At 44.4% G+C, this 121210-nt stretch overlaps 3 protein-coding genes across 6 annotated transcripts in view; all 3 read left to right on the top strand.

The window, feature by feature from the left end:
• trpn1 (transient receptor potential cation channel, subfamily N, member 1) overlaps positions 1 to 16169 on the top strand; it is a 32305-nt gene extending 16136 nt beyond the window's left edge. Inside the window, exons 15-28 of the mRNA XM_035428168.1 lie at positions 26 to 142; positions 762 to 860; positions 1673 to 1873; positions 3112 to 3210; positions 3611 to 3817; positions 4428 to 4529; positions 4850 to 4948; positions 5327 to 5476; positions 6452 to 6559; positions 6846 to 7043; positions 7665 to 7871; positions 8746 to 10090; positions 13102 to 13248; positions 13916 to 16169. Of these exons, the coding sequence (XP_035284059.1) occupies positions 26 to 142; positions 762 to 860; positions 1673 to 1873; positions 3112 to 3210; positions 3611 to 3817; positions 4428 to 4529; positions 4850 to 4948; positions 5327 to 5476; positions 6452 to 6559; positions 6846 to 7043; positions 7665 to 7871; positions 8746 to 10090; positions 13102 to 13248; positions 13916 to 14106 (3270 nt within the window). The 3' untranslated portion in view covers positions 14107 to 16169. The remainder of the gene's footprint in view (positions 1 to 25; positions 143 to 761; positions 861 to 1672; positions 1874 to 3111; positions 3211 to 3610; positions 3818 to 4427; positions 4530 to 4849; positions 4949 to 5326; positions 5477 to 6451; positions 6560 to 6845; positions 7044 to 7664; positions 7872 to 8745; positions 10091 to 13101; positions 13249 to 13915) is intronic.
• Positions 16170 to 23458: 7289 nt separating this feature from the next.
• On the top strand, positions 23459 to 29976 carry LOC118232928 (G-protein coupled receptor 20). Its single transcript, XM_035428178.1, has 2 exons — positions 23459 to 23947; positions 27403 to 29976. Exon 2 carries the CDS (start codon positions 27457 to 27459, stop codon positions 28621 to 28623), a length of 1167 nt encoding a protein of 388 aa, XP_035284069.1. The 5' UTR covers positions 23459 to 23947; positions 27403 to 27456; the 3' UTR covers positions 28624 to 29976.
• A 19298-nt stretch (positions 29977 to 49274) lies between these two features.
• On the top strand, positions 49275 to 120952 carry LOC118232923 (solute carrier family 45 member 4). 4 transcript variants are annotated; one of them, XM_035428171.1, is made up of 10 exons: positions 49275 to 49443; positions 52510 to 52613; positions 62349 to 62389; positions 81783 to 82452; positions 106890 to 107078; positions 113265 to 113444; positions 114567 to 115657; positions 116245 to 116344; positions 116441 to 116652; positions 117213 to 117587. In XM_035428171.1, the coding sequence occupies exons 4-10, from the start codon at positions 82215 to 82217 to the stop codon at positions 117585 to 117587; spliced, it is 2385 nt and encodes a 794-aa protein (XP_035284062.1). In that variant the 5' UTR covers positions 49275 to 49443; positions 52510 to 52613; positions 62349 to 62389; positions 81783 to 82214. The 4 variants fall into 4 exon arrangements, with proteins under 4 accessions (XP_035284062.1, XP_035284063.1, XP_035284060.1 ...); XM_035428172.1 differs by lacking the exon at positions 62349 to 62389 and having other exon boundaries at positions 117213 to 120952; XM_035428169.1 differs by lacking the exons at positions 49275 to 49443; positions 62349 to 62389 and adding an exon at positions 49900 to 50774.
• Positions 120953 to 121210: the final 258 nt, after the last annotated feature.

A 121210-nucleotide genomic window follows, 5' to 3' on the forward strand; every position in this document is an offset into this window, starting at 1 on the left:
CATCCCCGGCCTGGTCGCCACGCAGTCTGGGGAGACACCCCTGCATTACTGCACCAGAGTGGGCAACACCGACTTGCTGCAGGAGATGCTGAGCACCGTACCGCCCGGCCGGCTGCAGCACGCCGTCAACAAGCACGCCAAGGTACCGCGCACACACTGGGGGCGTGGCCTCAAACACCAGCCCCACGGGACAGTCACAACCATAATCCCAATTACAGTCAGCATTTACAGTACAGCACGTTTCATCACTTTACAAGGGTCTCAAAGCATTGTTTTATGGGGGATGGGGGGTGAGGAGTCGATTCTGCCGGTGCTGACGGGTTGCCTCCACTTGAGTGGCCTCACTGGACCTGGCACTCACCAAACAATGAGGCAGAGAGGGAGGGACTTTTTCAGCTAGCTGAACTGGAGGGAAATGTACCCGAGGCAACCCCTGGGCCTGTGCAATAACAGCCACTGGGTGTTTAATGACCACGGTGAGGTCAACCTTGGTTCAGCTTCTCGACTGAAAGGCGTGATGGAAGGGGTTTAGGAGTCTGGTAAAGTGGTCTCCCCAGGGTGCAGCTTGCTCTATTTCTCACCGGTCGACTGAGGTGAAGTGGTCCAGCAGAAATTCCAGACAACTCTGGAAACAGCCCCGAATGTAGGGAAAAAACAGTGGTCAGGCAGGGAATCAGGAAGTGTAAAGAAATGCTTAGAATTCTCTGGGTGATGCTGACTGGCCTGATGCTGTTTGGTTGGTCTTGTGGGCACACTGACAGAACGGCTGGTCGCCCTTGCTGCTGGCAGCGGAGAGGGGTCACAGCGAGGTCGTCCGGATCCTGCTGCAGAACCACGCCAGGGTGGACGTTTTCGACGAGGTGAGGCTGCCTGTTCTCTCTTCCCCGGGAAGAATCCCCCTTCCTCGGTGGATCTCCTGCCATGCTTCCTACAGGCCGGCTGTGTGGCACGGTGCTTAGGGAGCTAGGCTTGTGACTGCTACTTTGAAGAGGTGTTCAAAAAAGAATGCAAAGATTTGTTCCTCAGAGTTCATGTCAAAGTACACAGTCAGATTCTATCTGGTCCTTTGCTACCTCTTTCACCATCCGCACACTTTTTACCATTGTTGTAATGAACAGCAATGGTCCTATTTATGTTTGAACAGACAGAGCCATTACAGCTATTGTATTTCTGCAAACATATTGCCTTGCTTATACGGGTAGAACAATGACAACCATTGTGTTTTTCTGAACACATTTGGCCTTGCTTTAAACAGGTAAAACAATGGCAGCTATTTAATTTCCACAAACATTTGACCATTTTAACTGGGAGAGCTATCACGGTTGGTTATTTTATCTCTGGGTTATTTTATCTCTGGGTGCGCTCACCTGGGGCTCACCTTGGGGCGACATAGCTCAGGAGGTAAGACCGATTGTCTGGCAGTCGGAGGGTTGCCGGTTCAAACCCCGCCCTGGGCGTGTCGAAGTGTCCTTGAGCAAGACACCTAACCCCTAACTGCTCTGGCGAATGAGAGGCATCAATTGTAAAGCGCTTTGGATAAAAGCGCTATATAAATGCAGTCCATTTACCATTTTACCATTTACCTGACTCAAACGGGTAGAACTGCAGCGGTCATGGCCTTTCTGCAGCTGTGACACGGCTGGCCCCCGGTGTTTCCCTTTCCTGCATCCAGCACGGCAAGGCTGCCCTCCACCTGGCCGCCGAGAACGGGCACGAGGAGATCGCCGATGTGCTGCTGTCCCACAAGGCCTTCGTGAACGCCAAGACCAAGCTGGGCATGACCCCCCTGCACCTGGGGGCCCAGAACGGCTCCACCGGCCTGGTGAGGCTGCTGGTGGAGGCGCACATGGCCAGCATCGACGCCCTCTCCCTGGTGAGTGTCTCGGAGCGCCGCGCCACCTGAGCGTAGCTAATGCCGCCCAGCCGCCAGACGCGTCTCAGCCGTTTCATTGGCCGAGGCTGTACCGCGCTGAACCGGCCGTCCAATGACATCGGGCCTTGATGGCTGTCAGAAGCCGTGTTCTCTGCAAATGACCTTTCCGAGCCGTTTGCCACCGTGAGCAAACGTTTGTGGTAAACAGACTAGGTTCAGTTTTTAAATGCCTGAATGTTTATTGCCTGATATTGACTGCGCATGGCTTTGATCTCAGGAAAATGAGAGTCAATGTGTTGCTTAATAAAGCATCTAAAATAGGGCCTTGTAAATCCTTATATGGCCTTATAAATAAGGCCTTCTAAATCCTTCACTTCAAAGAGTTTTGTGGTAATTGCATTCATTTTGTATAGAATTTATTTATTTTTTCTCTCCAGTTTTGAAATGCTCAATCTTGCTTCTGCTGCGGTACTTTACACAGTGTTTATTGTTGATTCAGAAGGATGTAGCACGTGCTCTCCTCTGAAGCATGCGATGTCAACCTTTGGTTCCTATCACACCACAGTTCAGTTCAATTCAGCACAGATACGCAAGTGTCAGAGTCAGACACTTCTTGTGCAGTTCAAGAAGCAAACTCATGGGCAGCCGATTGACCAGTAGAGGTCGCTGGTGTGCAGTTAGATGCGGTTATCCCAGCTGACTGAATCTCTGGGCGATGCTGGAGCCGGTTGTGCTTGGTGCTGCAGGGCTGCTGGCACACTAGGCACAGGCATGATCTGGATTCCGCACCAGACCACGGGACCCGCCTATGCACTAGCAACACAGGATGAGCCACCCTGTAGTGTTGAACGTACATTACATTTTTTTACAAAATACTTTTGAGCTTATGAACGTTTCAGGGATTTATGCAACTCCTGACACATCAAAATAATTACTTTTATTTTTTTATCACTGTATATGGACATACAGTCAATGGGGTGGCTGACTCTCAGCCCCGACGTAAGACCCCTGTGCGACCAGGGGTTTGGTTACTCCACCATGACGCTTTCTGTACTTCGGTCCCATCTCCATGTGTAACATTTTCTGCTTTCCCCCTGTCTGAAAAAAGGAAAAAATGCATAAGAAAAAAACAATTAATAAAAGCTGTGGCCTCTGTAAGTTGCCTCTGATTTGCTGTGTGGTGTACGCAGTAAAGCCTTGATGAGAAGCAATGAGATGCTGGATTGTGTTCCCCTCAGAGTAAACAGACACCCCTGCACCTGGCGGCCACCAGTGGACAGCTGGAGGTGTGCAGCAGCCTCCTGAACATGGGGGCCGACATCAACGCAGCGGACATCGTGAGTCTCCGCCCTGCCGCTGTTTCCTGGGGGACGCTGCGTGGGTTGGGTCTGAGGAACCTGCGGCATGTGACCTGCCTCACCCGCCTCTGTCCCCCTGTCTGTGTCTGTGCCTGTCCTGTCTGTGCCTGTGCCTGTGCCTGTCCTGTCTGTGTCTGTGCCTGTCCTGTCTGCGTCTGTACCTGTGCCTGTCCTGTCTGTGTCTGTGCCTGTCCTGTCTGCGTCTGTATCTGTGCCTGTCCTGTCTGTGTCTGTGCCTGTGCCTGTCCTGTCTATGTCTGTGCCTGTCCTGTCTGCGTCTATACCCGTGCCTGTCCTGTCCTGTCTGTGCCTGTGCCTGTCCTGTTTGCGTCTGCCTGCCGTCTGTCTCTGCCATCTGTCCGTATGTCTGTCCCTGCAGCACGGACAGACCCCTCTCCACCTGGCGGCAGAGAATGACCACTCGGAGGTGGTGACGCTCTTCCTGAAGCACCGCCCCGAGCTGGCAACCCTGGCCAACATGGAGGGCGCCACCTGCACCCACATCGCCGCCTCCAAGGGCAGCGTGGCCGTCATCAAGGAGCTGCTCAAATTCAACAAGGGGGGCATGATCTCGGCACACAACAAGGTCAGACCTGGCAGCCACTGCAAACATGGCACGCACTGTGTCATTAGAGAGACTCTTCAGTCTCTTCCTGATTATAATGTAGGATTACTTAATTTTGTTCCTGCTCCAGATTATAGTGTGGGATTGCTTAATGCTGTTCCTGCTCCAGATTATAGTGTGGGATTGCTTAATGCTGTTCCTGCTCCAGATTATAGTGTGGGATTGCTTAATGCTGTTCCTGCTCCAGATTATAGTGTGGGATTGCTTAATGCTGTTCCTGCTCCAGATTATAGTGTGGGATTGCTTAATGCTCTCCCTGCTCCAGATTATAGTGTGGGATTGCTTAATGCTGTTCCTGCTCCAGATTATAGTGTGGGATTGCTTAATGCTCTCCCTGCTCCAGATTATAGTGTGGGATTTCTTAATGCTGTACCTGCTCCAGATTATAGTGTAGCATTACTTAATTCTGTGCCTACTCCAGATTATAGTGCAGCACTCCTTCATTCTGTTCCTGCTTCAGATTAATTTGTTGGATTCTCTTATTCTGTTCCTGCTCCAGATTATATTGTAGGATTCTCTTATTTAGTGCCTGCTCCAGATTACAGTGTAGGATTCTCTGTTCCTGCTCCAGACGAACAGCTCCTCCCCGCTGCACCTGGCAGCCGCTGGAGGGCACACGGAGGTGGTGAAGGTGCTGCTGGAGGCGGGCGCTTCGGCCGCCGAGGAGAACGCGGTGAGTGACGAGTTCGGGGCCTGCAGGGTTCAGCACGCCGCTGAGCGCACGCTCGCTGCTCAGGTTCTGCTCTAACGCCGTTTCTACTGCAGCGGCGCAATACATTACAGCGGGCAGGTATGGACCTAATTAGGAATTAAGCAAGGAGTTACAACCTGCTGTACACTGCTGTAAATGATTCTGTTTTGTCAGTATAACTTCATATCTGTGGTGTTTCTCAGAGTCCTACAGTGAGTAATGAGAGTCCTAATAGTACTTTGCTATGTATTAATAGGGGAGTATCATGACAGACAGAGTATGTTTTGTGTTTGTGTCTCCAGGAAGGCATGACGGCCATCCATTCAGCAGCAAAGAATGGGCACACGCACATCCTGGATGTGCTCAAAGGCAGCATCTCCCTCAAAACCAGCAGCACCAAGGTGTGTGATACTGTTATTCTCACTTAGCCCACCGGTACAAATCACAGCTTCCAAACGGATATGCTGTTGCATATAATGTCACAGATTCCTCATTCACTCATTTTTCAAAATGTAATTATGAATGCAATTATTTTGTTATTTTATACAACTGGTTATTATCTTTCTTATAGAATAAATCTTATGTTTCCATACATATGACGTACTGTGTTTGTGTGCGTGCGTATCTGTGTGGGCGGCTGTGTTTGTGTGAATGTTTATCTGTGTCTGTGTGTGTCTGTGTGTGAATGTGTATCTGTGTGTGTGTGCATCTGTGTTTGTGTGCGTGTGTATATGTGTCTGTGTGTTTCTGTGTTTGGGCCTGACTGCCTCCTCTCACAGACAGGCCTGACTGCGCTCCATGTGGCAGCCTGTTTTGGGCAGGTGGACTTCGTGCGGGAGATGCTCACCAGGGTGCCGGCCACCCTGCGCAGCGAGGCCCCGAGCGCCAGCGGCTGGGAAGGGGCACCTGGGCGCCAGCAGCCCCCCGAGGTGCCAACCCCCACCCCCCGAAACATTTGCCCAATTTCACAGCACAGAGAACCACCCCTAACATTACCCACAGCACTACCCTTACCATCCTGCCTTCAGTTATCACTGCTGCTGTTGTTGTTATTGTTGTTGTCCATGGATGTGCTGGTGTGTTGAATTGCTGATGTATTTGTGTGGGCACGTGAATAATATGTGTGTTTATGCATGATTGCATGTGTGTGTGTGCGTGTGCATTTGTGTATACGTGTTTGTGTGTGTGTGTGTGTGTGTTTGAGTGTGCACACCTGTGTGTGTGTGCATGAGTGTGTGTGTGTGTATGGGAGCACGCGTCTTTTTGCATATGTGTGTGTATGTGTGTGTGTCTTTCTGCATGTGTGCTGTGTGTGTGTGTGTCTTTCTGCATGTGTGCTCTGTGTGTGTGTGTGTGTGTGTGTGTGTGTGGGATTAGTGTCTGTGCTGTTGTGCATATGTGTGCTCTGTGTGTGTGTGTTTAGTGTCTGTGCTGTTGTACATATGTGTGGAATGTGTGCTCTGTGTGTGTGTGTTTGTGTGTGTGTTTAGTGTATGGGCTGTTGTGCATTATGTGTGCTCTGTGTGTGTATGCGTGTTTGTGTGTACACGCCTGTGTGTGTGTTTAGTGTCTGCGCTCTTGTGCATATGTATAGACTGTGTGCTCTGTGTGTTTGTTTGTGTGTGTGTTTAGTGTATGGGCTGTTGTGCATTATGTGTGCTCTGTGTGTGTGTGTGTGTGTGTGTGTGTTTAGTGTCTGCGCTCTTGTGCATATGTGCAGACTGTGTGTGAATGTGTGTGTGTGTGTGCGCGTGCACATGTGTCTGTGCTGTTGTGCATATGTGCGCTCTGTGTGTGTCTGTGCTCTTGTGCATATGTGCGCTCTGTGTGTGTCTGTGCTCTTGTGCATATGTGCGCTCTGTGTGTGTCTGTGCTCTTGTGCATATGTGCGCTCTGTGCTCCAGTCAGGGTACACTCCTCTGCACCTGGCTGCGCAGTCGGGCCATGAGAGCCTGGTGAGGCTGCTGCTGAACTCGCCCGGCGTTCAGGCGGACGCTGAGACCGACGTGCAGGCAGGTGGCCCTCCTCACGCTCTACAGCAGGCCACTGACATCACTCCACTCTGTTTATTTCAGGGCCTACACACATACTTTTCATTTTCCACTTCTTTAACATGAGCATTTCCAAGAAATGTAAATGTATGTTATGACTAGACCCCCACTTGGATATTGTCTGGTTTTTAAGGGGACCATATTTCATGTTTAGCGCGCTGTTTATTCCAAAGTGTTTTGGGAGGGCGGGCTGAAAGAGGCAGACTCTGTGAAGGCCTCTGTTTGATTGACAGCGTCTCCTCCCCAGGGCTCCACCCCTCTCCACCTGGCGGCGCAGAACGGGCACACGGCCGTGGTCGGGCTCCTGCTCAGCCGGTCCAGCTCCCTGCTGCACCTGAAGGACCGGTGCGGCCGCACCTGCCTGCACCTGGCCGCAGCCAACGGGCACATCGCCATGGTGAGGGTTCTGCTGGGCCAGGGGGCGGAGATCAACCACACCGACAAGGTGAGGAAACGCACATCAACCGGACTGGAAGGTTCTTTTCAGTCTCAAACCCCCTGCTACTGACATAGCAGGTGTGGTGTGGGGATGGCTGGTTTAAGCAGCCACACCTGCCTGGGTCAAGCTAATTAGACCTGGCCAATTGGATAATTGGTTAGGTCTAATTAGCTTGACCCCGGCAGGTGTGGCTGCTTAAACCAGCCATCCCCACACCACAGCAGGGTTTTATTTTATTGCAGTTTGCAGCTGTAAAAGTTTGCGGTCCACATTCACGGTTTAGTAAGAAGACCATAAATGGCAATTCATCTTAACTTTACAAGCTTGGGCCTAAAGCTGCTAGACTGTGACATGCTGTGCAGAAACTCGAGACAAAGGCTGAATGTGTGGCTAGGACACAAGGCAAGATGAGTGAGGAAACATCAGCCATGTTTTCTGGGAATGAAAAACCTACAGTCCTGCTGAACGGGCAGTAGCAGAACATCCTCAGAACCTGAGTGAAAGGAACACTCAGTTCCTCAGCGAATGGCCACTATTGGTGAAGTCCCCACGAGGGGCTCATGCCAGTGTGCGCATGCGATCCGCCTCAGTGGCGCCATCATGATGACACTGCAGGCTCCCTTCCAGAGCGTCTGGACTCCCCTGCACTACGCGGCCAAGTCCGGCTGCCTGGAGATGGTGCGCTTCCTGGTGGAGAGCGGGGCGTCGGTGTGCCAGGAGTGCCGGGATGGCAGGACGCCCATCCAGTACGCCGCAGAGGAGAACCACCAGAGCACCGTCAGCTTCCTGCTGCGGAGAAGCAATAACACCCTGCGATTGGTGGAGGACAGGAAGGTGAGACCGCCCTCCAGCGCAAGCTTAGACCACCTGAGCCGCTCTCTTCCCTATATAATGTGCGTGAGAAGCGTCAGGTCTGTAGCAGGCCTTAAGAGTATCAACGTAACATTTTTCAATCTGAATTGACTTCTGGTAATGCCAATACAAATCCCAGTCCATGCAGTTCTTTCACAATTACTTATTCCTTTTCAGTATTTAATCTGAAAACTTGAATACTTTATTCTGTGCACCAAGAATGACACAAACCTACACATGGCTTTTTGTTAAAGTTGGACACAAGAGGGCGGTATAGATTCATTTTGAAAGGTTCCCCTGCTTCCTGTCCTATGGAGTTATCCAAGCTGGACTGTTCATGTATGTTTCTGTGGGTAACAAATGCTTGATTTTGGTAGGGAAACAAAAATCATGTTGGTAAAAGGTGAATTAATGAGAAGAGTTTATGCATTTCTTGACCTTTGTAAACTTTCCAAGCAGACAAATGAGCTAGATACTACATAATACATTTCCCCAGTTCATCTTTTGGTTAGAGTCAGGTGAGCACAGTCCTTCATATGCTCAGAAAACAGAGATAAATTAAAAACTTTGGTTACTTGTTATAAGAAAGATGACAAATTAAGGACTGTTACATCTACTGAATAATTGGAAATTGTATAATCATTGAATAATTGAAACAACATTCTTTCTCATGTAATTGGGAATAATAACATCATGGTTTTTAAATGTCCTGTTTTCAGTATATTTCAAGACACAGCTTAAGGTGAACCATGTCCAAATTAATTGTCAAAAACTAATTAAAGGAAAGCTATACATGTGTTTTGTTGCCAAAACGTTTATAATTGCAGTACATTGTGTGTCTGTTTTTTCTGAGCAGTTCATCTTTGACCTGATGGTGTGCGGTAAGCTGAACAGCAACGCGGCGATCGAGGAGTTTGTGCTGTACTCGGCCGCCCCGCTGGACACGGCGGTGAAGCTGTCCCGCGCGCTGGGCCTGGCCGCGCTCCGCGAGAAGGAGCGCTCCATGGACCTTCTGAACGCCGCGCGCTACTGTGAGGGCATCGCCGCCGAGCTGCTGACCGTGGCCTCGGGCGGCAAGAGCGCCGCCGCCATCCTGCGGGCGCTGGACCACCGCGGCGCCAGCGTGCTGGACTGCCTGATCGAGGGCCAGCAGAAGGCGGTGGTGGCGCACCCGGCCGTGCAGAAGTACCTGAGCGAGGTGTGGTGCGGCAGCCTGCGCTGGGCGTCCTGGAAGATGGCGCTGCTCTTCTTCTGCCTGCTGGTGTGCCCGCCGCTCTGGCTGGCCGTGTCCCTGCCCCTGCGCCACAACTTCAACACCGTGCCCATCATCAAGTTCATGAGCCACCTGGTGTCGCACATCTTCCTCCTGTGCCTCTTCATCCTCAGCATCGTGTACCCGCCGGTGAACCCCGTGTACCTGGGCCGGCTGCTGCCGGGCTGGAGCGAGTGGCTGCTGCTGGCCTGGCTGTCGGGGATGCTGGTGTCGGAGCTGACCCAGCCCGGGGAGCGGGCGGGGATGGCCTGGATCCGGGTGCTGGTGCTGGGCTTCTCGGCGGTGGGCTTCTTCTGCCACCTGCTGGCCTTCGCCTTCCCCGCGCCGGACCGCCTGCACTGCCTCTTCGCCCGCAACATCTTCCTGGCGGTGGCCATGACGCTCAGCTTCGTGCAGCTGCTGGAGTTCCTCACCTTCCACCACCTGTTCGGCCCCTGGGCCATCATCATCAGGGACCTGATGAAGGACCTGGGCCGCTTCGCCGTCATCCTCGTCCTCTTCCACACGGCCTTCACCATGAACCTGTCGGCCGTGTACCAGCCCGTGTACCCGCCCGACCCGTCCACCGGGGGCAACGGCACGGAGACGCAGACGCCGCTGGACATCTCCATCCAGCTTTTCTTCGCCCTCTTCGGCCTGATCGAGCCCGACTCCATGCCCCCCCTCGGCCGCTCGCCGCCCTTCGCCGGGGTGGTGACGCACGTGGTCTTCGGGATCTACCTGGTGGTGACGGTGATCGTGCTGGTCAACCTGCTCATCGCCATGATGAGCGACACCTACCAGCGCATCCAGGCGCAGTCCGACACCGAGTGGAAGTTCGGCAGGGCCGTGCTCATCCGGGACATGAACCGCAAGTCCGGCACCCCGTCCCCTTTCAACCTCTTCACCCACCTCTTCTTCTACATCAAGATGCTCTGCAAACACGGAGGTGAATTCTCATTGGTTCATATTTGTTAAATGGCTTCTGCCTTGTTCGTTGACTATTCTGCTGTCATATGAAACAATTATGGGCTATGAAAACAGCAAGTATAGCCAATGCTCTGTAAGATATCAGACATACTCAAATGTCTGAATGTCAGATATCATCAATTTGATGATTTTTCATTTTACAGTTTACAGAAAGATGAAAGCCAATAGCTTTTTAAGTAGGGTCCATGTCCATGTCCATGTCTTTTACTCTTTGCAAATTAGCAACCATTTGCAACTGTTTAGCAGTGACCAAAATGCACGCCCATTCTGTGTAAAAAGTGCTGTATCTCAAATCACAAACTTAAAGTGGAATTGCACTTTATAACACTTCTGCTTCTCATGACTGATATTGTCCTTCTAATGAATGTGTCGGCCTTCATTTTTCGATTAGTTATTTCATTATGTTAATATTTTATGCTGTTTTGTTGTTTTCCTTTACAAATGCAGGAAGTAGACCCAGGCAGTTTAGTGTCGAACTCGAGGAATGCATATCATTGCGTGACTTCTGATGTGGGCATACCTGCAGACAATAACATTAGGTTGGTCGTAGAAATAGTGTAATAGTATGACTACTAGCAAGCGAAACCAAAAATGTCTGAGGACAAAAGAGATTTTGTTTTTGATCATGGGATTGTTGTGCCCTATCGATTCGAGCCAGAATACACAGAAGAAGAGCTGGTTAATTTTCAGGCTGATCGTGCAAGAGCGAGTCAGGAGCGGGCCGAGATTGAGGAACCACAGGCTGTTCCCAGGACAAACGGCAACTGGTGGTAGACATCCTATGTATCACAGACAGACGCGATAGCGTTAGCCAGCCCGCATAGTACCTACCTCGAGCGGTTCGATCAATGATGGAAAAATGGTGGGTACAGCTCCAGGCTTCAGACGGTCACCTTGGTAGTCGGTGCCTTCAATGTGGTCGCTGCATACCCTTAGTCCTCGTTTGCGAACTTCTTTGGCTGTTATGTTCGGGTGTCTGATTACATCCAGCCATGTCTGGCACAAAGTTGCCTCTCGTGGAAAACTATGAAAATGTGCTTTCAAGTCAAGTTTAACGGGGGCATTATAACAACCGGGTACAATGCACCTCATTATTACACCGATATCACATCAAACAAAAGCTAGCAGACGTTAGTTTGTTAGATTTCAACGCTAAGTTAACGTAATGTTTTGCTTCGCTTCTTCTCGATTTGCCACGAAACAAAATTTAAGAAGAAGAAAAAACCAGAAACCGTACTACTATGTGGACTTGCGCTAAAAAAAAGAAAATGTCTTTGTTTCTAACATTAGACATTTAAAATGAAATAACTAATCGAAAAATGAAGGGCGACATATTTATTAGAAGGACAATACCAGTCATGAGAAGCAGAAGTGTTATAAAGTGCAATTCCCTTTAAGATCTGTGGAAAATTTTACTGAACCTCCACAAAATTCTCCATCTAGATTAGTACTGTTGATAGGTGCTTATACAATCCTTGTTTAAATAAGAGAACTTGACACATATTGACACATCGAATCACAAACTTTGATCCCAGTGTCAGGTCCACATTTCACACATCTGGTTTGAGGGTGGGTAAGTCTGACCCTGGATCAGTGGAATGGTGTGGAGAGAACCGGGAGTGAGGTCCATAGGAGATAGGACCTGCTGGCATGTGGTTCTGACTCACTGTGGTCCATAGGAGATAGGACCTGCTGGCATGTGGTTCTGACTCACTGTGGTCCATAGGAGATGGGACCTGCTGGCATGTGGGTGTGACTCACTGTGGTCCATAGAAGATAGAACCTGCTGGAATGTGGTTCTGACTCACTGTGGTCCATAGAAGATAGAACCTGCTGGAATGTGGTTCTGACTCACTGTGGTCCATAGGAGATAGGACCTGCTGGCGTGTGGGTGTGACTCACCGTGGTCCATAGGAGATAGGACCTGCTGGCATGTGGTTCTGACTCACTGTGTTCCATAGAAGATAGAACCTGCTGGAATGTGGTTCTGACTCACTGTGGTCCATAGGAGATCCCTGCTCACTGTGGGTGTGACTCACTGTGGTCCATAGGAGATAGAACCTGCTGGAACGTGGTTCTGACTCACTGTGGTCCATAGGAGGTCCCTGCTCACTGTGGGTGTGACTCTCTGTGGTCCATAGGAGGTCCCTGCTCATTGTGGGTGTGACTCTCTGTGGTCCATAGGAGGTCCCTGCTCACTGTGGGTGTGACCCTCTGTGGTCCATAGGAGGTCCCTGCTCACTGTGGGTGTGACCCACTGTGGTCCATAGGAGATCCCTGCTCACTGTGGGTGTGACCCACTGTGGTCCATAGGAGATCCCTGCTCACTGTGGGTGTGATCCACTGTGGTCCATAGGAGATAGAACCTGCTGGAATGTGGTTCTGACTCACTGTGGTCCATAGGAGATCCCTGCTCACTGTGGGTGTGACTCACTGTGGTCCATAGGAAATCCCTGCTCACTGTGGGTGTGACCCACTGTGGTCCATAGGAGATAGGACCTGCTGGAATGTGGTTCTGACTCACTGTGGTCCATAGGAGATCCCTGCTCACTGTGGGTGTGACTCACTGTGGTCCATAGGAGATCCCTGCTCACTGTGGGTGTGACCCACTGTGGTCCATAGGAGATCCCTGCTCACTGTGGGTGTGACCCACTGTGGTCCATAGGAGATCCCTGCTCACTGTGGGTGTGACTCTCTGTGGTCCACAGGAGGTCCCTGCTCACTGTGGGTGTGACCCACTGTGGTCCATAGGAGATAGAACCTGCTGGAATGTGGTTCTGACTCACTGTGGTCCATAGGAGATCCCTGCTCACTGTGGGTGTGACTCACTGTGGTCCATAGGAGATCCCTGCTCACTGTGGGTGTGACTCTCTGTGGTCCACAGGAGGTCCCTGCTCACTGTGGGTGTGACTCTCTGTGGTCCACAGGAGGTCCCTGCTCACTGTGGGTGTGACTCTCTGTGGTCCACAGGAAAGGTGTGCTCCTCCGAGGCCAGGGACCTGATGTCCGAGGAGGAGGAGGTGGACGGGCTCTCGGACACTCGCTCTCTGGACGTGCTGGCGCACACGTCTGTGGGCTGGATGAGAGGCAACAAGAGGACTCAGATTCTCCCAGAAGGCACGTGCAGCCGCCTCTTAACTACACCTTCCCCTCAAAATTAGGTCTAATACAAGAATAGTTTCATTAGCGTGGCCTAGATCACACTGCAGATTTGATTTAATATACTGTGTCAAACTGGGGTTTGAAGAAGTCAGCCAGCTTTCTTGATGGACTTGGTGATCCAGCTCCCTACTCCACACCGCAGTGAGATCCTCTCATTGGCCACAGCCCTTTGGGAAGGTAGAATTTCCTGCTTCAGAGCGTCACATTGCTTAAAAGATGTCACTGTACATGTTTGTTACAGTCAACAACGTGTCAACAAACGTATGAGGCTACCTGTTTGAGTTGTGCTGATTTTGGGCATGTTTGGTTTAGGTCCCACAGCTAGGGTTTCCAGATACCCAGATTTGGACCGGAATGTCTGATTTTCAAAGTATCTTTACAAGTCAAGTGGTTTGTGGTCCTGGCCGTACAATATAAATGTCCGGTCTGAATAATTGATTGAAATTGACTGCTAGTTTGTAATGAATCTTCCGTCTCCACTGTTTCCTCTATGACCCCCCCAGTCCATGACTGGTTCTGACCTCACTATATGAGCAAGCTTCAATCTGCCCTGTTTCACCTATGTGTGTGGGAATGGTGTCCATTTATTGTTCATTCTAAATCTGGCAACCCTACCCCGCAGGTGGCTTCAGGTCCCCCAGGCAGAGCGGACAGGTGCGTGTGGAGCAGGTGACTGATTGGCAGGCAGTTGCCCTGCGTTACCTGGCCCTGCGGGGACAGAGCGACGGCACCCTGCTGGAGAGGGACGCCGCCCCCCACAAGGAAGCGGCCGCGGCTCAGCGGCTTCGCGGCCTCTCAAACACAGTCTCCTAACCGGGGTGGGGGGGGGGGGGGGTCCCGACCCCGACCCCGACCCGCAGCCTCCTCATACTGTCTGATTCAGCAGCCCTTGTTGGTGTAACAGTACCTGTGGGACAGATACCTTTACAAATAAATTTTACAGTTTAAGGTTCATCTGAAGGCCATGAAACACCTATTTCAACATTTTCGGGAGCAAGCCCTTAACTCATTTTTATAATTTACGACACTTGTCTCCGTCCAGCTCAAGGCCTCGAGATATTTTTTGCGAAGGTACAAAAAGCTGACGAGTTCCAGGCTTGAGTATGAGAGCAGAGGCCTGCCGATATTCTGAGCACTGCCCATAGGCCGGATTGGGCCCGTTTTAAAGCACTCTGGAATAACAAGGTAATGAATTTACTCTGCCTGTCAGACTTGCACACAGGGTTAGGAAGATTATTTTGACAAAGTATTCCATCACCGAATACTGAACTCTCAGTTCTGGCTGTAATGCACCCTTTGTAGGCACTCCTAATGAGTTCATCTTTATAGCTTTTACAAACGTTCTTTCTCTTCGCTCAGCACAACAGCGAAGGCATGTTTAATGTGGCAATAATTTACTGCTGTCGATTGCAGTTTTGACCTGGCATTGCACAGTTAGATTATTCTGTGTCCTCATGCTGAAACACATTTTACATTTTTCTTCTTACCGCTTACTACTGTTCAGTATGGTTTAAATGAGCTACGAGGCTAAAGGACCTTCCCTAGACTAAGTGCAAATTCTGCACTTCCTGTGTAGGCAGGAAACTGAACAGGTTTCAAATATGGATCCAATTATCAGGTGTTAATTTTAACAGCAACAACCTTTAAAGCTGGGCAGTTGGCCTCTCACAAAACAAGGCACCTTCTTCCTGACCACATTTGACTGAATAAAGCCGGTCCATTACCAGTGAGAGGTGTGTAATACACAGTATATGACTTTTATATTTGTGTTTGCTTTGCAAACTTACTTGGCCTGTGCTTTTCAATGTGATGTACAGTACATTCTTTTGGTATACTGATATGTAGGTGTTATTTTGAGTTACAGTGTTAAAAACAGGCAAATATGGCAACAGTCATAACTTTGTCAAAGTCTTGCACTAGTTTTCTGATTAATCTTAAGAATAATCTTGCTTTCCTTGTAAAGTGTAAAGTGTTGTTTTAATCTTCCTTGTGTATGCATAGAAATTAACATATCTGTTAACATTACCCAAGGTTCTTTTCAAAAATGAAACTAGCCAAAACAGCTGTAGCCATGAATGAACTGTAGTATGTGGTAAATTGAGTCTTTCTTCTCCTCAGAGAAGGTGATGAGACCATTTCTTTTCTGTTACAAGTAGAGCGGGACAGAATGTGCTTACTTTATAATTCACATATTTTAAACAAACGTGTTATTACTCAGTTAGGACTCCACTCCGCTTAACATAACTTTGGACAAGAGGGGAAGGTACAAAAATAGCCCTCAGTTTGAAAACGTTTGGGATGTACTCTTCTGTGTCTGTTTTGGGGTTTTTTTTCTTGTTCATGCTGTTCATTTGTGTTAACCTGCCAGCTGAAAGATTAGTGGAGCAGGGCGGAGAATCCGTCTTAACAGAGTGAGAGCACATTGTGTGGTTGCAGAGGGGCCCCTATAAGCCAATAAAATCTGACATGTTGTTTCAAATGTTGTGGCAGCGTTGGCGCACTAATGTAATCTCAAATGACAGCTATGAGCGCGTGCATTCACTTTGAAGATGGCTACAGTTTATTTTTTTCACCGTAGTTGCGAGTTAAAGATTTATTGTAAGACCCTTGAATGTGACACTGGCTTTAATGTGAATGGCCAACATTTGTTTTCGTCTGTGCAACGTTTTGTACAAAATAGCCACTCCACAGAGGATTTGGCACATTCCTTAGATGAGAACTGAAGGCCAAATGAAGAAGATCAGGCAAACATCCAACATTTTAAAGCACTGCACTGCACGCATATATCTGTGTACATTGCGCCAAGCTTCCTGATACAGTGTTAAAGCAAAAAAGAAAAAAAGGAATACTGGTGAATAAAGATCCTTTGAACAATATTATGAAGTGACATTATTTCTTCTTGCAGTTTGTGATTTTCAGAACTACAGTTTTAACATACAAAAACATTGACAGCATCCCTTTACTGAAATACATTTGAACTTGTTCTCTCCCTGCCTCCTCTCTTTGGAGAGCGTTTTATTTGAAGAGCCATTTTACTGGCACAATACAATGCTCACTTTTAGTTTTAGTGGGAGTGCAGAAAGTCTAAGAAATTTAAGTTGAAAAACTTAAATTGATCATTTTCCAAAACCAAAATGGTTGTCTTGTATCAAATCCATTATGCAAACAGTATATGGATGAATCTGAAATCACAATATGTTCTCACTTATCGTCTGGAAGAAAGCTTGCTTGAGTTACCACTGTATATTCTGGAGATAATTTGTTTGCCAAAAGTGAATGAATCAGTACATACAGTACATAAACACACACATGCATGCATGCATACACACATACAGTGTGTACATACATGCATACACACATACAGTGCGTACATACATGCATACACACATACATACATACTGTACATACACAGATACATACACGCATACATACATGCGTACACACATACATAAATAGGGAGGTCCAACCTCTTTTGGCGATCTTTCAGAAAACATATTTTGACAGTTTTTTTCGCATGTATATTGTCATAAATGCTACAGTATAATCAAATAACAGCATATAAATCACTAACTTGCCAGAATATAACTGTTTGCTTTAATACGATGTTAAAAATGAGTCGCTTCCTTTGGCATGTAATCACTATTGTTGGAGGGAAGCGCATCATTGCCTGTGCAATTATTAGGGTGGGGTTCTTATCTTCATCAGCATTAACCAATATTTAGTGGTATTCATATAGTTAAACTAATGTAGTGCCCGCACTTACTCGGGTATATTGTTATGAGATGCAACGTTTCATAAAACATGTACTCTCAAAGCGCTATATGCGACAAAGCGTCTCAGTTTCAAACCGAGCGGCTTCAGAATTCTATTGCAGTTGGGGACTTGAATCAACGAGGCTCACACCCCATTTGTAAAAATAACATGCTTTATACCACACTGTAGACAATATATTGGTGAAGACATACATATAGAAATATTGTTGTTCAAACTAGCTTAACCAGTGAGATAGCCATCAGAATACATGTAGCTACACTGGCAGGTTAGCTGGATGTGGCATACTATTCCAGCTGCTGGGGAATCTCAATCCAGAAGGTGGTGCACGTCTCCTTTTCACCATAATTACAAAAAACACCCATTTGTAAAACTAAAAGGCTTTATACCACACTGTAGACAAGATGTTGGCAAAGATATGAATACAAGAATATCATTGTTCAGTTGAGGCTTAGCTGTCTAGCCATGTCAGAAAACATTTCCCAGTATAATTTAGACAAATCGAAATTGAACAGTCAGGATGATGTCAAGACAAGATTGGGCTACAATTTTAATAACATTTCATTTCAGCAATACAAAATCCCTTCTGGGGTTATTTTGAATAAGATAGTGAGCCCCACTGTTTTGGTGCCATTTCACTTCTGAAATGGCTGTAGAATCCCCTGCAGCTGTAACATTTTTAGGACATTTTTTAGGACATTTACGAACGTATGAATAAATAATAACCAATTAACATCTAAAACATTTCACTGTGAGTTTTTCTTGTGATAAAATGTGTTATAATGCTTTCAGTGTGGTTAGATTTTTTATAATGACCCCACTGACTTTGGTGAAGCATTAAGTCCAGGCCCAAATACTCAAACAGAATCAAATTAACAATCATTTCTGACTCATAAAGTAAAAAAAAGAAACATTGTTAAACTGTCATTGCACTTTTGAAACAATTTAATAGCTTTGTCTACTCAGATTTTGTACATTTCCTTGTTAAATGACCTGTTCAAGTGAGCCCAGATGCCAGTTTTGTTTTTATGTTTGTGTGTGGAACGCCTATTGTGATTACATTGCAGGCAGAATGTTTGAGCTCCCTAACATAAATACATACATACATACATACATACTGTAGCAGGAACAGGGGTGTTGGGGTAACAACGCAGCCGAGTTTGATAACGAAACAACAAACAAAGGTAGGAGCAATCGTAATTTATTTAGGGAAACTTACAAACAGCGGGGAGGGGAATCAGGCAATCAAACAAAGTGCGTAATCCATTCTCGTAGTCAAAAGTCCGTAATCCAAAGTTCCAAAGCCAATTCGGGTTCTCACAACAAAAAGGGGTTGATGCTCAAAACAGGTTCTCAGTCAGTCCAGGTCACAACGATAATCACAATTCTCTTTTTAACAATACTCTCTCCACCAACGCGTTTCCCTCTCGGTACATTGCCACGATTATAGTCCGTGGTTCCTTTTTATAACGTGAGTCCTCAGGTAACCAAGGGCATACAGGTGCTTCTCATTGCTGCCGGAACTCCAAATAAGGCTTGTGGGTGTAGCCAGCATGCTCTGATGTATCGGCTCTCAATGACCAGCCCCTGGACCTCCGCCAGCCAGCTGCCACACATACACACACACACACACACCTACACACACACACACACACACATATACATAGACACATACATACATATACATATATATAGATACATACGTATACACATATATATATACATACACACATACATACATTATTCAGTATTTTTATTGCTTAACAATTACTGTGAGAATTTTGGGGGGTTTATATCTTTAAAAAAATCAACCAGAGACTGTTTACACAGCCTGTAGAGCGTAATTTCTTTTTCTCCCGTCACTGGATTAACCTTCAGTTTCCCCCAGGGAGTAGCCTATGTTTAATTAGTATGTTCCTCTCTCCTGCATTTCCTCAGATGTGCGTGGACTGGCCCCATGTGTGCGGGTTGTCAGTCAGAGCTCCTGGAGCTGCGCGCATGAGAAAGGTGCAGCTGTGACAGGGTACTGCGATGCTGGGAAATCTTTGCAGACGTCAGTGCAGAGGGGAAATGTGTGGGTCGGCTATGCTCCACCCCGCCACCAGGATAGCTTTCCAAGAAAGCTTCAGCCCATTCCCCCCGTTGAACAAAGCCTTGACAATATGCTGCCAAAACGTACCAAAATTATACATGTACATTATACATGTATTGTCTATTTATTTGTTTGTTTGTTTGTTTGTTTGTTTTTATTGACAGATGTCTGTCAGCGTGTAGTACTTTCTCATAGCATGCGTGCTGGAACCTTCTAACACTTTGTTTACCTCCTTGGATGACAACTGTGAGCCAGTCAACAACCAGAATATCCATGCATTCATCAGTGGTGTGATCACTGCAGTCATAAGTGCTTCCGCATTTCCTTATTAGTTCTTCTCATAAATGTCATCCGGTTTCTGCGGAAAGTCAAGGAAAGAACATGTTTGCATAGGGAAAGAGCATTTGACAGTCTTCCAAATTATTAAAAAACTTCATATTTCTCTCATGTTTCAGCCCTCTTACAAGTGGCAGACAGGTCAGGGGCATACAAAGATTGGTCTTGCTATGGAGGCCAAAGAAAGAGAAACCTCTTATTTCATTATTTTTTCACAGGGGGACCAAAGCACCTTCCAAGCACTGCAGTTAATGTATATTGGAGCATAGCATTGCTATGGCTTGTACTCATTGCTATGGCTTGCATATATTCAATAACACCATTTAGCCAGGGCTGTAAGCCCTACCATGTGGTCGCCAATGATGATTTGTATTGCGTCAGACTACAGGGTTGTGAGGGCGTGAGGCAGTCACTGCCAAGTGCCACTGGGTAAGTGAGTGGGTAAGCAGTCTACTGCATTGCGTCATGGCATGACAGCTTTCCACACTTCTAAAGCTTCCCATCCTGGAGTGGTCAATGTCGATCCGACAAGCCTGCACTCACACACAAGTGGACCGTGTGGAGCACTGGTGAGGAACAAGAGTCTTCAGCTGTCCAAAAAGTGTACAGTGCATCACAAACCTGGCCTCTCAGTAAGGGAGGTTTTCATTGATCCTTGTCTCACTGTGCACCAGACTCCTCTAGTTCATTGGGGTGCAGAAAACTACCCATGAAGTGTAATCCTACAGTGAAATGGCTGCACAGCTCTTCAGAGTGGAAAGAAGTAGCAGCTGGCAGTGACCTTCTTTAGAGGAGGGTGTATTCTCCTCAAATTTATGGAGGGTAGTACAATGATAATGCCAAATTTGGAGAAAAGAAAAAAACATGGGTGAATATTAGATAATAAAAATCAAATGCATCAGACTGAGTTGTGGTATGCTGGCTGTAAATCAAAAGATTCATTCAGAGGACAATGATGGAGGAATCAGACCACCCTGAGTTAGTCCACAGACAGGCATATCCAGTCATCCCCAAGCACTATTCAAGCAAGTATGGGAGAGCAAAGACTTCTGGGAGCTCAGAGGAGACAGAAATAGGGATTTTATTCTTTAGCCACTTCATGAGATAACCACCAGCTGTCTTCAGAATCATTGAAAAATGCAGTGCTATTGCCACATTATCTGTTTCATTGTCTGCGAACTGTGACTTTCAGGCATATTTAACATTAACTTCTATCTGTGTGTCAAGTTTATAAACAGCCCTATTGAATACTTTAAATGTTTGAATGTATAGCATAGTAGACAGGTACCTATGGAAATGTTGGGTGTGAAGCACAGAGAAAACCTGAACCAAAACTAAATTAATAAATGACTGTCCTGTATCACACATGTATGACTTTTATCAGTTCTAATTTTTCATTGTAGGATTTCTCGGCGGAAATAAAAAAAACAGAAAGCCCATATATTTAAGGTATGTCAATCTGCTTAAACCATACAGTAGTGCTGTACTTTCAACAAGGCCGGATTACATTTCTCTTTGTCCTATTTGAATGGCAGTAAAAATGTTCGCATATTGGGGCAACATCTTGGTGCTTTGTCTAGCTTTCTTCCACGGTCCTATTTTGGGCTCGCATGCAGCGTTTCTTCCCAGTGGAATGTTTGTCATGAAGAGAGAAAAAAAGTTTTCTATATATATGTCCCCAGAGAAAGGTTTCCAGGATTTCTGCCAGCATGGAAATACCTTAATTTGTCAACAAGTGCTTTTTTCACATGATTGAGTTAGAAGGCCCAGACGAGCCAGGGTTTTATAGCTGCTGTGGGCGATCTCCATGTTATAGTCGTTAAACGTGTGAAAGTGTGCCAAATTGTTAACAAAAATGGGTCAGCATGACAGCCTGTTATGTGTGGGGATCTTTCAGATTGCTGCACCTTATATCATTTTTGGCTGGACCGCAACAGCGGGGCCAGCCCTACAAACGCGAATGTCTGTGAGTGACTAACTGACTGAGTGAGTGATGAAGTTACACCATTGGTTGGCCGGATCACGTGTGTTAGGTCCAGCCATATATTAGGTTTTAACCTGGTCTTGTTAATGCTAATGTTCTTACATCCTATCATGGTGTTATACATTATTATATGAATTTATTGCATTTATGTTTCCCTGGTTATAAGAAACTGTACATATCCCACTGAAGTTTCCTAGTTTATATCCAGTCGAATGTTATAGCTACTGTACATTCTGATGCTCGTTAAAAAGAAGAATCACAGATTGAATACATTATTATATGAATTTATTGCATTTATGTTTCCCTGGTTATAAGAAACTGTACATATCCCACTGAAGTTTCCTAGTTTATATCCAGTCGAATGTTATAGCTACTGTACATTCTGATGCTCGTTAAAAAGAAGAATCACAGATTGAATATCTGTATGAACATTTCAACTTGTGTCACTCACTAATGGTCCTATCCTAAGGCTGGGAGAAATATCCTTGTGTCCATGTTTTGTTCAGTCACTCATAACATCAACCTTTTGCACCCCATCCTCCCAACACACACACACACACACACACACACACACATAAATGATGCTATGATCAATCATACAGTGAGAACTATATTTTTTCCTTTTTAAGTGAAAAATACTGGAATAAATGTGCTCCAAATGTTTAAAGATATTCGGTAAAAGGGACACTGGGGGAAAAAAACACTTCATCAAGGTAAAATGCTATCATTTCTGTTGCTTCCTTGAAATCAGCATCAAAGCTGGAATCCCAGAAAGACTGTGATGCAGGGGTTTACAGGAAATGCACTATTGGACGTGACAAAAATAAGCCCACAAATTGCCACTCCTGGGAGATGGCGACCAAGAGAAGATCCTTGGGATGTGCACGCTGCTTCTGAGAGATGACTCATCTTACAGGAAATGGAGGATTTGTTTAGACACCTCTGGTGAAAAGGATGTGGATCTTCTTTCCTGTGACCTGCACTCTATCATCCTCATCAGTATGAATACATGAACCTGTCTTGGGAAAAGTGTGACGTCTGTCAAAAGAAGTGGCATGAGAGATTTTCCCCCTTGAATTTAAATGCCACCTTCTCTCTTTAGTTTCTCTCTAATCCTGATTGGTGAGAAGCACTCAGCTCAATTATAGTTGACAACAGTCAACTGCCAACTGCCATATATAGCTCATTCCCCCCACTGAGCTGTGTAGTGGTTCTACTCATGGGCAAAAAGAAGGCATCACTCACACACACACCATGTCTAAGGAACAACCATGGCCCTATTTAATTGCTCATGTGTTGTGTAAATAAGAGATTCTGCTCTAACATGAAATCTGAGACATCCAATGTTATGCCCTTGTCAGTAAAAGGTGCAAGATAAACTAATTTTTGTCAGCAAAAATGCCTGACCCACAATATTTCTGCTATTTTTGTAAAACTCAACTCATTGTACCTTCCAAAGTGACTTAATTTGATATTATTTTTGTTTTAATAGGAATTTATATGACATTTTGCGGTTTATGGTCATCTTTTAGTTTGAGCTACCTTTAATGAGTAATAATGAGTATAGTTTCGCAAGCTACATTTCTCTTTACAGCTTGACTGGAGTTCAACTACTTTCAGCATGCAGTAATTGGTTGTTTGTACAATTATGCTTTCAGAGTGGTTTCCCTAACACCGATGGTAGTTTAATATCTGCGTTCTGATGAGGCCAACTGCTTTTACACATTAACATATGGTCATAATAGAGAAAAAAGATATGTCCCTTCCTTTGTTTTTTGAAGTTGCATGTCAGTCTCTTTGAATCCATTTGAAAAATTATTTTCCTACATAGCTCATTGGCACCTTATTGAGCCCATTTCGTTGGTAAGCAACTGCACAGCTCCTTGTGATGTCAAAGCAGCAGTAAACTCGGAAAGTTCTGGCTCCTCCTCAAGAGTCTAAGCCCAGGAGAAAAGGAGGGAGCAGAGGGCTGCAGCCAGACAGGAGAGCGGAAGGCAGAGGGCACTCAAAGAGAAACTGACACTGGGAAACAGACAGAGATATGAATCAACTGAGAGCCTGGGAGAAACTGGGGAACAAGGACAAAACATCAACACAAGTGCAACTAACGTGGACTTTGAGACAAGAAACAGAGACACTGAGGACCAGAGAAAATAAGATACACTGAGAAATTCAGAGACAGGTGAACTGAGAAACGATGAGACTCTAGGAGACAGGCATACCCTGTGGCTCTTACAAAACCAAGAGTGGACATTATTTAGGCAGAGTGAATGAAGATGCTGCACAGAAAAAATCAGTCCCAGAGTGCACTGCAGCTGAACTTCGGCTCCTGTAGAGGAAGGGAAAAAATGGAGAAGTAAGAGCATCTGTCAATCGAATCCTTGGATCCTGAAATCAGACTTGCTTTTCAGTAGGTGCAGATTTTCATCTACTGTGTGCTGGTCAAAAGGTCAAACTGCCTTTGCATGGAGGTAGGTAAAACTTAAGCACTAACTCATAAATGTATTGTGATTCACTATTTGCAGATTATAAAATGAGATGAATCTAGTTTATTTGGGATTATAGTTAGTTATTTTTATTAAAAATGAGTTTTCTATTAAAAGGCACAAGAGTAATTATATAAACATTTAGCAATAGGCAAAGTTATCATAGTTTGCTTTCTTTACTTTGCTGAGTCAGACTTTTATTTTAAATCTGTCATTAAGGTCCTAGACTAAATATCCATTATGCTTTCTCCTAAATTTTTTTCAGAAAATGTTTAGAAATAATTCAGGCAGAACTTTTTGGATTGGCTTTGCCAGTAGTAAGACGTGCGTGACGGATCTAATGTTTGTTTTTCTTGAAAATAGGCAAAAAATGTGTAAATGAGTGAAATTAGACATATAAGGCAAAATTGCATTGTAAGAGACCACGAGCAACTAGACACACTGTACATTTAGGAGTGCATATTACAATAATGAAACAATTAAAGCTATTATTTTTCTTTTTGTGCTAGCCAAGGCTTCTTTGGAATCACAAATTAGTGCATACTGATTGACACTTCTCTATGGGTCCTAAACTCATTCTGTCTAGTGAGATTTGATGAGTACTCTGTCAAACAATAAAGCCAAAAATTCTCATGGATAGAAAAAATAATGGAGTAGATATTTAATGAGATCTTAACCTCTCTCACACAACATATTTAGCTGGTCAGTTCTCCCGTTTCCTTTTTAAGCAGGGCTGTTCTTTGATTTTTGGCTATGGCCATGTGCATATTATGAATACTTAGCCCACATCAATCCCTCGCTGCTGAGAAATGGAGACATTTTGGACTTGGGAAATGAGGAAATATCAGGAGCAAAGCCCTCTGGTTTCCATTACATTTAAGTTGTTTTAAAACTAGTTTAACTGCTACAAAGCCAGCTGGTTTAAAACCAATATAAACTGCGGTTCACTAAAACGTTAGGTCATGTGTAACATCTACTTTTAGCTTCTTTCTTGGCATTTGTCTTGTTGATGCAAATCAGGGTCCTGTGCGTTATGGGCAGAGGATAAGTGGACATCATCGTTTGACCCCAGTCAAATAATTCCCTTATTTGGGAATTAGCCAGCGTCATGCTGCATTTCTGTGTTTAACTTTGACCCACTCAGAAAAGGCTCCTGCCCTGAAGGAAAAAGTCGTTAAAAAGTTACATTAAAAATATTGGTAAAAACCCAGCCCTTCTCTATGTTTAAAACATGGGTTACATTCTGACATAAAGCAAAGTATTATGGGAATGTAATTTCTGAAAGTGAAAGCACATTTATAAATGAGTTCCTCCACAAGGTCACGAAATTCAGATTAAACGCGAATGCTTTGCGTCTAGGCTCTGGGATCTGTGCATGCTGCAGAAGCAAAGGAACCGCGCGCGACGCAGGGGCCACAGGCCATTAGGAATCGAGCTCACGCAAGTCTAAATCGTTAGCAGCAGAGAACAGGCAGCGCACACATGGGCTCTGTCAGCTGTGCTGAGGCAAGATTCCCTTAGATTATGTGCTGTACACAAATAAACACAGTCACACAATGCATTTCAAAAGGTTTGGAGCCCTCTCCACCCCCTCTCCCTCCCACCCACATACACACACACGCACACACACAAACACACGCACACACGCACACGCACACATGCACACACACCCAGCTCTGCGTGTGGTCGTGTCTCTCACAAACATGTAGGATGTTGGCTGCTAATGGGAGGCTTCCTGTGGAGTAGAGCTGTTAGCCTCTGCACATCATCTCTACAGTTTGCAGATGTCAAAATAGTATTATGTATCTGTAATGGTTTAAAATTTGTTGCACAGCAAGGGAACCGACTAAAGCTAAGACACAGTATGAATGGACTACAAACTGTAACTAGTCTCAATTAAATTTGCTAAAACTAGCCTTGTATTTCAACAGTTCTAATATGCTTTACCTATTTATTTTTTTTTTTAGCCTGGGTTCCAAAGGTGTTGATTCAATTCTATTCTCACATTTGATGCCAGTTCTGGGGTGTTTAGAAGCTATCCTGTTAACTGTCCATCTGTCCCTTTCAGTCAGCTTTGAATTGCAAGTCACTATTCCTCTTTGCTGATGCTCTTTGCCATATGCTGTCATCATTTCCCCTTGCTAAATTAAATAATTCAGCAGTTTTTCTGATTGATGTGCCTGAAATGTAGCTCTCTCTCTGGAGCTCTGTTACTTTTCTCATGTTGCTTTGGAAACTGGAATATCAAAGTGCTGACAGACTGGAAACTGGAAAGATTTCTGCTGACAGATTTGGAGACTGATAAATCAAAGCGCTAACAGATGAGTCATATTAAGTTGAATGCCAATTAAAAATATATATTAATTGGCCTTTGTGTAATTGACTTTGTAATTTAGTTGCTTCAACGTTAAAATGGTTTTTAACGTTGAAGCAATACGATGTTTCCACAGGTAGTTTTAATATGCTTTGTTGTTAATAAGGTATTGTATCCATATTTTGTTAAGTGTCTTTTGTTTTATTGAAGACTAGTTTGATCTTACCAAGCACATGATCAGAGAACTGGTCTCATGAACCAAACATGAAAATTTGTGACCTTATTTTTTGCTTGCTATAAAGCAATCCAAAGCAAACAGCTCCACTCAATGTGGATGAAAGAAGCCTCACTCTCCCATCAGTAGTTGATGCATCATAAAGAGGCTTTAAGTAGTGGCAATTTAAATAAATACACCAAACATGTTGTAAGAGTATTTTGCTCATCAACTCTAATGGTGTGCTAAAGTGTTCTGTAGCATTTTTTATCTGAAATAAGCAAGGACTAAACTATGTCCCATCATAGTTATATATGTATAATGCACTTTGAAAAAATTGAAACAACAGAAAAGCTAATGAAACAAAATCTAGTTAGCTGTGAAAAAAGTCACTTGTCACTAAGTATTACTTGACTGCATCGATGACCTGCTGGATGCATAAATGTGTCTGAACTGGTGGGCGTCACACTTCAAAATAGTGGCCAATTGAAGCGTGCGTTTCTGCTGAAAGACAAGAATAATGAAATGTAGCTGTGTATTTCTCTATTACTGACAAATTACTGAACCCTAATCACACTGTACTGAGAGGTATGGTGCCACCAGGGATTTTGGGCCCCATGAAAAGATCTCACGTTGGGCCCCAGCACCCCAGAAAATCCAATGTTCTAATAATTTGAGGGCCCCTTGTCAGTCAGGGCCCCTGCAATTGTCCTAACTCCCCTCGCCCCCTCACAGCACCTCTGATGATTGGCAGTAGCGTGCTGCCTTCACATAGACAAAAAGAATCCTCAATACTCTTTAAACAAAGCAATTCTGTGTGAAGAAAGGATTCGATTGAAATGTTTGTTTATGTCATTTATTCCAGAGCAGTTTATAAATCCTTGTAAATTTGTGAATCATGTTCCTTTTCAGGGCATGTCTTTCTTTTAGGGATTGTTTCTCAAATAGAAGTTCAACCACATTGCCATGGAGACGTCCATGAGTGTGTTCGTCAACAGCACGTCTGGCCCCATGGACAATGACTCCCTCAGGGAGGAGCCGTACCTGAAGCAGCTGGCACACTTGGATGAGGGCCTCTACAATGACTATTACAGCCTGTGGATTGCCTTGCTGGTCATCAACCTGCTCATCTTCAGTATGGGCGTGCTCCTCAACAGTCTGGCGCTCTATGTCTTCTGTTTCCGCACGGTCGCCAAAACCACACCCGTCATCTACACCATCAACCTGGCGGTCACAGACCTGCTGGTGGGCCTGTCCCTGCCTGCCCGCATCGTGCTCTACTACAGCGGGGGCAAGTGCCCGGCCTGCTCGTACGTCCACATCTTCAGCTACTTCGTCAACATGTACTGCAGCATCCTCTTCCTCACCTGCATCTGCGTGGATCGCTACCTGGCCATCGTTCAGGCGGAAGCCTCGCGCAAGTGGAGAAGCCCCGCCGTTGCCAAGGGCGCCAGCGTCTGCGTCTGGCTCTTCGCCATCGTGGTGACCTACTCCTCCCTGACCGGGGCCTTCTCGCAAACCTCCTGCTGCCTGTCCAAGCTCTTCACCCTCACGGTCTTCGAGTTCCTGCTGCCGCTGGTGGTGATCGCCGCCTTCACCATGCGGGTGGCCTGCGCCCTGGCCAGCCCCCGGCTGATGCGCCGCAGCCGCGAGCACAGGATGAGGGCCATCCAGCTGCTGGTCACCGTGCTGGTCATCTTCACCGTCTGCTTCACGCCCTTCCACGTCCGGCAGGTGCTGGTCCACTTCTGGCCGGACCTGCCTCACCACGTGGCCGTCTACCACGCCACCGTCACCCTCAGCAGCCTCAACAGCTGCCTGGACCCCGTGGTCTACTGCTTCGTCACCAACAACTTCCGGGCGGCGGTGAGGGGCGTGTGCCGGCGGCCGGAGCCCGAGCCGGGCAGCGGGGAGGCGGCCAGCGTGCAGAAGAGCTCCAAGGGCTCAGGGACCGTCATGGCGGCAAACCCTAGCGTGAAGACGGCTAACATGAACACCTCACCCCACAGTGCCCTGAGAGAACTACAGAAGGGGGCGGGAGAAAAAAAGGGAGACTGTGTGGAGGGGCAGGGGGAAGAGAAGGGGAACAGCCAATCGGCAAGCAAAACAAAAGACATAACAGGAAATACATGAGAGGAGGAACGACCTTAAGAAGGCCATCACATTTGACTGAATTGTGCTGGTATTTTGACTGAGTGTTAGGTCGGTACTCAGCCCTGGAGAATATGAATGGGTGGTTTCAGTGAAGGATGACATATGATTACTTGTCTATAATGTATACTGCAATTTGGTGTTTTTTGTATGTGTATAAAATATGCTTATATATGCATTTAGAATGCTGTTATTTGTAATATTTCATGTGTTTGCTTTTAAAACCCATCACAAGTCAGTCGTGACAAAAGCCAGCCTTTAAAGAAAAAAAACACTTTCAAGAAGTTTTATCAGATTAAACAAAGAAATTGTTTAAATCCTGTCAAAAATGTTATTTTTGGATTGTTTGCTTTGTGTTTAAATTCTCCTAGAGCTGTGCAGACTGGGAAATTAGGAATAACTTACGGTTGTTCATCCTTTACTGAATTTAAAAAAAAAAAAAAAACAACATCCACCATATTACCCTCTCCGGTGTGGTGTCACCAGTTGAGCCTCTTAAGTGCAAGGGGCACTGAAACTTAGTGTGGGTACGCAGTAAAATGTCCAGTGTCAATTCCATTCTAACAGTGTTAATTCAATGCTTAACAGATAACATTTGGTCCCACTTGACCTCCAATGCATTCACCCATGGGTCAGAGACTGTTTAATATTCTACAGGCTGCTCTTTATTACCGAGAAGCTAGAGCAGACTGTGGGAGGTATCTCTATCACAGATAACAATATCATGTTTTGTTTTGCTTTGTTTCATTCACTTGCAAGAGCTTTTGTGAGGGATTTGAAAGTGAATGTGTAGAATAGTTAGTTCGTTTGAAAGACCAAGAACATGTCCAGAACTGTCTGGAGCTTGATGTTGGTGTCTATGTATGGCTTTCTATAGATATTAAGCTTTCCACCTAGAAACTGTGAATTTCAAGGATTTTCCTGTACTCATCTGAATGTGTCAGAATGCACTGCATTTCTATAGTATAACATTCTAAAAGAACATCATAACGAAAGGAGAGGGGTGATTCACTTCAACCACCCACAATCTGTAAGATCCACTCGGGTGATGCACAGCAGCCATTTTAACTGGATTGCAGATTATGGGAACAAAGTGGTCATTGCGCTTTTCTTTCCATGTTAAATTGAAGAGAGTAGTGGCACAACTTTGAAGGGTTTGCATTTACATTTGCAATTGTGTTGGCTTGGAATATTGCTATTCCTTCTCAGTATAGTGTACATGGATGACTTCTTTGCCGATAACTTGTTGACTGCAGAATACTTAAGTGTTTTTATATAATTACTGATGTACAGTGCTTCACCCTAAATGTCAAATAAAAAAAACACAACACTGGATTACTTTGATTTCACCATGGAGAACATTTTATAGACAGCATATGTGCAATATTAAAGTTTTAAATGCACACAGACAGATATGGGCACACAGTACTTTTTTCCAACATACTATCTAATGGAAAATCTTCTTGAGCTAATGTGTTTACCTTATGCTTAAACAGATCAAACAGGCAGATTTTAAGCCCAGCCCTTAACCTCACAAGACCTGGGGACTCTGGGAAATTATAAAAATGTTCTTGGATTTAAACTTTAACATAATCTCAAGTTATTTCTCAAGTTGTGCTTATATTTAATTTACGAAAATAACTAAGACTGAAAAAAGTTACGTTGATTTAAAGCAGCATATCTGTGTCTCATGCACCATGACATTTAAATTAAAAAAATTAACTTACATTTGAACGTTAATAATGCGAGAGCTGCCATGGTTGTATTATTGTTTTCTCGTGTATCGCACTATTTATAAAACATTTTATCGCGTTTTAAATAAAACACACCTGGGATTGATCGTGATTCTCGCACTCTATATGCCTAAAATTGATCATAAATTAAATGTTATTCTTAAACCATGCACACAGCCTGCTTCAGAGATTCATGAGCTGCCCTCAAAAAACCATGACTAAGTTGCTATTTCTAAAAGTCCACTTTGACATGTAAACTTTACGCAGAGATATGATCATATCGACGTAAAAGTGGAATTTTATAAATAACTACTTAGTCATGGTTTTTTCATAAGCCACTCTTTAAAATCATTTTACTTAAAATGTCTCTGCTAAAAGAAAGATTCCGTGAAGATATTAAATATGGCACTCCTTGGTAAACATTTTTATGAATTGTTTAAAAGCATTTTTCCAGTAAGTGCAACTAGATTAAATATAATTTCCACTTTATCTTGTACTGTATATAGATAATTTTCCGGTTAGATATGAATAGAGAAAGTACAAAGTAACGTGACAATTCCTCTGGACATCTCTAATGGAATATAAGTGACTGCCCAATTAGCATTTACCTCAGTGCTTAAACACTTATGAGAAGGACTTATTTGGAGACTGTAAAATATCATAATGTTTAGACTTTGGCAGATGCTTATTTCTGTTTAAAAATGGAATGACGCTGTTTCCCTTTCTGCCAATGTCTCTGAGAATGTCTGTGCCACATTCCAAAGGCAGAAAGAGAAAGGTCAGTCAAGAACTGGTTCCAGTTCACTTTCTATAACGGGCCAGGTCTGATGTCCCTTGTGTAAGCTGACTGTACACTATTCAGTTTCTTGCTCTCAAAAGGATTTGTCTCTTACATGTTAATCTATTCTGACACCTAGTGACCAAATACAGTATGAGAGCAAAAAAAAAGTTTGAGTATGGTATGTACTAGGTTTCTGGGAGTTATTCCTAAGGATCACGTTTGAGTATGTTACAAAGCTGTGGGAATGAACCATTAGAAAGGAGTCTGACCAATTATTTTGTGGCTTTTAGTTTAACATTACAACTTTGAAAGGAGCAGCATATCACATATATATATATATATATATATATATATATATGTTACTTAAGGGTTTGTCAAGAGCAATTTCAAATAGACATAAGCCTTTTGCCAGTGTTTAAATAATAATAATTTAATGAGTACAATGAAATTGAATCATGGTACAAATATGGATAGCCACGTTTCATTTTCCGTATAAATTGTACGCCGGTCATATTTTGAATTGTAATTACACAATATGAATGCATCTCTTCACTTTGTATGACAGAGAATGCACAGACGTACTTTCTACTTTCTTACTTTGTGTGGTCACAAACTTCATTAAAAAAATTAAAGCGAATGTTTTGGAGACTGAAGAATATTTATGCATATTTATTATTCTTATTTAAATAATTCTCACACAATTTGGAGTGAATCTTTACTCAGAGTGACTTTGTGCTTTTGCCCCCTTTAATTTAGCTGGTTTTAAACACGGTTTATATTTTTTCTTTCCCAAAATTATTACAAGAAAGTTATATTGATGCACTCTTACATGATTACAATAATCATAATGTGTTGCATATTTATTACGTATTTTGTTTTTGTCCCTGTGTGCATTTCTGTCTGCAAAGGGCATCGCTGTCAGGATTCTGCCACTGTTGTTCAAATTCTATTGGGATGGCAGGTATGCCATCCCGCCAAATTACGCCTTGGCGGGGGCATGCCCCATACCTACACAGCACCGATATGATAATGAAATGATATCTCATAAAAAAACACGTTTTCAACGTACAAAAATGCCAAGTTACTCACACATACAAGACATACACCACATATAACTTATTCATTCCGACTGCCAAAATCCAGGCCTGCTACCAGCATTGCTTCGGAATACATCTTATTTCATTTCGGTGAGGCAAGATAGCCTATATTGTTTGTAGTACCGTAACTTGGCGTCATTTTGATATCAATATGCTACTTTTAATGGCTGCCTGGATTTTGGCGGTCTGAATGAATGAGTTATAGATGGTGTATGTCTTGTATGTGTAAGTAACATGGCATTTTTGTACGTTTTAAACGTGTTTTTTATGAGATTCCAACTACTTCACCACTAGCTTCCTAATTAGCTAAGCAAGCAAAGCCAGCTAACAGCTTGACGACGCAAAGGCAAACTAATGCTGGAGCTAGTTTGCTAGTCAGCTAAACAGCCTCTTTCTCAATTATCTACTTCACTTATTTTACAACTAAAATGCCACTGTGACGATAATGTGCTTCTTCCACCGGAATTAGTACTGTCGGCTAACCGCTTTATCAATTAAAAGACTTGAAAACGGAACCAACGCACAAACGGCCCGTTAAGGTTAACAAAACAAACTATGAAAAGGACGTACTGGTCAAGTCGATATAGACTAAACCATTAACACAAAGGTTTGTGATGATTTAAGCAAGTTACTTTACCGTTCATTTCAAAAATATAGAACGAACAGAAGCATTATCATATATGAACCAGAGAATATTATTTACCAGCAAGAGAATTCTTGGAACGTTAGATCACAGAAGTCAGCCTTCTTTATGAATGGTTAGTACTCTACGGAATCTCATATGCTATTGTCGGGTTAAGTCACAATAGTAAGACGTGGAATCTGCTATAAATTAAACTCACTTTACAGCAGGTTTTCAGATTGTTAGCAGCATAAGAAGAGAGAAGCACGAACGAAGAAACACAAAATAATTGCATAAAAACGAGATGGAAAAAAAGTTGGAGGGGATGGGCGGAGAAAAGGAGTCGATGGAGGGAATTCTACAACAGCAGCAGCTGTTTGATGGACAGCTTACAGGGAGTGTCATAGACGAGGAGGAAAATAAGGTAGCATATTTTAACATGCGTATTAAGGTTAGAACATAAGGACAGCTAAAAGGTTCTTTCTGATTTCCCAAGACCACAGTCAGTAATCCTAACACTTTTTTCAGTGTTTCAGTAAAAAGAGATAAAAGTGCGTTTGTGTAAATGACAGTACATTTCTAGTAAAATGGTTACATTTGCAGATGTTACTGAACTCGATTTGTAGCCTAGATGGACTAAACGGCCTGTTCTCATCAGTAGCCTACATATGTTCTTCTGTCCTTAGGAGACTGGGACTGAGCAGGTGGCCGCCATAGGGGCACAGGTTAATAATCTGTCAAAAACAGTAGAACAGGTCCTGTTGATGATGGAAACTATGGAAAAGAGGATTGCTGGCCTGGAGAAGGCTCTGTATGAACACCGCATGCCAATCCGGGAAGAAATTGGAAACGCGATAGTGATGTGTGCTGGAGAGAGCACGGGAGAGACCTGTCAGCGCGAAGGAGAGAATAAGGGCGATCAACAGAGCGGAGCGGAAAACGGCGAGAAAGAGAAAGGTGGGGAGGAGGGGAAAAGTGCAGAAAAAACTCCAACTGAGAAGGATAAACAAGGGAAAGGACAGAGAAAGAAGTGGACCTGTTGGACATCAGCTAAAATGTGTGGGCACAGGAAAAAAACTGCCAGATCTGAGGACAAGAAAGAAATAACAAGGGATGAGGGGAAAAGTGATGGGGAGGAGCAGAATGAAGCTGGGGAAGGCATGAGTGGGAAGGAGGAAAGACAAATTAAAGATGAAGAAAAGAAAGAAAAGAATGTGGGACAAAGTGAGGAGGATGGAACTGAAAAAGAAAAGAAGGAAGGAGAGAAAGGCCAGAAAAAGAGATTGAGTTTTTGGATGTCGATAACAAAGAGGTGGCAGAAGAAGAAGAGCAGGGCTGAGGAAGAGAAGCAAGGAATGAGGAATTCAAAGAAAGAGAAAGCAAAATAAGAGGTAATAAATGAGTAGCAGCGTCCATGCAGCAATGAACCCTAGTGATTGTGGACTAAAAAAAAAAAATTAACTGCAATGTTGTAAATTTCATGTTTTTCACACTGCCTTTTTCTTACTCTCTTTTTCACTGTTTCATTCTTAGCCTCTATGTCTCTTTCTTGCTCTCTTCTGTTTTTCTGGTTGTCTCTCTCTGATTCCCAACCTTTCTTTCTTTTTCTGTTTCTTTCTTTTCTTGCATACTCTGTTCTCTTTCTTGCTTTCTTATTCTCTTTTTCTCTTTCTTGCTGTCTCTCTCTGACACCCTCTCTTTCTCTCTCTCTTGCTCTCTTTCCCTCTGTTTCTCTCTCTTTCTATTTCTTTCTTTCTTCCTCTCCTTCTCATAGCTTCTTTCTTTCTCTCGCTCTTTCCTTATTAAATATATTAAAAGATTTGGTTATGAAGCAGTTGTATATGTGTCTTTCATAATCACAACACAAATGAGAAGAGTGCACTCAGTAGAGCTTATACAAATGCCAGACCAAAATATGTTTCAGCAGATTAAATAATTAAGAGCAGAAGTTGGCGCAAAATCCTGGAACAGATTTGCCCTTGCTGGGAACCCCGGGGTTAAAGTTGACTTGCTAGTGACAATGTTTACGACCAGAGCATTATCGAGTGAGTAAAGCTCATAGTGTAACTACCGCGTGTCATTGGGATGGCAGGTATACCATCCCGCCAAGTTACGCCTTGGCGGGGGCATGCCCCATACCTATACAGCACCGAGAGTTTGGCACTTTTTCAGGGTTCCCCACAGAAATAACCACAACAGCCACAGACACTCAGCCCTTAAAAACATTAAATTCTGTACATTCTGACCCCATTTCAACAGACAGATTTCATAAACAACTTCACATGTCCACACAATAAAGCCGCAAACTAAGGGGATTTTGCGTTTTCTCCTTCTTCTTCTTCTTCTTCTTCTTCTTCTCTTTCTTCTTCTTCTTCTTCTCATTCTTATTTTTCCTGCCGCCTATCCCACTAACAACATGTCTCCCCACTGGACATTTTACCGACACCAGCCAAATCTTCACCTACACGACCCAATCAAAAACTGGCATACACACGCAAAATACCCATACCTTTTTACTCTGAAACATTTCCAGTTTAAACAGCTAGTCTGCCTGTGGCCTCGTGGGCAAGGTTACAGCCTTGGGAACATGAGGTCCTAAGTTCAAGCCCAGCTAGAAACACATCTCTTTAACCTGCTTTTACCCTCACTAATAATTGTCTACTACTTCTCAATTATTGCTTTTGCACCATATCTACCCGCCGTTCACCGAACGTATACACTGCATTATGACGTACCGCCTGCACGTTCAGTTATTAACCGGCTACAACATTGCAAAGCCATATGGATTCAACGGGAGCTCTTCTGTGCTTACTGGCCTGTGTTCTTCTTTAAAACTACAGACAGGTTTGCTAATGATATTTCACACATTGCATAGCTATGTCATGGTGCTGCACTAACAAAGTCACAGACTGGTAAACCTCCGGTTGAAGGATTGAATCCCGCCTCGCCCTCAGGCAGATCATTTCCTCTTTTACACTAATGTTTTCTTACGCTTATATTTGCTTTACCAAAACTCACTCACGGCCACCCATATGCATTTCATGACGGCAAATGTATTCCTTCTATTAAAAAGTTACACCAGTTCACCACTGTGCCATTTCTACTAACTATATTTCTTCACTTGGCTACTGTACAAAACCTTCTTATCAGCAAACGCCTCGTTTCTACATTCATGTTACCTCGCCCTGTTCTCTATCTAGCCACATACAAACAATTACTACGCATGTACGTTCTACAACTCCACATTAAAACATTACATTTAAAATCATGACTCACTCATAATTATAACTACTACTGAACATGACAAAAGCGCATCGCTGAAATAGATTACACATGTTACTCAACCCTCCACTTCAATGACTAATGTTTTATACAGACTGTTATATATACCGTTCGATAAGGAAACTAAGTTCGCTCATGGTCACTTCATTTACTTCGCACTATAGTCTGTGATCATGTCAACCTTCACCTACATGCCCATTCTGCTAAAAACATATTGTTTCAACTACGCAATTTCATAATTTCTCCCAATTTCTCTCACACTGTTGTTATTTTCTCATATGCAAAGCCTGCTGGGACATATGCATCTACTCCTATTCTCCACTATCAAGTTTTCCGGTTCTAGCTAAGCAAAACAGCGAAGAGGATTCCTACCTGCAGATAAGCCTATCAAAATGCCTTATAAACCTTACAAACACTAAAAGTGCATCTCTACGAAATAACAGACAATGGAGCAGGACAGAAGGGTACCAAAGTTGCTCTAATTCTACGGGCTTGCTCATTCTTTTGTCAATCAAGGCCCGTTGGATGGCCGTCAAATCCGTGAGTAGGCTACATACACTGGTCATATTTCACCTGCGTTTCTGATGCGTTTACACTTGTACGCCACCACACGCTTTGTCACAGCCACTGTTTTACATATATAGCAAACCGAAACTGCTAAACGGTAAACAGTTCATCAGACTGTACAAATTCACACAAGGATAGCCATAATCCACAACCGTTTCTTACAGGGTCACTTCGCATTTCTCACTCTCATAATAAAACGCTTTGTAAAAAGAAATGATATCTCATAAAAAACACGTTTTCAACGTACAAAAATGCCAAGTTACTCACACATACAAGATATACACCATCTATAACTCATTCATTCAAACTGCCAAAATCCAGGCCTGCCATTAAAAGTATTGATATCAAAATGACGCCAAGTTACGGTACTACAAACAATATAGGCTATCTTGCCTCACCGAAATGAAATAAGATGTATTCCAAAGCAATGCTACCCAATATTTCCTCAATTCTTTCAAGTCACTTGGCCCTGTGTTTTGTAATCTTACCATGTCATGCAAACTTTGTGTCAGATCAAAGTGTCAAATATTTCGAATTGCCTCATGGAACACATTGAAATTCATGTAGAAAACTGCTGGTCAGTAACTACAGGAAGCATATTTCTCCAGAAAACATATGTTTACACTTGCTTCTGAACTGAATTTCAGTAAATGTACAAGTGATTGTATATTTGCTACGTACAATAAATACTGCATGTAAAATACATATTGTACATACATACATAGAGAACGTCTTTATCCCCATGGGGACATTTCCCTCACAGCATGTTACATTCACATTTATGAACAGACATTTATACCAAAAAACATACAATCATTCATGCAACAGAAAGGCTGGGCAGCGAAATCCATACCAATACAAATTGGACATATAGACGCCTATTCAATCAATCTTGACTTTGAGAAAGCCATCCACACATATGTTTGGCCCACACACAGGGCCAAGTGACTTGAAAGAATTGAGGAAATATTGGGTAGCATTGCATTCGGAATACATCTTATTTCATTTCGGTGAGGCAAGATAGCCTATATTGTTTGTAGTACCGTAACTTGGCGTCATTTTGATATCAATACTTTTAATGGCAGGCCTGGATTTTGGCAGTCTGAATGAATGAGTTTTAGATGGTGTATGTCTTGTATGTGTGAGTAACTTGGCATTTTTGTACGTTGAAAACGTGTTTTTTATGAGATTTTATATTACCCCACTAGATGGCAGTAGTTGTAATTAATTTAAACTCAGCTGGATGCCTTTGAACAAGTTGAATTTTCTGCAGTAAAGACTCTGGTCGTCTGACGTCCAGAGAGATTTTCTTACAGACCTAACATGTCAAGGTCAGATACTTACACCACATGCAGATTTACTGGTTTTATTCACAGGGATTAAAATTTAATTTCTAATCATGTGATTGGTCTGCCAATCTGCACAGCAGCAGGTCTTTGACATGGTAAATGGACTGCATTTATATAGCTATACAATTGATGCCTCTCATTCACCCATTCACACACTCACGCCAAAGGTAAAAGGCTGCCATGCAAGGTACCAACCAGCTCGTTGGGAGCAATTAGGGGTTAGTTGTCTTGCTCAGGGACACTTCGACACGCCCAGGGTGGGGGGATCGAACCAGCAACCCTCCAACTGCCAGACAACCACGCTTACCTCCTGAACTATGTCGCCCCATGTCATCGCCAGTGTTGTGTAAAAGAAAAGTTGCCATTTTGGCTTTTATAGTTACTCAAAAATCCTAAATGATAAAACCATAATGCTTATTGGTAAATGGGAAGAGAATCCCACAGCTGTGGTTCTGTTTCTTGGGCACTGTACCTGATAACTAGGAGAGGGGAGCATTCATGTCATCGCCAGTGTTGTGTAAAAGAAAAGTTGCCATTTTGGCTTTTATAGTTACTCAAAAATCCTAAATGATAAAACCATAATGCTTATTGGTAAATGAGAAGAGAATCCCACAGCTGTGGCTCTGTTTCTTGGGCACTGTACCTGATAACTAGGAGAGGGGAGCATTCAATTGCACAGAATGGCCCTCCTGCCACATGTTCTGTAACCTGTGTCTGCTTATTGTTCTCGATGTTTTTATATGTCCTGCTTCCAAAATGAGCAAAATTCCCTTCTTGAATGCAAGAGCCTGTAACACAATGATTGCACATATCCATCGGACCCACAAACAGCCTGTGTCCGTAAGCTGAAACCTGCTGACTACTGAGTTTTAAGGGTTAAGCATCAGTAATGAAAAGTATCTTGGAGACTTGATGGGATTGCTGTAACATTTTTGTACTGCACAGCTAGATCCAGAATAGATCGTGATACCATAAAACTGTTGCTACAGGGTTTATTTATTTATTTATAGGTCGTAGAGCATTTTGAAAAACACCAAAGTTTTTACATTTTACACCCTGGGTGAAGTGCTTGCGCTGCTGAAAAGCACATCCGAGCAGCCATTAGTGAGGACGTGGACGTTTATTGTCCAAAAACCATCGCTTGAACGGTGTTTCCCTTGCCAACAGATACAAACGCTGCCTAACCCAAACTGCTTTGCAGGCTGGCGCCCTCTTCAGAGGCCCAAAAGTAACCCTGAAGCACTGAGACAGAAGTGTCACCTGACGGCAGCTGACGTGACTAATGTGCTGTGTTTCTGACGCACCTCATACCCTGTTTGAGAGTGACTTTGTCACGTTCCTGCCCTGGATGTGAACACGGCACGGTCAGCCGGTGAGGTTCACACATAGTTGCTACAGTGTTGCTGACAGCAGCTCATCCAGACCGTTTCGTCAGAACAGTGTGGTCTTGGCAATGGGAGAGTGTTTTGCAGAATAGCCTTGTAACCTATTTTATCTGGTCATTTGCTGCACGCACTAAAAACAGTCATGCTTCTACACAGCAGTCACCCTTGCGAATTCATCAGTAAACCTACAGTTCACAGACTCTGCACTGAAAAAACCCTTTCCGTCTGAGGAACTGGGAAGAGAAACAGGACCTTGAAACTGCAAAGCACAGATTTTTAATGTGCTAAACAACAGAAATGTCTTCCTTCTATTACCCCACTGTAACCACAGCTCTAATGTTAGTAAAGAACTATGTATAAATAAATATTTTTAATTTGATACATGACTTAGAGTATCAATATGATAGAAAAATGAACATATTTCAATATACTACCACTCCCACACATGAAAAATTTAATCATTTACATTTCTTGCTGTTTTTTTTGTTTGTCTGATATTGCATTAATCTTGGAATTCTGTCGTTATAGTAACCTAAGAGAGAAATAATTAAAGCAGTAGCCCTGTAATAAAGGTCATGTTTACCAGTCTCTGGGAGGGAAAAAAGATCTTTGGAATCCGTTGACTGAGCCGCACACGTTGTGACTCATTTATAAGCTGCGCCCCAGGCATCAGGCTGGGCCCACATTCCTGTGGCCTGGGATTAAAATGCTGACAGGAACTCAGGCTTCGAATGGAGATATTGGTTGATATATTGACCCTGAACTGAAAGACATATTCCTGTTGGCGTGACCACAAAACATATTGTATTTTGTACATGTATTTTGTCCCGTACCAGAAACAATGGCAGCTGCAGAGATTCAGACACTGCAGAAGAGAGAAAGAACCGCACTGACAGTGACCGTGAACCTGTTTTTCGTGATGAACAAACTTGCCGGTTTTAACAACAGCGCTGATCAGCTGATTCACAGGCATGCAACAGTTTAAACTGGGCCGCATATTTGGATCAGCCCAAGCCAGTGCTGCGGCTGGCGGTCATCCAGGGGTGGCGTACAATTGGCTTTGCATCACCCGAGGGAAATATGGATTGCATCGCCAGGGGCAGCAGGGTTCAATTCAATGCAATTTTATTTGTACAGCACTTTTTTATTGCTTGAGCAACCCCTGCTGCTCCCGTGGCTTGCTCTCTGCACACGTGTATAAGTGGGTCTCCTCTGCCCGCTCTGAGCATGTGCAGCTTGTGTCTACGGTGTGAAAAGAAGCATCTGGCTGACACCACATATTTTTTGAGGAGAACCACGAGTTGTCTTCGCTCTTCCAAGCTGGCAGCAGGGGGCATAGTTCAAAGACTGGACATTCCAAATTCAGGTGGGATTAGAGATGCCAAATTTAAAAAATAAAACAGAAAATATGTTATTTATTTATTGTTTTAATTGGGCTGCGTAAGATATTTTTCATTATAACAAAAACAAACATTTACATTTAAAACAAACTTATTAATTTTAACTCAGATAATTTCATTTGAAGCATACAGAGGTGGAGCTCTTTGTAAGTGTGGTGCATGAAAAGGAATAATCTGATAAATATGTTATCTGTATTTGAGCTGGGAGGCTTGGTAATCATGCAGAACGATCAAAAACAACAGCAGGGTAATAATCAAAGTCCCGTGCACCCATTATTTTTAGCTTGTCAACTATCTCTAACTGCCAATAATACGTTCTGCATTTAGAAACTATCCATCTCATTGTGTCAACAAAAACAGTGTGTTCTCATTCATAAGATACCTCTCAGATTATATCTGCAGCCTTCCACAAACTTCAGGTCAAAGACAAAGCAAAGATGACACACCCACTTATAAAGAGAGGTTGCCAGGTAACCAACCAACACAGTTACCTGGCAACCTGTTCTAGCCCAGTTTGAAACTTCTAATAACATGCTTTTTAATGATAGGTAGGAAGGCCATAAGAAGTGTTAATTTGATCCAAGATTTGCTTATGGGATGCTCAAGAACGGCCCATGACATAACATAGATGTCAGAGCCTAATATGCATTTCATTTTATATACACAGCTACAACGTACTCAATGGAAATTGTGATAAATATAATAAAGATGAAATATCTTGGTAGCACTGTCACCTCACAGCAAAAAGGTCCTGGGTTTGAATCCGGCCTGGGCCTGTGTGGAGTATACATGTTCTCCCCGTGTTCATGCAGGTTTCCTCCGGGTACTCCGGTTTCCTCTCACAGTCCAAAGACATGCAGGTAGGCTAAAGGGAGACTCTAAATTTCCCGTAGGTATGAGTGTGTAAATGAGTCAATGGTGTGGATGCCCTGTGATAGATTGGCGGCCTGTCCAGGATGCATTCCTGCCTCTGGCCCAATGCACGCTGGGATAGGCTCCAGCACCCCCCCACGACCCTGCCCAGGATAAGCGGGTATAGATAATAGAAGGATGAATGGATATTTTATTATTTCAGTCTGTCACCAGTATCAATACCTTGAACCATGCAAATGGTTGTCCTACAAGCGATTAATTTCCCTGTTGAACTCAATGGAAAAAATATTCAGGAGAAACAATGCTTGTAGTATCTACTGCATATCTGGCAGCAGAACAGTGGTTTGAGGCTCATTTGATACCTTGAACCCTTGATGACTTAAAGCCATTTAGCCAACAAATGTGTTCCATACTGTATCAGCATAATTTACAGCTGAATCTAGTCCCACCCCCAAATTCCCATAGAGATCCATTCAAATGCAAAGAGTTTTTGTATCATTTGTAGGACAACCTGACAATAAGATATCCAGACTATGATGATTTTGATAGTTCACAGACATCAGGAAGTCATGGCATGCAAAGGATATGCAACCAAATACAAAACATGACTCTTTTATTTGACTGATTATGTTAATTTGTCTAAAACACTGAAATGGGGGACTACGTATAAAAAGTGCTGTAATTACTACATGGTGAAACCAAAATGTATAAGGATACCCTTTAATAAAAGCTCTGAGTCTGCACTTTGACCACGTGTGAATAGTTTGATTGCAAAAATAAAATATTAAATCAGAAAAAACAGAAAAATGCAGGTGGTTTTAATTTTGTGGCTGATCAGTGTATATATATATATGTGTGTGTGTGTGTGTGTGTGTGTATGTATGAGACATTCATACATCCAAATACCATGGTTTGAAATGCTTCTGTGACCACTCTACTCAATACTTTAAGAAATAGCATCATTAGGCTAGAGGCATTGCTGGTGTTCATTGCACAGACAATCTACACCCAAGAACAGCACAGCTAGTTGTGAGAGTGGGCATTTTACATCATATAAGTGAACAGAAGAGGTGAAAAGAAATTATCAGTAACACTTTCTATGAAGCCTATGGGTATAATGCATTATAACATAATAATATGCTCATAATACAATATAATTACAGTTGTAAGCCCTCATAAATACTCATAATGCTTTATAACAATAATAATGGCACATTATAAAGCATTGTATAATGAATTACCAGTACTCAATTTATTCTTTATTTATTTATACCATTGCTCAAAGAAAATCATTTTTATTCTGAAAAATGCATGTCACAATTATGCATTTGGTACTTTGTGCAACCCTCGCTTTGCCCTGTGACATTGATGACATTCTTTATGAAGATGAGCAAAAAATGTTGTTGTTTATCGGCAACAATTGTATTTAACCTTTTACCTCAGATAAGGTTAGACATCTCTCCTGTTTTGAGTGCACAGTTGTGCCTCCTCTGTTCCCACCTCCCCATAGTTTTTGTCCTGTTTCGCACTCCTTAGTTTGGTCTACCTGCGTCTTGTTATTTAGTTCATTTATTCAATCATTGTTTTCACCTGTGTCTCGTTGTCTTGTTTCATTCTGCACCCGCCTGCTCGTTGTCTGTGATTGTCTCCAAGTGTGACCCAGCCTATTTAAGTTCTTTGTTTCCCTGACTCGGGCACTGGATACTCCTGTGTTTTGTCCTGACTGGTTTCTGCCCTTTGTTCGTTCTCCACATTTCAAGTATTTTGAGTATTTTGAGTTCCCCTGCGTGTTTTCCTGTTTCAAGTCTTTTGAGGTTTTTTTGAGTTCCTTTGCATGTTTTTTTCTGTTACAAGGATTTTTGTGAGTTTTTTGGAATTGCCCACCGTGGCCTTTTGTTTGTTGTGAAAGTAAAGTCTTGTTTGGAAAATTACCTTCTGAGCCTCCAGTGTTTTTTCCTTCTCTGCACCTGGGTCCCAACCCGCTAACCTTGACAAACTAATAAAAACAACATGTTTTTTATAACCTGTTTTGCTGTCCTAACTAAGGGTGCCAAAAAATCTGTAGGGCACTGTACATACTATATATACAAACACATGAAAAGAATGCCTATCCCTTTCTCAGCCTTTCTCAGCCATGCAATACATCAACAATAAATTTGTTGATTTTGTGTGAAATCTGAGAAAGAAACTGGAGGAGAATCGATGTCTCATTGCTATCGCTGTCATCAATATATTGACAGGACATTACATAAATGTGTGAATGCCTGACAAATAAATCCCTGCAAGCCCACTCATGCCCCCTTTTGTGCTGTGTCCCTTCTTTGTAACCATGCTGTTCGTTCATTGACTGGTAACATTAATAAGGTTGCATGAAATCCAAAGACTTAAGTTTTGAAGAAGTATTTATCGACTTTAGAAAATTATGCAATGAACAAAAACTCTTTCTTCATTTTTTGGCATCAAATCAAAACAACGTCTTATCTTTAAGCTGACCATGTGGTTGGAATGAAGCAGGGCATTTAGCATAAAACTAATCTCTTGAGATCAGTAGTTGATTAATTAAAAAGTAAGTCAAGTCTGCTTGTCAGAGTCATGGTAACGCCAACGCAAATTTCTGAGGGACAGCGGCCAGCCAAAACTCTGGCGGAACAGTACGTTCCTCTTCCCTGTTTTTGTGGTGTAAGGAATAGTCCACAGCTCCAGGTGGTTTTGATAGTTTGCTGCAGAACATGTGGCATTCCCATTCTTTGTGTGCCAACACATAGCAATTCTGTATCATTCATCTGCATCCTATTGCTTTTCTATTCTTGTACTGGTCATTGGTTGTGTAAAAGGTCATTACACCATGGCGTGGCATTGATTCCAATGAAGATATGCAACTAAGAGAGATCAGAAATGAGAGTCAACGTTTCTGTAAAACTGCATGCTAACATTCAGAGACACTGAAACTAACTCAATCTATTCTTTGAGTTCAGACTGTTGCAAACTGAACAAGAGTTAATTCTCAGATTTCTCTGAAAAATACTAACAGGAATTTAAATGTCAGCAGTCAAGAGCAGTCAACACTCTTATAACAGCTATGACACTTCAGATTTGCAGAGCTATTCTTGCATTTAGCCCAGACTATATAAAGAAGTTTGTCACACCTTGTAGTTGCAAGCAGCATCATAATCAGGTTGCCAATTAAAGCGTGCGATAGCTGAGCTGAAGATCTTTCTCTATGAGTTAATGTCCAGCTGAGAGAAAAAAGTCCAAAGTAAAATGTCCTTCCCAGCCTCGTGTCCAATGGTCTGTCCAATTGTAATATGCTCTGTACTGTGACGTGTTAGTCTGTTTCTGTTTCCCAAAAAGCAGGGAACACCATCCATAAGAGCTTTTGTCCCTCTTCATTTTAGAGCCGCTTTGTCAGATACTGGAGAGATATTATTCTGCGCCTATGTTCTGACCTTGGGTAATTAGCTCTTGCCATTTGTCCATATTTATAGACCAGAGGCACCAGAGTTCAGGGGAGAGACAGTGCCATGTTTGGTCAGAGTACTGCTTTTTGTTGTAGCTTTTATTGTTCTGCCGGGTGTGAAAGTGAAGAGACACTGACACTCCAGATAATCACCCACTTGACAAAGAAGAACAATAGCCCCTGGAGTCTGGCCAAGATGCAGTTCAGTCCAGCCTTGAGACAAGACTGTACCGTCTTCCTGTTAATACACGTCTTGCTCTAAGTGAAGGATAAAGGTCTAGACATACAGTGCCATGAAAAAGTATTTGCCCCTTCCTGCTTTCCTCTATTATTGCAAATTTGTCACATTGAATGTTTTCAGATTTTAAAACAGAATGTGATATTGGATAAAGAGAAACAGAGTAAGCACAAAGCACATTTTTAAAATATTATTTTTAAATTTATGCTATGAAACAAGTTATCAAACATCCAATTTACCCATGTGAAAAAGTAATTTCCCCCTCAGTTACTCAAGTAACCAGTTATCCAAATATAACTGATAATTACATTCAGCTGATGGAACACAGCCAGACTTGATTGCAGCCAGCCCCATTGAACCTAAACCTCACTCAAATTGAATCTTACCACCAGTGTATTAAAAAAAGTAATTATCTCGTACAATGAAAGGGAATGCTGTCCCACACTATGACTGTCCACTCAGAAAATTTCCTCACCAGAAATTCTTTGGGAAGAAACTTAGGGACAAAAGAAGGTTCAGTCTACAGGTTCATCCGACACTATCCTGCAAGCCGTTCATGTAATCCCATCACTTTTGGATCTCCTGGACATCAACAAAATTTTTCTGAAACATTCAAAGGCCAAAACAGGCGTCTCTTTGATGATCCGTGGGCACAAACTGATTAAATGTAGAAGTCTGAGCTCATCATCTTAAGACGTTCTATCCCCTGTGGGATTGCATTGTACCAAAGTTCTTTTAAAAACTTTTTTTAGATTTGGAATGATAATGTTATAGGTATAGCTTTGTGAAGATAGGTTAGCTTTGTGATAGTATTTATTTTTTATTAAAATACTTTAATTTTTTTACTGTTGTTATTTTATTGTTTTTATTTGCTCAGCTAACTTTACATTTATTGATTTTAAATGGACCTTCTATGCTTTCTTGTTGATGCCACACTTAGTAGTCCTGACATTAACATTGATGTTCTACACTTTTTTAAGTCACTGGATAAGTATCTGCTAAGTGACTGTAACAAAATCAGGAAGTCTTTTGTATTATTTCTTTCCCAGTGGGATGTTTTCCTTACATGTATATTACACCAGGAAGTTCTTACTTGGCATCTCCTTTCAACTTTAACTCATTTTTGTTCTAGTTTCCCCTGTCTGGGAGAAAAGATAAATAAAAATAACACTGTTCCCAGCTTCGGGAGAACACAGAGTAGCTGTTTCCTTACTTCAGCTTACCCGTTTATTTCCGATATTCTCATGGCTCCAGACTTGTTGGCTGTTTTATAATGAAGAAAAAAAAGTAAAACTTGCCAAAAGGACACACAGTGCCATGTAGCCTGATGGCTCTGTTTAAATACATAAGGGGGACACCCCCATATACTGTGTTGATTTTGTGTTATGTTTGGGGTCATTGTCTTAGGGTCCATCTATGGCCAATTCTCAGTCCCCTTGATGAGGCATCCAGGTTTTTGACTAAAATGTCTTGGAGTCTAGTGGAATTCATTATGCCATTGATCTTACCGAGAGCCCCTGGACCACTGGCAGCAAAACAGCGCCAAAGCATCACTGATCCACCTCCATATTTGACAAAGGTGCTTTTTCTCATATGCATTCCTCTTTTGACACCAAACATAAGGTGTACCCGGCCAAAAAGACACACTCGGGTCTCATCTGACCATAGCATCTGGTTCCAGTCATAGTTACAATGACATTTGACAAAGTCCAGATAGTTGAATTTGTTAATTAATAAAGGCACTCTTCGTGCAACCCTTGCAAACAGCCTGTTGGTATGGAGGCAGTGTTTTATGGCTGATTTTGGTACTTAATGGCTAAAAGATGAGGTTAACCTTGTCAGTGCTTTAACTCTGATCCTCTGGTTTTTTTCTGCCTCCCTTACCACATTCCTAACTGAGTAAAGCATGCAATTGAATCCTCTTCCTGGCCAGTTTGCAACAATTCCAGATGTTTGACAATGAACTGAAATAAGTCAGATTTTATTGCAGAGTTAACTTTATTTGATTTTAGAAGAATCTAAGAATCCAAAGGCACTAATTCATTTAACACAATATTTCACACTTGCATTGCATTATAATAAAATAATATATTTTTCCAGTATCTTTGAGCATAAAATACAGTTTATTGTTTGTGTGTCGCTCGTTTTATAGAATTATAAGCCCTCATATTCATTAAGGGTGAAAATAATTATAGATCTGGCTGTAGCTATTACATTAGTACATTCCACGATCCACTCCAGGGATACATTGAAAGCAAACTGGGCCAGCCTCCTGCCTTTGGCTGTTTATTGATCATTGGCAGGAGAAGACCACTGTCCAGCAATCTGTACAGATAATAGTACATAGTAAAATAGATCATACATTAGGGGTTACTTGGCAATAATAGCCAGATTATTTGGTACATCTGTATACATCAAAAAAGTCAGCAGGAACAATACATGGATTATACTATATAAAGCTAGGAAAAATAAATAGGTAAATATGTTAAAAAAAAAGGGGGAAATATGTCTCAATTTGTTACAAGGCACAGAGAAATGCATGAACATCATTATATAACGATTTGAGTTTTAATTTGATCTTTGGTTACACATTTTATCACCTGAGAAATGTCATGCTTAATGTCTAATTGTTAATAAATAAACAATATACTGATTTATTAGAAGTAACATGCATATTTTCATCTCAAAGACGGTCACAACGCAAGAAGACACCCAGGAAAAAAAAGACATCAGCCTTTCCAGATCAAACTAGTATGCACACTCACAATGGCCAGTTCATTAGGTACACCTAGTACCGGGTAGGACCCCCTCTTGCCTCCAGAACAGCCTGAATTTTTTACTGCATGGATTCAACAACTGAGGCCATGAAGGGATGCACATTGTCAGAAACAAAGCCTAGGTATGCTGTGGCATTCAAATTATGCTCAGTTTGTATTAAGGGGACTAATAAATACCAAGAAAACATTTCGCACACTACTACATCACCACCATCAGCCTGCAACATTGGAACAAGGCAGGATGGATGGATCTATGTATTCATGCTGTTTGTAGCAGAAATCGAGATTCGTCAGACCAGGCGGTGTTTTTGTCTGTCTGTCCCTATGTCTGTGTATGACTGTTCCCATCACCAATATCAGTCTGCTATTTAAAAAAAATGTGTTTATTTGTATCCATTTGTTTGCTAAATGTGTTTATTGGAGGAGAGAGAAAAAAATATCAGGCAACATTTCCCAATATTAAATCATCCAGTTTTGTTGTTTACGTGCCCACTGTAGTCTCACCTTCCTGTTCCTAACCTACAGGAGGGGAACTCATCTTGGTCATCTGCTGCTGCTTTAAGGTTCAACATGTTGTGTATTCACGGATGGCTGTCTGCACACCACTGTTGTAAACAGCAGTTATTTGAGCAGCGGTGGCCTTATTGTTAGTTTGAACGGGTCTACCCACAGAACTTCTGCTCACTGGATGCTTTTTGTTATTGCACCATTCTCTATAAACTCTACTTTTATAGTTTCTGGAACCACCACGTTTGACACCAACAATCATGCCACGGTCAACGCCACCTATCAGGCATCTTGCCCATTGTTATGTTCGGTCAAACAAAAAAACTAAAGCTCTTCACCATATCTGCATTTCTTATATATTGAGTTGCAGCCACATGATTCGCTGTTAGAAGGAGCAGTCTATTAGCGTTAAACAGGTGTACCTAACAAAGTGGCCGGTGAGTATAATAAGCACTGACAGTGGCAACCTTTTCCAACTCGCATCAATTTCTCTTTAAATCCAGAACCCCTCCTCTTTATTCAAATCACCTATTCATTCGTCAGCGGAAGCGGCGCTTTTATTTCCGACAGAAATATCTTTAAAGGGGAATTAAAACAGTGGCATCTGCAAGACGTCCTGGAGGAGTGTCTGAATGCAGTCAATTGAAAATTCGTTTCAATGGGCGTTAAATGAAAGGAAAATTTTGTATGAGAAACTGACCCCAACAGTTTTCCCCACAGTAGAAGCCATCAAGGTAAGCGTTTAAGCAAAAGCTTTGGATTTGTCAGGTATCACTAGAGACCTAGCCAACAAGCCAGCTATATATCTTGCTTGCTGCATCATGAACGTTGGCTACAGTGATGTAGATGTGACATGTAATTACGTTTCACCTCAGATTCCTTCGAGAATCACGAAAGTAGACATTTTCCTATTAATTTAATCTGGTACCAGCTATTTCAGCCAGTTTGAAACACCAAGCCGCAATATTCATTCACGACAACACTGAATTGTCAGATAGACTAACGATATTGGGTAGCTATCTAGCTAGCAGTACCCTAAATCCTGACACTGCATATCAGCTAACGTTACCCTTATGCTATTGATTTAGGGTAACGTCGACTATCGGCTAAATAGATGCTAGCAAGCCAAGCCGTCGTTTTTGCTAACGGTACACCTGCCGAGTCGGCTATTAGACTATTTATTATAGCTGGCTAGCTAGCTTAGAGCAGCAGCAGACGCCTCGGATGTTCCCGTCTCCAGTTACAGGTGCATCACAGACAGTAGAGCAAACGTTAGCTTGCTAGCTAGCTTTATGTTTGTTGTCGTGCTGTCTTAATATTAACGTAAACGTTAGTAGCAGCAAATCGCTAGCGCAGGAATTATCTTCAGAATCGCCAGAGAATAAATGCAAGGTCTGTGACTAGATTATGGTCTCCCAGATAGCCTCGCTAACTCTCCGGACTGGCAAGCGATCTAGTTCTGGCTTAATGAACGAAATACAGTCCGCTCTAGCTAGCTACGTGCGTTCGCTAAGCTTAGAAATCGTGACTTTGGAGCTAGATTTAGTTGATATATCATTGTATTACAGTTTGTTATGAGGTCGCTAAAATGCAGCTGTTTGTAGGTGGTTGTAAATCCTAAAACTTAGGTAGCTAACAGTTAAATGTAGACTGTCGTTTTTAATACCATTTTTATTTTACGTTCATTGCGAATGCGATTAACTGTTGCTGACCTTCGCTAACAGTATATTTGATGACCTGGCTAAGTGCGGTTTAGTTACTTCGCCTTTTTCATTTTTTTCTGTATAGAGAAATTGTCTAACAACTATTTGCAAGATAGTGTTTCTCTTATGTCAAGTATAACTGGCTAACGTTAACGTACTCTAGCGGAACAATACCGCGTTTTTAAATCAGCGAAACAACGTGATTTGCCACAGAAGACATTGCTGATGTTGTTGCAAGTTTTCTTTCTAGTTCTCTTGTTGAAATGGTAGTCTAGACGAATCAGTAACTGCTCGGCTGGTGAGTTCGTACTAAAAATAAACAATTGTCCTTGCAGTGTCAGCATACCATAAACCTACATTAGGTAAGTTATTTTACGTTACCTTAAATACTAGGTGACTAGACACAAAACTGTTAAAATTCAGTTGCCGGACCCATTCAGTGTTTTGTTTTTCATAAGGATTGTGAATTAGCTAGCTGCACAGCATGCCTATGTTACTATGCTAACGTTAGTAACGTACATTTTCTCGCAAACAAAGGTTATGTAAATCATACGTGTCGCTACCTAACGTTATAGACCATTTGTTGTAAAAGGACTCGATTTTTACACTGATGCTTTTTCAATGCGCATCTTACTTTATAACGGGTGTTGTGTGCGTGGAAGTGCTAACATCGGGTTAATCGTGAAACCTCAAGTTAGCTTTTCTACGCTAGCCTGCGGAGTAAGCAAGCTGACAGAAACAGAAGTCTTAAAAAACAGTCATACGAGTCATAGTTACAGCTAGGTGATATGGCTTGTCTCCAAATGACAAATGCAGGCGTGTCTTGGACAAGAACCCAAGAGAGCCCGGTGGTGTAATTCAAAAAATGTAGCCCGGCCAGTACTTTTCCGTTGCCACTTAACGTGGCTGATCTTACCGTGTTTAGCAACAGTATCTCAATAACGATGCCGGTTTATATAATCCAACGGCAGTGCGATGAACGTGCAGTGAGTCTACACTGCGCTGAATGCGCAGTGGCGTTAACAACCTAGGTAACCGTTCATTGCATGAAACAAATAAATTTGAATACTTCTGCTTCTCACCTATGATGACTTTCACAGCAGGCTCGCTTACACGCTTATGTCATGAAACAATCGCGTTGGGATGACTGGTCTACATAGGTAGTATAGAATGCTAATGGACCTTAGATATTCTTGGACTGGTACTGTCAGGCAATAACTTGTTCTGAGCACAGACCTAGTAAACGCCTGCAAATGTAAACGCATTATTGCAATTCATTTTAGGAGCGCAATAATCACCACGTACACTCATTGTCTGGCTCTTTGCAAGTAAAATAAATTGTTGTTTATTATTTCAGTGCCGGTTGCCGCATGATCTTGTGTATGCTACGAGATCCTATACATAGCTGAGGAATCATTATGTTATTTAGTTTTATTACAAGCCTTTTGTCTTCAAAGTTAAACTAGCCTTGCTGTGATTAAATTATTTGGGCATTTAAATATTTAAACGTGCAGCTCCTGACAAGTGTTTTGACTCTTGTTATCGCCTTCTGTCAGGCGTGCAGGTAATGTACTCCCTGAGGCCTTTCCGACGAAATGTTTTGCCGTTTAATTGGTACAGTACGGTATTTAAAGGACTGACATGGTTCAGCCTGGCCATATCTGTGACTCCATTCTCGTGCTCTGGGGTCTGGAACGCCACTGTTATTCGGTGTTAAGGCATTCTTCACATTCTTTATTGAAAGCTGCTGTGCCCCAGTGTCAAAGCTTGCACCAGTGAAAATGCCATATTGAAAAGAGTGGTCTAATTTAACAGTGCATTATTCAGTAGTCATTAAAAATCTTATTTCACAGGGTGATCGGTAATGCTGCCATTAGAGATGAAGTAGTGAGACCAACTGCACTGACACCAGTTTGGACGAAATTAATATGTACATTTCTCATTAGCAAGTGTGAGACTGGACAGTGAGCACAGTACACCGGAGCAGTTTTTTGCTGAATAATGCTGTTAAATGCCTGAGGCCTCACAATGCCACTGGGTTGTTCGTTTTATTAAATGTTTTAATTTCTATTTTCTCCCATTATTTGACCTTTACAGGTGCCAAGACTGCTGCCCTGTTCAAGTTAGACTAGGGAGTGCGACAGTACTCTGACCTCTGCTTGGAACTAAATATCAATATATGAAGCTTTCAAGGCCTTTTGGTAAGTGAGATGGATGTTAATGTATTTGAATATTTTGGCAACCTTCCCATTTTCATCTGCATAGTCTGGTTTTCCATGTTTGTTTCCCTGCTGAACTTTCCCAATGTGGGGAAAAAGCCAGACTTTTGGTACTGGCAAAATAATTGTAAAAATTAGATGACTCCTTAGGGCAGCACGGTGGTGCAGTGAGTAGCACTGTCGCCTCACAGCAAGAAGGTTGCGGGTTCGAATCTTGGCTTGGGGCCTTTCTTTGTGGAGTTTGCATGTTCTCCCTGTGTCCATGTGGGTTTACTCCAGGTACTCCAGTTTCCTCCCACAGGAGTAAGTAATGTTACTTTTAGCTAGTTACCTTATGCAGCTAGATGCCCGAGGTTGGGTAGCATCTGTATCAAATTCTGTTCTTCTGTCAAGATGTCCCCCCCCCCATGGGAACTGCTGTTACTGTTTATAGTTGCAACTTTGCTAGCTTGGTAATTCACCTGCATTTATTTCAATCAGAGGAAATTAATTTTATACAGTATGCATTCTATATAGCTACAGTAACTTTGCATGTAGCTAACGTTATGTGTAGCCAGTTTCACTATCAAAGCTAACAAAGTTGCTAACAACTTTGAAAAGGCTCCGGATAACTTCATGGAGAATTCATTCACTTTACAAGTATATCAGCTAGCTATGATAGACCTATGGCCTACTAATGTTGCTTATTCCACGTGTGATTCCGTGTTTACATCCCAATTCTAACTAAATGTACATGGGGGGTATTTCAAGCAAGATTACTGAGTTAGCTGGATAACTGCGGTGGAAAACCCAGAACAGTTCTTTTTCAGTTCGTTCAGAGTTTTACTCTGTGTGTAGTTATCCAGCTAACTCGGGAATCCTGCTTCGTGACACAGGGCCTAGAATAGCTAAATACCAAATGAGGCACTACGGAGTAGCTACTGTACCGTCCCCATGTGCTAAGAGGTGCACTCAGTGTGAAGATATTTATAACACTACCTAATTACTGTTACCATCTATATGGAATAATTCATGTTGCTAAAAGTGCTATTTTCAATATCTCTGACCACCTCACTTCTTGACTTGGCTTCGCTTGTAACGCTCAAGGGTGTGTCCTCAATGGAGGTGTGGGTAGGGTTGAGGACAAAGGTGAGTGGGGTTTACAAACACAGAATCTATTTAATGTCAGTTTCTAATTGAGATTGACAGCCAGGCATTGGTGAATGCATTGCCATTGCCATCGCCGTCCATATTGGTGCTTTTGATCCCAGCTGGGTCTGCTGGGCCTCCTCCACCATATTGTCTTTGTTCACCACGCTTTGAAAACAGGGAATAAATGGGAGCAAAACAGTTTGTTGAGTGAAATACATTTTGCATACTCGCAATTAGAATTTTCCTGGCTTATTAAATATTTTGCCCAGTTTGCCAGAACTTTCACATATCCACCTCTGGTTACCTTTGAGGTTGGTTATGCAGGAGTTTCCTGTACCATGTGACTGAGACTAAAACTGTCTCAAAAAATAATTTTGACCTGATTTTGTTGGTTCGTATTTAGGCAATGCATATTAAATTGATGGTTGTTAAACCTAGGTGTTAATTCAGGAACGGTTGTTTTCAAAATTGAGTCGACTTTATGTGTAGGCCTAACTGCTCAAATTGATGAATATGCAAAGATTCAAGTAGCTGGACCTATAGATAAAATCTACTCCTTTCCTGTAAAAATGTATATTTCATTTTTGTTTTCTAAAAATATTTGATATGGCAGTGATTTCGATTTATATTTTACTCCTGTTATTTAATAAATGAGAGTCTGGTTGGTTTTTTCTTCCTTCAGTCAGCATTAATTTTCTTTTTTGCATATTGAATTACAGAAGCACTGTATTGTGGATCAGTGTTTCTCAACCCTGGTCCTGGGGACCCACTGCCCTGCATGTTTTAGATGTTTCCCTGATTAAACACCTGATTAAAATGAATGGGTCATCATCAAGCTCTGCAGAAGCCTGATAACGACCCATTCATTTGAATCAGGTGTGTTGGAGCAGGGAGACGTCTAAAACATGCAGGGCAGTGGCTCCCCAGGACCAGGGTTGAGAAACACTGGTGTGGATCTTATGTCAGAATATTTATCATTGAGGGCTGAATATAGGCTACCCTTTCATGTCTGTGTTGGATCAGCTAAAAATTTTCAGCCATTTACAACTGTTTCTGTGTCATTTTCAAGTTTTTATCTGAAGGCTTGTTGTGGGCTGCCAACAGTTTCTTGACAATGTACAGCATAGCTCATCCTTTTTTCCCAAGTGCATTCTGAGACTATGCTAGTGTCATCAAATTAAATAGCATAATCTACTTACTTCATTGTTTCACTGACTTTACTTTTCTTAAACCTGCTGTGGATGCAACTTTCACATGTGTATTATGTAGCCTAGGTCTGGACTGCGTCATTCTGGTAGATCTTGGTATAAATTCCAGAAAACCCTGTGCTTGGAGTTTTGTGTGAGTGTGTGTTTGGTGGTGGTGGTAGTGGTGGTGTTGGGTGACCCCACAGAGAGATCACTGAGTCAACATCTGTGATGGCCTGTTCTGTAAATGCATCTAATTTCCAAAACCAATCCTTTGGTATCTGCAGTTTATCTGTAACCCGCAAGTAAATGGGTAAACAAGGACATTACCCTTGTGCTTGAAAAGCAGAGGCGCTTTACAGATGATGGATAAACTGAAGAAATAGTGAGGGGGGAAACTATTGCGTATATTTTGCTTTTAAGTTTTTTTTTGATTATTATTGTGGTCTAGGGATGTGAACAATTTGTCGATTGTCAGTCTCAGGCCCGCGTTGAATGTTAAATCATCTAAAAATTTTCTCAAACCGTTCAAAATAAAAGATTGCCAATGTTGCCTAGTCCACTACTCTAAATGGGTATTAGAGGGGGTGGGCACGCCTTGTTGTCATTCACTTTAATGTTACTTACCGTCAGTTGGTAAGATGGCCAGCTTGCAAAAGAATGCCATGTGTGGAGTGATGTTGAAAAGCTCAATGAAAACACTGCTCAGTCTAAATATGTGCTGCCAAATTAGCATGCCACCCATCGACATCCATGATGTTAACCCACCTGACAACCAGATATCCAAGGACACTGGATCACAGCAAACAAGCATCCAACTTCGCAGTGAGGCCTCATCAGGGTGGCAGCTGTTCAGCTGAAACCACAATACATTTAATTGCTGAAATGGTAACGAAAGACATGATCCCTGTCAGCATGATAATGGTTGAAGGGTTTCGGCTCCTTCCGACATTTGTTGATCCGAAATGGACTCCTGTGCAGTGTACTGTTGTGCTAAAAACCATCACAGCTCGACTTAAATGCAGTCAAACAGTCGCCTCTCTCTATACCGTTCCATGTTCTGCAATGTCCTGATAACCGTCTGTGTGTGGACAGCACTAACTATGTTGAGTCTTATGTGACTATAACTTGCCACTTCATTTAAGATATGATTGTGTCTTCACCTCTTCAGTGAGCAAAGCGGCATGCAGTCATTCTGGGAAAAATATATACAGTTTTTTTTTTTTTTTTTACTTTTTAAATGTTTTCATCTAGCGATTCAAGTAGTGTCATGTTTTTCTTAAATCCAACGACAAACTTGATTGGTCAGTCCCAGACGGTAACTAGTAGACGGTCAGAAATGTGTGTTGTTGAAATTCCCCATTGTGGTCTGAGTGGACTGGCGTGTGCCAGACATGTGATGGTATCTCAGCTGAAATTTCAATCTTGCAGAGTCTGCTTTGACAGGGTTCATTATGGCTGGTTTCCTGATGCTTCTGCAGTGAAGGTCATGATTGAAGTCATTACTTCCCATTGGCGGCACTGGTTGCGAAATGCCCCTGATGACTTGGCTGATGTGCATGTGACTGGACCGCAGAGGAAATAATAAGATGTTATTATGTCAGATTAGATGGTACAGGAGTGTAAATTACATGAATTATATTGGAGTTGATGGACCATTTGAAGTGTATTCTTAGTCTAATAGGGTACTGGGCTCCCACGTTCTCTTGGAACATCTTGCAGTTTTCAGTAGATCATTAGCTTTTGACTTCTATTTTGCTCATGCAAATTCTCAGATGGTCAGTACATTTCCCAGTTTTATAATAGGAAAGTCCACATCATTTCACATTCTTAAATTCTCTGTGTCTTTTTTTAATAAGCTGCATTTGTGACCCTGGACAAAATTCAGCTGGGCTTCTAATGCAGTTACTCAGTGGGTCTACATGTTGGACTTGAGCCATTACGCGTGCAATCAGAGAACAGGTACTGGCTAATCTAGAGATTAAAACTTTTTTTGTTTTCAGAAATATTGTGTATTTTAAAGATTCATCTCTCACTCTATACTAACCTTTTCAAAGTTGTGTCTTTTGAGAATTCATACCTGCCCCCTAGTAGTATGGGTGGTACCAATCACAGAATTTGGACTTCTAGCATGTCCAGGATGCATTAAAACAGACAAGCACACCACAAGTTTGCGCTCTGTCTTCAATGGACACCTCTCTGGCAAACAAAGCCACTTTTTCAGCTCTCAGGACAAGAAAGGGCAATAAAACCAAAGGAGCCTCCCCACCCTCAATCACTTATTACACACTAAACCGCATCATAAACTTATTTTGTCGTGCTTTTTACAATTATCTTGTCTTGGACATCTTTGCATGAAGATATTGTATACCCTTTCAGCTTCCAGAACCATACCTGAAATGTCAAATAAATAAATCAGAAATATTTTAGAAAGTTTTAAATGCTTGTATGTAATATGTATTGCATTCACTTCTGGTATATCCAGTAGGCCTACTTGCATCTTGTTGTTGTTGTTTTTTCTGTAAAAATGTTTTTGTAATCCAAAATGGCTCTATTCGCATTCAAGCTGTAGCTGAGACACCATTTTGAATTCAATTCGATAAGTCTCCACTGAGAAAAGGGCACAGAGACAAAGCGACTGACGTCAGATTAGTTCCTGGGGACCGGCTAGTTTTGGTTGTCTGAGCGGCAATTGGTGTCCTTACAAGTTGTTCGGGCAGCAGAGCGAACTAGACAGGACCCAAAGCTTTAAAATGATCCCTGGGTGAGGTCTGTACAGTTGAGACCAAAAGTTTACATACTCCTAGGCTAAAGATTGTTTTTCACAACTCTGCACATTTCATGTTACCGTACATTTCTTTTGGCAAGTCAATTAGGGCGTCTACTTTGTTCACATCAGGTAATTTTTAAAAAATCGATTAGAGACGGATTTATTTCACTATGTTTATTCACTATATCAGAATTCCAGTGGGTCAAAAGTTTACATGCATCAATTTGACTGTCTCTTTGAACAGTCTGGAAGATTCCAGAAATTGATGTAATTACTTCTTAGAAGATTCTGATCGGCCAGTTGTCATAATTAGGAGTTAGTTTGGAGTTGATTGACACCTGTATTTAAGGGGCTACCTTTAGAGCCACTGCCTTTTTGCCCTTGATACCATGGGAAAATCCAAGTAACTCCGCAAAGACCTCAGAAAATAAATTGTGGACTTCCACAAGTCCGTTTCCTCCTCAGGAGCAATATCCAAACAACTGAAGGTACCATGAGCATCTGTACGAACAATTGTATGCAAATATAAAAATCTTGGGACCACACAGACACTGCATTGTTCAGGAAGGAGGCACAAATTAACTCCCAGGACTGAACGAACTTTGGTCTGAAAGGTTCAACTGAACCCCAAGACAACAACAAAGGAAATTGTGAAGGAGTTGGAGGCATCAGGTACCAAAGTAACCATTAAGAGAATCCTACATTGCCATGGCCTGAAAGGCTGTCGCGCAAGGCAGAAGCCCCTACTCCAAGACCAGAATAAGTTTGCAGGTGATCACCAGGACGAAGACCTAGCCTTTTGGAGGAGTGTTCTCTGGTCAGATGAAAAAAAAGTGAACTGTTTGGCCATAATGATCAGCGCTATGTATGGAGGAAAAAGGATGATGTTTTCAATCCAAAAAACACCATCCCAACTGTGAGCCATGGGGGTGGCAGCATCATGTTGTGGGGGTGTTTTGCTGGAATAGGGACTGGCGCACTTCAGAAAATAGATTGCATCATGAGTAAGGAGGATTATCTAGAAATACTCAAGCAACAGTTCAAGACATCAGCTAGAGTTACAAGTTAGAACTTGGTCGCAACTGGGTCTTCCATCAGGACAATGATCCTAAGCATACCTCCAAATTTGTAACAAAATGGCTTAAAGACAACAAAGTGAAATTATTGGAGTGGCCATCACCAAGCCCTGACCTGAATCCCATAGAAAACTTGTGGACTGATCTGAAAAAGTGTGTTTGAGCAAGGAGGCCCACAAACCTGACTGAGTTACACCAGTTCTGTAAGGAAAAATGGGCAAAAATTCTGTCAAAGTACTGTGAGAAGCTTGTGGAAGGCTACCCCAAGCGTTTGATTCAAGTAATTAAAAGGCAATTCCACCAAATACTAACAAAGTGTATGTTAACTTTTGACCCACTGGAAATATGATATAGTACATAAAAGCTGAAATAAACCTGTCTCTTGGCTATTATTTTGAAATTACCTCATGTAAATAAAGTAGATTCACTAATTGACCTAACACAGGAAATGTATGATAACATGAAATGTGTGGAGTTGTGGAAAATTGAATTTGAATGTATTTTAGTTTAGGTGTAAACTTTTGGCATCAACTGTAGGTCTGGGGCTTCTTATCTTATCAGCCAGCCCAGCAGGGCGTCTAGTTCGCTTGCAGTACAGGGTATGTAATGTGCCCTCCGTGACATTTGGGACATAGACGTATATATTTTTTTGATTTGGCTCTGTACTCCACAACTTTAGATTTGTAAATTTGTAGATTTGTACATTGTGGTTTCATCATGTAGAAAATACAGCACTTTTTTTTGTGGTAGGAAACATTTTGGAGTTTAACTGTGTACCATAATGTTACCATTAGCTGATGTGGATTTTGAGTTACACTGTAGACCAAGAAAGTATAAGGCACTTTTTAAACGTACATTTATGTACGGTATGTACCATGAATACTTCCTCACATATTTCATAGGTTTCAATACTTTAGTCTTGATGGTACACTTGTGCCCTTCAGATACTGCCATCGTCCATGTTTGCTGTGAGTTACTACAAAGTTATAACGCTTTATTTAAGAATAGTGCAAACCAGGCAAAAATAGCCTTCTTGAGTGCACAGGAAGATAGGGTTAAAACCCATCGGTTACCAGCCAGTCACTATGACAATTGCTTGAAGTGATAAAGGCCAATAGGTTTCTTTTTTTTTTTTTTTTCTCCTAAACTAAAAAAAACACCCACATTGTGTAAAACATTGGCTTTATTCTGCTTACTGAGAGGTTATACTCTCGGAAAGGTAAACATCCAAAAAACGCACTGCTATGGGTGAATGTGACAATAAGTCCATGTAATGGAATACAAAGAAAAGATATTGTGGACTAGACTAGTGAGGATGTCCCTCAGTGGGAGGAATTGCATGTCTGTAATTGTATTATCATTCCCGTACTCGCATGAACGACAACTGCAGGATCTCATAGAGTTTGTGAGTACCTTCTCTAACAGCAGTTTTATGTGAACCGAGTGCATGGCAGTGTTAACAGGCACTGCCTAGGCCTCATATATCATCTAACTATCACCAGCCGTTTCCACAGTGAATTTAAAAGAAGGTCAATGATATGAAATAACACACGTTCACTTGTTCATTTATTGAAGGGTTTGGCTCATAAGTTTACAATGTGAATACAAGACTTTTATATTTATTTCTGACGTAAGTTTGCTTAAGACTATAAATAATCCCTCTAAACAAAACACGAAGGAAAAATGGACGGCTTGTTAAAGTTCTGGGATTGCCACTATGGGTGGAAACCAGCATGCACAGGGTTCCCACCGCTGTGTGGGAGGACTGATCTTTGTGCATAGGCCGCTCTGGCAGTGGGCAGGTGCTCAGTGAGTCAGAGGACTCAGCCTTGTGCAGCGAGGCAGGTGGTACCCTACGTCTGAAACCCACCCTCCCTGGGGAGCGCTGTAGCGAACTGTGCATCATCCCGCAAGTACTGGCCGCAGTCTGCAGTCTCGGGGGGGGGGGGGGATTTTTTGCCGTTGGATCTGTAGGTTAATCAAGATATTACCTAAAACAGGTAAAATGACCGTTATCCCAGGAAGAAGCAGATCAAAAGTTTGTAGTAAAAACAGGAAGATTTATTACGCAGCCGGCTACGGGAACAACTCCGAGAGAAAGTTCAAAATAGTATTGGTGGGTGATTAGATTTATACAGTTTCCAGTAGATTGGTATTTGCATATAGTGGAATTCTGTTGTTGAAAGGGAGCACTGCCTCTGATTGGTGATAAGAGGCTGTGCTTCCTTCCGATTGGACCATTCAAATTCAAACCCATCCTACCTATTCAAACAGGTTCCATTCACATTGAAATTTAAATACAACAGGGGGGCTCGCCCCCTTCCCCCCCGGGGCCCAGCGGAAACTTCCCAAACGCAGAATACACAAAACTGTCTGTTTCCCAACAGATCAATGTGTCACTACATGATGTGATTTTGATTTAGGCCTTGTGGCATACATGCAGTAACGAAAGGTTTAAAATTGATTTAAGGGCGGTCCTAAACTCCTAAATGGAGGAACTGTACTAGCCATATTCATGCACGTTGTAGGACGGAGTGTAGCACAGTGGGTAAGGAATTGGGCTTGTAGTTCGATTCCCGGGTAGGGCACTGCCGTTGTACCCTTGAGCAAGGTAAGCTATGTAAAAGTTGTGTAAGCCGCTCTGGATAAGAGTGTCTGCTAAATGCCTGTAATGTTAAAAATTCTTAAGCACTGAGTTGTGTTTTCTGTCCGTGTGCCTTTTTGGGGCCCCGGGCGCAAGGCTTTGCTCTGCATGTAACTTGCATTAGCGGCAAGGTTCTGGTATCCCTGGGTTGTTTTAATGATATTTAAAGTGCTGTTCAATAATGCACAGCGCTGCTAAGTATAGCCCATGTGAAGAGTGAGCCCATTCAGTCAGTGGCCTCTGCTGCAAGATCGTGTGTGATCGAATCTCAGAACCTGACACTGAAGCCAGTGGGAAAGCTGCTCTCCGTGTTGTGCCTCATTCTTTTCTCTTCACTTGGCTTTGCTGTCGGGATGTTACTGCATCACAAGTTTAGTCTGACGCTGAACAGGTTTTTCTGCCTCTGAGGGCACGTTTCTAATAAGAGTTTATTCTGCTTTTCTTTATTGGAGATGCTAGTTTGTGTGCTTTTGTGTGTGCGTGTGTATAATGATGGTGCAGTTCAGGGCTGGACTTTCATAATTTACCGTCAGTACATGTATTTTATGTACTGATATTGTATTTGATACCTCCGCTGTATGTATTTGCATATAATGGTTATGGGGGGAGGGGGGTGGTGGGTGGAGCCTGGAGGATGTGGATCTATGAGAGTGCAGAGCTATGAAAGGGGTGGGGCCCTGCAAGGATTTTCTGTTTAAAAGCCTCTCCACCAAGGCAAAAATGTTCAGCGCTGAGTGATTGCTAAATGCCACTTAACTGCTTCTAGAAAGATATTCTCATTTTCTTCATCATATCTGACGCATTGCCTGTTGTCTGAAATCTTCTGCTCTGCCCCTGCTCTCTGTATCTGTTTTCTTTGTTGGCGGGAGCTGGGGCTCAAGGCTGTTTATCCTCTCGTATCTTGTGTAGAAACGGAGATGACTGTTTCCAACACCTGACAATCGGACCAGGTAAGCGTTGGTTTCAGCCTCTTGTTTCCAGGCAGGGGTGCAGGCATAATGTAGGGAGTTGTTTGCGGACTGACGAGATCATGGTCGTTTCTCCATTTACACGGCAGAAGCCTGGGTTTGGTGAATCGGTAAGTCACACTCATTAAAAAAAAAAAAAAAAAAAGAAGAAAAAAATATATTGGTCTGGTCGTTTTGTTCGTGGGGTTAAGAAATAAAGCAAAACCGAGCGAGGAACAGTTTTTCATTTTGAGTTGTTTTCAGTCGTTTTCAGGATTTCCTTTGCGAAGGATGTAGCTGATGTTGTTTCTGCGTGGCTTATTTGGTAGTCTGGTGCGTGTAGACGGTTTTTATAAGAGCTTTGTGATCTCTGCCTGACGGTGATAACTGTAACCGGGGAGTTTCATGTGCAGGTAAGCAGTAAATGACTGAGCCACGGGGCTTGCAGAACAGAAACGGTATCAGGACCAGGCGATTTAACACCAGACGACGAAGCCCGTGTGGTTTAGCATCAATCAATGTGTAAAGCAGCACGTTCTCTTGATAGGCAGTCTAAAATTTGAATGCATTTCTTCTAAAACTCAGTGTAAGTTAATATAAATATTAAGTGTATAAATTATAAAGTAAACGACTTTACAGGACTCCCTGCTTCAAACAACTTAGCTGGCTGCCATCTCCTGGGAGCTGGTGATGTTGTCTAAAATTTGAATTTGGCAATGTCCTTTTTTTTTTTTTTGTTAAGGTTTTTTGGTTTATATTGAGTCCTGACCTCTCATGGTCATAATGATTTGGTCTTACTTCATAGCAGTTAATTGTAATCATGACATTGTTTTTTTACTGCAGTATTTGGTTGTTCTACATGCAACAAACAGTGGCATTTTTTTTTTGAAAGGATGTTATCAGTGTGGTTTTGAGTTTGACAGTTTGCCAAAGCCACAGTTATTAGTGGCAACAATCAACAATAGCAGAAACTCAACCAGGGCAGCTTGCAGTGCATTACAAATACAACACAATGGTGACCCAAAAACAATTAGGTTTATTAAGAACATATGATGCAATAAATAAAAATGCATGTATTTTGCAAGAAATTTGAATTCCGTTTGTAACTATGTAGGCAATTTATCAATATTTATGTCAAGGAAAAATGCAAGCTAGTCTTTATACTGCTGTAATTCTTAGTTTAGGTTAATAACCAATAATTAAATGACTGGCTAGCAGTATTTCTTTGAAGCATTGGTTACTTAATTTTCAGTCTGCTTTCAATGACCGGTTTTATTTAGTCTCCCTGCAAAATATGTATATTTTTGAAAAGGTCTTATTTTTCTATTTATTTGGACTCCAGACACTTGATCGTGTCTGAATAACTTTAATTTATCTGGCCGAGAGGCTTCCTGCTGTGTGATTGGCTTCCTGGTTTTATACCCTGTTTTCATTGATTGGTCAGTCCAGAACAACATTGTCACTGTAGCATTGGACTCTTCTATTTTGGATAAAGCAGAAACATTTATTGCTGAACCATGTTTCACAGTAACAATGCTGTTCTGGACTGACCAGTCAATGTAAACAGTGCAACATTACTAGCCGCGCATCTGCTCGTAGTGAATTGGAATGAGGAAATAATCTTAGATGGTTACATATACATGTTGGCTGGTTTGTTCACCACAGCCTTTATCCTGGCTGGATTTCCAGTTTAAAAGTTAAAGTAAGCCTTGAAAAGTAAGCCGAGATTGAACAGCAGAGTTAGTTTTTGTTGCAGGCCTTAACGATGCATGTTAATGTTATTAGTAAAAATTAAAAAAATTCCTTGTGTGCATTAAATTCAGCCTTTGTAATATTGTATCTAGTTAAACTAGTTAACCAATAAACTAGTTAACCAGGAATGACTAACCAACTACTTGATTGTGGTGTACTAATATTCTGTCTGTACAATGTGCACCATCAGTGGCCTAGAATGCAGGCAAGTATTCACGGCTCCCATAGTGTATGGGGCCTGCCACCACTTCCACTTCCACCAGCACTGCGTGTTTGTCACAGGCTGAAAGTACAGATCCTGTGTGTGATGTAACGTCTGTCATGCCATGCTGTCGTGTTTTGTTTGTTGAGGTACTTAAGTCGGTGAAGTTGTCATCAGGTATTGCATAACTCTGTATTGCATATTTTAGTTAATTCTTGGTGCCCTCCTACACACCCTTTCTCTCTGTCTCCTCTCCTCCACTACGCACCCTTTCTCTCTGTCTACTCTCCGCCACTACACACCCTTTCTCTCTGTCTCTCCTCACTCACAGCTGGGCCTGCTGCTTCTCTCTCACAGCACCCTGACTTGCTGCCGTTCCCTATGCACACTATGCAGCCCTTGCTCAACCACGCTAATTTCACAGAATGTCATCTGTAATTGAAAACAGTGCTATATTTTATTCCCAACACATTAAAGCCCCTATAGCTAAAGTATATTTATTTATTTTCACTTTGGCCGTGTTTCCTGATAAACATTTAATCGTTACGACATTTTTGGTGCTAAATTGTCCCGGGGACACCGTGAATGAACAGAATGAAAAAGCAACCCGTAGATTAAGACTGGGCGTAAGTTGCAAGCCTTAAAGTCAATGGTGCCCTGATTTCCTGACCACACAATGGTTTACATCAATTTCAATTAAAATAGTATCTAACAGCTAACATTACCTCTGTTACTATAAGAATAACGTTATGGTAACCTGCCTGTGGTTCTCCCTTTTCCTCCTATAGCCTTCTTTTTTAAATGCTTGCTAACAATAGTCCAAGTAGTGTTGATAACTTTGCAGTCTTGCTTAGAGCAGAGGACACTTTCTTTTGAGGAAACAATGCAAAACAATGGCTAAATCAATTTTGAAAAACTTTTTGTTACCTGGCACAGGTATGGGTGCACAACTGCACTCCAAATTACAGTTTGTTCACAATCACACACTGATTTGTGGTAACCTTTTATTAGGTTACACACATTAAACACAGATAGTTGTTAGGTGTTCGTTCAAGAAAAGCGGTATGCTTGATGTGTAAATGCAAAAAAAAATCTCCATCGTCCATTTGGGGGCCTTGCTAGAGGCTTGTAGCTGGAGAATGGCAGCCCCGTTCTGCTCTTCTGTGACTTCGCCCTCATACTGATTCAGGACCATCAGCCACCGGATCCTTCTGTCATCCCTTGCAGACCTGGGCGTCTCAGGCTTCACCCTTGCATGGCTGGATTAGTATCCTGCTGAGCGATCCTACCCGGTGACTTGTAGGGGTGCTGTCTTTACATTACAGGCATTTAGCAGACGCTCTTATCCAGAGCGACTTACACAACTTTTACTTAGCACTTTACATTGTATCCATTTATACAGCTGGATATATACTGAAGCAATGCAGGTTAAGTACCTTCCTCAAGGGTACAACGGCAGTGTCCTTACCCGGGATTCGAACCTGCGACCTTTCGGTTACAAGCGCAGTTCCTTACCCACTGTGCCACACTCCGTCCTCGTCCTGTCTCCTCCCTCTGCCCCCTCGGGCCTCTCCTCTTCTCTCTTTGCACTGAATCTCTCAGCGCGGTTTCCTCTGCTCATGACGTGCTGTATAATTGCTGCGCTGATGACACTCAACCCTTTTCTCATTTTCCCTTTCCGAAGTTCAGGCCTGCGTCTCTGCATGCCTGGCTGACACTGCCGCCTGGATGTCCGCCAGGGCTGTGAAATGATGGCTCGACATTCAAATCGTCTGAGGAAAAAAAAAAAGACGTGAAAAAAGAGTGTACAATTTAACACTTGAATATTAAAGAAAAAATGCAACTTTATGTCTTTATCGCAGCTGTCTTCCTTTCATCTTGGGTTGTGTTAAACCCGAAGAAAATCTTGCGTCTGTTTAAAATGGAAGTTGCTGGATTGTATGAGTCGTTGCTATGCTATTACTTGACGGACGCTGCACATTCATTGGCTCCTGGGTGCGGTGGGAACGTGTCTGTTGAGCGTTCTCCCTCGTCCCGCCGCTTCTCACTGCTCCCGCTCTTCTGCCTTCATCCCTCTGCGGTGGGACGCCCCCTCCCCCAGTCTGTCCGGAAGGCAGATTCACTGCCAGCTTTCTGCAAACATCTCAAAATTCTCCGGTTAAAACAACCCCTTAAAGATTCCATTTAATTTAAAGTGTCTGCCTATTAAAAAATAAATCAACTTACCCTTCTCTCCCATTATCTTACTGCTCTGGAGACAAGCAACTGGACAGTGCCACTTGTGATTGTAACTGTACCCATCCCTAGCTCTTATCGTGTTTGCTTACCATCTGAACTCCATTTTGTAAGTCGCTTTGACAAATAAGTGTCTACTAAATAACGAAATATGGTGAGGGTCATGTTTCCAGGTAGGTTTAATCCTAACTGCCGTGTCAGGTCCTGTTAGGTTTAACCTTCATTTAAAAAAAAAAAAAAAAAACTAAATAAATAGAAGTGCTGTTTACACTGTCCTCCGGTTAAGAGAGATTTGTAGCCCAGAGCTTAACGAGTGTTCACACTTTGCACATTCTAAAGTGGGCTAGCACCAACCGTAGCCCTGGGCTAGTTGACCCTTTGGCGTTGGCCCCAGAAATATCCCCAAGCACGGTGCCAAAATAGCCAGGGTGAAACGGGGTCAGTGGCAACTCGTGTCTGTCTTGATGGCAGGATGGGTTTGCTTTGGCAGGTATGAAAATGTAGCATTTGTCATCCTGGAGTGCTTCACCCAGCCTGAATAGTTAGAACACGGGTTAGCGATCGTACGCCACCAGTCTGACTTGGGTCACTCTGGGACCAAACCCGGTCCAGCAAAGAGTCATTTACATGAACCGCTGACGGCGTCCTGATTAGAGGGCCGAAGTCGGCTTTCCCGTGACTTGGAAATTCTGCAGTTTTCAAATTTTCAAATAAAATGTGCTGCTAGTGCTCACAGAGGTGCCATGATACGTGACGTTCGGCAGCGAACTCATTCACCCGGGCCTACCTACAGTGCAGTGTGAAAAGGACTAGGCCTATACTAAGTAAACTCCTTGCATTGAGAAATATAAGCGCTACAGAGCCATTTTAAGAGCCGCAGTGCAGAGCAGGCTTTTTAGGGCTTATCAGTGCGTTGCGGGTATCAGTCTCCTCCAGAGCACTTGCGGTTGAAACGGGTCGGCCTTGTGTGCTGGAATTTTCCAGAAATCTCGTTTTGCACGGGGCCAGGGAGTGTGCTTGCAACAGTTTCATTTCTCCTGTTTGAACTTTAAAAAATAAAAAGAAATTGTGCAATTTGCTATCCTGTTAAGTCTCAGCTGTGTCTCGTGAAGTCGTTTTGCAAGCTAAGGTGTTTCAGTCAGAGGCGGTTCATGACCCCACACCCTTTTGGGCCTGGAAGAGGCTGCCTCAGAGGACCTGGCGGATTTAAATGGGATTTGCTTAAACTCAAATGTCTCCAGGCGTACCCCCCGCCTCGTTGTCTGAGAGCTGCTCGATGCTGCGTGGTCCTAGCGTAGTGTTCCCGTGTCTGTTCAGCTAAGGACGGTGCGTCCGTCTGCAGGCCTGTGATCGTGGCGTTGCATAACAGTGCAGACGAGTGAGGAGGCGGCTGCTGGGAACGCACGAAAAACATCATTCCATAATGTGTCCTCTGGGTGTTTTTTTTTTTTTTTTTTTTTTTTTTTTTTAAGCAAAAAGGATTTTTATTGTGCCATTGTCTTATTCGTGATTCAACGTCATACTGACATCCAAATTCAATCTGGTTGCGTTTTGTGAAGGTGAAAAACGTCTGATGAAGTAAGTGTTTTTAAAGATGTTCTTTCAGATGTTTTCTTTTTGGACATTTTAAAAGCCTGTTGGGTAAATGATAAATACTGTTCACGGTTGATTGCTAGTTTCAGCAATTGTCCTGGTTAGTTATGGTGTCAAACCAGCATGGTACATCCATTAAATTGTTTTCAGATATTTTGTATGGAAATCTTCCCTAGGTAGGTTTAATTTCCTGTAACGCGTGTACATATGTTAAGGTTATTATAGTATTACGGACATTTCCTTCTTCAGAGGTCCTTGGTTCTGCTAGATTTGCTTGCAAAAATGACATTTACTAAAACAAAGTTTCAGTGGACATGTCAGGGGGGAATGAAGCTCATTATACCGTGAAGGTTGCATCGGTATCCAAGCACAAATCACCGTTATGACAGTCATATGTGCCATCTTATTTTAATGGAAAAATACAAAAAACATTACAGTGTGAGAGCTTCCAAAATATTTTGATTATAAAGTGTAAGCTTTGGTATCAAAATATTTTATATGAATGTAATATTACATCATCTTTTCATAAAATTCTCCTGTCAAAATGTAGCCTATTTGTAGTAAAGATAAATAAGCATTCAGATGTGTGCATTTCAAGGGATGAAAAAACATACCAGGCATGGCTTATGGCAAAACTTTTGCGTACATGGTTATAGAAATCCTAATCCTGCAGTAGTAATCCTCAATTGCAGCCCACTCTATGACAAATTAGTCAGTATGATTCTACCCTTCTAATAAAACATGAATTGCTGCATTTGCTGGGGCTATTTCAGTGCTTAAAATTGGATGGATGAAGGGTCCGCAACAACATCTGGAGCAGTTAATGTTTCATTACAAGTAACTGAATACAGTTTTACGGAAGGTGTATTCTATCTGAATACAAAGGAATATTGCTTCATCCCCCCCCCCCACAAGTAAATGGAAAGACGTATTTGACGTAGGCAGCGCGTTGATGGTGGGGACAGCTGAGACTGAGTTAAAGGACAGTGGGGGAGTGACCTGCCCGTCTCCCAGCTACGGGATTTGGGACAATGGGCGTAATTTTGCCCCCCCCCCCCCCCCCCCCCACTGGGCCACAGCCAGCATTGGCACCTCGTCAGAGCCCGGCGGGGTAATGTACCTGGGATGTCACGCTCCGGCCTTCCACATTGACATTCAACACCCGTTTATTGTGACCGTCTCCCTAACGGAGTACTGTTACAGAAACACCAGGAGGAAAAGCGAGAGGAGCGGGAGCTCTTTCCCTGGACTGAATGAGCCGCGGTATGCTGTGAATGCGAGGCACAAGAAACCTTGCGTGTGTGTGTGTGTGTCTGTGTGTCTGTCTGTGTGTGTGTCTGTGTGTTTGTCTGTGTGTGTGTGTCTGTCTGTCTGTCTGTGTGTGTGTCTGTGTGCACCTTTTTCAGAGTAGAACCCAAATTCCATTTAATGGCGGGAAAAAAACTTTGTTATTATCGAAGCCAGACATGGCCTGTGCATCCGAAGGGTATTCTGACCACATGATGGAATTAAGCCGAGCAGGTTTCTGCTATATATAAAGCCGGGGATGAGAGCCTTATAATAGTCTTGTAAGCTTGCGTGCTCTTTGGCAGGGGAAACAAAGAACAGGGCAGCCACCGGCCAGCCACCGCCAAGGCCGCGGTATACACTTCTGTCTCGCAAGAGGTCGTCTGCAGGCTTCGCCTTTATTTTCATTTTGTTTGCCTATTGGAGCAAAATCATGGTGCTCACACTTTGCCAATGTCGAGGGACAATGCGATAAAATGGTTAGCTACCATACAGGATGGGCGATAACTAGGCTGTAATTATCACGGTCCTTTTTCCCACGGTATGGAGCGCAATGCTATCAAGGATATCGTGGTAGAGCGCTGAGTTATTGGGCGTTTTATATAAAGCATTAGCCTACTTCTTTCCTTCCCGGTCTCCTGAGGACCAGGCAGTTTGCTTAGAGAAATCCAATCCACACAGACCCATCTGGTTTTGTCTAGCCAATGGCGGCTTGCTGTGCACATACATAGTATGAAAATCGCTCATGTTGCCGAATTCTGCTCGTTTATGTGGCTTGCTTACAAAAATCAGGAACGCAATCAGGTAATAATGATGCCAAGTAAGGTTGGGGCTAAAACGTCCAGAATCTCTTTAAGGAACCTGGAGGGTAGGGCATCCAGAGGACTGGAGCAAAGCCGCATATGAGATGCAGTATTTGGTATTTTGTTGCAGAGTAATGGGAGGAACCGAGCTGGCAAAATAGGACCAGCAGCTGCTGAATCAGAGCTAGAAGTAATGTTAGATCTGATAATCTTTATTTTATCAAGAAAGTAAGATTAAAATGTGTTACTGCTGTCAATGGACAGGGGAGCACAGAGGCCAAAGGACCAATTTATCAATGAAGTTAAACAATAGCCTTGAATTATTCCTATTAGAAATGATAAGATCTGTAAGGAAGGGAGTTCTCTCTTTAACTTTTGTGTTAAAGGAGTCCAGTTGTTCCTTCGTAGTTTGAAAGTGGACTGTAAATTGAGATTGTCCACTTGTGCTCAGCTCTTCTGCTTTGGATTTTTAAGTTATGGATACTATCAATCATCCACAGGTGAGGATTTGCAGTCCGTAATGTTCTGGTTATAACAGGCGCCATCAGATCTAGAGCTGCGAAACATGCCTCCTTAAAGTTAGTAACCAAATCATTGATATTCCGTTCTGAAGAAGATTCTTGGTAAGATGTAATGACTTCTGTCTGTCCGTGACAGACATATCTGTAAAGGTAATGCCTGGATTGCCATGAGATGTTTTGTGCACATTGATGTTCCCAGGAAGACGAAACCTACCAATTTTGCTGACCCCATGAACTTTCCTCTAGTGCCACCATCAGGCCAAACTTTCAATTTTTTTAGTTAACTTATCTCAAAAATGTATGGACTGCATTTATTTTTTTGGGCAGATTGCCAAGATATATAATAATATATTTATTAATATATTTATCATATTTATACCGATCCACTGTCTATATTGTTTATAACTGTCTATACTGTTTATATCACATTGTATTGTATTCATATTTATCAATATTGTATTCATATTTATTCACTTAAGTACATACACCTTACTGCACTTTACTGCTTCTTTTGCACTTCTGGTTAGATGCTAACTGCATTTCGTTGTCTCAGTACGTGTACTCTGTGCAATGACAATAAAGTTGAATCTAATCTAATCTAATCTAAGAGGTTTGCTGTGCACATTCATGCGAGGGGGGATTGTTGTGCCAAGCAGTGGTCTTGCAGTCTACTGAGTGCATTCCTTCTATATTTATTTATTTGTTTCACAAGCCCCTACCACATCTTTTTTTTGAGCTCCCGTCGGTAGAAAAGGGAAAATGACCAGTCCTCCGCGGGGTCTAGTATGGGCATTCTTACAGGATTACGGTCTTGGTTGTGTCGAATGACGTCGTTTTGCAGTCAGAGGTGATTCAGGACCTGGAGGAGGTTCCCTCACAGGACCTGACAGATTTTAATGGGATTTGTTTAAACTCAAATGTGACCAGGTACACCCTTGTTGCCCGAGAGCTGCTCTGTGCCGCGAGGTCGTGACGTCACTTTTCCCTCCTCTGTTGCCTGGTATAGAAACGCCAGTGCTGGCCTTTCAGTGGATTTCATGGGCTTGTTTTTCTTTCCCAGAACATGTGAACTAAATGATTATACACTGGAGGAAATGAATTGCCGCGTTACTTTGTATTTATTCTGTGTGAAGATTCTTTTTTCAAAAGTTTGTACATCACACTTTTAAAGATGTGTAAGCTCGTTTTTTGCGTGTTCATATTGACTGTGGTTCTATTTAGCTACATAATGTTATCACAGATCATTAAAAGAGTGCTTGGTGTTTTTGTGGCATGTAACATTTTTCGGGAATGTTTTTCATTTTTGTAATATCTCATAAGCGCCAACTAGTCACCAGATAGGGTGTAGGCTACTATCACAGTCTGGTATGGTAGGCATCTATTATCTATTGCCTCATGTTTCTCATCTTGCTGTGCGATTTTCTCCACATTGTTTTGTATAGCAGTAGCGTAGCGCCTTTTTTAACTTTGGTAGTGTTTTGGTTCTCATGTTTTTTTATTTTAGTTTTTTGTTAACCGGTCCAGAATGTGACTTCATTTTCATTTAATGCTCGCAAGGACTTAGTTTCGTAGCCGTCCTCTTGACCGGTCAGGTTTATACCTCTGAGGGTTTGTTGCACTAATTGCAGGCATGCTGCAGTATGAGGTCATCGTTTTGGTGACTAGGGATATTGTATGATTTTTCTGTCTCTCTGACTTGGGGGAGGAAATGAAGGGCGCCTAGTGCGGAGTACTCTCAGGCAGCCTGTGAAAGTGGCGTCTACCCGCTGGGACTTCATAACATTTTAATGATCAGCATGCTGATGTATAGAAATGCCATTCAGTTGCCTTTATTCCCCACTACAGAAGTCCAGATAAGTACCGTGAAGGTCTCTCCCGCCTCGAGTTCCACACCATTTTCATTAGTCGGACTGCAGGGGGGGGGGGGGGAAGGGGGGTAGAAATGTTGCCGTAGCCACCTGGATGCCATTGTATTACCGTTTCTCGTTGGGTAACTTGTCGACGCTCCCTGGCGAGTTACCCCTGTTCCCCTTGCTGTGGCGTCTGACCTGGGACCGTTAGACACGCTCCTCACGCTGCTGCACGCATCGTACCCCACCGTATTGCCCCGCTACGTCGCCTTGCTGTGTTGCCCCAATGCGTTGCCCTGCCGTGTTGCCGGGTGTCTCCGGAGGGCAGCGGCTAGCGGAGCTCTGGAATTCGTCACGCTGCTCGCGATGGCGTGCGCGGCCTCAGCTGCTGGGCGCGGCACGGGTGCCATGCGTTCTGCCATCCTGCGTTCACTACGTTAACTTTAACGTTCCTCAAAATTAAACAGAAAACGCGTCTTAGCGTATAACTGTTTGGTCATTGGAGCATTCTGTTGAAGTGATGAGAAAATTGAAAAAAGAAAATTTTGTCGGAACATTTTTATTGTGTTATTGTGGACAAGCTCTATAAACAGTTTCAGAGCTGAATTGAGCGCTTGTCACATCATTTCAAAAGCTGATCCAGACCATTGCATACAGAGACGTGCAATAAATAACAAACGACTGACCTCATCTGTATTTTCTGGGTAAACGTTTCAGGATGACACATAATTGAGCAGATCGTGTGACTGTAAGTGATGCCGAGGTCAACCGGGCTGTGAATAATTTGGCCTGGTTTAACCCAAATCCTTCTTTCCCCCCTTCCCTTTCATTCATTCGTTGGCGTGATTTTAGCCGGTCTGTCGGTCGGTGGCCGAGCCCCTTCCCGAACCTGACCTTTCCGGAACCCTGCCCCCCCCCCCCCCCCCCGGCCGGGGCAGAGGCGTAATGGAGCGAAACCCAAATAGCTGGGGCGCTGACAGCGGCCGCAGCGCGGGACGGGCGGCGGTGTCGGGTTTCCGCTCGCGCTCAGGCCGGCTCTCAGGGTTACAAATTTAAACCCGGGGCTGCTCTCCCTCCGGCTGGCCCCCCGACACCTCGGTCCGCCGTCCTGACCTGCCTGCGTTAGTGTGAGGCCTGCCCTGCCGGACCCCCGTCCCCTCGGCCCTGCCTGTGGAGAGGGGCCGCTTCTCTCCCACTGCTCACCACAGGGGAAGGGGGGTGGGGGCCAGGGTTTGGACGAGGAATTACAGGAAGGGAAACTAACTACTTCTGTTAGAGGTTCCGATTTTGGAGTATGTTCTGTGTTCTTTTAGGAATTAAGCAAGCAGAGCTGCATTGATTGAAATGTGTTCTCTGAAGAGCTGAAAGGACCACAGAATGGTCTTCAGCCTTTTAATTGGTGCAGGAGAAGAGCTTTTAAAAGTGGGCTTTTGGATCACCGCCATTTTTATTTACCTACACGGCCTCTCCAGTCACCTGGATCCTTCTGGTGAGCTTACGGACATTCCCGAAGCAAAGTTTTATTTAAAAAACATAATAAAGCAGAACAATACAATTTTCAGGTTCAGTCAATGTGGCCGTGTAGAAATATAATCTGCGCTTTAATAAAGAGCAGTAGCTCACTGGGATTTGCTGGGAGGTGAAAGTTGTACGAAATTGAAATTGTGTGAAATTCTATGAGGTCTCATTCCAGCTTTGTGATTGGCAGTCAGGAAAGTTTGTTGTGGAACAGCACTAGTCATGCGTTTTTTTTTTTTTTTTTCCGTTCGAGCAGTCCTCCGCTGTGTTTGTTTTTAACGACGTGCTAATAAATCACCGAATGGGTTGTCTGTGTGACAGACAGTCCTCTCCGAGTGTTGTCTGAGGAGTCGTTGAGCAGAGCTAGGCTCGGTAATCCAATATCAGCAGTGTGGGGCAGAAATAGTCCCTGTGTGTGCGGGGATAAAGACTGGAGTTAGCTTACTGTCCTAGACCTTGAACTCCTACGGCCATCTCTTCAGTTTCCTTGCTGATCCGTCTTGGAGGAGCCCCACTCTGTCTACCAGAGGAACGTTTTCTTTGGCACCCGAGTTAGTGTAGTATTGAAACACGGTATGTTTGGTAGCATTTATTAAGGTTAAGGTACGAGAACATAACTATCCTGCAACAGTGGCATCAGGTAGGCTTAATGTTTGTATTTTTTTGGACATTTGAAGTGCCTCCTTAACTGTGCACCGTACCTCATCTGCTGTCCCTGCAGTTTGCATGCTGGGCACTTGGAATTGTGGGACGAATTGTGGTTCAGCAATTAGTGTACGCCAGGGTGTTCCTGCAGAGATCTCTTGTCAATACCTTCTGTTTTGTCGACAGTGTGCTCAGGTTTTGCAGTGTCACATGTACGGAAAGCCCTTCAGAAACCGCGAACTCCAACCGAGCGATATTCTGAGAGCCCGAGAGCGAAATGCTGGCGTTTGTTTGGTGGACGGGTTCTCCAGAATGTGACCGTTGTTCCCCTCGCACGTTGAGCGCTTGCTTAAAGGCATTGATTTGCAGCGCCCTGCCGGAGACCCTATTCCCTTATTTACAATAAGTAATCCGCTTCCTCTGGGCTGCGGAACGGGGGGAAAGCTGCTCTTATCAGTGACGGATTAGGTTTTTTTTCAGCTCGTTTGGATTCCGAGCGATTAAATGGTCAAGGCAGTACCATAGACTGAAACACTCTTGCCGGTGACCCGTGTCACATCCACGCACAAAGTGAAAAAAGGAAATGATTAAAATCTGCCTCACATAATATAACATATAGAAAGTAACCGTTCATTTCCACACATTCAGCCATATGGGTGGTCAACGACACCTGTCAGTGGTTGTGAATGCTGCCCCAGTTTAGCAGGTGAGAAATAGCTGAAGCTTCTGTGTCCCATCCCTGTCCCATCCGCCCACACTTTGTTTCAGTTTTCAAAAAAATAAAGGATGAACCCTGAGTAATTCTGGATTTTTCCTCCAAAAACGATATGTGCACGGTAGTGGTTTGTGTATAAAAAGCGGTCTTACGGCTGATAATGGATGCATTGATCTCCCCGGGCCTGTGAATCTTTGTGTTCTCTGAGGCTTTGTTCCCCCTGAGCCGTGTGACACGATAGCCGCGAGAAGATGAAAGGCCCTCTGCGCCTTTCGGTCCTGCGGGTCCCCCGCTCCGCGCCCGAAACGTTTACGGGGCCGCTGTGATGCTAATGCGGTCATTCGATCTCGTTTCTCCGCCTCGCGTTCGTTCGCCTTCGCCGAAAAGATAAGCGGGCTGGGACGCGCGGTACGGGGAGCGGCTCGGGTTCTCGCCCGGGAAAGAGGAGCGCTCGTTTCGCCTCCCGTCAGCACGTCCCGTTAAATGGAGCCCCCTGGGGGGGGGTCGGCGACCCGCGGACAGGCTGAGAGCGCGAGACCGGGCCGCTCAGGAGCCCCAGCGAGGATCGCTCGCAGGTCCCACACGAGAACTTCAATTACCCTAAATGCCTAATGCTAGCGGCCTCTAAAATACATTTCTGGGTAACTCTAACTGTACCAATGCTGCGATTTGGACCTCAGAGATCCAGAGCGCGGTATTACAGACTGTGACCCCCAGAACTCGCCTGAGCACTTATGCGCTTTCATCCCCGCTGCAGAAACGTGAGCTTGAAGTGGCTGCGAGCACTCTTTCCATCAACTAAAAAAATTGTAAATGCTCCTCCCCTTCTCACTGTGCGTGGGGCCCATCTACAATCCGCCCGTTTAGAACAGGCAATATTCATGTTAACGTACAATGCGTACGCTGACTAATTCGGTAACCTTACCCGCTCCGTGTCGGGCACTGCTGCACATCTGGTGAAAGCTTCTCTAAATTGAGACGGATGTGCACAAAAACGAAACCAAATACAGAGGCGGTTTTCGTCACGAGGGGCAAGCAGGTGCTCCTCCTCGTGCTTAGAGGAAGTCGGCGCATGGCGTGCCTCTCACTGCGCGGTTGCGATCGAGTGCGTGCCGGGGGCGGCTGGGCAAGGCGGGCCCGATGCCCGCGTGGTTAGCGTGTGTGGTTAGCGTGGCTAATGTTTCAGAGGTCTGTCAGCCTGTGAACGGAGCGCGGATCTCCGTCTCTCAGCAGCTCGTTTGAGTACAGGCCCCCCGATGCAGAAATGGGGGAGCAATGGAGCACATTTTTGTTAAATATTCGTTGCCTATTAACTGCGTGACATTTAAAGAAATTATTCAGGAAATAATTTAGTTCAGAATAAATAACTGCACAGTATGTCTGACTGCATTTCTTTTTTTTTCTTTAATGGTCTCTGAGTGCATCATTATCCGGTTAACCATTCAGCATTCAAGTACAGACTTTGAAGTGGTGTAGAAGCATTATCGCAAAGCTTGAGTAGTCCACAAAAAAAACAACTCAGTCCCACTCATCTGTGGCGTAGCAGCATTTATCAGACTTGACCATTCAAGACTGCAAATGGGAGTAATTCAACCTCAGCAGTGTAACAGCAAACTTAAAAAGCAAGAAATAACAATTTCACATCTCAGTGGTACAGCTGCATTATCAAACAGGAAAGAACACTGTTCCACATATCAGTGATATAGCTGCATTATCAAGCTGGGACATTAAAAATAAGATTAAATTAATTTTTACTTCACTGTGGTTCAGCCCCATAATAAATAACACCAAATATCAATAACAATTGTAAGGCACTCTGTCCCGTGGGAATCAAGGACAGCCAGTCATTAAATACTGTCAGTTGACCTGATACAGAGAGCTTCCTTATTTCCTGTTTAATGCTCGCTCTAAAATGAGGTGAAGGTTCCTTTTTACGAAACCTCAGCCCTGTCAACTAGATGTCCGTTCCTCTTCTCATCAACAGTGTTGGAGGCTGCACTGAAAGGTCTCTCCGTGTGCGGATCCACGTTTCTCTGTGCCCAGTGAGGTACTGCAGAGGCAGCCATTGCAGGAAATAATGTTGCATAGATCCTCCTGTACTCAAGTGGATTGCCTGACCTTGGAATTGTTGGCTCTGCCAGATAGATCTCCATCTCTGTAATAGCTGTTTAGGTGTTCACTGACACAAGCGCGGTTTCTCTCTCCAAGATATCATCAGTCACACTGGTGAGGCTGCTCTTGGCTGTCTCCGGTTGTACCTTTCCTATTGGCTCAGACAGTTCAGCCTCAGAAGCCCAGGTGCCCCTCCCCCACCCCCCGCCATCTTTCCCTGAAAATATATGTTCAGATGTTCTATTGGGAGGCAAGAGAAAGCACTGTTGTTGTTGCATATTGTAAATTATGATTTCCGATCCAAATCCAAATCCAAGCCTAATACAAAGGACTTAATATTGGTTGCACATTAATGGAGCTTGTCATCTTTCAGAAATACATGATCTGTATGTGAGCTTGCCCATCTTTGTATCTGAGATTAAGCGTAGTTGGCACAGTAAAGTGGCTCTGTCTCAGAACCACTGAAGCGCTAGGTCACTGACTCCTGAAGGGTGTTTTCCATGGTCTGAATCCTCTGATTGGCTTCACTCTCCCTGTGCGGAAGGTGTCTGAGAGCAGTGGTAGCAGGGATAGCGTTGGCTGTAGTTGCAGCTGCAGCTCGTCTCGTCAGCTCTTCATAAGGAGAAACCACCAGGACCTTCTCCATTAGCGCCCACTGATGCGCAGTCAGTAACGCATGGGCACTCGAAGGCTGCTTCTGCTCTATCTGACCTGTTCCTCCTGGAGCAAGCGCTTGAGGGGCATGTTCATATCACTTTGAATATCCTGCAAACGTGAACAGGCCAGTGGTGAACGTTTTAAGCGGCCAGAAATGTTCCTGCCGCTTGCGAGTGTGTCAATGCTGCTGTGCTGCGACAACAGACCCTCACGCTCCACTACCTGTCGTGTTTGTGCAGTGCAACCTGAACTGGGTACACCCACATCATCTTCCATGGCTTTTTTAATGGTTCTGGTGTTTTCCCTGAGAATAACATGGACTCGTTGTTTCTGATATTCTATGCATTCATCACCTTCTCAATGGCCTGTTTGGACCATGGAACTGCTTCATGTGCAGGATGGCAAGTACATTGAACATTTTGAATTAATCCAGTGCGTGGTGAGGCTCAGCATTAACATTGGGGAAACACTTGAACTCCAAATGTCTGTCATAAAACTCATGGAAATCACATATACTCAACACTTAAGTAGATTATTGCATACCTTGGTGTGCAGTTGTCATAGTGCCACATCTGCAGTAATGTCATGAGGGCAGACGGAAACGTGGTTCCAGAAGTTTCCGAAGTCGACTAATGGTCAATCATCATGGAGGGCTGGTCATCCTACATGAGAAATTAAATTATTTTATTATTATTTTTTTTTATAAGTTTGCATACTCCTTTGAGTAGTGTTTCTTCAGATGCTTTGTCAAATTCGTTGTATTGGCCTATAAGAAGCTGTGTTAATACAGGCGCTTGCAAACGCGAGCATTGCAAATGTTGCAAGTGGCCATAAGGCTGCTTTTGGATTCCACTGAGTTCCACACAGCAGATTTTGTAGTGGATGGAAACTCATTCCATAAACAACTAGCCTCATATGGTGGCTCATATGAATAGTGTTTGTTTATGTGATGGCACATTCAGATTCATGGCAATTGGCATAAATTGACTACAGTACTTAAAATATGGTGGTATCACGAGCTGGTACGGAGCCATAGGTAAGATCAGAACATCCCTGTACAAAATCGGTTGTCTGTGTCTCAATGATTCATGATCAATTTATTCCGATTTTTCAGCCTCATGAGGGCCTGCTTCACTGGCATTGACCTTTCTTTGGACCTCATGTTGAGAAATGATGGCAGCAGACTAAATGCAAATGCCATACCAAGAGTCTCTAGCCCCTCTGCTTTGTTTGCTGATTGGATTTTGTGATGTGGCCATTTGCTCATTTGCAACCTCGACTCTCGTTTTGCTCTCTGCTCATTGTATAGTGCTCCGGTTAGTTAGTGTGTTCCCAGCTGCACTACAGATCCCTCCATAGGGACACTACTTTGTTATACTGACTGTTATTTTTCCTTTGTTATTTTTTAAGGTACTCTAGGTTGGGGGTATGCTATCCGCACTTTTGGTTTCAGACTGCTACGTCACCAATAGAAGTGAAGCGAATAGGCCACCCTCTGTTACAAAATGGCAGCAAGGAAGCAGTAGAAAGTAGGCCACTCTGCACGGAAATCAGTTTTGTCAACAGCCTCCCTAACAAAATGGCTTCCGAGAACTCTCACATACAGTGAATGAATGGCTTTAAGCAATCTGAAAGGGGGCTGGACAGTTTACTCCAGTTTGAGTACTCTGCTAGCAGATTCTTAATCACTTGGAAAAAATTGAGAAAAAAAATAGGAAATTATTATTTTTTGTATAACGAAAACTACAAGGCACAGCCAATATACAAAAATAAGTAAACTGCTAAAGTCACATTGTGTGTCTGTTGTGCGCCTGTGTGGCGCTAGATTTTTATGTAGCTATATTATGCGTCTCTGCCCTGTAATGGCATTCGCGTGCTATGGAGTAGCGGCAGGTAAATCCAGGAGCTCCAGCTGGGTTATTCAGTTGGCTGTTGGAAGCAGTACAGAAGCCGCTGATATCCCAGCACAGCTCGCCGGTTTTAATGTTTTCATTATTGTCAGGTGAGAAATGTTACACTGAGACATTTCAGTGTTATGTCAGTAACCTAGCTAAAATGCTGAAATGTCAAAGTTTTTTTCATATTTTATTAATCGTTTAATTTGCTAGCCTCCTAGCGGTAGCGTTTTTGCTAGCGAGGGAATTCTGCTCGTTTAATTTTTTTGTTTCATAGTCTGTAATTATTATGAAGCTTAATTGTCACCCTCTTTTTTTAAAGAAGCATACTCAAGTATTCACAAGGGCAAATCATAAAATATCCCACTCCTATTTTAAATGCAGCTCATTGTAAAATGTGCCCTAGACGGCTCATTAGAAGGTGAAAAGACTAGCAAGCTGGCCAAATGTGAACATTTTCATTATCGTCCTCTCAGCTGTGTCTGTCTCCTGTAGAAATAAGTGCTTCTGACTACTCTAATCCGCACAATGAAAATGAGTTGTTCTTGTTTTATGCAGTTCCTGTTTTTGAATAGAAATTCTCCTTAAGAAAAACTGAGCCATGGCTTTAAATGTCAGAATGTCATTATCATCGCTGTCTCCAATAAATTTTGTGATTTTTTTTATTTTTTATTCAGTTTTTAGAAATTTGCTGAGTCAGGATGACATTAGAAGAGCCAGCATATATAAAAGACACTGAAACCATAAAAGCTTCTTAAGAAAGTTTTCTACTGAATGTGCAAGTGAGGGCCGCTGGGACCTGTCCACTGTGAGTCACATCAGCACATAATAATGTGACATTTGTGTTTTTTATTCTCCTTCAGTTTTTAGACGCTTAGCTAATTGGGGTTGCAGTTATTCAACTTGTTGATACTGCATTATTAAGCTGAAAGCCTTTATTCCTGGAAAAATCTTGCAACGAAACATGCTGTTTTTCTTGCGCTGATTCGTGGCTAATCTTTCAAAGGGTTCGCAATCCTCTGAAATATGTTAATGCCGGTCATTGTTCACAGCAGAATTGAAAAAGCCTCCCCTTTGTCACCGATACTGAAGCCAACATTATTCATGCTTTGCTGGACATGGAATTTACTTCCATGTGCGGAGATAAATGTGGCCTGTCGGTTCACATGTGAGTCACGGTGCTTGAGTTTGGAATGCAGCCTACGAAACGGCCACCTTAAACAATTCTCAGCTGGTTGGGAAGTTGGCAGCAGTTAATCTTTTTTTAATGTTCTAAGATCAGTCATGCACAAAGGCCCTCTGTGTTAATTATATTGTGAGCGGCTTAAAATAGAGAATCAAGGATTATTCCCCGCGTGGAGACTTCCAGGAAGCCCGCTGAACGTCAGCGGACCGACGGCTGGCTGCGCGGACCAATCCCGCGCGCGTAGCGAGCATGACCGGAGAAGCCCTCCCAACTGGCCCACGCTTCTGATTGCCTTCTGCCTGAAATATGAGCCCAGTTTCCCTGTGCTGGTGGTGGAACCTGCTAACTGCCTTTCTCTCGCTCTTCTTTTTCCCTCCCTCCCTCTTCTCCCCCCCCCCCATCCGTGCTCCGCGTGGCGCCTGCAGATTAATCGGCCGCTCGATGGGGATTTACCGAGGAGCTCCCACCTGCGTGGCCTTCCCTCCGCTCCACCACCTGCCCTCCCTCTTCAGAACCTCCTCCTCCGAAATGATGAAACTGGTATTAACTGAATGGCAATTGATATGGATTTTTACTTATTGCAGTAGACAGTAAAAAGGAGACCCATGACAAAGCCATACTTTTATACACACCCTAACCTCTCCGCGCCCCAAGGCAAGCACTTCAGCACCTCCCAGCAACCCCAAGGAATGTATACACGCTCTGAAAGGATTCCAGAGAGTTGTTGAATTTGTGAGAGAGGAGGAGAGGAGAGGAGAGAAGGGGAGAGGAGAGGAGAGGAGAGGAGAGGGCAACCCCGGAGGATAGACCAGTTTCCCTATCGCCAGCCGAAGAGCGGGGGTCTCACACCAGCGACTATGGCGCCCCAGAACAGCAACTCGGATACTATGCAAGTGCAGGAGGTGGCGGTGGTGCCCGCTAAGAGAGCGGGCGGCGGCGGGCGCGAGCTGGAGAGCCAGGACGAGTCGGTCAGCGAGGGCTCCATAGACCGCATCCCCCTGCGCCAGTGGGTCATGCACGGCGCCATCATGTTCGGCCGGGAGTTCTGCTACGCCATGGAGACGGCCCTGGTCACGCCCGTATTGCTGCAAATAGGTAAGCACGCCCGGTGAGATTTGCATTGGTGCTCCACCAGGTGCTCCCACCTTGCATAAACTAGCTCATTATCATGGAGATGACCTGTGGTTGACTTTATGGGAAAGGGCCTTTTTATTTTAGGTTTTGTTGTGTAAAAATGAGCTTATATATCTCTCTCCTACTGTATGTGAAGACTGAGGTACGTATAACTTGATTTTAGTATCTGGTCTGTTGATATTTGTTGAGTTTGCAGTTTTGAGAACTTAATGCAGTGGCAGATGTTCCTTTAGATTACTGTACCTACCTATTTTGTAACTGGCCAGAATCTGGTATGAAAACATTTGGTGCTTAAAACTCTTCTTCATGAACAGTGTGGGAGAGCATTGCATCTCAAATTTTTGGATGCAAATTACAGAAAATTCATTTTAAACACACCAGAGCTAGCGATCAATTAGGCCTAGTAGTTCTCATGTTTCATGAAACTTCCAGTTCCATTTTTAACTGAATTATGTAGTTTGGTACATAAAGAAATGGTAAGTTAGCCATTAGGGCATGATTAGGCCATCATATATTGCAGAGTTCTTTCTTAGATTACCTGGCCCCCTGCAATTACTGAGCTCACCAGTGCTCTCTTTCTTCTTAATGATGTTCCAAATGTTGATTTTGGTCAGCCTAAAGTTTGGCCTCTGTTTGTTTTTTTGTTTCCCACCATATTCCTCAGCCTTATGGCATTGGTAAAACCCTGGTCCTTACGCTGACAAACGGCAATAACAAACTGTAATGGCAATCAAAAGCCTAGAATTGAGACTAGATATTGAAAGCTTTCTTATACTTGCAGTAAAGAAGCAATTGAACACACTTGATTAATCAGAAACACCTGTGAAGCCATTTGTCCAAAACATTATGGTGCCCTGAAATGGGGGAGTGTGGGGGGGGCTATGTATAAAGAGTGCCGTTATTTCTACATGGTGAAACAAAAAAAGTCTTAAAGTACCTTTTAATAAAAGCTGAGAAATTGTTTGACTACAAATCTAAAATTATGGAGTGCAGAAAATGATGGCGGTGAGTTGGTGCTCCTAGGATGAAAGAATGTTGTGGACAGTTTCTTGTGTGATGTTCTGCTTGCAGTATTTTTCAAATTTACATAGTATCTTACCCTCAATCCCAAGGATGTCATTTTAGCTTTGCCACTAAATAGTGTGCTGGTCCCAGCAGGTACAGTAGGGACTGTTCGCTATACAAATCGGAATGCAAACACAGCAGTGATTTATTAATGGCTTGGGATACCTCTATATCTCCCAGTCTGTTGGTCATCAAAAGGCCTGTTGTTAATGTCATTCCTAGTGTCTGTATCTGTTATAGCCTATGCCTTGGCAGGCATTTAAGCCTAACATCGTGGCAGCAAAGAATCCTGTACAAATAAATACCCAAACATTTTGTCTACATCTATTTATAATCCTATGTCGGAATTAGGATCACTGCAAGACAATTGCACTTAAATATTAGGAGCCTAATCCCAAAGTTGGACTTGGTTTATATTTCAATTAATGACACTTCCCCTGATATTTTCATCCTTTCTGAAACCAGGCTTGCAAAAATGTAAAATTCTGACACACCCATTGATGGATATGAGTTATTTAGGTCAGTTAAAAAATGTAAAGGAGGAGGGGTATTGATATTTGTAAAAGTTTGTTTCGCTGTATCTGAACTCGCTGCTGTCTCAGTGTCTAAGAGATTTGAATATATTGTTCTTGACGTTTGCATTGCGGAGAACACCCATTTTGCTATTATTTTTATTTACCACCCTCCCTCAGAAATTAGAAGACATTGAAAAATTAATGTCAACTTATGCCTCATCTGAATTGGTTGTTATGGATGATTGATCTTGACTGGCTCTCTAGAAATTCTAACAGGCTAAAAGAAATTTGCTTTGAATTAAATCTACTGAGTTGATCTTGAAACCCACACGGCTAAATTACAGAAATCCCTTCCAAATAGGCACTGATTGATATTATATTGACAAATAGGCCATTTAAATACCTAGCCTGTACGGTCTTTGCTCAAGACATTAGTGACCACTGCGTGCCCAATTGCATGTATCCGAAATGGCAGAAAATACAGTATCAGTATTATTACAAAACAAAATTTCAAACATTTTATTGAACAGGTTTTTCTTCTATATTACTCTGATTTAGAACTTATCGCATCCTTGATCCTACCTTAAGCTTGGACTATAACTGTTTCTCTCATTTAATTCCATTGCGATAACCCTAACCCTGAACATGCTCCCTATGAGAACTTCAGGATTTAAAAACTGGTTTAACCCCTGGTTTTCCTCATAACTGTTCTGTTTGGCCAAAGTCTTGGAATCATTAGCTAACTCAGCTTTGAGGTTTTTTTTTTTTTTTAAGAGATGAAAAGCTTTTTACAACCACTTATTGCAACTTGGGTTATAGGCAAGGTCGTAGCACAATAACAGCAGCAACTCTTGTGATAAATGATATTGTCATGTCTTTGGATAGTAAACAGCACTGTGCTGCACTTGACACCAGTGACCATAATTCTTCATAGCATTGGTTGAACTCTTAACTGGTTTTATGCTCAAACCATTATACAACAATGGTTTGAGGGAAAACTCAAACCATTGTTGCTGATAGTATTAGGCTAAATCAAGCTCTCTTAAAATGAGTGAAGGTGTCCCACAAGTGTCTATTCTTGGGTCTACTTCGGTTGGCACTTTATATAGGCTAAATGACAGTATTCTCAACACCACTTTGTAATGTCCATTTTTATGTAGATATTTATCTGCATGAATCATTTTCTGTGATCCTAAGAAAATGACAGATCAGCATGGTCCAGATGCTGAGGATGTTGTCAGAAGTTTCAGAAGACACTTGAGCAAGGTTTGGATAAAGGCAGGTTAATTATGTAAAAGATACCCTGTTCCTTCAAGGGGCCAAATGGTTATCTTGCGCATCACAGGGAAGGGGGGGGGGGGAGGTAATCAGACATTGGGGGGAAAGAAACAAGGTGTGGGGGAGTTGGACTGAAGTAGGGGGTAGAGGGTATCACACAATGGTACTGCATATCAAAGGGAGACAATTTGACTGGGCAAGGGGATAAAAGGTCAATTTAACTGGGTGTGGTGGTGAAAAATCAATGTTATCTGCAACTGGCCCACTACAATGTGAGACACCTCAGAGGGGTAAACTGTGGGTCCCATGTTTTCCAACACAACCCTTTAAAAAGTCCATTGGTTCAATAATTCAAATTAAATAGTCATTTGCTACATCATCTGCATTTTCTACGTCATCAGCATTGTTTTGATGTTCGTGTCTTTCTTGCAATTCTACAAAGAGCGTGACCAGGTGTTTCAAACAAACACCGGCAGCCGGTTCCCCAGTGAAAGGCCCTGTCATGGTCCAGATGCTGAGGATGTTGTCAGAAGTTTCAGAAGACACTTGAGCAAGGTTTGGATAAAGGCAGGTTAATTATGTAAAAGATTTTCACCATTTGGAGGGGAAAATGTAACGTATTAACCAGATTTCTAACTCTTAGACAGTGAAAGATTAATGCCTCTGTCTAGAGGGCTCTAGTATAGGATGGTGTAAATGGAATAGCTCCTGGAATCTGAGTCTAATGTTCCAAATGCATTTGCAGAGGCGGTTAATGTACTGGCATAATGGGTGCATTAATGCGCGCTACGCGGGAAAAGGTGCTGGACTGCTCACCGCCCCCCCTAAGTCTGGGCTCCCCACCAGGATTGCACTCATGCAGGATCATGTAGCTTACATCGCTTACACAACCTTGCCGGCGCAAACCCTCTCGCCGATTTCCGCTCTCATGCGGTTGCGCAACAAACGCCAAGCGCCTTCTTCGTTGTGCCTGGGCGGGAATTCTCCGACAGCTTGGCTGGAGTCGCCAGCTGGAGTAAAAATACACCCTGGGTGTAAAACGATATTTTGATGACTTTGACTTTGACTCACTGAAGAGGGGCAGTGGTGCTGGCCTCATGTTGAAAAGCGGGGGACCCTTCCTGTGTGCTGCAGGTTCTTGCTGCTGCCCCCTTTGGCCGTGTCATACCTGAGATATCGCTGCGGTTCAGTGATGTCTCGCTGTTATTTATTTGCCTGTTGGCCTGTTTTGAGCGAGCATCTCTCCTAAGAAACAAGTGAGTTGCTGTGCGTTCATGAGCAGCTGCAGCCTTTGAACACCGGCGTAAAAATGTTCAGCTCCTACTGCTAAGCCAGAGACAGGCCTCCATAGTGTTTTCATGGTACAGTACGGTAGTTTGAGCCGGTCACAGTCATGCAGCACATTGTTGATGTAGGTAGCTGCTCCCAAGGTCAGCAGAACCATGGAGGAAACTCTTCTGACTGGTACACTGGCCTGTACTGCCGTCACGACCAGTTTATTCTTATTAGGATGGGTGATCGTCTGTGCTGCTGAGGTACCTGGATCACAGGCACTTACAAGTGCTTTATGAATGTACTGTAGGAGAAATCTGTTCCATTTCACTTTTGTTAAATGCTAACTTTGCTCCCCTTGAGCTGTGTACCTATTGAAGTTTCCAACATGAAGATACAGCACACAGAGTTGCGTAACGCTTGCGATTGGCTTTTGTGCTGGATAACGAGGTAGTAAAAACTTGGGTTGGAACATTTTACAATTTTCTCTAAAACATGTTAAGCTAATTTTCTCTAAATGAAGACAAGATGTCCTAGTGTTTATTCAAGTACTCAAGTAATTAGCCTAAATTGTGTCCAGTTACAAATGCTTCAACCTGTGGAATTTTTAAGAGTTCAATTTATTCCGCCGTACTTTTGTAAGTAGAAAAATAAATGCAGGCACGTGTTCGTTTCAAAATAGGTAGTTTTAATGTAGCAAAGGAACTAGTGGGTCTGTTACCCAAGTACAGATAAACAAAGAACCAACAAATGACGGAGACAGTGAATACTTGTACCCTGTTCCTTCAAGGAAACAAAGGGCCTCCTGGCCGGCCCGCGAGACCACCCTGACCCCACGGCGTCACCACCAGGCGCGAAACGAAACGGAACGTCTCCCGAACAGGACCGCGGTCGAAACGGTGGCTAAGGGCGCGCGCTAACGCTCAGAACGCATCTCCAGTGCGGCCTTAATCAGCATTAAATCATTAAAGGAGTTTTCCACTTGGTCCTGCCTGCAAATAGGCCTGCTGCTCGCGGGCCCAGACGGTGAGGCCGGTAGGTGAACGCGTGCCTGCTGAATCGAAATTTTAGCTCCTTCTCCCACGTTACCTTGAAATGGTGCTAAACTGAGCACTGAGATGGACTGGAGAGCCAGGTATCCCCACATTTCATTGGCACTTGGGACCAAGAGCTGTGCCGGTCAAACACCCTCTCCAAAACAAAGGTTATTGTACCCCTTCAGATTTCAGGTTTCTTTTGTTCCAAACGTTTAACCTTAATATTGCAAATTTGATTTTTTTTAAAAACATACTAAAACAGAAGGAGCTGATTAGTAGATTTTTTTGAGCGTTTTCAGTGAGTTTTTCCTTTCAATTTTCCTCATTTATGTGCAGTGACTCCTGACCATTGATTTTCACTGATCTCGTAAACAAGACCCAGCTACTACCGTTTCTGCAGTGGTCTCTATAACTCCTGCTAAAAGGCAGCCCCAGGCTGCAGTCCTGTCTGGTCCAGAGAGGTTTACGGAGGTTTAATGATGCCCCAAAAGTGTGTGTGTGTGTGTGTGTGTGTGTGTGTGTGTCACTGTGTCTCTGTGTGTGTTTCAGGGTTTGCTACAATTGCAAGTGACTCAACAGGATAGCAAAATGCGAGCCTCGTTATTGTGAAATTGTTGCATTTCATTTCACAAGCAACCTTTATTATCTCCTGAATGACTTTCCATTGTTGCTGTGCGGGCTGGAACAATAGTGGCTCTGGGAAATGGTGGTGTTTGTGCTGCAGTATCGTTGCCTAAATCTGTGTTTTCATTGTGAAGCAAAAGGATTTTGAAAATGTTTCCAAAGTGTGTCAGCCAGAAAAAAAAAAAAAAAACTTTAAATATTTGCTGAACAGAAATTCACAGGTTGTTTTGCTTAACTTTGACTGCAAGCGATGATGTTTTGTTTAATTGGAAGAATGGGAATTGGGCTGCCACCACCCACGGGCTGTTTAATGCTCCTAAAGTAATCTATTGCTGAAGAGCACTTCTGTCTGTATGATTTTGGCCTGTTCATTAGCCTGTAGCCAGCTGTTTTTTGAGTAGCAGTATAATTTACATTTGACACAGATAACACAGTATGTGTGAGTGAAGTATGATAAAAAAAATTTTTTAAAATGGTTAGGCTAATTCTTTTGAATTTAATATCTGGATCTTGTACCGCACCTGTTGTGTGAGAATCTTTTGGATTTTGACCACAAAATTTTATTTCAAGCCTATTTTTATTTTACAAATGAAAATATGCTTGGTCATCCTTTACTTTGTGTCTCATTGTGTCTGCAAAGACTGCAAACACCTTGGGGTGTTTTGCACAGATTTTGCAATGCACGAAATCTCACGATGATAAACTCGCGATAAGCTTCAGAAAGCCGCTCGTCGCACCTGTTCGGGGCTCTCAGCTCTCACGAGCAATCGCACGCCGGCTTCTCCCTCGCGGCCTTGAAGCCGGTCAGCGTGGGTTTGTTTTTTCGGAAGGCCTCGTCCTTGCCGGACCCCCTGCGCAGACGTGCCTGTCGGAGCACTGTTTACGCGCTTCCGCTTGTTTTTGTACGGGGCCGCTGGTGTTTTGAGAAGGAATGGAAGAATGGGAATAAAGGGTAGGCCCACTTTTTTGAAGCTTTGCAGAATGCTTATTTTTTTCCCTTGTGAATTTTTTCCTTGGCACCTTAGCTGTGTCGAGCCCTTTCCCGTGCCCGAGGAACACTTCTCACACTTCCACGTGGGAACTTACGCGGTCACGTGGAAGTAACTGACCACGGGTTGAGGTTTTAAACGGCACGTTGACAAAGTATTTATTGTTCTGTTTAGGTTTAATTTATTAGAGTTGTTTGTGTGTGCGTATATGTGTGTGTGTCTGTGTGTTTATATTTTTTTTGCTCACGGCAACAGTGTTTCCTTGCCGTCCTTGTCCCTCCACCAGTGCCCTATGGCAGTTATGTAAACTAATGGAAGAGGTACTGTGGGATTAGCACTTCGTCCTCTCTGCCTTCGGGCTCAGCTGAATGGTATCTGATTAAAGCGCTTATGCACAGTGGCTATAATGAGCTTGTGTTTCCTGTGCTGAACAGCAGCTTGCACGCAGGCTTTCTAATCCTCGCGGCGCTCGGGTCCTGTGGTTTATGCCCTCTGCTGTGCCGCTCGCAGGACCTTGAGGAAACGGGAGAAGCAGGGCTGTCCTCCGATATTGCCCGATTCCCCCTGTCCACGCGTTAGTTGTCATATGTCATATGTAAAAATGCTTTCCTAGTTTATGCTGATAGATCGGCGACCTGTCCTGGGTGTAATCCTGCCATTCACCCAATGCACGCTGGGGTAGGCTCCAGCACCCCCTGCAAACCTGACCAGGATAAGCGGTATAGATGATGGATAGATGGATGGTTTATGCTGTGAATGGTAATTGGACCCTGAGGCTTAGACCAAAATGGCAGTTTTTTTAAATTGTAGTTTTGAGTTCTCAGATTTCTTTTCAAGTTCGAATGCATGACCTTGCAGTGCTTTTAAGCTAGCTTTTTACTTGACGTCTCGTTCATTGTTTTTGAAAAGCTCAGTTCTGATAGCATCTGTTCTAAGCAGGACTTGTACCCCGCATTGTCCTTACTTGCTTTATCAGAACACCTGTGCTACTGATGCAGCTGCATAACTGATTAACGCCAGCCTGAAGTGTTGGCAGGCACAGTGAGTGCAGGAAAACAACTGGGCAGTACTAGTGTGCTTATCCCGCCACTGTTTGTATCAAAATAGTTTTATCGGTCTGAAGTGAACATTTTGTATGATGGGATTGAGTATCGGACGCGTGGCTGAACTGTAATGTCAGCTAATCCCTGCCGGTAAACGGTGTTTCCGACCATAGATAGGGACGCCAGAAATGTAAACTATTTATCTCCAGTGCAAAAAAAAAACAAAAACAAAACAATGGAAACTGCAAAGTTCGGTCAGTATGGCAGGAATGCACGAATCGGCACATTTCTCCCGTTTTTCATGATCAGGATATAGGACTGCGGCATCCACTATATGCTCAGCCCATCAGGCCATTGGCTGTTGTTTGGGGGGGGGGGGGCATGGGGGGGCTGAGCAGGGAGGGGCTGAGCAGGGAATAGAACCAGTTCAGGGAACTAAAAAGAAGACACATAAAGGATTGAAATATGCCTGACTGCAGAGCTGTGCTGTCCTGCACCTTTTGGAGATGTGTGCCCACTCTGAAAAGGCATGACTGATTAAACTCCCATTCGCTGGGTTTGGCCACCGTATGACATGGGAGCTGGGGTAAAAATTGCGGTGTTTTGTGTTGTTCTGGTTGGGACGTACACGTATGTGAAATATCACAGAAACCGCATTGTTTTCCTTTTAGAACTGATGAAGGACTGTTTACCACTTCCTGCTGTGCATATATGGGCGCTTGCACCAATTATTCAGTCCTCTGCATCTTGCCTTTAGAATATTACTTTTTGCTTGCTTTTCTGGTGGTATTTCACAATAAGAATTCAGTTTGCGCAAGCTCGTTATTTTAAGCTGTCTTTATCGCAAATTACATCACCATAAATGGAGGCGATAAACCGGCAGGCCCTTGCCGCGATCCTGAGAGAGTGTTCCGTCTGGTCGAGCGTGCGTCTCGCCGAGCGATCTCTGCAGTTAAAAGACGTCCTTCCTTTTCCCACCCCGTCTGCTTCCCCCGTCCGTCCGTGCCGCGTTCGAGCCGCCGTAAAAGCTCGCGCGCGCGCGTGAGCGAAACCCTGCCAAAGACCGGGAGTCTGCGTTCGCTTGTGCGTCATGGCAGAGGCCCCCCTGGGCTGCCCGTGGATGAGCGCTAGCTTTTAGCGCACTGCGCTTCCTCGGGCGGGGAGCCCCCCCCCCCCCCGCCCCCCCCCCCCCCTCCGCTCCATCAGGCCGGCGCTGCGGGATGAGTAATGCGCCAGCGTCCGTGGCTTCCAGGAAACCGCGCCGTGAGGCGGCGAGCAGAACTGCCCGTCCCCTCGGGTTGCTGCGCGAGACGGCAGCGCGAGCTGCTCATAACTCTGAGTGCGACCGCGGCTCCTCGCCAAACGACGTGTCCGGGAACGTCCCGCCCCGTGAATAAAATTATAGCCGCACGTCCACAAATTTAATATTTACTTGGCGCTCAAATATTTATGCTAAGCCGAATCGCGCTTTACTCCGCACAAGCTCATTTCCGTGAGCTTTCGATCTGAGGTCACATTCCGGGGCGTTTCCGGAAGCTTCTGAGCCGACGGCCGGCCGAGACGTGGGTAGATGTCTGCAGCAGGCCAGAAAGCGTCGGAGACGGGGTCAGCAGAAGATGTGCGACGGGCTGTTCCCGCTGTGCAGCAGGCTGTGCCTCACGGGTACGGCGCTGCCCCCGACCTGGCAGAAACTCGCTCAGGCCTCCTTGTCCTGCGTCAGAGCGGCCGGCGGTCAGCGAGCGGGCAGTGAGCGGTCAGCGAGTGCAGGCCTCTGAGCCTGTCCTGCGTCAGAGCGGTCACTGGTCAGCGAGTGCAGGCCTCACAGCCTGTCCTGCGTCAGAGTGACCGGCGGTCAGCGAGCGGGCAGTGAGCGGTCAGCGAGTGCAGGCCTCACAGCCTGTCCTGCGTCAGAGCGGTCAGTGAGCGGTCAGTGAGCGGTCAGCGAGTGCAGGCCTCACAGCCTGTCCTGCGTCAGAGCGGTCAGTGAGCGGTCAGCGAGTGCAGGCCTCACAGCCTGTCCTGCGTCAGAGCGGTCAGTGAGCGGTCAGCGAGTGCAGGCCTCACAGCCTGTCCTGCGTCAGAGTGGTCGGCGGTCAGCGAGCGGTCAGCGAGCACTGGCCTCAGGATAGGGGCCCCTCGTGGTGAGAGAGGCAGGGCAGCCTCCCGGCCCACTCTTTCCCCTCACCCTGCTGCCCCCATTTCCCGTGGTCTGCATAGATACAATTATGTAGTACAGCGCTGGGGTTTTACCCAAATTTGTTTTGTTTTGTTTTTTCACTCCCAAAGCTTCAATTTAAATTCCAGAAAGGTACGAGGTCAAAGGCCCAACTGGCGCACCACGAATAATGCAGCAAATGTGTTGACTGTGCTTCACAGCTGCTCAAAAGGTAGCTTATTTTGGGGTGGGGTTGTTGTTTTTTAACGGTCAGAAGTGCTCACAGTGACTTCTGACCGTTAATGGTCACTTCCTTCGTGCTGCCCTTTGTGCTGTCTCCGAATGAGTTGACCAGCTTGCAAATCGAACATTCTGAAGTATTCTTCAGCCACCAAGAATGGTCACTGTTTTGCCATTCGGCCTTTTGTTTGTAAATGGAGCAGTTTCGCCTGAACCTTAAACTAAACAAAACATACACTGGCCCTGATTTAGGTTCGGCTGTTTGATGTCTATACAGCGAAGTGATGACGCATCATTTTTACAAACGTGCCATACAACAGAGCGTTTCGCGAATGGTGCGCTTACCAAACATACAGGACTGAGTGCTGTGATCTGTGGCTTAAGCTTCCTCTTTTGCGTAAAGGCAGCTTCACTGCTGTGGTGGGTGCAGCATTTTGTGTAATTTGTTAATCAAATTTTTGCTTAGTGTTAGATAACAACCCCCCCCCCCCCACCCTCCACTAAGTACAGTGATTTCACCCTCCCTCCCTCTCTCTCCCTCTCTCCCCCTCTCTCTCTCTCCCTCCCTCTCTCCTTCCCTCTCTCTCCCTCCCTCCCTCCTCCTCTCTCTCCCTCTCTCTCTGTCTCTCCCCCTCTCTCTCTCTCTCTCTCTCTCTCTCCCTCTCTCTCTCTCTCCCTCTCTCTCTCTCTCCCCCTCTCCCCCTCTCTCCCTCTCTCCCTCTCTCCCCCTCTCTCCCTCTCCCTCTCCCTCTCTCTCTCTCTCTCTCTCTCTCTCTCTCTCTCCCTCTCTCTCTCTATCTCTCCCCCTCTCTCTCTCTCCCTCCCCCCCCCTCTCTCTCTATCTCTCTCTCCCTATCTCTCCCTCTCTCCCTCCCTCCCTCTCTCTCGCAGTGAGCGCAGCACACAGACGGGCCGGCCAGCTCGCTGCTGCAGTGTTATGTAACAGAGGGAGCGGGGCTGTGGTGTGTACAACTCATGCAGCTTTAATTCTGCCCTTCAGGAGGTGGGACCAGGGGGGGGGCGGAGGCCAATGTTGCCGCATAAGGGGGGTGGGGCGGGGGGGGGCGGGGGCGGGGGTGCGCGTTATGAATCGTCTCTGCAGTCAGCGCACGCACATGCGCGCAGCACAGCGGATGACCTTCACCGCGCAGGTGAACAGAGCGGGAGGCGGGAGGAGTGGGCGTGGCCGCACCCCTGTCGTCAGGACGACGGCAGCCCGGTGACGGCGGCGGGACGCGGGACGCTCGTCGTCCCCTCGCCTGTTTGTCTCCCGGGGCCCGTCCGACTGACAGCGGAGGTCAGTGAAGCGCAGGGTCTGCCGCGGTCTGTGGCAGAGAAGAGGAGCTTCTCGGCTGTAACCAGGCAGCAAAACAAATGCCCCAAATGTTCTGCGTCAGTCCTTGTGCCCCAAATAACAAATAACAATTCACTTTATTTACGGATTATCTTACGTGATGTAAGAAGTTATTAATAGGAGCTCAAGGGGGCAGTTGGAATAAGCAGATAAAGAATGTATTGTATTGCACCATGGAGCCTAATGTCTCAGTGCTTGCGGGACTGTTGCATATATTTTTGAGCTCTGGTAATTTTTTTAAATCTTTGCTTGCACAAAGGGATCAGGCAGCTTTGTGACAAACACATGTCATAAAATTACCAAACAAATTAAAAGCCGGTTTAGGGGGCTTCTCAGGGGGGGCCCCTGTTCGAGTGTGGGGATGGATCCCGCAGTTTGTTATCGGTTTGAGACCACTGTGTATCGCCGGAGCCCCTCCCCAAGACCCCCCCCCTCCCCCCTTCCGTACACTGAGCACCCCACGTGCCTCAAACGGCCCACGTGCCCTCCTCTCTCTCACTCTCTCTCTGCTCCGCTCCGCTACTGAACTGCAGGGTGACTCATGCTGCTCCAGCAAAACAATTTGCCATTCCAAATCCGAGAGGGGGAACAATATTGTTTTTAAAATGCCGGCGGAAACGTATCGACGTGCGCAGGTAACCCTTGCGGTTTTTTTAGACAGGACGGGGGGTTACGCACGAAAACGCGGCGGGTCAGAGAGGGGAGAGCGAGCGCCTCGTTCTGACGCATTTCGTTCGCCGCTTTATCGTTCACTGCCGGGAGGAGCCGCGCGCGGGTCGGTGTGGTTCAGCGTCCCAGCGGACGGAGCCGGTCCGGCGGAGCCGGCGGCGCGCTGAGTGCTGCGGTGGACCCTTTCGGCAGCGAGAGGCAGTGATGGAGGGGGGAGCGGCAGCACCGGAGCACTGCTCGGGCAGGGGGGAAAGACGCGTTCGGCGCGACCGCGACCGCTGGCACCCGCGATACGAACGTGTATCTCGCGACTGCAGCCATTCTTTTTTCTTTTTCTTTTTTTTTCTCCCATGGCTCCCCCTCTGATTCCCCCCCACCCCCCGCACCCCACCCCCACCCCGCGGTCCATGTGTAGGAGGTCTGATAGCATGGCCTCCGGTCTTGGCACATTAAGTACTTTGCTGACTGTGGCCATTTGTTTACAGTAGGATTCATACACAGAGCCGTGGAGAAGTATTTGCCCCCTTCCTGATCTTCCTGATTTCCTCTGTTATTGCATATGCGTCACACTGAATGGTTTCAGATCTTTAGACAAAATGTAATATTAGACAAAAGGAACCCGAGTATTACATTACATTACATTACATTACAGGCATTTAGCAGACGCTCTTATCCAGAGCGACTTACACAACTTTTACATGGCATTTTACATTGTATCCATTTATACAGCTGGATATATACTGAAGCAATTCCGGTTAAGTACCTTGCTCAAGGGTACAACGGCAGTGTCCTTGCCCGGGAATCGAACCTGCGACCTTTCGGTTACAAGCCCAGTTCCTTACCCACTGTGCTACACTCCGAGTAAATAGAAAGCACATTTTTAAAACTATTTGATTTATTTAATGAAAAATGTTATGAAACACCCATTATCACCCGTGTGAAAAAGTAATTGTCCTCTTAAACTTAACTGGTTGCACCAACTTTAGCTGCAATGACTGCAATGAAACGCTTCCTATAATTTGATATTGGTCTTTCAGACCGCTGTGGAGGAATTGTAGCCCACTGTACATTTCAGAACCGCTTTAAATCAGACAAGTTGTTAGGTTTTTGAGCATGAACTGCTCGTTTCAGGTCCTGCCACAGCATCTCTATTGGGTTCAAGTCGAGACATTTGATTAGACCCATCCAAAACTTTAATTTAGTTTCTTATCAGCCATTCTGACGTGGACTTGCTTTTGTGTTTTGGATCATTCTCTAGCTGCCTAACCCAATTACGCTTCCGCTTCAGTTCACAGACAGATGACCGGGCTTTCTCCTTAAGAATTTTCTGGTACAGAGCAGAATTCATGGTTCCTTCAAAAAATGGCAAGTCGTCCAGGTCCCAAAGCAGCAAAGCATCCCCACACCATCACGCTACCACCGGCATGTTTGAGCTTTCTGGTCTTACTGTGAAATTCTGTATTTTGCTTTACGGCAGACATAATGGCGCGACCGTAGTCCCCTCAGCTGTCGCCCTCTCGTCCGCGTCACACACACCTGATGTGTAAGCGCTCTGACTGGGGTTCCTCTGGCCGTGTTTTTTCCCTGCTTTATTGTCGGGGTGATAGATTGGTAAAGGCCGGGGAGAGCAGGCACTGTAAATGGCCGCTGGCAGTAAAAGGGGCGAGGCCTGGGCCTGGAACAGAACTCGCAGCGAAGATGGTGCCGTAAATATTTTATCCATGTCATCCATTTGTTTGATGTTGGAGGACTGAGCCCAGCGTTTGGCGAGAGCTCTTCCCTGACCGCTCGCGGGAGCGCGCTCGTCTGAGGAAGGAGGCCTCCAGCGCCGGGTCCCGCCGTCCAGCGGCGCGCTCGACCCCGCCGAGCCCCGCCCCCGCGCCAAACAAGTGCAGGCACCTGTTTCCTCCCCACTTAGCGGCCTCTTCACCGCCATTCATCCAGTCCGGCCATACTTGACCTCTGGCTCTCCACCTTCCTCTGTCCCCCCCTCTCTCTCTCTCTCTCTCTCGCTCTCTGTCGCTTTCACACCATTCAGGGAAAAGGCAGTTTCTCAGCACATTCTGCTTTTCTCACAAAGGGTGTTAAAGGGCTCGGCGGAGAGCTGAACAAATAACATTGTCTTACATAAGGGGGCGTGTGCCCTGCGCTCCCCCCCCCCCCCTCCCCCCCCTCCCAAACCCCCCCCCCCGCCCCCCCGTGACTCACGAGCCTGACAGGAGGGTGATTCATGAGGTCCCCGGGAGAGCAGGCTGGCCCGTAAATCATCCCAGCATGCTCTCTGGATTAACGGACGATTTTTTGTCGAACGTTTCTCCCCCGAACCCGTGTCCGCCTGCCGCATCGACACGTGCCGACCCCGCGCCGCGGAACCGGTCCGTTCGGCGTGGTCGCTAAGCGAACGGGCCGCGGCTCCACGCAGGGAGTGTTTATACGACTGAACCTCAGCCTCAGACTGACGCCGCTGCCACGCGACCTGGGGAGGATCTTCTCCCAGTTTTAACCCTTTCGCGACCCGTTCCTCCTGCCCAGGGTCGCCTCAGTGCCCGTTTACTGCCTTCTGTCATTTTTTTGCTGTGATACATGGCTGCCTACGAATTAAATTCTGAGGTCCTTTGCAAGGTCTTTTGCTTTGTGTCTGCGCGGGTGCGCATTCACGCACGGTGTTTGAATTGTATTGAAGCTCTAGTTGCATTCGATACTTAAATAATGCATTTGAAAGGAAGGTTTTAGCAGTTCATTTTTAATATCTAGACTGGACTGTGGAGGTTTTTGGGCGTGCTGCGGTCAGTGGAGTCGCCGGGCCCTGCCTGTGCTTTGGCGGAGGACGCAAACAAAGCGCCGGTGTTGGAAAAACACCATTGAGGAGCGCTCAGCGGGAGGGGGCTCCTGAGTGACCCGCAGGAGCCGCAGGCCCGGTCGAGCGCGACCAGCGAGCGCGGCGTCCGTAAACAGCTCCGCGGGTCGGAAGCGCCGCGGGCCCACCCCCCCGCCCGCCGGAGCGCTCGGCTTCTCCGCGCGGAGTCCTCGCGCGTCCTGCCGCTTCGCCGGAGCGGCTTCTCCCTCTCCCTGCACTCGGTGACCTGCTGTAAACCCCTCTCTCCGCTCCCAAACGCCGCGCACACAATACTTCCTGGAGCGGCGCGGCGCGGGCTGCTCTCAGTATTGTTCGCCTTTTTTGGTACGGTGGGAAAAAGAAACCTTCGTTATTTACTATTATCTGATGTCCTGTTAGGATATTTACAGCGGTTGGGTTTGACAGAAACAAACTGCTTACGAACTGATAAAATCTTGGTTGTTTGTGAACTTTCTTGTGTTTTCTTTTGTTTTGGCGCAGCCTAGGACTGCAAACAAAGACAAAAAGCACTTTTTCCCCCCCTTCCCCGACCATGTCCCACATCAACAACAACAACAACGGCGATCGAGAATGCGAGAGGAAGTCCAGTCGTGACAAATGGTCACACAACTCTGTCATTGCTTCTGGAAGAGATGGTGTGCAAAGCAAAACAGAAGGGAAGAACATGTTCCCAGGCCTAGTCATTCATATTGTCGATTGTCATTTCATGTGAACTAGATCGTAGGTTCGTTCCTGGATCCGGGCTACATTTAGGCTACGTCTGGGAAGGTGGCCGATAAGCTTCCAGAATGTTCTTCTCACGTTTGGCAACATCCAGTTCCACGGACTGTGGCAGTTGTGATGTCAAGAACGGCCAGCTGTTTCCGCCGGCGTTTATGGGAAAAATCAGCACTGTATTTTTATCATTGAGTAATACGACATTGTGCGTCATGAGCAAGGCTTGTATTTTTTTTTTTGTCACGCTAGTTAATCAAATATCTTTTCAGAAAGAGAAATTCTCACAGTCCCACCCAAGGTTTTGGGTCAAGGTTTTGGCTCCAAATATAATCGTAATGCCATTTTCTTTTTCTCCTTTTTCCATTTTTATTAAATCGGTTTTGTACAACAACAGTGGTGTCTGTTAATATGAACAACGAAACATGTGCACAAACACGTTATACCTCCTGTCTGTATTTCCTCATGATGGAAACTTGCTCATCCTCCTCTCCACTCCCCATTGCTTCACTATGATTACCACCTTTACCGAAGCCAGTCAGTGGAAATTTACTGAACAGGAAGTGGAGAGAACTCTCTGAACTCTCTCAGAAACTGAAAATTACAGGTAACATTGTCCATGGCAGGAAAATTGATAAAGTATTTTGGGTGTGGTCCAGTGATGTTCAGGTGTCTCTGTCTTTCACTCAAAATGGAGTTAGGGATAGAGAGAAATGGAAACCATTGGAACTCTTGTTTCTCTTGGAATTTTTTTGAAGACTGTTGTGACTTTTGAGTCTGAAAAACAAAAAGTATGTATTGTAAATATGTATTTTCCAATTTGAGTTGAGTATGCGAAAGTCTAAAAACACAAACATGTCTGGTTTTATCTGGGTGCCTACAATAACAGCAACACAGCTGATTGACCAGCTGACAAACAGTACTCATGTCTTGCAGTGTGCAAACAATGCAAGCACAGATTAAAATTGAACATGGTGTTGTGTTGCTGTTTTTTTCCACAGAAGCAGTTACACAGTTTCAATGATCATTGTATATTGTATGCAAGTATGCTTTTTATTGAGGGTACTGTAGCCTATAGTTTTTACTTTGGTAAGCATAAAGTATAGTAGATTAGTTTTATTTTAATTTTGTTGTCCTGGCTAGCAAGAATATATCTAGCTATATAGTAGATATATTGAAAAATTATTGGACGCACCGCCCTCTACTACAGTAATTGTCTCTTCAGGCTGTTGTTGTCTTTCACACCTTGACAGCCCTTGAATGTTTTCGCCTGGTATCTGTATTCCACAGCTCCCACAGCATCGTTTTCAGACATGCAGTGTCATGGGCATTGAGTGCATAATAATGCCAGTGATAATAAGTATGGTTAGAAGAACTCTATTTTGCTTCCGGCATGTTCTGTTCTGTGATCATAATTGGACAACAACATCAGTGTTAGAGCCATTGCACTTTCTCCAGTGTTCACTGCTTTCCCCCTTATTATAGTCTGTTTTGACAGCTCTCATATTAACACAAAAACCATAAATCATCACCAAATTTTGTTTAACACCTTTTTAAGATGTGAAACAGTGTCTTCAACTAATGGTGTGGGGCGGATGGGTGGGGGTGAGTGGGTGTTTGGGATGTTTGCCATCTGCTGGATGAACATAATATAATCTTACCCATTAATTTCCTATGGTGGTCATTTTAGACCCGGAACACCACAGGTGTGACAAAGTTGACTAAACCACTCAAAATTCAATGAAAGTGGTGATCAGCAATTGTAGCTATATGTTCAAATGCCTAGTGTGGAGGAAAGCATAAGGTCTTGAGGCAATCAGATGAAAAACACAATATTTATGATTCAGGAAAGTTGTAAATCGGTCAGATTTGACCCGAACACTGGAGGAAGGTTAACCTGCACTTTTAGTTCACGCACCACAGATGGCGCTCTATATGGTTTCAGGGTAATAATGGGTGCTCACCTGTGTGTGGGGGACATTCCTGATTGGGAGGAAGCAGTATTCCAAGGCATTTCAGTTGCTTATTTTTGCTTTCTTTGTCTCTTTTCCTGGTATGGAAGGCTAAGCTTGAGTCAAAAATATGTGAAATTGACGCGATCATGCGTTGTCAACGTCGGCTCCTTCCATTTGCTTATTTCATCTCCCTGCTTCCTTTCCTTGCTCCCAGCTATTCCCATTGGAGGATGCAAGGAAAGGAAACAAGGAAAGGACATGGGGACTGAGGAATCGAGGAATGCATGTATGGCAATTGGAACGTCCTTGCTCTTAAGCATTAGTTTGAAGTCACGTCAATTACAGACATGGCTGATGGGGAGAGGTGGATCCACTGGTCAATCATTATACATCATGCCTTCCAAAAACAAAAAAAAAACTTCCGCAAAGGATGGACTCGCATTTGCTTAATCAATTATTTGGGTGCCTCCTAGCTCCTTGACGGAGCATTTAACGGGCTGGAATGTCCTCAAAGATGGCACACCCCTGGCTTATGGCCAGATAGCAATATATTGAAAAGTCAGCTACAATCAGGGTGTCTTATGAAAGATAACACATTGTGCTCATACTGATGAATGGGAATTACCATTACTGAAGCTCTCAGGTATGGATAATGAAAAACAGGTGTAATAATAGGCTAAACATGTTGGTTAGACTAGTCATGTTGCCAGAGGTATGTATTGATGTTGCATTCCTCAAAGATCTTTTTCTTTGTATGGTAGATTTGTTATCCTGTACTGACAATCTTAATGGTGTGCTTTCTAAAAGCCAGTGTTAAACTCGTTGAACCTTAAGAGTGAACTTGGGGGTTATAAACTTTGTAAAATGGTCCTCATGGAGGTCAGTCACTGAGACATTTAAAAATGTATTGGCCAAATCATCACCGAAGTGGTTTATAACACCGTGAACATTGCTGGCAGGTTGAATGTTTATCTTCTAAATGCAATGCAACCATTCATATTATTGGTTTGGTTTTATTCTTTTCGGTGTGAACTGTTGGCAAGAATGGTCAATTAATGTTCAGTATTGTCAGTGTAAGTCCTGCATGGGAAGTCACAGAATTTGTAGTTTTAGGTTTGTCTTGGTCTTTAAGGGTGAGTGAAATGTAAACAGCTAGGGCCCCGTGACCCATATCCTCTGTGGCTGAGAGTCATATCAGATGAGTCATATCAGATGCTTCTGCGCTGTGGGCGTGCAGATATACCTCGGGCGTGGCAGCTCCACACACACGGAGAGCGGCAGGCCTTATTGATCCCAGTGCTGCATAGTGAGATCGACTGGAACGCGGCTGTGGCTTTTAAACGCGGCCGCATCTCTCCACCCGAGGGCGGGGCACTGGGCCGGACGGACCCCGCCCACGGCGACCGCCGGCACATTGCAGAGCAGGTGACCAATCGGGGAGCTCGCTGAACCCATTTACACGGCAAGGCTCTGACGGCGGCTCTGAGCTCTGCCTAGCGGGGACGTCCCAGTCCCTTCACACGCATTCGGGGGTTAGGGAGCGACGTGGTTGGTCATTCCACACCCGCCCTGCAGCTCTCTGCGGACCTAATCTACAGGCGTAATCTCCAGACGGCTCTATAGCGCTATACGTCGAGAGCATTCGGCCCACGGGTCTTCGTTTGTACCCTCTCGGCGTACGTCTTGGCGTGTTTCGAACGCGGGTCTTTTTAAGCAGCGTGGCTCAGATGACGCTGACTTTGCTAGGCGCTGCGTACGGAGAGAGCCGTACGAGTTCACGGCACGTGCAGTGAAGAGCTGCTTTTTCTCCCCTCTGAGGCTGTGCCGTCGACGGGCAGGAGCGAGTCTGTGAGGCCTCTCGTGACGGTGCGTCAGGTGTGTCCAGGCCTCTGACAACCTCAGAGCTGCAAATGCCCTCATCAGCATCTTCTGCTTCAACTGAGGCCCAAATAGTCTGAGCAGCAATGACAATCTGTACCACTTAACCTACAGTTAACTCCTACAGATCGTTTTTGAAACCTGCAGTTTTGTGCCTCAATGGATAATGTTCAGCAAAATACAAGAGGAAATAATTTATCTTAAATGAACAATTTCATATATTGTATATAGCCTATATGCACGAAAAGTTCAGTTATATAACCTGCATGTAAAAAGGCTGTTCGTTATGTTTTGCAGCTGGTAGGCTATAGGCTAGTAAAATTCACTGAAATTCACGTTCATGGTTTAAATTTTGTATTAATGAATCAATCGTAGTCAGTGTTTTCGACAGCATATTCTCTCAGTGCATGTGAGTCTGGTCAGTCTGCATCGATGGAGTCAGTTGGAATAGACGAGTACCATTTTGCTTTGTGTGCTGTGTTTGGAAATGTTTTCTGGCCTCTGGCCCAGAGCTCCCGCAGTGCCACTGGAGCCACTGTCTTCTTGTGTAATTATATAATTTATAAACTGACGACTTCAGGAGAACACTTCTTGTCAAATCCTGGAATTGAGTCCAGTAGGAGTTTTGTCGAATCCAGTAGACTTGCTTGCGGGTCAAAAACCCGAATAGCCTGAAGGCATTTGAGAGTCAGGAGAACAGAATGCGGTTTCTCCTGGAAGAGCTTAACGGTCGCTTTCTCTGCAACGTCCCGTATTGTTTTGATGCAGCAGTTATTTGTTGTTTTGACTGAGTCGGGTGTATACTGCGCCAGTGCTTGGTATTCATATTTTATGAGTTTATGACTCTCCAGCAAGCAAATCATTTAAGTGACTTTTTCCATGATCAGTGATCAAAGGGATGGTTCACTTCCCGCGGTTTTAAGATATTTTTGTGTTCGCGGTTTTCGTGTATACATTCTGTTGGGCCTGCCATTTTGTGTGCAACAAAGGACATTTTCGATACGTCCTGGAGTTTTTTCACAACCTGCTGGCTTCACAGTGGCTTGCGTAGGGGTTTCATCGAGTTTTCAGTTTAAATCAAGTCCGAAAGTTAACTCCAAAGTGGCTTGGGCAGTGACTTTATGCTTCCCGATGCTCTATGTGTATTTGGCTTATCGTGGTGTTCAGTTTATCCAGAGGCATACGGTGTACAAGTCTGCCCCTGTGTATAGTCTCTTCACTGCCAATGTCAGTATTTTTTTATTTTAAACTAAAAATGAATAGTGTGTCTGCAGAGCTTCAACGTTGCTGTTATTAAATGAATAGAAGCTCATTATTACATTCGCCAATGTTTCCTGTGGAATCGGCAGGTAGATGAGGCGAGAGCAGTAATTTCATGGGTTGGCATGCATTCAAAATGCCGTTTACACTTCTGATCATGGCTTTTCACTTAAAAAAACGTCATAAAAACTAAATAATAACACTAAAAACAACGCTGCTGCTCTGTATGTATTTTTATTTTATTTTACTTTTATTGTGATTGAAAAAAATGTGTTCCCCGTGACTTTCCCTCCTGTTGTGGCACACTGACATGAACAAATAGTCCTGCCTCGGATACCCATTCGACATGAAAAAACATGGGCTAGCTGGCCAACTTATAAGTCATCACTCGCTTTGAGTGAATGCAAACGAGTTTACATCTGAGGGTGACAAATTCAAAAACCTCCTAGTTATGTGGATAGCCAAATTATACACATAATCAACTTTACACATTATAAATTTATGTGCAGAGCACTCCCAAAAGTTGAATCTTTTTTTTTTTTTAAATGAAGCAACATAAAATATTTTTGCTTGATCTACTTGAGAAGCTTAGCTCGCCGCACACTAAATATTTATATTGTTCATCGTTACATCATCATTGGGTAGCCTACACAGCTGGTATGATGAGGTGCACAAGATTACTTGGGCTTTTTTCCCCCCCAAAACTTTGGCCAATATACCCTGCATACGGTATTATAGATCCCAGCTTTGAGCATATCATGCACTGTGGTGCCCAGATTATTTTCATGAAATTTGTCTTGAGTTGTCAGTGATTGCATTTAAACAGATTTGATTTTAGGAGATATACAGTATGTTACCGTAGCATGCCAATCTTGATCATTACCAGCGGAAACCCTTTTCACCTAATGGCCTACTCAGCACCGTGAAATATAGCCAGTTCTCCTCAATTAGGCTATTAGGCCGGTAATAAAATTATTTTTATTTGCATTGCAAAATTGTGCACATTTAATCTATATTATTTTAAATTGCGGATACATGTACAGTACTCTTCGTCCTCTACACTCACATTCAGAGAATAGTCATGACAAAGATCTGCAATGTGCAGATCTTTTATTTCTCATTTAAATGATCTTCAAGTACAGGTTTTGTTGCCGGTCGTGATGAAAGCTGAATCGATTGTTAAGAGGTGTATATTTTTATATATATATCTTTTTTGATATGTATATTTTTTTTTGTTAAGTGTAGGCCTACTTGGTGATTAAAACTGGTTTTTCCAAATTGAATTTATTGTTTAATCTCCCTAACATGAAAAAAAGAAGCTGTGGGTATACCTGCCGATGGATTATTCAGGTTGTTGGCACTCTTGTAATCACGGAAAATGAACGTGAAAGCAGGTCGAGGCCAATGATCAGTTTAAAGGAAAGTTTGATAGCGGTATAATCAGTGTTTTAGAGGAAGTGACACTGGTTCCAAAATAGCAACACCATGACAAGCCTAATGTGTAAATACTGTGGTACCTGATTGCTATTTATTTTATCATTACATTTAACTTCATCTTAAACTGGAACTGTTTTCTCTGACATGCAACCTGAGAAGGCTGCACTTAAGGAAAGATGTGGCATGGCTTCCTTCAGGAACAGTACAGCAAGCGAGAGATGTGTCTCAGTGCTGCGACAGGGCTGAAAGTGGTTCCTGTTCGCGCAGTTTTAAATCGCCCTAAAATAATGACATCTTCCTGTCGCTTTGACCGACTACCTTTCGATGACCCAGATCGGTGGAAAATGTGGCCGTTTGTCTTTATGTCAGCAGGCCAGTTCACCTTTCGTGTTTGACATATCTGTCTGTCTGTCGCGACTCCTCATTCATAAATTCAGCCTTGAATGAGATTTGGCAGCGTCGCTGGAGCCCTCTTCTGTTTCCCAGTCAGACGTAATCGTAGCTTCAGTTTCAGTTCGTAGGTAGCTTGGCTAAGTTACCTACAGACTGGTACCTTAGCCAAGTTTGTAGGTAGTCATGCCAGAACAGGGAGTGCAGTACTGCCAGGCGAGCTGCATCTAGCCTACACCATGCCAGCGTGGCCCCAGGAGCAACGAGCTAGCGCCGCTTAAGGAAGGAAGTACTGACAGGAAATGAGAAGAAATTATCCTGTTCGTAATTGTGAATAAATGCTATAAAATGAATGTGTTCACATGTACAGCCTCTGGAAACATAACGTCTCTGCACAAGCTGTTTTGACGGCCAATGTCTGTACTCAGAGCCCTTGTATTCTGCTCTTTGTTTTTGATAACTGAACTCATGTGAAATCCTCAGCTAGTTCCATAGCGTACTGCAGGCCATCAAATCCTTCAGAAATGAACCCATCTCTTCCTCCAGCTTCCCTCTGCAATCTGCATTTTCACTCTTTCTTTAAAAACAGTCTGGAAATTTCCGAAAGTTTGTGTTCTCCTATGTGCTGTTTTTAATTTGTGTGAACATGTGTCTGTATGACAGACATGACTTGGCCAACCTGCAACCATTGCCCATTAGAGAATGGACGTTATTTAATTTCGCAACCTAGAACACAAATGATTGAACAAAATATCAATGAATTTATATACGGATAAACTAGTGCTGGCAAACAGCCAAAGAACTGAGCTGTATACAGTATGGTAAAAGATGAAATTATAATGCAACAATATTATATTATTATAAAGAGAGAAAATATAATGTAAAAATACAAAAATGTTTAAAAAGAACACAGTTGCTCATAAAAATGAGAGGGCTGGCCCTATCTTTATTCTCATTGGGGAGCTCTTCTTCCAGTTAGCTTTCAGTTTGCTCTTGGGTGCCAAGAAGCTAGTCTCTATAGCTTGGTACTGGACTTCTGACCTGAGACCGGTCACACAGATTCAGTTTGGAAAAGCAACGAAATCAGATCCTGTTCACTTGTCAAGATGCTGGCACAGGAATAATTCTGCCCTTTAATTCTGTTTGCTGTCTGTGAACAGGAAGCTAACTCGGACTGTTCCAGAAACAATGAAAGGTGTATTTTTACACGCCTCTAGAGGAAGTTTGCCTACCGCAGGCACATTACTCTGAGCAAGGTTTGCAAACAGGGTTTATTCATGGCCACGGTCCTTGGGGACGAACATACTGACTCAGAATTTAGAAAGCCCTTTTCTTGGAAAATGGGACGTTTGCATTGTCTTCGCTAGTCTTGTGATGGGGTTCCATGCAATGCGAAACCCGAAATGGTGGGAACTGTCGAGGGACATCATTGACTCGCTCATCTGAGCCAATCATAATGTTTTTTTTCTGTGTTATATTGCTTTGCCCTCTGTTTTCATTGGTTCAAGCTTGTCACCGATTGATCAGACCACAGTGGATTTCTCAACCTCACTTCTCAAGCCCCAGAGTCTTTCCGTCTGGCTGCGAATGCGTCATTTGTGCGAATGGGGCTGAAATGTGTTTCTCCGTGTTCCTCCCCTCCCCCCCCCCCCCCCCCCCCCCCCAGGTCTTCCAGAACAGTATTACAGCCTGACGTGGTTCCTGAGCCCCATCTTGGGCCTGATCTTCACCCCTCTGATTGGCTCGGCCAGTGACCGCTGCACCTTGCGATGGGGTCGCCGGCGGCCCTTCATCCTGGCCCTGTGCGTGGGCGTGCTGCTCGGGGTGGCGCTGTTCCTCAACGGGTCGCTCATAGGTGAGTGAGGCCTCCCGCTCGCCGCCCGCGTCCACATCCTTAACGATGGGTCGTCTGCTCTCAAGCTCTACTGTCTGTGAACATGCCTCTCCATACTGTCTTCCTCCTTTTTTATACCGGTGTGAAAAATGTTGTTATTCAGTTGTTATATCCGCAATCATTTGTTTATTTTAGAACCCTAGATTGACTGAATGCCCAGTCGTATGAGACTGCTTAGTCGGTTAAAGGTGCCTGCTCTGTTCTTTCCTCTCAACCTGAATCATTTTGAAGGGGTCCTTTTGAAGAGTGAGAGCAACTACCTCTTGGGTGCACGGCATCCCAACAGCTAACCTGGGATCTGTGCCCCCAGCCCTACTTCTAAATCCTGTTTTTCTTGGAAGAAGGTCTTCACAACACTGTTTTGTTACATGGGATAAGATGAGAATTTAATAACATTTAGGATACATCTGAGGATGCTAGTTATATATCACATGTCAAGACTGACCATTTCAGCCAACTGAAATGGCCCATTGTCCCCATTCAAGATATCATGAATCTGATCATTTGTCCTCTATCTGTACAGTTACAACTATTCTTATTTTTTTAGACATTGAGATGTCCTTCACAGTACAGCAAAGTGTCTTAATGGATAATATTTTTGTGATCTCTGTTTCACATCCATTAAGTTTGTCATTTGTGGACTGTGCGTGCTTCTTTAATGGACCAGCAGCCATACAGAAGTCTGTTTAGAGACAAAAAAACAAATGACAGACTTCTTTCACTTTCCAAATGTGTATTTTCCTTCCAAACCTAATGGCAGCTTTATACCTACATTTCTAGTGCCTGCAGATGGTATCCCTCCCACTTCCTGCATTAGGGACCCATTTGCTCCTGTAACCAAATTATCTTCAGAAAAACCTTTTACGAATACACTGAAAGTGGGAGAAATGCTCTTTCCCTTTCTCGCTTAATAAGATCAGGCCGAGCACCTGAAAATCAATGAAACAGTGGTTCACTAGAAGTCAGACTTAACCAACTTCAAATTGAGTATCAAAGAAAATGTATTGGTGTATCTAGCAGCTCAATTAGATGATGGTAGATAAGCAGGGGTCTAGAGAGCCGTATTATTATCCAAATTTTAGATCTGGGTAAGACTAAAAAAAAATTATTTATTTTTCCTCAAACTTTCAGTAAAAAGGCTACAAATTTACTTGTACTGAAAAAAGTAAGTTAATTCACAGTGAAATATTATTGCCATTGTTTTATTATTGTGGATAATACTCAGACTATGTCTCATTTAGAGGTGTTTACGCAACTCAATCTAAAGATACAAAATCTAAAGATCAGAAGTTCTCATCTTTCAGTATTTACTGTAAATGTCATAACTCAAAAACAGCTGGTATACAGTTGGTTCCAAGCACCATGTGATTCAAATTTAATACTGCATTGGCAGCATTTTTATTTTATTTTTTTTGTTTTTATTCTACAGTGACTACTGTACAAGCCAAAAACCTGGCTTCGTAGTAAAACATTAGACACTTAAACCCTGACCTTTAGCGTAGGTAGGTCAGGGTTTAAGGTCACAAAAACAAAAAAAAAATGTCGTGTGAAAAAGTTTACTGCAAAAAGAAAAAAATATCCGTCGTCAGTGGTATGCCATTGTGATATGACCATTGTGCCTCAATGTACTAATGAGGTAGCATGCATCTGGCCCAGCCTGTACGTATGGGTCCTGTACAACACTGTATTGTTTCCCCCCCCCCCGCCCCCACACATGGCTTTGTGCGGTCTGTTAATAGCACGTTGGGTGAGCCTCAGCACGTCACCGTGTCTCCCGGCAGTCGTGTGCGAGTCGCGGCCTCCCGGCCCCCAGGGTCCGCGGCGACGGGCAGCGAGCGAGGCCGCGGGCGGTGTGAACTCCGTCCGTCTCGCTGACATGGGAAAGGACTAGGAACCAGTTCACAGGGAAACGTTTCCTGTTGTGCCCCCTTTTTCTACCTTTCATTGCCTATCTGGAACTACTTCCTGTCTCCGCGGCGCTGTTCCACGCCGCGCCGGCCCCATTGTCAGGAAGAGCGCGTCGCGACCGCCCCGCCCACCCGCACTGACTTTGGGGTCGCGGGGCTGTTTTCCACCCGCTCTCCTTGTCCGCATACGAAACTTTTTTTTTTTTTTTTTGTTTCTGTACGTGTTGTTTTCTGGGAATACTTCCCTCTTCCAGTCACAGCTCTTGAACTTATTTGTGTTGTTTATAGATGAGTTTTCCTCCATTCGGTCCCTAGAATCCTAAATGAGGAGGCCGTAGGCTAAATATACTGTTAAATACCTGTGAAATAATTAAAGTCAAATGGCATGTTGTTGGCTACTGTTGGTCACACGCTGTATAATGCAGGAGATTAACATTGTAATCTACAAAAAATATGTTGACATTATTGTGATAACAATTATAGCCACAGTGTAATGAAGTGGAAACACTGGTCTCTGAAGTTGTTGCACAAGGTCTTGCCTTTCATTAAAAAGGGTTACACCCTGCAGTGCTTGGTTGTGTTATGTCCCACACTGCTCTGCAGGGCTTGATGTGGCAGTTTCCGACTTGTGGTGTCCTGGGTAAATATAGTTCACTGCGGTTATTGCTGTCGCTCTGATGGATTTTATATGACCAGAAGCACTACCCATGTCCTGGAGTTTTGTCCGATAGTAGGTGTAGCTACTAGAGCCTGACCGATATGAGACCGATACAATAACGATTTAGACGGTGAAAATTCTTTGACGTGGCGGTTGAAAATAGTGCATTTTTGAGCTAAATTATATAAAAATGAACCCGTCTGTGTGGAATGTGCACCAATACGATGATGCAAAGGTACTCAAAGCTGCTTTCTTAAATAACTGCAATTAAATAATATTTTGTTACCATTTATTAACATTATGCCAACCAGTTTTACATTGAACATTGTGACCCAAGTAAACTTCAGTGTGGTGGACATCAGCCATTTACTGACCATCCATACTGCCAGTCGAGTATACACACACAAAAGAAGCAGCAAAGCTTCTCTGTATTTGCACCTGCCAGGGAGCTGCTATTGTCCTTGTAGATGTTCCCTATTGTGCTAAAGAAAATATGTTCACAAAGGTGTAATGCTTTGTATCGGTTTCTATGTTTAGAAATGTCACACGCCCTGACACACTCCCCTGGGGCGGGGAGATGCAGCAGTTCTGGTTTTGCACCCTAATTTGCCACATGGAAAGAGGGAGAGCGCACCCACATCAACACAAAATCAAATCACCAAACACCTTCACCCTTCCCCCCCTTCCCTTCCCCCCTCGTGGGTTCCAGACAAAAACAATAAACTAAACACAACAAACTAAGACCGCAAAGACAAAGGAAAGCAAAACCCAGCGACGGCTTTTCAGCTTGCCGCTGCTCTCGGCTGGCTAGCTTTTCAGTTGCCCCCGGTGTCGGCCTCGTACCGTGGAGAACACACCTCTGAGCACTTGTGCTGATTAGTTAACACAACCCAGGTGCGTATGCTCTCTCCACCAATAGGCATGACGGAGACAAATCCACTTCTCCACCGGACCGAATGCCACAAAGCCTACGCAGCATACATTTACTGTAGGAATGAGCGGAGGGCCTACAGTGGCCCGCCAACTATAACGTGTGATAAACGAGCGGCAAACGAGCGGCCATCTGCCTGAAAACGCTCTGACTCCGCCAGCGGGCCGCTGGAAAACCGATGAGCGAGAACGCCAGCGAATCGCTGGCTGTTTCCTGCCATTGGCCCGCGGAGGGTAAAACCACGCGTCATCCGGCTAGAAGCAAATTGGAAAATGAACGGAGGCGATTATAACGAGAGCCAATTTTCTGGCTACGCAAAGCAGGCTGACTTAAGCGACCGGCAGGGCGGGAAACGGGGCACGATAACCAAGATCCAACGTGTAAATTATCCCCGGTTTAAACATTTTATTACGCCCACACGCGACTGATTGTCGGGAGAGGCGAGCGACGCCAGGTGATCTCGTCGGGGGACGTGTGGCTTTGCCCTGAAGGCTCCAGTGTGGTTGGCGCGTTGGCGCCGTTGGCGCCCTGCAGATGCCGACTCCCTTAGGGACGTGTGGAGCGCTTGTGACTCGCTCAGTCTTCACCATCTACTGCCGTTAACCTGCTATCCAGCAGAGTTCTCAAATTGAGCTGGCTGGCTGCCAGCTATTTACAAGTCTAACCTGCCATTAACTCAGCCTGCTACAAAAAAATTGTAAGAGCAGCGTTCATATTTTTTTTTTTTAATTTTTTTTTTTTTCCCCACATTGCACTGGCACCCTCAGGAGTTGCTGGATATTCTGTTTATTGTATAAAGCAGAGCAATGCTTTCTTGCTGTTAAAATAGCAACGTGGAGACAAAACAGGTGTGCTTCGAAACAGATAAGCTGAAGATACTTTATGTACTTGTAAACTCTCCAAATGATGTCCTCTTGAAAAATAAATGTTAATCTCATTGCCCCCCCCCCCCCCCCCCCCTCCACCCCGAGCATGTACAGTTAATAATGGGATCCACTTATATCCATCACCATATCTGAGCACAGATGCATTAGAGTAATTGCTGTTTCAGCCTGGTTCTGCCTACTGCACAGTTTTGAAAAATGCTTCCTGGGTTGGATGGAGTTGGTGTGTCCATCTTATTTGTATAAAGAATTCTCTTTGCAAATGAATTTGTACTGTGTAGCTGGGACTGGCTCATGAAACTCAGATCAAACTGTCAGAATGCGCATTGCGGATCAAATATGAATGAAGTTTCTCCTATTGCATTGCCTATTTCTCACCTCAAATGTTTTCAGAAACATATTTTAGTGCACTGTTTAGGTGGAATACGACCCCTAAACCGTTCTGAACTGGTCGCCATGTTTCTCTGGTCTGAAAACGTTGGGCCGACTAGGGGTGTTAATCAATTAACAATTGATCGCTAATAATGTTAATCGATTCATTTTATTGGTCAAAATAAATTTCAATAAACTATTTCAAGGAATAACCTGACGTTGGTGATGAGATTTTACATTAGAGATGTTGCTCTGTTGTTAGACACAAATCCCCTTGATTGGTGGGAAGTTGACAAATCACGGTTCCCTCGGCTGGCAGCTTTAGTAAAATGCTATTTGTCCATTGCTGGAACATTGTCATCTGAGTGCGTCTTCTCAGCTGCTGGTCTCACCTTCAGTGTACCAAATGGACCCCAAAGCACATAGACATGCTGATATTCCATAACAAAAATGCTTAGCTAGCATTTGTTAGCTTAATTTGGGTAATGGCATATAGGCTGTGCTGTCCGTGTTAGAGCTGTATGTTACAACCTTCAGGAATATAGCCTATTAGCAATCTTTTGGGAGTCTTCATTCTATTTTACACCTTTACTTACTTTATAAAGTAGGCATACAAATCCTGAAAGTGCACCGAGGCTTGTAGGCTTATCATATGACATGTCTAGATGCCTGAGAGGCATTCTGTAACCTGCTCGTCTCCACTCTCAAATTTGGTGCCAGAAGAGGACAGTCGTGTGATTGATGCCTTATTTGAATAAATGCAGAAGTAGTTCCCATAGTCTCATTGCTTTTCCTCGATGGCGTCAGCTGGAGTTCACCACAGGGATTAAAAGCAACGCGGAGTTGGCTTGTTTTCTGTTGGGCCTGTAAGTAACGTTACCGCCAGTGTGAACCTGGCGACAACAGTGAGGACTCAAATTTTCAAATTTAAAGTTCCACACATAAAACCACTATTATATTCAACATAATGGAATTGATTAAGCTATAATTAAACCTGTCTTCATGCTGTTGCGAAATCTAACGTTACTAGCTGTCCGGTGTTGTAACTTACTCTGCGTGAGTGGGTGGGGTTGAAGATTGTGGAGGAGACTTCTTTGATTGTAAACACAGGCTAAGAAATCCTGCGTGGTATGCCTTTAAAAGAACTTTCCTTTTTAAGGAAACAGAAGTAAAGTCATCACTCACTGTTATTTGTAATTGCTTTATTTTTCTTCGTCTTAAGCAACAAATATTATCCTTTTCGTAACCACTGAAATTTCAGCATACTGCCAAATTTCCAGTCCTTTCTCACATTATTCCTGTCTGAAACTTTCTCCTTTCGTAGTCCACTCTGTCCTTTAAGGTTTATTTTATCCAGCTGCTACAGGAGAGTGATATATTTATATGTCTCCGCAGGCCTGGCCATTGGAGATGAGCCGAACAACCAGCAGGTCGGCATCGTGCTGACGGTGCTGGGCGTGGTGGTGCTGGACTTCTGCGCGGACGCCAGCGAGGGGCCCATCCGAGCCTACCTGCTGGACGTGGCCGACCCCGACGAGCAGGACATGGCGCTCAACATCCACGCGTTCTCCGCCGGTACGAGCCGCGCCGCGCCGGCCTGTCGAGAGCGGCGCACGCGCGATACGTGCGGCCAGATATTACTGCGCCGCAGAGCAGCCCAATTTGTTTAATGCACTGCACTGCAGAGGAGCTGCAGTTAATGTTTTAACCGCGTCTGAAAGTCACCATCCTCATGCCGCAGGCACGTGTGTAGAAAAGCACGCCTCTTCCCCGTCTTTGTGCAAAGATGCGTTGTTCTGCCCTGTTACCCATCAACCCAGCGACCCCTGGAAATGTGCTGAGGCATCTGTGAGTGCGTCACTGCACTGCAGTTAATGGTTTGGTGCATTCAGAGCCCAAACGCGCACAGTCACACACTGCTGCTGCTCCACACACTGCTGCTGCTGCTCTACACACACTGCTGCTGCTCCTCACACACTGCTGCTGCCGCTGCTCCACACACACTGCTGCTCCTCCTCACACTGCTGCCGCTGCTCCACACACACTGCTGCTCCTCCTCACACTGCTGCCGCTGCTCCACACACACTGCTGCTGCTCCACACACTGCTGCTGCTCCACACACTGCTGCTATCTGGGGTTATGTCATCACAGCAGAGCTCTGGCAGCGTGAGCAGCAGCCCTCTTGCGCTTCTTCCAGAGCCACAGGCCCATCAATATTTAACACAGATTAATAATGAATAAAAAGGAGGCCTCTATCTTTAGCAGAACTCCAGTTACGTCGCACACAGGCAGACAAATTGCATTGGCATCCATTTTATAATTTCAGCCTCATTGAGCGTGAGGCTGAGTGTGTAACTCCTAGTATTTGCTAGAATGAGAGATTCAGTTCTTGGGTCGTGAACACACAACATTTGATATTTGGAGCATCGTAAGGTTTATAAGGAGCAAATCATTGACTGCGTTGTGTCATTTAAAATGGCTCATTTATTATGGTTACTGCACATCGTGCTTGGTGATGATGGATTCCATGGATTACATAGTAAACTGGGTGATGCGGTAACTCAACATTCAACAGTGAAGGTGAAGGGATGAATTAATTCTGTCAGTTAAAACTGGGGATGATGGCCAAACAAAGCACTGTGTTTTTATTTTTATTCTGTTAAATGCCTAATCTGTCACACGTTCTTGTGTGTGCAGGGCTCGGAGGCGCAGTGGGCTACATGCTGGGCGGTCTGGACTGGACTCACACTTTCCTGGGCCTGACGTTCAAGTCCCAGGAGCAGATCCTGTTCGTCTTCGCCGCCATCCTCTTCATCGTGTCGGTGGCGCTGCACCTGGTGAGCATCGAGGAGCAGCAGTACAGCCCTCAGCAGGACCGGCTGGACGAGGAGGCGGAGCCCGCGTCTGCGCCGGGGCCCGACGGCGGCCCGCCGCGCCTGGAGCTGATCCGCGAGGACGAGCCGTACGACGCGTACGAGGACGCGCGCTCCGAGCGCGACCTGGACATGGGCTTCCTGGACGCCGACCTGGTGCGCAGCAAGAGCGACTCGGTGCTGGCCATGGCCGACGGCTCGCTGGAGCTGGACCGCGACCCGCTCTTCCTGCGCCAGATCGAGCCGTCCATCTTCCAGGACCGGGCGTCGTCGGGCAGCGGCTCTCCCCCGCGGCGCGGCAGCGCGGGCAGCGGCAGCGCGGGCAGCCGCGACGGCCTGGGCGCCCGGCTGGGCCACCTGTCGGCCTTCCTGCAGGCGGAGGCGGAGCGCGACGGCGAGGAGGCGCTGCTGGGCAGCCAGCGCAGCCTGGGCAAGGCGCCCAACGGGCGGGCGGCCGGCGCCAACGGCCACGCCCCCGGCGGCATGAAGCAGTCCAGCACCAGCGTCTCCATGCGCCCCCGCCGCCGCCACACCTTCTACCGCCAGCCGTCCAGCACCTTCTCCTACTACGGCCGCGTGGGCTCCCACCGCTACCGCTACCGGCGGGCCAACGCCGTGGTGCTCATCAAGTCCTCGCGCAGCATGAACGACATCTACGAGATGCAGGACCGGCAGCGGCGCGGCAGGCGGCGCCAGCGGCACCAGAGCGGCAACACCAACTCCAGCGGCGACACGGAGAGCGAGGAGGGCGAGACGGAGACCACGGTGCGCCTCCTCTGGCACTCCATGCTGAAGATGCCGCCCGAGCTCCTCCGCCTGTGCGTCTGCCACCTGCTCACCTGGCTGGCCATCATCACCCAGGCCATCTTCTACACCGACTTCATGGGCCAGGTCGTCTTCCACGGCGACCCCAAGGTAAGCCGCCCCGGGCCCTCGGAAAGCGTTCTGCGCCAGGCGCGTGCCCCGCCCCGTTCGGCTCACTGACAGAGTCCGCAGTCCATATGTACCGGTAATTCACTGATCAGTGACGTGCGGTGAGCTCTGTGGCTGGGTTAGGCACTGGGTTAGGTACTGGGCTACTGGCTACGTAGAAATCCAGGTTGACTTTTCATGAAGATTGATAATAACAGAGCCTTGTGGACTATAACTGTATGTCTAATCAGTCGAGTGTTTACACACAGGGCTTTTAGTCAGTGTAAGCACAAGTTTTTAGTCAGTGTAAGCGCAAGTCCCTTGTCTTTCATTTAAAAACAACACTAAAACGAAAGTGGAAATGCAACTAAAAAATACATCTAACAATAAAAAGGTTTCCATTCCCTAAGAAAACCTGACTCCAGTTTCATTTCCTCAGAGTAGGCAGTGCCTATTGTGCTTATCGTGACTGCACTTCAGTGAGCCCCAGGCTGAATTGAATATTTTAAATAGTGCACTTGGGTGTACTGAGGTCACGGGAGTTCATGCAGCGTATCCCAAGAGCACGGCTTGCTTATTTTCGCCCGCAGGCTCCGGCTAACACCACCGAGCTCCTCAACTACCACGAAGGAGTGCAGATGGGCTGCTGGGGGCTGGTCATCTACGCCGTAACTGCTGCTATTTGCTCAGGTGAGGAGGAGCGCGTCACTCTGCGGCACCCCCCCAGCCGTCGCTAACCGCCATGGCCGCCGGCCCGCTGAACCCGTCCGCTTTGCCCCCTTGCAGCTTTACTCCAAAAGTACCTGGACAACTTTGACCTCAGCATCAAGATCATCTACATCCTGGGCACGCTCGGCTTCGCCATCGGCACGGTGGTCATGGCCATCTTCCCCAACGTCTACGTCTCCATGGTGATGATAAGCAGCATGGGCATTATCTTCATGAGCATCTCCTACTGCCCCTACGCCCTACTCGGCCAGTACCACGAAATCAAGGAGGTGAGTTCCCCCTCATGCTCTGCTGAGTCATTACATAAGGGTCCAGAATCCACCCAAAACTCTAGATTGGGGGTCATGCCGTAATACCACTGAGTGACCCAATTTAACAGCTCCTCCTAGTTCTGAAGTTCTAAGCCTTTTAGAGAGAGTTTGGCCCAAGTCAGTGGCATTCAGTCCTGCCCTTGGAGAGCTGCAGGATGTACAGATTTTCATTTTAACACTTAATTTATCAATCCAAGCTCTGATTGCACAGTTAAGTCACCTCATTGGTTCCTTGGTTTTGAAAGTCACCTCATCTGGCTCCTTGGTTTGAAAGTCACCTCATCTGGCTCCTTGGTTTTGAAAGTCACCTCATCTGGCTCCTTGGTTTTGAATGCAACCTCATCCGGGGAAAACCCTGGGACTGAGGTCAAGGACTACAGCGCATGCAAAACTTGTGTGGTTCAGTGCTCGCTCGTTTCACAAGTTCATGACTTCTTTAACCTCTCAGGTGAGTGTTTTGAGCTCCTCTCTGGTATTGTTGTGCTCATATTTTGCTCTCTCTGCGTTTCTCCTTGCAGTACATCCGCCACAGCCCGGGGAACTCCAGGCGAGGGTTTGGCATCGACTGCGCCATCCTGTCCTGCCAGGTGTACATCTCGCAGATCCTGGTGGCCTCGGCGCTGGGCTCGGTGGTGGACCTGGTGGGCAGCGTGCGGGTGGTGCCCATGGTGGCGTCGGGGAGCTCCTTCCTGAGCTTCCTCTCCGCCACCTTCCTGGTCATCTACCCCAACCCGCACGCCGACGACAGCAAGGGGGAGCCGGGGAAGTCCCCCGGGCGGGCCGAGCTCGGCCAGGGCGACGCCGCCGAGAAGCCCAGCGTGCTGAAGCTGACGCGCAAGGGCACCGCCGCCACCACCACCGCCTGCCGGGCCGAGTGCGAGTCCACGCTGTGACTCCGCCCCATGCCCCGCCCCGCCCCGCCCCGCCCCTCGCCCAACCCCCGCGCGGAACCGCCCGACCCGAAGGCGCCGCGCGTTGCTCCGCCTGCTCAGACGGGACGTGAAGGAGAGGCCGCTTTCTTAATCCACGGCCTCGCCCCTCTCAGGGCCCCCGGGGTGTTGGGGGGGGGGAGGGGGGGGCACCGTCTGAGCAGCCACTGTCTGAGCAGCCATCTCAGGACATGAGAAAATGCATCAGGAAACACGCAGCGGGTGCTCGAGCTCTCAGAAACACGCACTTCACTTCTCACTTCCAGTAACCGGCAAAGAGGAAAAGGACTATTTATTCTTCAGTTATTAGAGTCAAAAAAGCCAACAATGGCAGTGTTCTCCTGGATTGACCACGTGTTATTCCTCCTTGTACATTTTGTTTCGGGGGGGGCGGGGGTGGGGGGGGATTACCAAACGTTTTGAAGCCCAGTTTGAAAGCTGTTAGCAGTTTAGAATATTTTCAGAGCTATAGGCTCATTGGCTTTACACGAAATTTATTTACAGTGGGGGGTGCAGGCGATTTCTCAGTGAGAGAACCTCGCTTTAAGTGTAAGGAGAGGCTGTGTGCTGATTGGTCTCATGTCTCTAGTCTTTTTTTTCATTTCCAAGTGCTTTAACATGAAGACTTCTCACAAATGACTGTGCACACGACAGCCTCGACAGGATAGGGGGGGAGCACAACCCACAGTGTCCATTCACAAATTTTTAAGTTTTCCGGGATCTTCTGTTCCACCTTACTGTGGAAATCTTACTGCAGCCGCCACTTTTTGGGGGGCATTAAATGGTGAAAACTCTTTTACAAATGAAAGAGATATATATGTATGTTAATGCTGCATTGGAGTTTTGGAGTATTTACCAAACAATGTAAGGAAAACCCAAGGGGGTTTGAAGTGATCTTAAGCTATAGATGAGAAATCGTGGCATGATGTGAAATTCAGGACTCATTTCTCCTCAACCTTGCGTTTGTTTGCAATGTTACCATTCTGTACGCTTGTACAGTTTTGATTGTTCTTTAAAAGCAAGATATATAATATATATATATACTAGCTGGATATTTGTCAAATTTGGGAGTGCCTGTGCCTGGAGAAGGAGGTGGAGGTGACTAGGCTTGAGGAAGGGACAGGGTGGAAGAAGCCCTCGGCTAGATGCACTTTTTTTGTGGCAGAACTCATGCTGTGCAGGAACATGTAAAAATCACTAAAATGTGAGGTTTTGCTTTGTCTGTATCACTTAGGTCTTTTCTTTTTCTTTTTTTTTAAGCTAACTGAGAAGACATCGTTCAAGTCTCAACGACTTCCTCTCACCAGCAGTCTGTTTACATTACACCCTGGTCGCTACACCAGTCTGGGGAGGGGGGTGGGGGGGGAGTCGGGGGGGGGGGGGGGGGAGTGGAGCCGAGTAATCTCCGAAACTGTTGAGTGACCCAACTGCGAAGGCCCTGCCTTCCCGCCCTGCACAATCTCAGCTCTGCCATTTTGGATCCAAGTGCCCTGTTCTCTGGGCGAGACTGCACTCGGTAGCATTATGATTATGGCAGAGGAAGTGGAGATGGCCGCCGACTTAACAGAGCTGAATTGCAGCCGGAACGCAGGCCCTGCGGAGACGGCTCGGTGGGTTACACTATGGGAGTTACACTATGGGAGTTACACTGTGACCTGCTATGGGATGAATGTTCACCTTTGATCCATTGCACTTGGTGTATGCTGTGCTGATCTGTTACCATGCATGCCTATGGGGTACTGCAATAGTGCATTGAGTTCAGGAGGCCTCAGCCAGGCCTGCAACTCTCAGGTGCTAGCGGAGTTGCTTCAGTACTTGGGCCACCCAAGTATTCAAAGGTTGTCAAATTAGAACTGCCGTGTAATACAGGAATTCCTGAAGAGAGGATATTGCTTCCTTTTATACATTTGTATACCGAACAGTAAGCATACCAGTGAACCATTTCTAGATATAACTGTATAACCTGTAGAAGTATGATCTTGCAAATATAAATCTTTGAGTAAGAAAAAAAATAAAATAAGCTGAGATCTTTTCAGAATGTAATGAGACAAGAAACCAAACTTGAAGAAAAAAAAAAAACAAAGTTTCTGACAAATCAGACGACAGTGGCAATAATGTATCTGCCTCATTAAGGGTAGTAGTTGTAGGCGCAGGGTGGGTGTACTTTTATAATGCATGGGTGAACGTATGTGTATCCTAGTTATCTTATTTAAAAATTGTACTCGTAGTTAAGCATAGAGGGAAAAAAAAAACTTGTTTTAAATGTTCGTTTGAAGTCTATTTTTTGAATACTTGAAGTGCAACTCGAGTGTTTTGAGAGTAAGGGTGTGACGTTGAGATGGACTAGCTCCCAGTTTAGTCCTGTTCAGGCAGTAGAGCCATTTGATTCCATCAAGTAACAATAGAAACCAATGAATGTAATACTTTGTTGTTTTATTTTTCAGCAGCATATTTGACATTGCACAGAACTTGCACATACGAAGTTGAGTTTAAAAAAAAGAAGAAGAAAAAAAATCATCTTGCAAAAGAAAAATTTAAACTGTGGATATTTATTTTTTGATCTCCTCTTGTGAAATGGACACTTTGACTTTATTTAAAATAAATTCTATAAATATAAATATATATATATATTTAGACTTGCTGAAAGGCAGTGAGATGTGCTCTGACTTGGTGAAGATTGAAGTGTGCGTGCGTGCATGCATGCAAGCGTGCCTGCGTGGGGGTGACTGCTGTGAACCCAATCTCAACTCTGTTCTTCCCTGTTCTGCTGTTTCCTCAATCATCTTCAGTTTACAATTCACATTTTATTTTCAAAGCTAGGAGTTCCACTGTAAGTGAAAAGACTACAGAAGATGCTTTCCTTTAAGGCTTTTTTTTTTTTTCTTGAAATATGAATGCGTGAGATTAAATTTCTTGTGTGTATTCTCATGACTACATTTTTATATTACTCCCATTTTGGCACGATTCATTAAGAAAATCAAGAAAATCTTGAAATTATATTTCATTTGAGAAAATTGGGAGTCTGTAGTTGTTTCCTAGAATAAGAAAATTAATCCTGAATATTATTTTAACCTAAACGTATAGAAAAATCTTTAAGGGCGAAATGCCGTGTACTGTATGCCTTGTCATATTAAAGTTGTATATTTCATTTGAATAGTTTTCCTTTGCTGCTATTAAAAAAGCGGATTATTTTTATTAGGGTTTTTTTTCTATATAATTACAATGTATATAAATAAAACCTGTACATATGCTCAAGCCTTCTCTCATGTAGGACTATGGAAGAACACTGTATTTGAATGCACCTTTAAAAAAAATCTTGACAACCAAAATGCTCGACAGTTGTTTTTATTCCCATTTTGGGAGTTCACATTTTCACTTGTTCACGTTTTCACATTCAGAAATACCTGATAGTAATGTGCAACCTTTGTTTTAGCATTGCATTGGATTTCAAATTTACATAATGCTATGTTATTGCTTCAGTTGTAGTTAAGTAGAATCAATGATGGTCATTCATACCCCTTAATTAAGTAGCTACATCATTTGAATTGATCAGTTGAACTTTTTATAGTGACAGTCACCATCTGGAA

This window comes from Anguilla anguilla, chromosome 8, assembly GCF_013347855.1.
Source record: "Anguilla anguilla isolate fAngAng1 chromosome 8, fAngAng1.pri, whole genome shotgun sequence".
NCBI classification, from domain to species: Eukaryota; Metazoa; Chordata; class Actinopteri; order Anguilliformes; family Anguillidae; genus Anguilla; species Anguilla anguilla.

Bases quoted from the DNA above. Each gene is read 5' to 3' on its own strand.
- LOC118232928 (XM_035428178.1), top strand. From the start codon at position 27,457: ATGGAGACGTCCATGAGTGTGTTCGTCAACAGCACGTCTGGCCCCATG.
- LOC118232923 (XM_035428172.1), top strand. From the start codon at position 82,215: ATGGCGCCCCAGAACAGCAACTCGGATACTATGCAAGTGCAGGAGGTG. The intron at 82,453-106,889 runs GTAAGCACGCCC...CCCCCCCCCCAG, and splicing joins GCCCGTATTGCTGCAAATAG to GTCTTCCAGAACAGTATTAC. The intron at 116,653-117,212 runs GTGAGTTCCCCC...TTCTCCTTGCAG, and splicing joins AGTACCACGAAATCAAGGAG to TACATCCGCCACAGCCCGGG.